This window comes from Chionomys nivalis, chromosome 15 (assembly GCF_950005125.1).
Source record: "Chionomys nivalis chromosome 15, mChiNiv1.1, whole genome shotgun sequence".
Classification (NCBI taxonomy): domain Eukaryota; kingdom Metazoa; phylum Chordata; class Mammalia; order Rodentia; family Cricetidae; genus Chionomys; species Chionomys nivalis.
In genome coordinates, this window is record NC_080100.1 from 23,430,993 (window position 1) to 23,575,171 (window position 144,179).

Below are 144,179 nucleotides of genomic sequence, written 5' to 3' on the forward strand. Positions count from 1 at the left end.
TTCAACAAGGCCACACCTACTCCAACAAGGCCACTCCTCCTAACAGTGCCACTCTCTATGAGCCTATGCAGCCATTTTCATACACACAGAGATGGTGTGTATAAAATACTAATAAAAGGACAGAAGGAATGGCTCAGTGGTTAAGAGCACTTGCTGTACCTTCAGAGGACCGGAGTTGGGTTCCCAGTCCTCACAGTAGGTGACACACAACTGCCTGTAACTCTAACTCGAGGGGATCCAATGACCTCTGGCCCCCATGGCACCCACATATGCATAAAACAAAATTAAAGAAACTCATTTTTCTTTTTAAACTACTAACAAAGCTGGAAAACCCTACGGTTATCATTTGCTACTTTATTCTTTCGCAGTAACTCAAGACTTCGGTACTATAGATGCTTAGCTTGTGTTAAACAATGAGAAAATATACTTTACAATATAAGTAATAATAATAGCAATAATGGAATCTGTACTCCAAAGAATCTGTACTTTCAGCTTTCTTTCTTTTTTTTTTTTTTTGTTTTTGTTTTTGTTTTTGTTTTTCGAGACAGGGTTTCTCTATGGTTTTGGAGCCTGTCCTGGAACTAGCTCTTGTAAACCAGGCTGGTCTCGAACTCACAGAGATCCACCTGCCTCTGCCTCCCGAGTGCTGGGATTAAAGGCGTGCGCCACCACCACCCGGCTCAGCTTTCTTATAAAGGAAATCCATTGGGATTTCTTAAAGTCATGATTCTGTTCAACGCTTAACTAATTTTTAATAAAAGTGATTGACATAACTTGCCACTATTTGGGTATCTGTTTAAGGGGCTCATATTTTTCATTTCTTCCCTTATATAGGGGTCCTCTGGACCTTTGCGCTGACATCTTCTTAAACCACATAAAAGGTCAAACCATTAAATTATGCCAGAGACTCATGCTGGTAATATAAAAGAGCACAGCGGCCAGGCAAAATGACCAGGAGAGAACGTATCCTTAAGAAGCAGCCTTGACTCCTTATCACCGACACCTTCAAAGCCTTTGACGTCGTGAGATCTCCATCCCTCAATAGAACAGAAGTTTTCATGCATATGTGATCCTTCTTTTGTTTCCATTTCTCTTTTCCTAACTCAAGGATTGCTCATATATCCTACCTAAAATTAAAATTACCCATGTGCTTATTCTTTATGGCTCCCACTACCTGAAAGTATAGTTCAAGGTCTTCTGAGAGAGTGGATTGAGACTAGGTCTTATTGTAAGACCTAGACCAGCTTGGAACTCACCGCGTATACAGTCTGGTCTTAAACTCTGGGCTATCACCCTGCCTCAATCTCCCTAGTACCAGGACTACAGGCATGAGACAGGGCACCTGGCACAGTTTAAGGTCTTTAATGTGATGCTTTGGGCATCCTTGCCTCTTCTCCAGAAGGAATCCGCATCCTACTCACAACACTACACTTTATCTGCCAGTGCTGGTTCCATGATTTCACATCCTTCAGGAGTCCACATAGCTCCCACACTCATCTCATTCTCAGTCTTATTAGCAAACTAACCAGCTCCCCATGGAATTCCCATAATGCTCTCTGGTCTGCTGCATAATGTTTATGTATGTGTGGTTATGAAAGAAGCCAACATTTGGAGCACAGTGCTTGCTCCGTATTGGCTGGATGAATACACGAATGTATGAATGACAAACTAACCTCTGCAGTTAGAATAGTGGCATTTTTCAGTCTTCATATGGTTTTTAAAATGGAATTTAGTCATTTAAAGCTAACAGCCTGGAGTTCACCACAGATACTTCTGGGATGTGTGTGTATGTACGTGACAAAATGGAAATCTACCTCCAGCCATGCATCTACTCCTGCTCGCTCAAGGGTCAGGTTCTTCTCATTGGCTTGACAGTCCTGATTTCCAAACTGTGAGAACAGACACTGCTTAGGAGCCAAAAATTCCTCCTGAAACTAAGTGATGGAGGAAGGAGATACTCAACAAAGCTTACGTTTTCTTAATTAACTTTCTTCGAGGGGCGGGGGACATAAACTGCAAACCACTTCACAGAGTTAGATGATGGGCTCCCACAGCCCTGTAGGTGTCAAGATCAGCACTTCCGGTCACCATCGCTCACGCTGCGAGCCGGGTACCGGGTGCTTCCTTACAGATGCTCGGCCGTCACATTATCCTATCTCTCCTAGGAGGAAGAATTCTCCTGAACCACAGGCGGCTGTCGCATGTGCACAAGAAAAACTTGACCAATTTTCTCAAAAGGAACAGGATTCCCTACCGTATATGTTTGTCTGAGGGTTTTATTTGCCTTAGTCTGGACCTCCAGTGCTAATGCTTCCTGGGCTTTGTGTCCAGTCTCTAAGTAGCTTTAAATGTAATACCACAGGCAGACGTTTGTCCATAAATGTCTTCATCTCTCATCTATTTTATGTGTCTATGAAGGAAGGAAACCATTTTAAAGTTCAACAGTCCTGCTTCTAAAGTGGAGGGGCAGTGGAGAAATACGCAGACCAAATCCAGGTTGCCCCTGGGACATTATTCTTACAGAAGAAGTAGTTCCCAATATTTGGCCTGGATCCAAACCTTGCAGTTCATATGAACTCTGAATTGAGGTTCTTTGCATCTCATTTTCTCATTAGCCTTTATTACAACCAACAAAACTTTCAAGGGTGAATTAATTCCTTTCTCTATGGACGCCAGACTCCTGTACTGCTTGCACAAATCGGAATAATAAAATTGTTTAAGCCAAGCTTTAGGGATTTGGAAAGGATGAAAAAAAGAAAAGAAAAGAAAGGAGAGAGAGAGAAAGAGAGAGAAAGAGAGAGAGAGAGAGAGAGAGAGAGAGAGAGAGAGAGAAAGAGAGAGAGAGAAAGAAAGCAAGCAAAAACCAGGCTGCTTCCTCTGAGTGGTTTTCCAGGCCCTTTTCTTGCTGGCCTTGGGAGGTAGGCAGTGTGAGCAGAAATGTTGTTAGGGATTTGAAACTCCACCTAAAATTGTCCCATTTCTCTTTAAAGTTCTCTTAAAATGCAAATCAGGTACAGTTAAAAAAAAAAAGTGAGCATAGAAGTTCCAAACTCACGACTTGGGAGAAAATGATGATCTCTGTTCTTCCGGCCTACATTATGCATCCAAGCTAACAACAGAAAAACAACCAGCTTTGGTTTACCACAGAAAGTGGCAAATCAGTGATATAATCTCTTAGATGATATCAGCCATTCATAAGACTTGCTTAATGTTCCCTGTTCATCAGGCACAAGGCAGGTTCTTGCCCTCAAGGAACTTATCGTTTGGTTGAGAAGCCCAGACTTGACTTGATCTGAAAGTGAAAGACACAGGTTAAGTGTTAAGCAAAAGGTGCGGATATTAAGGCATCTGAGGGATCGGAGGAGAGGAAAGATCACCAAGGACTAAGACTGACAAGAGGCTGTCTTTTCATTAAATTATTGAAGTGGTGTCAACAGGAAGTTTGTTAAAAACCGCTGCTAATTTGTCGTATCGGGCACTCATACAGTTCGTCATGGCTTCCAACTGGTAACCGTTCCAAAGCATATACCTGAACGATTAAAGGCTAGCAGAGAACTTTTTTCCCTAGCTCCCTGTATTTGCTAATGAGGAACAAAAATACATATTTTGGTGTTAGATGACATACACAAAAACTGAGCAGACTTCGCTTGAGGAATTTAGCAAACAAGTCAATAGAACGCGGCCGTGATTTGGGGTATGTGTTTAGGTTTCTAATAAGCCTTTTTCTTCCACCAAAACCAGTTTTTAAGTTTGGGGGGGAGGGGTAAGTCACTCTCAACAATTCGTTTTCAATTAATAGGTTGTTTATTTGTGCAGCCCATTTTTCCTTTTGAGAAAAGTGGCCAAGCGAGGTGTAGTGACTCAGGCTTTTAATTCCAGTACCAGAGGCAGAGGCAGGTGGAGCTCTTAAACTTGAGGCCAGCCTGGTCTACTGAACAAGTTCCAGGACAGCCAGGGCTACACAGAGAAACTCAAAAAACAAACAAAAAACAACAAAAAAGCAAAAGAAGGAGAAGGAGAAGAAGGAGGAGGAGGAAGAGGAGGAGGAAGGGGGGGTCAGGAAAGCAGCAGTGGTCTCAAAACCGGGAAAGATTGCTAACTCCTAAAAAAACAGGGAAGTGGACATTGAGTATGCTTTAGAAGGAAGCAGCTGAACAGCAACTTTACCTTTGGAAATCGTGAATGCATTTGCATTCTTGCTCCTAAAACACCGTTTACTTTATAGTTTGGCAGTGATCCTGGAACTTCGGTGTTTCTTACCTTTTTGTCTGCAGAGCAGGCAGCCAGAGCTCAATTAGATTTGTCATATAGGAGCTTTAAACTACTAAAGCAGAGGCATGTCTCACCCTGTGTTTTGAGTAAGTTTTATACACGTTGAGAGGGCAGCCCTAAACATTCTCCTCTCTACTTAATTGTATTTGGGATCCTTCCAAGAGATGTCAATTGTGTCCCCAATGCTAAAAGGGGGGGGGAGCACACAACAGTTGTGTGAGCAGGCAAAAGAACACCCTCTGACGTCTCCCGAAGGGGAGGAAGCCTGAAATAAACTGAGGTAATTAAATACGGCCCTGGAGAAGTCTTCCTAACGTTCTAATCGGGACTTCCACTGTCCAAGTGTGTGTGCGCTTTAGTTTTCGATTCTTCCAGGTTCTGATTTTGCATTTCTAATAAAAGTGAGCTGACAGAGCGTGAAAGAGTTCTAAGGAGCAAAACAAAGCGAGCGAGCGAGCACGCTTCTGGTGTGCCAAGATTAATCAATATTCCGGAGAGCTCGGGCTCGCCCTCCTCCCCCTGCTGTTTTCATTTCCCCACTCCCCCTTTCCCCAGCCCAGGCTCCGCCCCTTTTCTTAAGTTGCCTGATAGTAAGTGGCGGTTTCTGAGCACATGCATGTTGTCAGGGCTAGCCTGCCCCGCCGCTCGCCCGCTCAGCGAGCTACCTGCCGGGAAATTCACCTTGACACTGCCTGGGGTGTCTTCCACCCGTCGCAGAATCAGAAAAGGTAAGCGCAGCCTCCTATGTTCTGCGGGGCTCAATTTCGTGTCCCATTTTTCTGTTCGCCGAGAGGCGGAGTAAAGCTAGCCATGTTGGTAGGTAAGGTCCTGCTAGGACCGAGTGCCGCCAGCGTGTGCTAACTAGCCGAGCCCAGTCCGCTCTTGATTTGAAATTCAGTCGTTAAAGGTGGACTGGGGTAAAGGAGGTCTGAGATTTAGAAATGAAATCAAGATCGAGATGGTGTATTTTAAGGGGAACTGACGGATTAAGGACATCAGAACTCAGAGTTTAAAAAAAAAAATCTGGACTCTCCTCTCTCCATTTCTTCCCCACTCTCTAAGCTTTTAATCTAGTGTAAAGTCTTAAACACATTGCAGGTCTTACTATCAATGACCTCAACCTGCAGTTTTATTTAAAAGTCAAACTGTTAAGTCTTTTTTTGCACTCTTGGATTTACCGAAAGCCTGCTAGCGCCTGGGTTGCAGCTGCCTCCCCCACGGGCGCACACGCTGGCTCTGGCTTTGCCAGATATACACGTCCACAGGCAAAACTGATCATCGCCAAAGACTAGGGATTAAGAGTCTTGCACAGCATCGGGAGGAAGCCCATGATTTCCAGCAAGGAAAATGGTTTAGCCGTTTGTATTTGAATAACCTAAGAGCACTTTAAAGAAACCAGAAACCACACACTGTAATGTTTGGAATGAAAACTGGATTCTCTCATCTGTTGCAGAAATCCTAAATTTCAAAATATGGAGACAGCAGTGATGGTCTCCTTGGAAGGCTCGTGCGACTTACGGGTTTGCCGTAAACACAGATGTGGCATTATGCTCTTACTTCTAATAATATGAAAACGGATTATGATTTCTAATAATATAGAGATGTGTTTAGGGCAGTGTGCTTATTTCACGGAAAAAGTTACCCTGTAAAAAACCTCAAAAGCATTTCTACTGTCCCCTGGGCACTTGTGTTCCTTTTATGACCGTATTTACAAGTTAATCTGTTCATGTTTCTTTCTTAGTGAAATTAATAAATAAAACCAAAGAGTCACTATGTATGTCAATGACTACATGTCAATATCGCAAACATCTCGGTTCTTCTTATTGGCATAGTTATGTCTTCACCCACATACAAGACAGGAGTTATCAAGTGGAATTTTCTATGTTCAGTTCAACTGGTCATTTATTGAGTGCGTGGATTGTGCAATGTGCTTGGCTAGGCTCTGAGGAACACAGTGGAAATGTGGGTGCTTAGTCACATCCAACTTTGAAGAACCCCTTACTCATTGAGGGGCAAGAGCAAACTGGAAATTGGAACACAATTCTTTGCTCATCTACTCTAATTGTATGTCCATCTTGTATACACAGTCCAATAAAATAACCACAATCAACCTGATAGTGGAGCTCTCCAGCCTTCAATTTCTACTTCAATTTACCCAGTGCCCATCTCGACATGAGCCAACATTGATTTCTCAGCCCAGGAGGCTGTAACTCTTGTCTCCTTCTGTTCCGTTCTAGTTGTGTTCTCTAACACTGAAGAGGAGATTTCACTTTCTGGGGACAATTTCAAGACACTGCAGTACAAGGTCACGGTATTCCTAGAAAGATAAAACATGACCAAAAGCAACGGAGAAGAGCCCAGGATGGGGGGCAGGATGGAGAGATTCCAGCAAGGAGTCCGCAAGCGCACACTTTTGGCCAAGAAGAAAGTGCAGAACATCACAAAGGAGGATGTGAAAAGTTACCTGCTCAGGAACGCTTTTGTGCTGCTCACTGTCACCGCTGTCATTGTGGGTGAGTCATTCGACCAAAACCAAAATTACAAAAGCCTGTATCCTGTTTCTTCGGGACCTCTGAATGCCCGGGAGTGTTATCAGATAAACTGATTGTAGGTATTCAAATCGATACTTCAGGATCTCCTCTGCATTTGAAGAGGTTTCCTGCCCTCCCTTCCCCCCACAAGAAAACACAGCAGTTGGTTGAGAGTCATACATGCTAATCAGAAAAAATTGTTGGTAAGCGTTAAGTTCATCCATTGATTGTGTAGATAAGATAAGTAAATGCTTTCCCAAGTCATGTGAGGATAGAGGCACGATTATTGAATCATTAGGCACAAGTAGTTAAATACTAACAAAAACAAATCTAAGCACGTTAGACGTGGCCAAAGAAGTATAATTCTTATACAATGTCACTTTTTCTTAAAACTGATTTATACAATTAGTGTATCCAAGATGAATCATGAACCTCTGGTAGTAATTATATCCTAGCTAGTGCCGACCTGAAGCTGAGTATCAGTGCTTAAAATTGGAAGTCAGGTCTGCCCTGTGTTTGCATGCTCTCGCTCGGTGACTTGGGAAGGTAAATTGGGAAAGTGTTAACACAGGTCTCATTCATTCATTGCCTCATAGAGCCTGCCATAGCTGGCTACATCACTTTTTAAATATTTCAGCCCCTTACTAATTTAGCATTGGTTGACGGCAATCTGTATTAATAAAACTTCGGTTTATTTGGTTTAAAGCTATTTGAAGTTTTGGTTTATTACTTATAGACAACACAGTTCTTACCTTAAAATACAGACGAAAATAATAACTATCCGAAATTTTTGACGAAACCAGTTTAGGCATCCTTAGGCTGGAAACATAAACCAATATACTAAGTCCTCAAATAAGTTTCTACCAATTTGCCACCAAAAGAACTCATGAAAAATTTTAATTGTTGCTTTGTAATTAGCCAAGAAATCCATACATTTTAAAGAAGGAATGACTTCATAAAAATTAAGAAACTTGTATAACATATGGATATAACCTTGTCAAGAGAGTTGACTTTCTGAGTGACAAAGAGAAATACTGCCAGAGAGAAAAGTTGGTCATAAACTTTAGATTTAGCCCATTTAGCACCTTTGGCTCTTTTCAGTGATTGCTAATTAGTGAGTTTCTGGTTCATTATAGAAATACTCCAGGTGGTATGAACTGGAGAAATAATGGCTCTCCTCAGTAGGTTCCCGGCTGTGATTCCGGTCCAGGAAGAAGGGTTTTAACACACACTGTACCCTGGTCTTGCGAGTCAAGGCAAACTGCAATATTCTTGTCTCCCTCATTTTATGTTCTGAATTACAGCTGTTGTCCAGCCAAGAGACAGCCTAATACCCGGAGTGTTTACATGAACTAGTCCAGTTACCTTCTGGGAAGGTTCCTTGTGATGGCGGGTATGATACTGCCGACATCCCCGGTTTAAGGATGCAAACTTGTCAGGGACTAGGCAGTTGTCCAAAGTCACTATACTCGAGAAGAGAAATGAAGTCAGCCCAGTGCCAGACACCATCCTCAGAAGTAAAGACCCATCTTACCTTTCCTCTGCTGACTACAGACTTGTGTGAGAAATGCTGAGGGAAATGTCCCGTGACGTGGAGGCCCATGAGGCAATGCTGTTGCTAATGCAAATGCAGCATTAGCACTCTACAGTTTGATTGGTTCAGTTAAACTCAAGGGGAAAATGATCATTCTACAATTAAGTCTCACCCCTCACACCCAATTAATAGATAACCACTTGTGTCTCATGCTGTAATATGTATGGAGCTCAGTGTGTTTGGAAAAAAGACAAAATGAGCTATTCAAAATGGCGTTCTCAACAACCAGAGTTCAGTCAGTGTGACGAAAACATTTCCATTAGAGAACAGAGGAATGGAAAGGAGTAGAACGTGAGCCTGGAAGTCGGAATAATAGAGAAGGAAGTTGCTAAACACAGAGAAATAGCCTCGCTCCTAACAAGAAAATGCCAGGAATTAAGGGTCTATTCTCTCTAGGGCTCTCGCTTCCTAGCCCAGTGGGGCCTTTCCTCGGACTTGTGAGAACTGCAGTCGGGCTTGGCGGAGCGGGAGTGGACGAGTTGGCTGGGTGCCCTCGTGGTTGGCTTTACTAGTGGAAGTTGAGGGGTTAGAAGCAGTAGGGAGCACTAACAAAGAAACACAAAAAGAGCTCATTGATAGTCAGAGGGACCACCACGTTCACGCCAAAGGTCCTGCATAGCAAACAGACAACTCATAAGCAAACAGATTTAGGAAAAAGGGAAGAAGCCGTTGGTTATATTTTTGGTTGGTCTTCCTCGGAGGGCCCAGTTGAAACAAAGCCTCCACTTGTCATGGGAGCCCGTGTCTATATTAGCCTTAAGCAAGATAATGGGGGAGGAATATGTCTGGACATCAGTTCTTGTGGGGGAAGGAGTCAAGACAAATGCTAGCAAGTGAAAAGGAAGAAGTCATTTCCCCAACGTCTGACTGAGAAGCATAAGGTTTAGTTTCCAAATTCTTAGGCATTGTCAGCTTTCAGGAAAAGATGCTTAAAAGTTTATCCATTTTGTTTTATCTTTTTTTTCTAATAAGTTGAAAATGCATGTAATCTGAAATTTAAAACTAGACAAAAATCTTGTGGACTATGAATAGAGTCGTGTGAATTCACGACTTCGGGATAAAGCAAAGAATTGTAGATATTTTACCATCTTTCCTCTGCAAGTATGAGCATGTGCAGTTGGGTGTCATTGCTAGGCAGGGGCAAGGGGTGAACCTGTTGTGCCATGACAAAGCCTCATAAAACCAGGGGGAATTGGCAGAGTGGCAGAAGACAGCAGCAAGCGCCGAGTCCCTTTGGAAGGGTTTGTGTGGAAAGTCTTAGACCGCATGATTTTCCTGGGCCACTGCAGATGTTTGTTTGGCAAAAAGAACACACTAAGAAGGGTGGCTGTTTCCCTTCTTCTTGAAAGCACTTTGTCATTCCCCACTGTGGTTAATTACGTTAGAGTCTCCTCACATCTTGCTAGAAGAAAGGGAAAGTTCTTTTCTTATGGAAGACACCAAATATGACCATGTCAAGGGATGTGCTTTCGCAATAAAATAACCACAACCATGAGATCCACTCACTGCTGGTCTTGCTGTGGACACGTACACACACACACAAGTAAGTTGACATCAGCACAGCCTTTACCTGAGTTTGAAAGAAAAGAAAATATATTGACTACATTTTTATAAATCATTTCCTCCCATTCTCTAACTTCTTTTGGCAATAAACAAGTAGGCAAAAATTCAGTGTAATCCAATAACATCTCAAAACAGTGGCCATTGTGGATGCCTCTTGGGACAGGTGCATCTTGGAATGGGTGTCTGGAGAGCTAGATGAAAGGTATATCACTTTACTCTGATTAAGTGTATAGTTTGAACTTTGTATCTCTCTCTCTCTCTCTCTCTCTCTCTCTCTCTCTCTCACACACACACACATATGCTATAGAAAGATATATACTACCGACTATTGCCTTCTCTCTATTAAAGTAATAAATTAAATTACTTATATAAAAATTCAATGTTATCCACCAATTCAGCAGTCACTGAAGGTTGCATATTTGGTCCTATGCCTTGCAGTGGGTTTCCCAGATCTTGGGTTATTTACGGAGAGAGATGGATGAAAAGCAAAATGAAAAACAAATACACAAGAGCCAAGGGTTGCAATAGAAAAGTTTGTACTCTGAACCTTTAAAACAAGATAGCATGCACATTTTGTTAAGAATAGATGGCCTCTTTGTCTGCTGGCACCCTGGAGGTTCCGTTTTTCTCATCACACTGCCCTTGAGAACCCTAAAGGTACCATATTAATAGTAACAGAGTTGAAGCTTTTGAAAAGAAATGTATCTGGATTCCTACAGTAGTTGTATTAGTCTATACCTGTGTGACCCTAAACAAAGTATTTAATCTCTCTTAGGCTTGCTGTCCCCAGCTTTCATCACAGTCAGATTCAACTCACAATGCCAGCCACCTCGCATGCTGGTTGACACACCAGTCCAGGGAGGGAAGCACCTTTACCCTCTTGTTTTATAGATGAAGAAACTAAAGCAGACACTCAGTGTGGATGCATACTGAGGATTCTAGGCAGACATAGTGACCCAAACCCTGTGGCCACAGCATTGAAGATGCTGGGGCCAAAGGACCACTTGAATCCAATAATCGGAGAGCCCATCACACGCATGCGCGTACACAGACAGTCTCTCTCTCTCTCTCTCTCTCTCTCTCTCTCTCTCTCTCTCTCTCTCTCTCTCTCTCTCTCTCTGTTCCCACTCTGGCTCCAGCTTCATCCCGGTACTCACACTGTTTTGTGTGTCTTTGTGCCGGCCCCAGCTCTCAGGGATGGTTCATCCTTGTTCTGTTGTCGGTAAGCTAAAGACTTGTGCTAAGTGAGAAATGAGAAGGAGAAGCTGAGATCTCTAGAAAGGTCGTTCATGAGACTCGATGACCAAATGAAAGAGGATGGTGGTGGCCTTATTCTTCTATGATCAAGTGATAGAATACGAGGGTTAGAAAACAGGAGAAAGGGCCAAGAATTGAAGTGTGTTGCAATAACAACTGGGCTTCCATTGAGTTGAAGGCAGAACGCACCTACTAGGAGTAGACCGTGGAAGGGGTTCACTTTGGAGGACATTCCTATCACATTGTGGAGGGTAGAGGTGGCTTTGGAGGACAAACTAGTAATGAGTAGTGAGTGCATCAGGCCATCATCCCGCCTAAGCACGGTCCTTCGTGCCTGGAAAGCAGTCACCTTCCAGAAAGGCTGCTATGTACTCTGCTCCTCAGACACCTGCACTGTTCAAGTTGGCTGGGTGAGCCAAATAGATAAAGCCACATGAACACAAGATGGTTTACTACCAGCTAGAGGGCTGGGGAGACTGCTAGTGAGACCACACTGGTGACCTGCTTGGAGTCATGGAATGGGCACAGTTTGATACCCATGCTGATGTCACTCTGCTTCTTGCAGCCCCTAACAGTAGGCATCTCCACACAGGTCGAACGACAAGAATCCAAAGAATAGTAAGCAGGTTTTAGGCTTCTTCTACACTTCTGGAGAAACCTGGGAAGCCCTCCTTGGAATTACCAGAGACACCTGTTTATCAGGGGCTGTTGGGGCTGAGGACTGGGGGGAAGGAAGCCATGGATTTACAGTCCTTGCTCTAGAGAAGTAACACAGAGATTGGGAGGAAGGACTATGTCTGTGCACACACACACACACACACACACACAGAAGCAGAACTACAGAAAGACTATCGGGGTTAACAAGGCAACTATTTGGCACACATGCCAACTGCACCCAGAGCCTGTTGCTGTGTCCCACATTCTCCCAAAGCCTTTTAGGACACCAGCTTTGCACTGATGGTCCTATGCAGAATAATGGAGATCAGAGCTCCGGCTTCTGGTGTCACACAACCTAGATCTGTAGCCCAGTTTCTGGATCTGAGCCTCCATTTCTTCACATATCTAAACTCTCTGCCTGGTTCTATATCTGAGTTCAGCCTCGTGTAAGCCATGAAACCATAGATAATTTTGCTATATGTTTGACCTAAGTGAATTCGCAGGAAACACAAAGTTTGTGTTCTGCTTGCTTGTTGCCATGGCAAGGATCCATTTTATCCACCGATTTGGTGCTTCTCATGGGCTAGCAAAGCCAGACCCAAGGATTTAGGAATATGAACGTGGGGATGAGAGGAAACACTTAACCTGGTTTAGGCTGAAGGGATGTGGTTCAGATTTCCTGGCTGGAGAAGAGAGACCAGAGAGCAGAAAGGGACTTGATATCTGTAAAGGGCTTTGAGAAATTTTGAAATTTCATTTCAGAAATGAAAGCCAGTGGGTGATACAGGCAAGATCTGACCCTTTCCACCATGGCCTCTTGAGGAAAACCAAGGAGAATCCCCATGTAACCATTCTCAGAGCACAGATTACCCAATGGCGGGAGTAGCTGGCTGGAGGGGACTCTCTCAGGAGAGCAGTTGGGTTTTTAATTGAGTGGTGTTTTTAATAAATGTGTCATACACAACAGTTTTATCATGCCATCTGAGGCCTACGGGAGGCTGAACTCACACACTCCCCGCTCTTTTTTTTCTCCAGTATTTTTGTCTCTTACTGCTCATCAGAGTTGGGGCTGGCAGGAGGAGCAGCGCTGGCAAGAGAAATGTTGCTGCTTCCCAAGAGAGTTGGTCAGGTTATTTTGAAGTGGAGGACGAAGCCTTGATGTTCTTAGATTATCTCGGGGTTTTACTTTGCTATGTTTTTCTTGTTGTTAATTCAGATGTAGAGAAAGCAGAGCAAGCAATTTCTAATTTTCCTTCTGAGTGGAGGATGATCAAGACAATTACCTACAATAATAATGCCCTCCATTTTCAGCTGGTACAGTTTGTAAAGGGTGATGCTCTGTAGTAGTGTAAGCCACAGCCAGCCCACCCACCATCTGGTTCCTTTCGGCAGATCTCTAGGAGACAGCTGAGAAGTCCTGAGAACCTTGAGGTTCTGGTTACAATCTGTGCTCTTCACACATTTGCCTGATGATTGAATACCAAATCTCTTGGCCTCTTTTCTCAACACTTAAGTCTGAACCAACACCTGCTTCCAACACTTATGTTACACTATTTGAAGCATGTTTTACCTTTCTTTAAATTATTAGGATGTATGGAAAAGTACATATTTTCATGCCAGTATTGACCATAGCAGAACCCTTTTCCAAGGCCTGATGATCTATTCCCTTGAGCTAGTTTTTCCAATGAAATGAGCCTTATCTCCTCTTGACTCCTGGACAGCCATCATGTGTCTGGCCACATGTCCCACGATAGATGCTTCCTATCCAGGGTTTAAGGATGTAGGGGAAGCATATTGCAAAAGCCACTTGTGCTCACCCATCAGGAATCAGCGATGGAACACAGGGAGTCTTTGTTTTTGGACTCATGTAAACAAGATTGTAAAGAGGTCACGTTGTGTAGGGGAGGCAACCAGAGTTTAAGCACCATCTTTTCCAAGTTGTGCATTCCAGGTGTGAGAGCACACTGTATTTATAGAGCATGGGGATGCTATCATCCATCAGGTATTTGCTCTGGCAACTGCGATACTGTATTATTGCCAGGAGATGAGGAAATACACGAAGCATTTCGGGGCACCAAGTTTAGCCATTATACTCATTAAGTATAAGAATTATGAGTTTTATGTCCAGGTTCAGGGCTATCAAAATTGCCCAGAACTTGTTTTCTAGGCCAGGAGTAGTCAGTCATATGTCTATGACCAATCAAAAGGCATGCTCTTCAAACTGAATTGCTCGGGTCAAGGAAGTATATAGAGTCACTCAGTAGATTTATGCAGCAAAACCACCTTCCTGTCCTATATGTAAACCATTTCAGACCAGAAAGTCACATATGGTAAAAACTGAATTTAGTTCTTGCAGTTCTGAAAAAGTTAAATCTCCTAAACAACTGTTCACATACTAAGGAATAAAAGAGAGATACTCAAGAAGTTCTGAAATAAAAAAAATAAAAAGCGGATAAAAGCACCAAATAGGGAGGCTTAGATGAGAAAGAAAAACCAGAGATAGGTTAGGCAGAGAGGGGAAGGCACTCCTTCTTTCCGTTGTTTATCAAAGACCCAAAAGGAAAATTAGAAGCAGCAGACTGAGTGGGAAGTACAATCAAGTTTTAAATTTCAAGACTGAGTTCTTGTCTCCAGAGAAGCCATTCCTTTCTTTCTCTCCCCAAGAGACTTCTTGGGTTCTCCTTCTAAGGCCTCCAGGACAGGGAGGGTCCAACTAAGGACAGGGCTTTGTTAGCAAGAGAACCTTGCAAGAGGAGGCACAATTACCCCTAATGAGAGTAGAGATGGGCAGCTCTCACCCTTCTCACTCTGAACCGATAGTTCATTTTGTTCATGTTTTTGCATCCCTTAAACCCACCATTTCAGCAAGAAGAACAAACTTCAGGGATCCTGGGTTTGACAAGCTTGCATATATTTCCAGCTTACTGATGAATGTGAACGGAAAAGCATCAAGACTGTCTGTTTAGAGACAGCCTGCGACCAAGGCCGCCTTTGTTCTTGTTAATGAATGGGAAACTAAGGGATCAAGACAGAGTCTTTGAAGAGAGGCCTGTGGTCAAAGTTGCCATTTTTGTTTTGGTTTGTTTGTTTCTTTGTTTTTCTATTGTTGATTCATCTTTGCTTTCTTCGATTTTCCTTTTAAGTTGAAGGAAAATGAGACAATACTGCCAGAAAACTATGACTACCTTATTCAGTAAAACTCCTACTGTCTTGTCAGTTCCGCCCTGTAGTGCTTTTCACAAGGCCATGGGGTGGTGGTGGAGCACTCACCATGGCTGGCTGAGGTATTGTCATCTAGGTGGGTCTGTGCGGTGCCTCTATTTGCAGGGCTAAGTGATTGGAGTAGTGCAACAGCAACTAAGCTCGGGGTTGTTCTAGATTCAGTTCCTGATCTCTAGAAAAACAGAACTTGTTGGTCAGAGTGGTCCATTAACCAAGCACCAACTAGAGGCTTCTCTCTGCTGTTCAACGTAAGGAAAGTCTTCACTGGTAATTTAAAGCAGAACTCAGGAGAAACCAACTCAGGATGAAAGAGCAGCTTCTTGAGAGAAATAAAGAAGTAATGTAGAAACAAATTCAATAAGTGTTTTGATTTTTGGTTTTCACATTGTTTGTTTTGTTTTTCTGTTTTGAGACAAGGTTTCTCTGTGCAACAGTCCTAGCTGTACTGAAACTAGCTCTTGTAGACCAGGCTGGCCTTGAACTCACAGAGATCTGCCTGCCTCTGCCTCCCAGATGCTGGGATTAAAGGCGTGCGCCACCACTGCCTGACTTCACTAAGTGTTTTTAAAGTTGAGAGTCTTTGTAGTTTAGCCATTTCTCATGTGTCTTTAGAGTAATTTAGTGAATATAAAAATAAGAATATACCTAATCTTTTTTATAATTCTGAGGTGTTTTTTTTCCTCTTATACACAAACAATAGCATGATATAAATTTCGCTCTCTGCCTTTCCATTTTTCCCTGTATCTTGGATGCTATTTCTTACTGACACATAGAAGTTCCTTATTCTCTCAGAGCTACAGCTAATGTATCATAATTTCTTTAAGCATCTCTAGTTGATGGGATACTTGGATTGTTTTAACCTTTATATATCATTGTAAAAGCAATGAGGTGGATAATATTGTATTGGATAAATATCGTATTATTATTTCATGATGGTGAAATAGATCTGTGGATTGTATCCTTAGAAATAAACTTGCTGAGTCTGAAGGAGTTCTGATAAGTTTGTTGTTGCATGAGGAGGGAACGGCCCCTTGATTGTCCTGGCCGCCTGGCTAGTTTACACCTGAAATAACCACACAGAAACCGTATTCACTAAAACACTGCTTGGCCCATTAGCTCTAATGTCTTATTGGCTAATTCTTACATCTTAATTTAACCCATTTCTATTAATCTGTGTATCACAACGTGACTGTGGCTTACTGGCAAGATTCTAACCAGCGTCCGTCCCAGGCAGAAGATCCCTGGCGTCTCTCACTCTGCCCGTCTTTCTTCCCAATGTTCAGTTCTGTCTTCTCCGCCTACCTAAGTTCTGCCCTATCAGGCCCAAAGCAGTTTCTTTATTCATTTAACCAATGAAAGCAACACATGAACAGAAGACCCTCCTACACCAGTCTGTATAATTTCTGTCCCATAAGGTTTATAGCAATCTGCTTCTCTGAACTACAGGTTTGTTTTTATTTTGTTTTAATTTCCTGGCTGCTATCACTGAAAGATTTAAGAAAGGATGAGCTTTAGGATATGGCCTGCTGGCCAGACAAATTAAGGAAACTAAAGAAACCTGTATAAAGACAATTTGGGTGCCACAATTAAGCAAATTTAGGTATTCTCTTTCCTTTCAAACCTTGGGTTTACCTCGAATGAAATGCCCAAAGTGCTTCAACTTCTAAAGCACTTTCTTATCCCAAACCACCTACAACCCTCACATCAAACCAAAATGCTTGAACCAAGACTTCAGTTTTTATTCTCTCTGCCTCAAATCTCTCCTTCAGTTTAGTAGAAGTTCAGATGGTGAGTTGTTTACCAACAAGGGCTTGAGAAGACACAGCTAACAAACAAAAACCTGGCTCTTAGAGGGGGCATTGGGCATGTGAACAAACTCCCAGAATCCTTGGCCCAGTCGCCTGAGGATCAGAAGGTCTCAGTGGATGTCAGAGAAGAAGATAAAATCCAGAAATAGGAGTATGCTATAATTTTTGTTTTGCGCAGAGACGTGTACAGGAGTGGGTGAGGGCTCTGAAGGGAGAGAAGTGCACAGAAAAGCTTCACTGACTCTACCAGCCTAGGGCATGGGTGCAAAAGGTCCAATGGGGAGCTGGACATTTTGCCTGTATCTCATTTTGAGCTTCCTCTCACTCATAGTAATATCTTCTTCAAGGAAGGAAATCGACAGACTCTGATGATGCTGGCCGTGCTTTTTAGAGAAAAAAATTAGTTTTTGGTTTTTTTTTTAAGACAAGGACTGTAAAACACCCTTCTGATTATTTGTGAATTAATTCTTTATTTCACATTGGATTGATTTGGGGGTGGGGCAGGGGTGGTGCTGGGACTTGAACCCAGAGTAAGCATATGCTTCCATTCGCAGACAGCTGCACCCCTAACGTTCTCACATAGTGACATTAGCACACTTTTAGGAAGAGAGCTCCTGACTTTCCTCAGAAATGAAAGGTTTTGTGACTGCTCTCATTATGCCCAGATCTGTGAAGTTCCCCCAAAACAACAAGGAGACCAAGTCTCATATGTGAAAGCAAAGCCTTTATTTTAGGCAATTTGGCAAACTCGGTCTCTCTGCATGCCTGACGTTTTGGAATAGTCAGAGAACCCCGAGCTCAGTTAGAGTTGGGTTTTTATAGTAATAAAGGTGGGGGTGAGGGGTTTCTAAGATTCAGGACCCCTGATTGGCTGACATTTGTCTAGGGGTGTCCTGGTGAGTGTGTGCTGGCAGTTGATCCTATCTATAATGGTTGGAACGTTAGGCATTTCCTTTGGATGGTTCTTGGGTGGTGCTCAGGTAATCTCAGTTTGTGGTTCTTCCTGCAACCAGGTATTGCTTCAGGGTAAACTACTGAGACTCGGGCCTCCATTAAACTTATCGATGGCTGAGTCCTACTCTGGCAGGTGATAATGGTTGGAAGTAAAGAACTTCCTTTGGTTGGTCTGTTTCTATTTAGCTTATCATGGCTGGCTCCCAATCCTTCCCAAGCACCAACAGGACCCAAGATTGGGTCCTGTTTGTCCATGGTTTTAAGGAGGTATTTTAAGGACCTAAGAACAACTTAAGTTAACAAATCTATTTATTGACAACTCTGGCCTATTTTCCTGGTATATCAATGAGCATTATAGGTAGTTATCTTGTCCCCCATGCCAGGGAATTCCCTTTTGTCTCAGTCTTTCAACCTATATTGGACAGGGAGCATGGGACAACATGTTCCTTTCCACAGCTACTTCAAGCAGACATGGGTGCATTGTTATCAGGGCCCAGGCTGGTTGAAAGGCTAGCCAAAGGTAAGGAGGGAATTTAGGCAATGGGACACTCATTGGACTCCTTTGAAGGGACAGGGAGCGTTCGTATCGGCTGGACTAGTCCACATCAGCTTTCAGGAAGTTCAGGGCTCGCTGCCATTTAGAGCAGGTTATAATCAGCAACTGGTCCTTAGATGTATCTGCCAGCCAGGTGGAAGCCTACTGAGATAAGTTTAAACTAGGAACAGATGTTAAAATTTATGTACTTAAAGAAAAATATTACCTTATTGAAATCCATATTGTAGAAAAAGAGCAGATAACAGGTATCTGTAAACAGAAGGAATAGACTCATACCTTTGAGTCCTAGCAAAGAGCATGTCCAGAGAACCATGTATGGTTTGGACAGAGATGCCTTTGGCCTAATGAAAAACATCTTTTAGTTCATATTTAAATGGCAACTAAAATAAATATAAAATCTTGAGCTTGTGACCCAAACAGGAAGTAGTCATTGCTCTATCAGTTTATTAGAACTATATTATAGGGGGGGGAATCATCCGTGCTTGTGAAGAAGGAAATGTAGGAGCCAGCCAATGTAGGCGCCAACCATGATAAGCTAAATATAGAAACAGACCACCCAAAGGAAGTTCTTTACTTCCAACCATTATCACCTGCCAGAGTAGGACTCAGCCATCGATAAGTTTAATGGAGGCCTGAGTCTCAGTAGTTTACCCTGAAGCAATACCTGGTTGCAGGAAGAACCACAAACTAGGATTACCTGAGCACCACCCAACAACAGACCATCCAAAGGAGATGCCTAACGTTCCAACTGTTATAGATAGGATCAACTGCCAGCACACACTCACAAGGACATCCCTAGACAAATGTCAGCCAATCAGGGGTCCTGAACCTTAGAAACCTCTCACCCCCACCTTTACTACTATAAAAACCCAACTCTAACTGAGCTCAGGGCTCTCTGACTATTCCAATATGCTGGACATGCAGAGAGACCGAGTTTGCCAACTTGCATAAAATAAAGGCTCTTTGCTTTTACGTATATGTCTTGGTCTCCTTGTTGGTTTCTGGGAGACTTCGCAGATCTGGGCATAACAGGTTCAGTTTCCAGCACTCACAAGGCAGTTCATAACTATCTGTACCTCCAGTTCCAGGAGATATGAAGTTCTCTTCCGCCCTCCATGAGCACCCGACAGTCAAGTGGGACATAAACGCACAGGCAGAAAAAATACCTGTACATGCCACATTAAAAAATAAAATACAGTGTGGTAGTAAAATTCATGAAACCTATTTTTGCATGCATGTACTATGAAAGAGCTTAGAATTCACTAGAAAAAAATAAGCTGGGTTCAAGTAAAATATCTAACATTTATGTTTGGGTTTGCATGGTTCTTTTAAACTCAGAACATTTAGCTGAGAATCTTAAAGAACAAAAGGATCTTAGGTACTACCTGTCCTAATAATCTACCCACCCCTTTCCCATTTTGCACAGTTGAAAAAAAAAACTCTGGTGAGATTGCATCATTTGAAGATTTCCAAAGAAACAGTTTGGAAACGTATTTTTCAACTTTGCTTACTATAACACAAATGGAATATTCTTCGACATCCAATCTCCTCATCAAGGCAAAATGACAAACCCTGTAGATTTCATGGGGAGATTATCCTTAAAGGGAATACAGCCCTGAACTTAAGGGAACAGTGTATTAGGAGATAGAGGGTCACAGAGACTGTCAACAGCAGAAGGCACAATTTCCTCACTGTCACATCAACTCAGGTTAAACCCAAGATTCAGCCTTCAACGATCTTTTTGTACACTGTAAAGATGTGTCTTTGCCAAGGCACCTTCTGATTGGTTTAATAAAAGAGCTGACTGGCCAATAGCTGGGCAGGATAAGGTTGGGTGGGAATATCAGACTAAGGACACGGAGAAGAAAAAGGGCAGAGTTGGGGAGATGCCAGCAAGACACAGAAAGGAAGCTTCTAGTAAGATAGCTAGAAGACTGTAGGTTTATAACCTAGGAAAGGGGAGAGCCTTAAGTAAGAAAATACAATTTAAAATGTAAGAGTTAGCTAGTAACAAGCCTGAGCAATTGGCCAAGCATTTATAATTAATATTGAGTCTCCATGTTGTTTATTTGGAAACTGGTGGGTGGGAAAGAAAAGTCTGCCTATAAGTCAGCCTGAAGTAGAGTTGGAGTTCATTTAAAATTGAAAGAAAGTTGCCAGGGAAAGAACACAGCACACTATATCATGGGGCAAGTTTTTCAAAGAAGAGTTGCCACTTATTAAAGATATTTTAACATAGATTTGTAAACACATGTGAAAATGAGCTTCTTAAGGGAGAGTCACCATTGCACATGTTAATCCCAAAGATGGGAGGAAAAAGACCACTGACCCAAATCATCATAGATTAATTAAAGCAAGCAGTTAATTAAAGCAAGCATTTTCATTTGTGTACTTAGGCTGCTTCTTCTCCCTAAGATAGGGTTCGAGAGGTCATCACTGGATATGAGGAAGACAAGGCTTTTTTTTCTTTTTTTTTTTTTTTTTTTTTTTTTTTTTTTTTTTTTTATAGCTCAGAGTTAGGAAGTATCCAGATGGGGGATTTGGTGTGCAAAATAGGCGGGGTTACGGGAGCAGAACATAGGCATACCAATGAAACAAAGACAAAGGTTGCAAGGTGGGCAAAACAAGGCAGTCATAGGTGGTCACATAACCTTTTAAAACAAAGACAGGGTTGCAGACATAACTTTTTGAAACAATGACAGGATTGCCTTTCCTGGAACAGGCAGTACAGAACCATTTGTAGTTAAAATTGCAGGTGGGACATAGCCCAATCCTTGAGAAACAGAGGTTTAATCATAAAGCCGAATGAATCTAGTTTGTCTTTACTAGAGGATGACTTTTAAGCCTAAAATGGAGGCAGGCTGGTTCGTTGCATGTTTTAGCATTAGCTACACATTCTGCTTTTGTGGCTTTCAAGTTATACCTCAAAGAGTTGCTAAGAACCTCTTCCTTTTCTCTGTTGGATGGGTGGGATCGTAGGGTGGCTCCAGCGGTGTCTTGGGTGGGATTATAATCTGAGAAAGCCAGGAGCCCCTAGATTTGTACAAGGGGTTCAGGATATGTCTTTGTGAATGAAGTTTCTGGTGAGATAGCTAGAAGACTGTAGGTTTATAACCTAGGAAAGGGGAGGACCTTAAGTAAGAAAATACAAATTATGCTGGAATTCTTGATTCTTAGCTTGATTCCTGGAAGCTTCCGCCAAACTCCAGGGTTAGGAAATCTTCACCCTTCCCACAGTCCCATAATTTTCCTTCTTTCTAAACTTCTTCACAAAGAGCATACAGTGGGATTAATCCAAAGTGATGGGAGGGCGATGAGGGGTCAGAGGTAGGAGCAGAATCAAGGGGAGGTGGAGTAGAAGGAAGCTTCCTGGTTCTCAGAGCCATCAATCAACAGGATCTGATGCCATCAGAGGGAGGTATCTGTGACAACCTACTTTAGTTGTTAAAGGGGTCCCTTTGGACATCAAGTAGGCTAAGTAGAAGCGGGAAAAACAGTTGGGAGGCTGCTTATTACTGCAATCCAGGCAAAGAGGAATGTTCATAGCTGAAGCCTTCTTAAGATAGATGATAGATAGATAATTGGATGGATATAGATATGTATGTATATTTATATGTATGATGTGTGCATGTTTGTGAGTGTTCACACACATAGACACACACACACACATACACACACACACACATATTGTAGTCAAAGCATAGGAGACTAAGGGCATGACCAGGGTCATGGAGGAAGGTAAAGCCAGGGCTGGGCCTCATCCCAGCATCACCACCATCAGTAGAGCATCATCTGTGAAGCATCCTCAGTGAATGCTCCTATACACTAGAAGCAGTGCAGAGAGGAGCCTCATAGACTTCTGCAGGTTTGAGAGACCCTGACTTCCATGTGTAGCTGCCTGGGGCTTGAGACTTGTTTCTAAGCAACAGAACACAACAAAGCAGAGTTCCTTTGTGCCTTTGAGCTCCACCTGTTCTCTCTAGCTCCTCACCTTGGAGCATATTGCATTGTGAGGAATGAGTGACATGAGAAGGCTTTAGTCTGCCAATGCATTTGATGCAAGAGTTTGTGGGTAAAAAAGAGCTTTAGCAAAATGTTTCTATTCCAAACACTGACATTCGCCAAAAGCTACACACAATGGTTTGACCCAAATCTCACTTCAACTGTGTCTCATCCTCTCACTCTTATTTTTTGTTGTTTTCAAGTTTTCCATGATTTGGACAGTTGACCTATTAGCAAGTTCTTACCACTTTTAACGTGTTGTGCTTACTGAGCCTTAGAAAACAAGCCCACCTTGTCTTGGTTTAGAAAGTGAGAGGGTGTCAGTCTTAAAATGCTGTGTGCCCTCTGCAGGGAAACACCAAGTGCCTGCTGGAGTCTCCCCTTGAGCATTTCCTAAGTGAGAGCCCCCTTTAGACAGAAACGCACCAGTCTTCCGAGGATCCACCACACAGAATTTTCACCACCTTGAACATCTCAGTTAGGGAGCTCCCTAGATTCTGGGCTTCTTTTTAAGTTACTTAAGCCAAGAATCCGGGAAGATTTTGAACTGAGCGTGAGCAGCGTGACATCCCTGTTCATATGTCATCAAGGTACAAATTTGGCTAAGTATGTTTTGGCTCTAACAGAATTATTCTGATTTGGGGGGTCATTTGTGCAACACAGATCTGTCTTTTTTTTTTTTCGCTGACATTCTGGTGGCCACCATAGGCTTTGTGTTGGCTCTGGGCTCATCAGGCAGTGTCTAAATTATCCACTGATGGAGATCAGCTTCTCAGGGACTCAGCTGCTGGACCAAAGGGAAGCCAGGTTATTAGAGCGCGTCCGAAGACCTCACCTTGCTGCCCTTCATTGCTTGAAAGGGCAGAGCAACGAAGGCTCTCAGAAGTCTGCAGCACACTGGGTTTCAGAGAAGGTTTTTTTGTGGGGTTGGTTTTTAGTTAGTTAGTTTGTTTGTTTTCGTTGCTGGGGTAAAAGTAATGAGAAAATGAGAAAACAGAAAACCTTGACTGTTAAAAAAAAAAAAGGCAGTTTTCCCATTCAGAGCATTTTCTGTTAATTTGGCGCTGATTGCTAGCTAGCCAACCTATCACTGGCTTAGGGCAGAAAACTGAAGAAAAATGTCTTTTGTTTACTCACTCAGCATCTGAGTGTAGCACGAAAGCTTCCTTAGGTAAATCTGACAGCACTTTCCTCCTGCGTAAGCACCAGAATTAGTTAACCTAAACAGCCTGTTTACTTGTAAGTTTTCTGCTTTGTAAGAGAGCCCAAAAGGCAGGTCAAATATGATGTGGTAACTTTGACTCCTTAAAACAGCACGGTGACTTTGAGAGGCCAAGGGCAGTACAGACTGTGAGAGGGCGAAGTTTTGCAGTGGACGGCCTGTGCCGTGGCCCCTTCAGCTGGTCCCTGAGGGCCCTAGGCAGACTGCTCCACCCTCCCTAATCCCACTGAAGCTGCACAGTTTACCAGCTGTGTGGTGCTGGGACTTGATCCCCCTTCTCAGGGGCTCTTGTCCTTTGAGATGCGTAGAATAATATAGTTCTGGCCTCAACAGGATTTGGGAAGTAACTTGTTTGTGAGGCCTCATCACCTGCCATCACCCAGAGGTGATTTGCTTTTGTTAAGATTGTGAATTCTGAACCATGTCAGAGCCAGAGGGCACAGAGATCACCACAAGAACGCTGCCCTCTGGAACAAATGAGCAGGCTCACAGGAGCTCACAGAGACTGAAGCAGCAGGCAGCAGGGCCTCTGTGTATTGACTGTAGCTTTCAGCTTAGTGTTTTTATGGGGTCTTTGTTCTTGTACCTGCTTTTGGGGATCTTTTCCTTTTGGGTTGCCTTGTTTTATCTTATTATATTGTGTTATTTTGGTTGTCTCTTAGAAACCCATCCCTTCCTTCCTTCCTTCCTTCCTTCCTTCCTTCCTTCCTTTTGGTTTTTGTTATTTTGAGACAGGGTTTCTCTGTGTAGCCCTGGCTGTCCTGGAACTCATTCTGTAGTTCAGGCTGGCCTCGAACTCACAGAGATTCACCTGCCTCGGGCCTCGTGCTGGGATTAAAGGCTTGCACCACCACTGCCCAGCCGCTTATCAGGCTTTTAAGTTTAAGCAAGCTATCTGTCTTCTCAGCATCAGTGTATCAATTTTTTAAATGGACATGATAATATCACCCTAATCAAGTAAGGGTGAGAGCTAAACACTGCCACTAGCACATAATAAGGGCTCAATAAATATCCCCCTTCTCCAACATAAACTTCTCTTTCCCAAGAGTACAAATCATTCACTTGGCAAAGACGAGATAGTAAACACACCAAAACATAATTCAGAACAAAACTGATTCCCGGTGCACCGGCCATCTGCTTCAATCCTACACTCCCTCGCTCTCCAAAGCGCTGGTCCCGAGCTAGCTACACCTTACGAATGAGTGCTGCTTTTCGTCTCTGATGTTCCCGTCACAAAGGAGCTTGTAGACACAGGGTGCAGAGCTAGGGTTGCAGCCCACAGTGCATCCTGAAGCCCTAGTTCAGTCTGCAGCACTAGAGGAGGAGGGTTTTTAAAATGAGATTTTAGAAAGACCTCATGTCATAGATATGATGGTACATCTACACTTACTGCCGAGCCAGTCACAATAGCCAGGAACTGGAACCAGCCTCTGTCTCCACCAACAACAGAAAAGTACAGAAAATGCGGTGCAGCGGGATTATATATATTCATTGGTAAAGAGAAATAAAACCGTATTTTAAGGGGAAATGGAACGAGACGAAATTAAGTGCAATAAGCCAGATTTAGAAAGACAGATTTCATGTTTTTCTTTTACATGTAAAACTGAGGTGTGTGTGTGTGTGTGTGTGTGTGTGTGTGTGTGTTTACAGTGTGGCTCTATAGGTCATGAAACTAGAAAAATGATACGAAGAGGGAGGGAAGAGATCGATTTCTTTGTTTGTTTTTGTCTTCAAGACAGGATTTCGCTGTTTAGATTTGGCTGTCCTAGAACTCGCTCTTGTAGACCAGGATGGCCTCAAACTCCACAGAGATCTGCCTGCCTCTCCCTCCCTAGTGCTGAGATTAAAGGGGTGCACTATTATCACCCGACAAAGAGATAGGTCTTAAGAGAGGGGAGGGAGGAGGAGAGGACAATGGAATGCATATATAAGAAAGCAGGAGGTCATGACACCTCTGGGGACCTGGAAACAGGCCAGAGCAGGGTTAGTGGCACAGAGCAGGTCGTAAGGGAGATGATAATATTCGAGAGAGTGCCAAGCTGAACCAGTTGCTTTGTATGCTAACCCACGGAGAAACTGAGGCACACGCTAGAGGAGCAGGTGCCCAGCAGACCAGTGTGTTGACTAAAAGACTCACAGAATATTAGCACCCCCTGAGACGTTGCCTCCCTGATTGTCCTTCTTGTACACCGTTCAGTATCAATTTGGCAGTTAGAACAAAGGGATTTTGACAGTTGTACACTGCCCATGTATGAAATTATGCGCTGGAATATTCTAGAAATAAACTCACTATGAACCACTAACTCTTTGCCAGGAGAGGAGGGAAGGGTTGGAGATGGGGGAAAAATGAGGTCTGAGTAGAAACGGCATGACTCTAAATCCTAGCTCCGCCACCAGAGTATATTTGACTTTGGACACGTTTTACATTCATTGTGATCAGGTTTCCCCCACCACTAAATTGCTGAAATAGCATCTTCATTCTGGGGTTGTTGTGAGGATTAAATGGCTAACAGGAGTAAAAGTTCTGACAATGCCTGGCTTGTAGTAAGAACTCAGGGAGCGTCAATGAGTTTCTTTTTATTTAAGTTGTAGTAAGAACTCAGGGAGCGTCAATGAGTTTCTTTTTATTTAAGCTGTAGTAAGAGCTCTGGGAGCCTCAATGACTTCCTTTTTATTTAAGTTGTAAAGCCAATGCAAGTGCTTTTGCTCCCAGCTCTCTGCATTTTTAAATCAGTTTTTCTCACTTGCCTGTTACTCCTACATTTCAGTAAACTGCTAAGTATTTTCCTGAAGTCCTGAGACCTGGGTCAACTGGATTTTCGAGTCGCATACATCGAGATGCTTTTTATTACAAGGTCACAGTCTCAAGTTGGAGAATGGATAGTTGTGCTTGCTGAGACCCAAGAACTGAAATTGGAGTAGCAGTGGAGCTTGGAGTGAACTTTGTGTTCCATTTCATAAGGCAGAGAAGCCATTTCATAAGAAAGTGGGAAAGTTTAGTTTCTGTAAGAACTTCTCGCGTTCCTAGGAAAACCTTGGGTTCACCCCTCCCCATTCCTACCCCTGACCCTGGCTTCCAGTTATCTCAATATTGGGTATTTTCTTTTCTTTATAATTTACTCGATCTTTTTAAAATGTGAAATTGCAATGCAAGGCAGGTATTTGAAAAGTGTTTACAGTATTGGAATGACTAAATTTTCTTGGACAAGGAAAGTCAGTTGGAGAAAGAGAAGATGGAGTAAAGGTGTTTGATAGTTGTATTAGCTTCTGAATGTCAGCAGGTGTCACGCATCATCTAGCTTATATATGCTTTTACTATTCTAAAAGAATATTCTACAATTTCAAGACCAGAAGGAAAGCTAAGGAGGAAGCTACTGTCTTTTCTTTGTATCCACCTCTCACTGAGTTTTCAACAGGAAATCTTAGGGAAAGTTTTTTTTGTTGTTGTTCATTTTGAAAGTCTTCTCATGCCAGCAAATAGCAACTCAGTACAATATAGTTGCCAAGGCAATGTCAAGATCGTGTAGCGAGAGAGAGAAAATGTGGTGTGTGCAGACAGAGAGATGGTGAGACAGATTAAGAATGAGAGCGCCAGGGTTTTCTGCAATTGGAAAGTTTAATTGTTTTGTATAAGTGGTTATGCTCGCAGCTGTACCATCTGTCCTGGTGGAGCTTTCTCGTGAAGCCTTTTCTTCCCATATCACCTTGCTTGGGATTGTTTGACTTGTCCTCCAATTATACCCTAGTCTTCATTCCTACACCAAACAGTGTCAAAACGGGTTCCACATCAAAACGGGTCCCACCACATTTGACGTTAGACAAATGTCGTTAGACAACGACATTTTTAGCTTGCTTGGTTCAAAAATGCTTTTTCTGCAAAAGCTTCTTCAAGGCCTGGACTCAGCAAACCCTTCCACATAATGACTGTGAAGACAGATATGTCCCTTGCTCCCAACCCTGTATAAATATTTGCTACTTAAATAAAATACTCTAGTCAGACTTGAGTGGCTGCCAGCTAGATATTTGCTCATTTTTTAGAGACTGTTGCCTTAGTTTTAAAAGATTCAATTTTCCTTTCTTTCTTTCTCTCTCTCTTCAGGTACAATCCTTGGATTTGCCCTCCGGCCATACAAAATGAGCTACAGGGAAGTCAAATACTTCTCGTTTCCTGGGGAGCTTCTGATGCGGATGTTACAGATGTTGGTCTTACCCCTCATCATCTCCAGTCTTGTCACAGGTACTTGGCATCTACACTTTTTGCTGTGTGACTTTTTGTTTTGTTTTGTTTTGCTTTGCTTTGTTTCTTCTAAGTGTGTTTATTGCAAAAGAACGCTTAGAAAAGCCAACGCTTTAGGTTTCTGCTGGATGCATGCTCTGTTCTAGAGAAAAATAAAACAAGTCCCTTCAAAATGATGGAAAGGAGGGCTTTAGTAATGCATGAATGATTATGACTCTCATATTTTCACCAATCACAAAAGGAGATGGATTTAAACAGCCATGTAATCTGGTCTGCCTCCCCGTGACCGAGGTACCCTGCTAAACACCACACCACCCGCCTTCTCTGACCACAGTGATGTAGTTGACAAAAGCATACAACAGGTCTGTTTTCTCACCCTCTTATCCCACCCAGAGAACATCTGGTTGGACAGCCTATTAGCTATTGATGCAAGAATGCTTGTTCTCAGAGCCACCAGGACATGAGCGGGAGCCTTCCTGGAAGCCTCATCAAGAGGTAATGCCCACAACACACTCACCAACTCTGCTGCCACCAACACTTATCTCTTCCTGGTGTGCCTGCATGATTTCATTTCCTTCTCCTGCTTCCCCACCCCCCCACCCCCCATTACCTTTTATGCTGGTGGGAGAATGGGGAGGGGGTGGGAGATGTTCCCATTGGCTACGCTGTCCATGACACTTTGATTTTCAACCAGAGGAAGCTTGGCAGGATAGGATCTCTTTACTGTGACAGATGAGGGTGCGGCTTTCTCCTGCGTGGGTAGAGGTTGAAGAACCATCAGCTATGTGGTTAATAAATATAGATGGGGCAAGAGGTTGCAGAAAGAAGAAACAATTACTATACATTCCTTCCTGCCCACTCTTCTCTTTCCCTACAGCCCATCTCTGACTTGGAGAAAGAATTTCCATAAACACTGCCCCAGCAGGATGGTGTTTGGGTTTGTAGATAAAGCCCCAGACCTCAGGTACTACTGACCCTGGCCTCTTTTTCCACTTGGGGTCACTGTCCTTCTTGGGCAGGCCAGTTTACCTCTATGTGAGCTGTGTCTTTCCCTCTCTTCCCATGAGTTTTCAAAGAGAATTATACTCTTTCAAGCTGTCTGTGTAACAAGAACTTCATAGAGCAACTCAAAGGTCACGGGGCAGCATTCTGACTACTACGTGCCTTAGAGGGCTGGCCATTACATGCACAGAAACTATGTCAGATTACTCCTCTGTGCCTTGCAGATCTGTGCTGGCTACCAGTTGTCCAGGGCCTTAAACAAGTAATTGCATGTGCGTGAACTCAGAGTGGAGGATAACCTGGCCACAAACCAGTCCTGTCACCCTTTAGGGTACCTGTTTGTGAAACTGGACTGGTCAGTTGTTAACTAGGGGTAATTATAAATATAGAAGATACAATTCCTATCACAGAAGCCATATTAAATGTTGGCCTGGGGCACATTTTCATTTTGTTAGCTATTTTTCTTAAAAAAAAATCTTTGTAGGAATCACTTATAGGTCAGAGCCCATCTCCACCATTCTATTGAGTGTGGCCTGAATCCCCCTGCGTCATCCCTAGCAGCTAACTTCTAGGCTGAGAACCTGTAAGTCCTCTGGACACACACTGATGTCTCCTGGATTCTTCTTACTGTCTCTTCTAGAGTGGAACCCATGTTTCTGCTTTCTCACAATTAATTATGCAATTTTTATTTTGAGACGCAGAAACCCCTTGTACAACACAGAAAAAGCATTGCTTCCTCTTAGAAACAGTCCTCTCCCCTGAAGTGGAATTCCCTGGTGTTTGAAATACTAAATAATCAAGTTTATTATAGGAACAAGAGCTTTCATTGAGTAAGTTTTCAGGAAAAAGAAAGATTTACTTTGATCTAATCCCTTTCAGTGCTTCGAAAGAAAAATTTGGCTAAACATTAGGTAAATTATCAACCCTTATAATACAGCTGTTTAAAAAAAAAACAGAACAGCAAATTGCAAACAACCAATATAAAATAAACTCATAATCTAGGTGCAAGTTGAGAATGTTATCACATAAAATCATTAAGAGTTTTATCTCTTATCCAGGGCTAGGCCAAGGAAAGGGGTCTGTGGCAGAGTTTATCCAAAGATGTTTTTGTGGAGTTTAGCCAAAGATGTTTTTACAGTGTTCTCTCCCAGGAGTAATCCCGAACTACACAGTAATCTAGATACTTATGATCAATTAAAATGAATGATTGATTCAATGAGACTTTCCTTTGTGGTTTTAAATACAAAATAAAAGTGGGGATATAGAGGAGGATATGTTTGCAAATTACCAGGACTACCTAGAGGATCCTCTGGGCTTTATTGGACGATGTTACTGGCGAAATATGTTGCCCTGGGAGGTAACAAAGCCAGGCTCCATTATCCAAGAATGAAAAAGCAATCTCAAAAGCTCGCAGCCGTCAAGAGGGTGACGTGTACATATGAAGATGCCCTTTCAGGCTACTTCTTGTTTTCCTGCTTTGATAGTCATGGATACAGAGAAATATTTTCTTCAGCAGGAGAAAGAGCAGGACTAAGTGAGATGATTAAGTGGCGAGTGACCGCCCTGCAGAATAATGTGGACAAAAGTGGGGCAAGGAGGCTGCTGAGACCCGAGAAATATAAAGATTAATCGGCTTCAACCAGCTGCTACTCTATGTCCACAAGATCAAAATGTGACTTTTTTTTTTCCAAGAGAATTTAGTTGCACAAGGGTTTAAGAGATCCTCCCCAGGTTTCGGGCTTGACACAGTTCACAAAACAGGACAGTATGGTCAAGCAAAGCTTATCAGCTGGGTCAGTCAACCTTACTGATATCAAAACTCGTGTTTGCGTGTCGGCGCTACTGCTTGAGCAACATCCCACTATTTCCGTACCTCTATCCGGTTTTTACTGACTTGCGTGTTACCTAACTCACCCGTGGGTAATCCTAAAGTAAACAAAGTTTACCTCGTGTGGAATGAGCAGTGAAACACCAGGCTCTCCTCTGTCTTCTGAGTAAGGACGTAATGCGTCATAGCTGGTCTGCTTTGTGTCAGACAGGAGCATCCTAGAAAGAAATCAGAGCTCACACTGCCTTACAAGAAGTCTTCCTGTGAGAAAATACTTCACGGCTTTTGTGCTCTCTCATTCAAAAGCCTTGGGTCTGTGGAGACGGAAACAAACCTGAATAGAATCATTATTGCATTAAATTTCGGAAGGTTCTAGATAATATACTATAACAGTTAAATCCAGTATAGCCACATTTTTATTTCTTAAAATTTTATTGTTTGTTTATTGTGGTGCCAGGAAACAAAGCTCGTGCCATGGCCATGCTAGGCAAGCCCTCTGCCACTCTGTTTACCATTAAGCTGAATTCCCAGACCAACTTAAAGAGCTCGGCAACAGATTGCTGTACTTGAAACACTACTGTTTGTGGGCTGAGGCATTAAAGCTCCATAAGCCACATCCTTGCCCTGGAGTTGAAATCCAGTCTTCCCAAACACCCCCGGTGTGGATTCGCACTCCAGAAGCTCCAGGGAAAAGCTGGGAGGAAGCCCAATGACTACATTCATACTCAAGCACCTTTTTCTTCTTTTCTTGAACAAGAAGACTATGCCTGTGCCAACACATCACACAATAAAACAAGGATTTGGCGCCAGTTTCTATTGATTTGGTCAGGATAAGCAGCCAAACTAGCTCTTTCATGCCAGAAATATGAGTTGGTTTGGCTGGCTCGGCCTGATTTAATGCACAGGATAATAATTTAACGCCATGTCTGGTTATACTGAGTGGACATAGCTAGCGCTACTTCTGCATCTTTTTCAAACACGGGGGCTCTCTTGTGTTTTCATTCTCAGCGTGCACTTTCCTGCACTCACTCACCACACAGGAAAACTTTACTGTCAACCCCAGGTTTCTGGAAGGGAAAAGCATTTGGCAGATGATCTCTTTGGAGTGGAGCACACTGTAAGAGAAAGAGGTGAGAGAGGCACATTAGGCACCATTATGAAAAGCAACAGTTTGAAGCCTATGTTGGGGCATACCGGACCTTAGATCACAAAACAGACAAAGTTCAACCATTCATTCATTCACTTCCAGCTATGTTCTATGTCAGATATCAGGCTAGGCATTGCAGGTACCTAGATACAGAGTCAAAGTCCCTCAGTAGTGCATTGGGTAGGAAGAGAGGGGCTCTGCAAATTCCTCAACAGTCACAGTATTTGTGAGCAAATTCCTGTTCCAATTTTACGGCTTCTCTATATGCCCAAAAAGAAAGAGGCAGTTTAGTTGATTTTTTAAAATGTTTTTTGGTAATTTCATGTACGTATACAACATAATTAGATCATATCCACCCTCATCTTCCTCTTGGCTCACTTTTTAGACTTGATTCCAAACCTGATTTTCTACTGTTGTGGCATCTCCTACCTGACGTCAGCTACCCTGGAGTTTACCAGCATAGACGTTATCCACATTCCCCCATAAATATTTCTTCAAATTAACACAGTTTTTACACAGCTTCAAATCACTACTAATCATAGAAACCTCCTGTCCTTTTTGTCTTGTGAAGGATGTAATGAATTATGGTGTTACGACATTCTGAACGGACACCATGGCCTGACTTAGACTCCAAGGGACCAAGTGTAATGGATTAAATAAAAATGCTGTGGATCCCCAGTGGCTGCAGTGGCAGAAATGTTGCAGGTCCCCAAGCAGCGGCAGTGGGCAGCGGGTCTGAGAACAGCCAGTCCTAGGTAGGGACTGGTGCAGTTTCTCAAGTGGCTGCAGCAGGCCACAAGGAGAGACAGACAGATGGGCATGTCATCAGAGCAAAGTTGGATATTTATTTAGTGGGCTATGGAGGGGGGAGAAGGAGAAGAGCAGAGAGAGAGAGAGAGAGAGAGAGAGAGAGAGAGAGAGAGAGAAGGGAAGGGGAGAAGTGGAGAGAGGCAGAAGCTGCCTCTTGAGACAGAAAAGGAAGGAACTCAGGCTAGAAGCTGAAGATCAGCTTGCCTCAGCAGAGGGGAGTGGGGGAGTGGGCATGGCTTGTCTCTTAAAGAGACAGGACAGACCATTACACCAAGACCCTCACTGTCATATCCTAAGAAGAAAAAGAGAATGCCAGGAGGTGGTGGTGCACACCTTTAATCCCAGCACTTGGGAGGCAGAGGCAGGTAGATCTCTGTGAGTTTGAGGGCAACCTGGTCTATAGGAGCAGGACAGCCAGAGATACACAGAGAAATCCTGTCCCCCCCCCCAAAAAAAAACCAGAAAAATAAAGGAAAAGAGAAATAATTAGCCAACATCTACAACATGTTACATATACCTTATCTCTGAGGGCCTTTTTTTTCCTCTAACCCAAAGAACAGAAAGGTAATAAAAAAAAAAAAAAAGAGCAGGTTTCTCATTTTCTGAGTGATTCCATATAAATGAAGAAATTGTTTCTCTCCCTCCAGAACTCTATATTTACCCCTGGTTGGGAAATACTGATGTTGTTCATCAGTGCCTACAGTTTCCTTTCCAAGTGACTGTCCAGCTTCTGCCCAGACATTTCCAGGAACAGGAGATCCTTGGAACTCACATATTCTTGTAAAATGAAGGGTGCTTTTTCTACCCAAAACAAAACAAGTCAAAAAAATTTAAAGAAACAGGAAAAAAAAAATACCTGCTTGCCTGTCCCTGTCCATGTGACAAGCTCTCTTGTGGCCAAATGTCACTTAGACATTTTCTTTTCAAATATATAGACCAGCGAATCCTTTGGGAGGTGAGACTTGACGATACACAAAGCCAACAAACTAGAACTTCCTGCAAAGGACTCTTCTATCTGAGAAAATAATGAAAATAAAAGCAGTAAATGTATCTCAGAGTATGGCCCTTTGGCTGCAGAAAAATGGCAGTTACAACAACAGCAAACTAAAATTTTGTCATTTAACCCAAGCGACCAAAAACAAAAACCTGAGCTAAACAATTTATATTCTTGGGCTTTTGAAGCGTATGTTAAGTGCTTGCAAAAATGAGAGCCGGGGTCAGCTGAGGGGAATTTAATATTCTGGACTATTAGTTGCCAAATGTCTAATGTGTGGCTAAGGCCAAATTGAATACTCTGGGCACTTACGGGCAAGATCTCGAGGCAGGCTTCTCACTCCTATTAGTTAGAATAAAAGGCAGCTCTCCAAAGAGATGAACGTCTTTAGGCTTCCCTCACATTTTCAGTGACACGGTGGGGCGTCTGCTCTAGGCTTGGTGTCAGTGTTCAGTATCACCCCTAGAATATCCTCAACTGGTGGTAGCCGTCGACAGTAAGCACAGCAAGAGCTGTCCTCTCTTTGCGCACATGAAAACTCAACAGTGAGAACAGAGAACTTGAGTTTGTAGGCTTGGCGTTAAGGCTACTGCCTCCACAAGTCTTCTTTGTCTCTGATCCTTGTGTGACCATTTTCCTATTAAAGTAAATTAAAGAACCCGTAAAGTTAACCCGGAAACAACGTGAAGCCAGAGAAAATTCCTCCCTCACCACTAGAGGTGATTGGTTTCTGCCCTGCAGCGTGAGATTCGATTTCTTTGATCGCAACTGCCTAATTTTAAATTTCATCGTTGGTTATACAACTTCCCAGACTTCCCTGAGAAACTCAGTCTGTGTAGGGCACCCTGGCTTTCATTGGGAAGTGAACACCGCCTCTAGGAGCAGAGTGTTGGGTCACTAGTCTTTGGGCAAACTCCGCATCTACCATGACATCCAAGCCCAACTCATGGAAACCTGGAAAGACTGTTCCTATGTTGGCTACTGGTCACAGATGTGGGAAAGAAGGCTGAGCAATGCCTACCTGGAAAAAGAAGACCTAGGATATATTAAGAAAAGTCCATCCAAGGGGCAAGTCAAACTCCAGACTTCTTGCATCATGTATAAAAGAAATAAGGAAATGTTTATGTCCGTGAGTTTGGGTGGAAGTAAGGTATAGGCAAAGTCATTGAAATCTGGCCATCACAGAAATGGCATTTTTTCCAGTATGACAACTTCACTTAACAAGCAATTATTGAGGCTTCGTATATGCCAAGCATTGTAGTACCAGGGCCTAAGGATTCTTAAATGAAGAAGATAAGGTCCCTGTCATCCAAAAATTTAGAAGTCTGGTTTGTGGAGCTTAATCCACAGTTGGGATATGGAGGGTGATGGTGACGGTAGAATAACCCTGGTAGGGACCTTGTGAGGAGGCGTAGTGCTGCCTTCTCACTTTTCTCTCCAGCATTCAGACTTCTGCATGAGCCAGTAATTCTGAGCAGGGGAAAGGTCTTGTTTGGGTTGTTACCTGAGTCATTCACTATTAAATGCTATGTGAGCCAGGGGCGGGGCCCTGGTGAGTCCTGGAAAACAAGGAGTTTGGAGCCCCACCAAAAGCCACCGTGGGAAATGTGACTTCACAGATAGAAAGTCAGGGAGGGAGAAGGGGTGCCTGATGAGGTTTCAATGACAGAAATTGTCCCTTTCATAGGGGAGATAGCAGATGGGAGCCCCTGTGTGATAAAGGAAGCAGAGGCAATGTTGTGTTATCAGCGAGGCATTTCGCCCACCCAGTGCCTCAGAAAGTGCTGTCCAGCTACACCTGACTGCCTAGTTGAAGCTTTCTTTTTCTTTCTCTTTTTTTTTTCTGTGTGTGTGTGTGTGTGATTTTCCGAGACAGGGTAGCTTTGGTGCTCATCCTGGAACCAGCTCTGTAGACCAGACTGGCCTTGAACTCAGAGACGTCCACCTGCCTCTGCCTTCCAAAGACTGGGATTAAAGGTGTGCACCACCACCACCTGGCCCTGAAGCTTGCTTTCCTCCAGCGCTGCCTTGCTAGCCCTAATTGTGCCATGTGAAGAACAGAGAGGATAGGGTTCACATGGTGTCTCTTGGATACCTGAGCCCGTGAAAGGTATCCCAGTGCTTCTGACGGGCCTGCTCCCCAAATCCTTCACCATCCTGACCACCTCCCACACTCAGCCATGTGACCAGGTCTGACCCTGGAACTCCAGTTGCTGGGTGACAGGGTGGGGACAGTGATCTGGCCCAGCTACAACAGACCAGTCAGTCCCACAGAACTGGATGTTGTGGAAAGATTTTTACCGTGAAAGCAAAACAGTTCATCACTTGAAAACCTAGAGGTCACAGACTCACGGTTCAGGGTGAGATGCCATGTGAGGCCAAGATTCTTATCTGTGAATTTCAGAAACTTCAAGTTAGCCTGTGCTTCAGGTCATTTCTGGCTTAGAAAACATTGTTAAAAATGTAAAAAGCCTCCTATTTTCCTCTAAGAAAAAGCAAATGTTTTTCACCTTAATTATCAATGGGATGGTCTCCTCGAGACCTGCAGTCCACACAGGTCTCCGGGTGCCTTGGGAATGGACGACCCTGTGCACTTGATATTTATTGTACAGTAAGATCAGGATGTATCCTGTCATGGAGGTCTGTGCTGGGGTACCACAGGCGCCTTAAGGGGGGGTCCTAAAATGAGACATCATGTGTCAGTCAGGATTCTGTAGCAGAAACACCACTAGAATGAATATGCATTAAACCAGGATTTATTAGATTGGCTTATACAATAGGATCCAAGTAGTCCAAAGATGGCCATCTCATACTTGAGAGGCCAAGAAGCCAGCAGCTGGCCAGATCATGAGGCTGGGTGCTTCAGTTGTCCCAGTCTGCATATTCCTGGAGAGCCAGTGGTCTTCAGTGCATCCAAAAGCATGATAAAGCTGATTCCCATACCAGCAAAGGAATTGGGAGTGTCGGTAATAGCATGGTTAAACCTGAACCGGGCCACAAGAATGGAAGCCAAGCAAGGAAAAAGCAAAAGGCCTTTCTTCCGTGCCTTTTTATCTGGGCAGCCACCAAGATGCCACCCACATTTAGGGTGGGTCTTCTTGTAACAATTGTGGCAGTCAAGACAATCCCTATAGATGTGTCCACAAGACAACCTGTCGTACACAGTCCCTCGTTGAGGCTCTCTTACCAGATAACAACTCCAGGTTGCATCAAGTTGTTGATTTAAATTAACCGTCATAACTGCCTTAGGTCCAGAACTCACGGTCTGAGAAGAATTCGCTGACCCATTCAGACTCATCAAACCATTTGGGGGCAGCACTGGGGCCTCAAATCACTCTAACCATAAGCGATCTTCAATTAACTGGTTCAAAATGGCACTGGGAAACTGATATCTTCTCAAGGTGGTTCCACTGTGGACTCAGGGTTGAGAGCTACCATGTTACAGTTTTTCTAGAATTGTCCTCTGGTTTCTAGTGCTTGAGTCCCAGTGTTGTCGTTTAGTTCAGCTGTTCCCTCTTCCAGGAAGCCATCCTGGCTTGCCCATACTTCTGCTCTAGCAGAGTTCCTAGTTCTTAGAGGCATGGGTTTCTTTCTGTTTCGTAGTTACTGGAACACCATCTGTTCCCTCACTGAGACCTGGACAGAATGCTGTGTCTTTGCCTCATCTCTTCTTTGCATCGCCTAAAGAATGAGTTCTTGGCAAGGCAGCCAAGACCTTTGACAGAGTTCACGAGCCGCTGTGCCAGCTCTGTGCCCGCTGCTTCCCGGACACAGTTTCCTCTTTCGATGCTTTAGTACCCTCAGCACTTCATCCTTCCTCCTGGTGTGTTTTGTCTCTTGACACAACTTCTTGCACAGCCCTCCTGAGGTGCGTTGACTCCTCCAAGAGCCGGCTTAGCCCTCAGACCTTGCATAAAGTTGTTCTTGCCAGCTCCAACTGAAAGCCAGGATCTCCCTGGAATAGCTACTATGGTCACATGCACATCACCAGCGTACACTGTAGCCCTATCCCCCCAACTGCATTAAGGTCTCCCCTGGGACCGTGTCTTCTGTAATTTTGTGCCTCTTTGCTCATCCTACTTGATAGCAAGTATTTTAATGGTTATCTTTAATGACAAAAGTCGTATGTAGAGAACATTAAAAATGACACCAATAAATATTGATGAGCCAAAAGGGAGGAGGGAAATGCTAGCCACCCTGTAGAGGTAGATACCGCACACAGTGCTCACAGTCATCCGGGAAGCAGTGTGTGCTGAGGACAGAATGAACGTAGAACCCAGTGTGAATTCTTCCCACCTCAGCGACCTTAGACAAACTACTTTGATCTCTCTGGGCATCAGTTTCTTTAGCCACAAAATGGGAATGATGGATACCGTCTTCACTGATTATTGTGAGGATTCAAGCTAATACCCACGAAGCTCTTGAATGTTACCTGATAATGGTGCCTACTGTTCACTCTTTTTTTGTTGTTGTTGTTTGTTTTTTGTTTTTTTGTTTTTCGAGACAGGATTTCTCTGAGGCTTTGGAGACTGTCCTGGAACTAGCTCTCGTAGACCAGGCTGGCCTCGAACTCACAGAGATCCGCCTGCCTCTTCCTCCCAAGTGCTGGGATTAAAGGCATATGCTACCACGGCCCAGGCAGAATTACTGGGCTTTATAATAACTTTCTTTTCTTTTTTTTTCTTGTTTTTTTTAATTGATATTTATTGAGCTCTACATTTTTCTCTGCTCCCCTCCCTGCTTCTCCTCTCCCTACTTCAATCCTCCCCCAAGGTCCCCATGCTCCCAATTTACTCAGAAGATCTTGTCTTTTTCTACTTTCTACTTCCCACATAGATTATATCTATGTAAGTCTCTTAGTGTCCGCACTATTGTCTAAGTTCTCTGGGATTGTGGTTTGTAGGCTGGTTTTCTTTGCTTTATGTTTAAAAACCACCAGTGAGTGAGTACATGTGATAACTGTTTTTCTGTGTCTGGGTTACCTCACTCAAAATAGTGTTTTCTAGCTCAATCCATTTTCCTGCAAAATTCAAGCTGTCATTATTTTTTTCTGCTGTGTAGTACTCCATTGTGTAAATGTACCACATTTTTCTTATTCATTCTTTGATCAAGGGGCATTTAGGTTTTTTTCCAGGTTCTGGCTATGACAAACAAAGCTGCTATGAACATAGTTTGAGCACATGTCCTTGTAGCACGATTGAGCATCCTTTGGATATATACCCAAAAGTGGTATTGCTGGGTATTGAGGAAGATTGTTTCCTAATTTTCTGAGAAATCGCCACACTGACATCCAAAGGGGCTGTACCAGCTTGCATTTCCACCAGCAATGCAAAAGTATTCCCTTTTCCCCCACAACCTGTCCAGTATAAGTTGTCATCAGTGTTTTTGATCTTGGCCATTCTTTCAGATATAAGATGGAATCTCAGAGTCGTTTTGATTTGCATTTCTCTGATGACTAAAGATGTTGAGCATTTCCTTAAGTGTCTTTCAGCCATTTTAGATTCCTCTGTTGGGAGTTCTCTGTTTAGGTCTGTACTTCATTTTTTTATTGGATTGTGTGATCTTTTGGTGTCCAATTTCTTGAGTTCTTTGTATACTTTGGAAATCAGACCTCTGTCTGATGTGGGGTTAGTGAAGATCTTTTCCCATTCTGTAGGCTGTTGTTTTGTCTTGTTAACCATGTCCTTTGCTTTACAGAAGCTTTTCAGTTTGAGGAGGTCCCATTTATTAATTGTTTTTTTCAGTGTCTGTGCTGCTGGGGTTATATTTAGGAAGTGGTTACCTGTGCCAATGAGTTCAAGTGTACTTCCCACTTTCTCTTCTCTGAGGTTCAGTGTGGCTGGTTTTATGTTGAGGTCTTTGATCCATTTGGACTTGAAGTAATTTTCTTTTGCCTTTAAAAATTCAGCGTATTTTTTTTTTTTAAATGACTGCACTATTTTACCCTCCAACAGTAGGACAGCTCTGTGTTTGTCACTTTCTTCCCAATACTTGCTGGGAACTGTCATTTTGTTGACACATGTATTTTTTGTCAAAGCCAGTACAAACCCTTATCTCTTCATGACTTAATTTGGAGTTTTCAGATGGTAACACTGAGTATCTTTTCACGTGCTTTTTGTTCATTAGTTCTCCCTTGGAGGGATGGCTCTTTACATCTTTCTGTTTAGTTCTAAACTGTAATTGCTCCTTCTATATTAAAACTATACTTTAAAAACCCTTCATACACAGCAATGACTATGTGTATAACTTGCCATAAGATGGTCATGATTATTCTTGAGAAGGATTCTTTAGTAAGCACTTCTGGAATGAAACATACCCCTTCCTTTAGAAAAGTAAGTGCTGATGACTTTGTCTAATACGGTGATATGTGATTTAAACTACATCTTATTCCTCTAATGCACAGGGAGACTCTTGCTTTCCTGTGTATTGTGTTTTAGCTAAAGCCTAGACACCACGGGACCACAGTCTTGTACACGTACTCTTGGCTGAATTCCTATAAAGTATAGATTCTAAATTGGCCAATTGCACATTTTTTATGCAGTAGAATAGAATGCAGTAAAGAAGTATTAGCTTCTTTAGTTACAGTTAATGAAAATGAAGTTCATTAAAGCACAACAGTTTGAACGCACTCACTCTACTGAGCTAGCTCTATGCTTTAAAACGCCTAAGGTGGATAATTGTGTTATATGACTTTATACAATTAAAATTTAAAAGCTCCAACCCCAAACAACTGTGGCCAACTAAGAAACGCTGAGAGAAGGAAAACAGCCTTCCCCAGGGAAAAGCCCCCTAACTGGTTGTTCAGTATCAAGTGGTCAGCCCTGAAATGTTTATTTATCAAGAAGTGTGTGTGTGTGTGTGTGTGAACAAAGAAAAAGAAAACAAGGAGGTGCATGGGAGGTGTTAGAGACAGGAAAGAAAAATGATGTAATTATATTTTAATTTCAAAAAAACTTTAAAGACTGATATAATTTAACTATAAATTTCACTGGCATATATATTTATTGTACATGATGATGGGTTTCATAAGCACATTTATATACAAATATATCATGTTCTTTAACCTCCCCACCCTCCCCTTACTCCCTCCTGGCTATGTGCATTGCTTCCCAGTCTTCCTCCTACCCCCATGTCATATGTATACATGGCCCTTTTAAATCTTTACTGGAAAGTTGTCTGTTCAGATTTCATATCCATTTTTAGTCATATTGTCTTCCTATTATTGAACTCTCATCATTTCTATGTTAAAATTACTTTTTAAAAATGAAATACACACAACTACATAGCAATTGCTATGTTTGCAGGTGTGTGTGTGCTATGCAGCTATAGGCAACCTAGGATCTACAAATGAGAAAAAAAATGGTGTTTGCCTTTCTGAGTGTGGCTTGTTTCACTTAATTTGATGATCTTCATCTAGTTAATCTGTTTCAAACAAAATAATTTAATTCTTTTTCATTCCTTTTCTCCTTTTCCTTTCTTCTTAATGACAAGGTCTCACTATGTCGTCCCAGGTGGCCTGGAACTCACTATGTGGATAAGGCTGGTCTCAGTACCCACAGACAACAGCCTGCTTCTGCCTCCCAAGTCCTGGGATTAAAGGCATGCATCATTGTACTTGGCAATTCTTATTTATTTATTTATTTATTTAGTGGCTGAGCAAAACTCCACAAACATTCTAAGTGTTTAATATTAGCCTATCAATATAACTACTACAGTTAACTCTGTTACTGCTGTTTCTGTGTTCTGTTTAGCTTTCAGTTTTTCGAAAAAGCTTTCAAAGCTCAACACTTGATACTTTGCATCAGATAGCCTTCCCCCTGTCTGGTTTTACTTTGAAATGAGTCATCCAAATACTTGAGTTAGTCAGAATAAGAAATATTGGGGGCAGTGGTCAGCTAGCTGTCTCCTAATTAAGACATTCTTCAGCTGCCCCGTAATTGACTTCAGGAGGTGGTTGGGGGTCAGAGAAGGTGTCAGGGAAGGCACAAATTTCAGCCTAAAACTTACTGGATTTTACAGGAGTTTCCATTAAGGAATGTGAATGCCAAGACCAGAATGCTGAAACAAATCTCATTGGTATGAAGTGGATTTTACAGGGTGCCTGGTCCCCAGAACAACTTGATTTACAGAATGACTTTGCAGCTACAGGGTTCTGTTTGGGTCCATCATAAGATGGTATAGTGTTTGCATGTAACCTACATAATTCTCCCCCTTGTAGATTACTTTTAATACCTGTGATGGACTTTCTATTTAAGTACTGTTAAGGCCTAAAGGCTTAAAAAAAAAAAAGTTTGTGTATGTTCAGGAAAAATGAAAGCGTTTCCCAAATATTTTCTATGTGTTTGGTTGATTCCACAGGTTTGACATTCATAGATATGGAAGCCTGACTGCAATGCATGTGTAGATTATAGGTTATTCCATTATATTTATTCAAGAAAACACCCCCAGAAGAATCCCTAGTATAACCAAAATGTGAGCTACTAAATAATCTTTAAGGAATCAGAGCTATACCAGTAAGGGGAAACGAAAGATGGTTGAGTCTTTCAAAGCTGATGTCAAAGAAGACTACATTGTCACCCTTAAATACTCTGCTGGTGTAACTGTTGGAAACAGGATGGATGATTAGTCAGACCAAAGGCACACTGGAATGCTAAGCACACTGACTGTATCTTGCATGCTGCCCTTGATGACAAGGGATGTCTGTTTTTCACTAACAATTGGTTTCCTCTGTTTATTTTGCTTCTGCAGATTATTTTTTCTGTGTTGAAATCTACACGGGGGCATAATAAAATACAAACCCTCAAAAAAAAAAAAAGTAAACAAACTATCCCAAACTTCTCAGAAATCTGAATATTAGGCATTGTTTCACACCGTCCGCTTGCTGCGGTTGAACAAAACCACACTCTGGTATGTTGTATGGGCTTTATTCTTCCGTTTGGGGCTCTGCTTTTGGTGGCTCAGCACCGGTTTCCTCTCCAAGCGCTAGCTGCATGATGGCAGAGAAGTGGCTCCACTCTGGGCTTTACAGGCAGCCTGGCTCTGTCACTTGCACTCCTGACTGGGCACTCTGCAAGCCTGTGCAAAGGTTCATGAGGGTGTGTCACCAGCCTAGCGAAAAGTGGGAAATCCTTTACAGTTTCATAATGCAGTTCTACAGGAGGAAATTCCCCAGTACCCCTAAGTCTTTCAATCTTTTTATTTCATCAGTGCCTAAAGGTAATATTGAAAGGGATACTTCTGAGAGAATGAATACCTTGAACCCTGCCTCAATGGAGGACAGAGTGTGGTTGGTGGGAGCAAAGCAGGGGTACTGACAAGAATTTAAAAGCACATTAAACTCACCCACATTAATTGTGCTATTGGAGTACAAGGAGATAGATAGAACTGGTTTCATAGCATGTATCTGGTTGAAAAAAAAATCCTCATTCCCAAACCTTCATGTCAAGTGCCCTCTACCTATCTATTCTAATAAAATACAGGGGCTAGAGGACACTATCTATTGTGGAATATGGCTTCATTTGTTTTTCTTTAATTACTCTATTGCAAATATGTTCTCTCTCTCTCTCCCCTCTTACTTCAAATGAGTCAAATTTGATAATTTTCCTCTTGAAATACCCTCTGGGTCCGGCAAGTTTTCAGCAAGCACTCCCTGTTGACCAGTTCCCATTTTCAGCCACATACCACTCACAATGAAACCTATTAAGCCAAGTTAAACAAAATAAATTGCCTATTTTCTGTTTACAAAGGGCAACATTATCTGCCGTGAATTTCACTGGAACAATGCATCCTTGATCCTTCCAAACAAATATTTTCTCTTTTGACATTCCATCAAGATATGCTCAAATTCAGATGGACTGTTCACTAAGGGAGCATTTCCTTTGGCATTCAAAATCACCCCAAACATTGCCCAGAGGAAAGAAGGGGCAGCGAACAAATGCATCAGTGAAAGGAAAATCTTCCTTGGCGAGCAATTTCTGCCTTTCTACCCTGTATATTTAGGACAGAGCCTGGTGTGATGGCTACGCCTATAGTACCAGCACTTGGGGGAGGAAGACAAGAGGATCAGGAGTTCAAGGCCAGCTTGGACAACTTGAAACCATCTTTAAAACAAACAAATTATAAAACAAACAAAATGAGAAAAAAAAAAGGCAGTGATCTTTCCAGTGATGATGAATTTTGTTAGCTCCAGAAAAAAAGATTTATATTCAACAGAAGGATGTTTCCTTAATGAGAATCCAGCCTTCAGAGATTTGTTTTATTTTATAACTAAAATCAATATTTGAGAGAGGGAACAGTTACCACAATTATTATCATCTGTATCATCTCAGTCTATCCAGTAACTCCATGGCTTTTTTTGTTTCTAGTTTTTCTTTCATCCCAACCTTGATTTAGAAAGGGCTATGGAGCCCTGTTATTTGGATCATCAATACTTCCCCACAGCCGTGGAGTTAGAATGCCCTGTGTGACATTTAAATGTCTCATTTGATGAAGGTGCCCACAGGCATTTATTGATCAATGAGAGCAGTACATATTCATATTGTACAAAATGTTTGTTCCACAGCACTTCACAGTCTCCTGGGGACTGGGAAAGTAGCTCAGTGGTAGCTTGGCACTTGCATGGCATGCATAGAGCCCTGCGTTCTATCCCCACCATAAAGCCAGGCGTATGGGATTATATGTCTATAACGCTAGCACTGTGTGATAGAGGCATTTGGGACCAAAAAGAGGTGTGGAGAGCAGGGCTGCAGCCTTTCCGTGATTTGTTGCCTGTTCAAAAGAAAGGTTTGTCTGTCTTCCTCAGGAGCTTCTTCAACAGGTCTCTTCTAAAACAACCTCTAACGATGCTGAAAGAGCAAGGTATAATCCACTTTAAGAAAATGCCCTAAAGAAAAGGCCAGATCAGTGCATCTCAAAAATGTGCCAGTCTCAACAGGATAGAACAAAATCACCCTCTCCCTTCTTAGTAATGGATAGTAATGTAGCCACTTATTTTGCTTTTACTGCTGGCATGGAAGAAGCAAAGGGAAATGTGCAAACTTAGCTTTGTGGAGACTTTGAAAGTTCCTCTCATATCCTGAGAATTCTCTCCTTCCTCTCAACACTTGAGGAAATCTGCCTTGGCAATTGGAGATCTTGGTGTTAGTTCCTTCGCAGATCACTGTGGTGCACTCAGATGCAGGAGCATCCGTATTCTTCCTCAAGGGATATATTGCTGAGCAATTGTGAAAGCTGAGCTTGGAAATGTCTGTCTGTTTTACAGTTGGAAAGTCAGTGGCACCTTCATAGGCCTGTGAGGATACAGGAAGCAGTGAAGGCAAGCGCGTGCGTATTGAGTCCAGGGAGGGGGCAGAAACCTTCTCTTCTGAGCGTAGGTACTGCCAGAGTCTGGTGGCAAGATTGCCTTCTACTGGAATTGTTTATCTGCCTCTAAAACTAGAAGATGGCTTTTTTTTTCTTTTTTGATTTTCAAGATAGGGTTTCTCTGTAGCTTTGGAGCCCGTCCTGGAACTAGCTCTTGCACACCAGGCTGGCCTTAAACTCACAGAGATCTGCCTGACCTCTGTGCCTCTGCCTCCAAAGTGCTGGGATTAAAGGCGGTGCCACCACTGCCCAGCTCCCAAATGTAATTATAATACCCATATTGCTCTTTAAAATTACCAAGACGCCTTTATTATTATCAGCCAGTCCAGTTTCAAAAATCTTCATCACTAGGCCTGGCACACAATGAAATACACTGATAATCATCAGGAAGTGCTTGAGTTTGGGGCCAGCCCGGTCTTCATTGTGAATTTGAGGCTAGCTTGACCTATTTAGTGAAACCTCTAAAAACAAAAATATAAAAAGTAAGAATAAAATAACCCTCCATTTCCTTTTCCTTTTTTTTTTTTTTTAAAAAAAATTGTTTGATTAAACAGGCTCTCACTTTATAGTTCTGGTTGATCTGGAACTCACTATCTAGATCAGGCTGGCCTCGAACTCACAGAGGTATGCATGTCTACCGCTGCCTCCTGAGTGCCTGGATTAAAGGGGTGTGCCACCATACCCTCTCATATTCATTCTCTCTCTCTCATGTGTGTGTTGAGTGGGGCGAAAAAGAACCTGAGTCCAGAGTGGAAGTCACCTGTTTTAGATTTCGCAGGGAAAAAAGAGAGGACAGAGGTAATACAGAAGCTAAGGGTTGAGCCAGAAGTAGGTCTATCCTTGGCTTGCTCCCCAGTCAGCCATACTGGCTAATGGCCCCTCTTGCACCCTCTGAATAACACCATGTCAATCCTCGTCCACGGTGAACTTCCTTTGGTCTCCCTGGTTTTTCTCCCAATCCCTCTCTCCAGGCTCTGACTCTTTTCCTGCCTACTTTCTCTATATTATGAAGCCAGGATGATCTTTCCCAAGTTCAACTCTGAGCTTTTTCCCACATGGCTGAATGAAGTCCCAACTTCTAAACACGTTTGGTGTGGGTCCTGTCTGTCTTTCCACCTCAGTTCTCATCCCAGCCAGCCACTCCCTGCACTCCTGCCAACGTGTCTACCTGAAGTCTTTCTCCCTGATTCTTCACGCGATATCCCACCTCACTCTCAGGTCTTACCTGGCAAGCCTTGCTCCAGGAGTTTCTTCTACCTTTGCATTATAGTCCCACTGTCCGTCTTCACCTCCTCCAGCCCTCTGTGACCTGAAGGCAAGGACCGCTCTGTTCAACATTCCATCCCTAAGAACTGGCAGCTGTGGTTTTGAGATTCCTGAGGGTCCTTAGTTATTTTATGGTGTTGCGAATGTCACCACTTTTACTTCTGAAAAATTCTATACAGAAGTTTACAGAAGTTCTTTTGGGAGGAGGAGAAGAAATGATGTTCCAGGGTCTGCTTGGAACTTCTTCCTTCAGCAGTGTTAGATCTGGGGAATGGGGAGAGAAGAGAGAGAGAGAGAGAGAGAGAGAGAGAGAGAGAGAGAGAGAGAGAGAGAGAGAGAGAGAGAGGAGAGAGAGAGAGATTGGCCTAAGAGATATTTTGTTTCCTAATGCCAATTTATGCAGTTGGATTTCCTTCCTTCCTTCCTTCCTTCCTTCCTTCCTTCCTTCCTTCCTTCCTTCCTTCCTTCCTCCCTCCCTCCCTCCCTCCCTCCCTCCCGCCTGCCTGCCTTCCCTTCTTTCTCCCTCCCTCCTTCGTTTCTCCCTCTCTCCCAGTCAGACAGCTTTGTCATGCTTTTCCTGGAAAGATTCACTGATTCAGTCTTTCAGTTACTACTGGTGGAATACCTGCTTCAAATTGTGGCATGCAAGCACGCAATCCGCCCTAGGATACGTGACTGTGTCCGCCTGCCGTGACAGCAGTAAGCATGACATGGGAGTTTTCTGCTTGCCAGCTAAGTTCCTTCCCTGACAGGCATTTCTGGATGTGAAGAAAGATATGTTTTGGCATCCCAGCTCCAACTAGAGCGGGCATGCACACACACCACACACACACACTCACCCTCAGTACCCAGGACTACACATCCTCAAAGTTCAGAAGTTACATTTACACTACAACATAATAGCTCGCTCTCAGTAACTTTCAAGGGGAGAAAGGACATCTCTCCCTCTCCCAGAGCTCAGTACAATCGCGTAAAAATAGAACAGCGTGTGATTAGTGTGCTCTTTTCATGCTCTGCATCAATAACAGGTGTACAGTTACTGACACAAAGCCCTAGCTTCACGTCTTCTGCCGGCCTCCGGAGAATTCCCATAGTTACCCACAGAGCAAGAACTGGGCCTAAATGCCCAGTGAAAAATGGAAGTAACCCAACCTAGCTGCATGTTACACTGCTGTATCAGGCAGCTTCTTCCAGAGTCACTGTAGGATAGAGGTGCAAAATGCAAGCTGTTACCCGGAACAACTCTTAGGAAATTGATACACACACACAGTTTCTAGACCAAGAATAAAGTTAATACCTCCCAAAGTGGAACTGGGGAAAATAATAGGGTTGTCACAAATCCTGTGAAATGCTCTGGATTAAAGTGCGGAAAACCACGGTGCCTCTGCCGGAGAACACAGGGGCGGCTTCAAAAAACTGTGTGAGAACTCACATTAAAATCTCATTTGCTTCTTGATTCGTTTTCTGAGATGGACTCCTGAAGGGTCCCCACACCTCCTAGAAACCTGGATCTTGACCTCGCAGGTTTGCAGTAAGGAAGCAGCCCCCACCCCACCCCCGCAGCCCACTTCTCAGCAGCTGCGTTCCTTTCCGATGTGTTCCTCGCGAAGAGGTGCTGGGCATCATGAGAGAGGCTAGCCCTCAGGAGTTGGGGTTTTCTTGTCTCCTGTTTAGAATTTCAGCAGCCTTTAAGCTCTCCGTGTGTTCCCATGTTTCTCCCCTCACCAGGTCTCGTGACTTCGTCATTGGTTCTGGCAGATCCCTGCCAAATTCTTGGCTTCTGGTCAGATGTGGTAAACATGTATGAACAGATCCAACTGGGCAGTTAAATCACTCCTTCTCTTGAGATGAGCTTCTCTAGCCGACAGCAAGAGGTGTTGCTAGAACACCAACGTACGCATTATTAGTTTCCCGTCCCCTTCTCTGGGTCTCTTTTCTTCTGCAGCATGCAGCCCCTTCTTTCTCAACTTCACATTCTGTGCGACAGATCTGGTAAGACACTGTGCTCCCCTGGGTGGTCAGGCTTTGAGAGCACAGGCTATGCAGAATTTCTGCCTATCGCTCCTACAGCCAGCAGTCAGAGCTCCATTCGTGTCTCCCAAATGAGATAGGCAAGGATGGTCAGACGAGAACATGGAAAATGTCAATGCCTTCTTCTTTGTCCACGTAAGCTCAGAAAACTCAGAATCAGTCTCAGGCGACTGTGAGGTCCCTCCAAGAGCTGCTGAGAAATACACCCCAGATTTCGAAGCACTGAAAATGTAGTGGGTGTTGTCTGAGCCAGTGAAAATGTTCTTATGCTCCAAACTTCACTTCAGAACAGAACTTCCGGTTCGTCTGCCTGTCTTACGTTCTGATTAATATCTGATTGGTATTCTATTCATCTTTCTTTCTCTCACCTCCCAACTTAAAATAGTTTGCACTTATCCCCTTTTGAGGGATGCTCCAGAGTATCCAGGAGGTGTTTTACAAAGACAGTTGATATTCATCTCGGAGGCATCGACTACAGCATTTCCTTCATTTTTCCATCAAACCCTTTACAGCTCTGGGCTGTCACTGAGCGTGCTGGGAACAGTCCCGACAGCAAGTGCGACCATGTTGCCTTCCTTTTTCCAGTCCTAGTTGCGTTTGTGCTCCGAGTTCTGTGCAGCAGCCTAGCTAAGGCTGCTCATTCATCCGATACTGAACTCCTCTGGCAAAACACTGATGAGGGAAAGCGTGGAGCTGCTAACCTTGGCCTCTAGTCCGTCCATCTCTCTCCCCTGCAGCAAGATGTTTACATCTGGAAAGTTAAACTGGGGCCCAACGAAAGGGACAGAGAATACTCAGGCTACCGTGGGCTTATTTCTGGTAATTCCTGCTTGGTTTTTAAGAAAGTAAACTTAAGGGCTACCAGACTAGTTTCTATACTACACTCAGCCCTGACTGGTTGTGAAAGCCCTCCTTATATTTGGAGCTCATTTGTGCCGTGGAAATCGTAGTAGCAGTGAGAATACCAAAAAGACCCTTTGCACTGGGAGGTGGGCTCAGTAAGGAGCTTGGCTGTAACCATCTAACCTGAGTCTGGGCTAGCACCAGTCACAATCACTATTCTTAGATTCTGTTTTAGTATCATGAGCATGAACTTCAGAAGCCCTTTGCCTTCCTTGATGGAGAGGGTCAGGCATGAGGTCTTACGTGCAAGGGCAGCCTAGAGAGCAATATTTCTTTAGCCGTGGCCCAGGTCCTCCTGGTATCCCCACTGGCCATTGCTGGCCAGTTTCAGAGAGGACAATGAGTGTGTTTCTCCACACTTTCAGCTGACACGCCTCCTGAGCCCTGCTCACTACTACTGTGAGTGTTGATCCCTGGAAAACTACTTCTTGTGACACCGCCACCCCCGTAAGATGAGGAAAGAGAAAGAAAAAGGAGTTTGCCAAGAAAGCACGTGACTTTGAAGACTGTGTGTTGGTTTCACCATCGTGTTGAAGCACAGCCTTGAGCGACTCGTGTTAGCAGAAGCTGTGACACTTTCATTCAGTCCTGGCTGCACCCGCGGCAAATAGTGTCATTTTTGTACATCAGGGAGCCTTTTGGGGTCATTGGTACCCCTTGCCAAACCAAGAGAGCCTGGGCTCTAACTTAGCCTCAGGTTTAGATGGCTAATTTTGTCTTTCTGATGACAGACTTGGTTTCCAAGGGGGTTTGTGGATTCCTCATGGATTTATGTTCTCTGTAACTCCATTCCCCTTGCATGGAAATGAGGGCAGGGGTGGGAATGTGGCTGGGGGGGGGGCTTGCTGTGACTTGTTCTGGGCTCTGAGCTCAGCCCAACAGCAAATAAGTTAGTAAGTAAGTAAATAAGTAATTAATGCATTTTAAGCCAGTTAAAAGCCATACTGTATGGTTTACTTGAGCTGGAATCAGCCTGGACGTTTGTAACTCTCAGTGATTCTGTGATACGCAGCTTGCAGCTGAAGCTGTAAATGTTGAACCCTGTGTTAGTGTCATTCTGATCACTTAACTGTTCACCTTAATCTGGTTAAATTATTTTCTGATTGATGGGTAGTATTATTGAGTATGAATGGCATATCAGCTACTGAACATAAATACTTAGCATATACAGTGTGATACTTTTTTTTTGCAGAAGATCTTGCAATAGCTCCATGTACTAAGGATTCTTTCTATCTTTTAAATCGTGCTCCTTTGCTGTGACTTCTTGGTTGTTAACGTTATGGTAACCTTGGTGATAAGATTTATTTCAGTTATTCTGGAAAATGTAAACTCCCCCTAATATCTTCATCAGTAAGAGGGCTTGATAGAAACAGTGAAGTGGCCAGATGTGGTGGCACACACACACGTAATCCCAGCACTCAGGAGGGAGACACAGAAAGATGGAGGCATTTTCAAGGCCTGCCTAGGCTGCACAGTGAGTTCAGGACAGCCAGGGCTATACAGCGATACCCTGCCTCCAACAACAAAGAAACAAACACAAAAGATGATAAGCAAGACTGTAATGCAACTGAACATTTGTATCTTGAGTATTTAAGGTTCTGTGTTAACCTGGGAAAACCCCTCGCAAAATACCCTGGTGTACTTTTCCCAGAAAAATCCATCCTGTTCTATATTTTATCAACAAGTCAAAGACACGGAAACCACTTACTGGTGTTTTCAGATGGTATAAGGCCCCTCTTGCACCCCCTCCCCCGACCATCACCACCAAAAAGAAAAAAAAAGAAAGAAAGAAAAACAAAAGATGACTTTCGCTGCAAATGCCTGCACTCGCAATGAAAATGACTTCAACAGTGCTGGATGGAACCCAACAAGATGAAGTGGAGTAGGCAAGAGATGTACACTTCTACTTTTAGATTCAAAAGGCAGTTGCGCAATGACAGGATGGGAGCGACTGAGCTTGGCAGCAATTCCTGTGGCTAAAAGCTTAATATGAACCCACAGTAGGAAGTGATGGCTAAAAGAGAATGAATGTAGCTGTGTGCTTCCACAGTAGAAATATTAATAGTTCGCTTTACTCTGCAGTGGTCACACTGAGTTGGAAGTAACGCGCTGTGTTCCAAGCACATTCAGGAGGGACTTTGACAAAGCAGAGTGGCCATTAAGAAGGTGTTGAATCCAGTCCAAGATACATTTATGAGGCTCCTGTTTCGAGCAGACAGTGTGCAAACCAGTGCCGGCAATAAAGCTAGGAAGAGACATTGCTGGCCACTAGCGTCAAGGACTTGGCCATATAAATGGAGAGCCAGACAGGTAGGCACATGACCGTAAAACAAAGCAGACCCGGAAAGCAAGAAGCACAAAGAATATGCTGTGGGAATTTGGGGGTTGGGCTGGCTATAGGATTTGTACAGGAAAAGAGGAAGGCCTGAGAGTAAAGATGAGGAGACAGGAAAACTCCAGCATGGCTGAGGAATACTGAGCAGTGTAGGCTGGCTGAAAGAGCAGGGTGAGGTGAAGAGTGGGAAACCGACCTGTGAAAAGCTTGGGGACAGAGCGTGAGGACAGTGGTTTGGGTGGAAAAGACATTGCAGTTAATGAACCTTGGGAAACGATGACACAGGACAACTCTTGGAGTAGGGTATTTTATAAGAGGAAGGATGACCCAATTGCCCTGGTGGTTGTGGGTCAGATTTGCTCTAAATACTTACTTCCAGAAGAAAAAAAAAAAGATGTCTCGGAGGATAACTGATGTTCCTAAGCAGAGGTTTGATGCTAGTTTTATTGGTTGGTTTTGTTTTGAAATCGAAACTGTACCACTTCCCCTCTTGTGAGTACCACCGCGGATAGACTCAGGCCTCTAGCCTGAACATTGAGAAGAATCATCATCATGATTTAATCCAGGAATGAATGAAAAAAATTGTTTCAACAATAAATACCCTTTTAGGACGAGCAGGATATTTTTAATACAACTCTGCCACTTCTCCATCTCTCTCATTGTAACGGGCCAGCCACAGCCCTGAGTCATTCGTTTAAAATCCATGCTTGAATCGTGTTTCCCTCTACCTTGCCTCTGAGCACCATATTTCTCCTTAGCAACATCCCCTGTGCATCCCCATTGGCTGCATCGCATTGATTACCTCCTCATTGACTGTACTGCCATGGGTTGCCTCCCTGTTGACTGCATCGCCATTGGTTGCCTCCCCATTGGCTGCATCCCCATTGGTTGTATCCCCATTGACTGCATCCCCATTGGTTGCCTCCCCATTGACTGCATCCCCATTGGTTGCCTCCCCATTGGCTTCATCACCATCTACCCTATTCCTTAATTCTGAGTTAAAATTTTCTCTACTCTCAAGTCAACCAAAGGTCACCTCTGGGTCTTGTCTTTTCTTCATGCTTTTGGATCTCTGGACTTTTGGTAATGTAGTTTATTGAGGAGCATTTAAGGCCAGCCTAGGCTACATAGTGAGCTCAGGACAGCCAGGGCTACAGAGCCATCCTAGACCACTCCCAGGATTCCTGGTCCATTGGCAATAAATGTAGTTTGATGTAAGAAACTGTCCAATTTTCTTCGGAGAATTTTTAAAGGATCCTAATCACCCCCTGAAAAGTCTTTAAAATAGGAAAAACCTTTAACTAGGCAAAAGGAAAGAATGCCCTTGAGCACTGCAGAGCTCAAACAGCAGCCAGAGATCTAACTCTTCTCTAGAAAGCAGCAAGTAGGGAAAGTGTTGCTTATAGAACCTCTCAGGAAACCTTCAATCCATTGTTGCCTCTGTGCCTGGGGCAACAACACAGCTTTTCCTGTTACGGGGGAAGCAGGTCATACTGCGCAGAGGACAGGGATGGGAAAGGCTGACTGGCTCCAAACCTGAGGACCGTTTCACACGGGGGCTGATATTGCTTTATTGTTTGGCTCAGGTAGCTGCGAAAATATAATCTCTGTCGCCTTGGGTGTGTCTATTCCTTTATAGATTAGATAAGAACAATCGATGAGCTTTTAAATGCTGAGAAAGCTAATCATAGCCAAAAGGGAGTCACGATCACAGCCAAGAAATAGCAGCGAGATAAAGGCGCCAAATGAACTTTTCTCCTCCACGGTCCTTGTTCCTCTGCTTTTTGGTTTCCTGATCTCTATGTTTTGTCTTTTCTTTCTTCCTGTCAGTCAATCAGTTCTCTTCTCTCTACACACCCTTCTTTCTTCATCCCAGCACTGGGATTAAAAGTGTGTGCCACCACCGCCCCGCAGGAATGCTCTAACTGATCAGAAAGTGGACCTGAATTTGGCTTTTAAATATATTCATTTAAAGAATAAATAAGATTTATATTTAGTTTAGGATATAGATGAGTAAGGTTTATTCTGATTGATTTAAAAAAAAAAAACAAAAAAAAACCATCTTTTTTTAAAATTCCTAATTTCAGGCTTGGGCCTTGAACTTGAACCTCAATCCCAATCCAAATTAGGTTCTGGTTCCAGGATGGTGGCATGCCAAGGAATGGGGTGGGGTGGGAGGTGAATGAATATGGGTTTGCATGGACGCATGTGGCTTTTTTGACCCCAAGAGGATGTACACTGGGCCTGAGCCATTGTCCTGCCTCTGCTGTTCTTTTGCGAAGCTGGGCCAGGTTTGAATTGGTTTTCAGCATCCATGCTGCTTTCTACTTCTATGGGGCTTTCATTGCAGTTCCTTCTCTTCTGTGCCAGAGCAAGCCTTGTGTGGGAAGAAAGAAAAAGCAACCCCCCCCCCCACACACACACACACACAAACCTGACATGTTCTGCACTCAACTACAGACATCCTCTGGTGAACTTTGTACAAGTGGAACCCAGTTGTAGGATCCGCTATAGCCATTCAGGATTCTGGCAGCTAGGAGACAAACTGTCGCGGGCATCTTCATTTTAAAAAAAGGTCTGCAGGAAGGTCTTCTCCACAGCGGGAAACGCAGCCTAACTGTAAAAAACACTTGCTTTGGAAATCTTATACTCCTCCTCCAGTGGTTGGTTGCTAGTTGTGATTGGGAGTGGGGGGGAAGACAGAGGGGGTCCCTCAGCTGGGGCTCTGGCCCTCAAAAGACTTCCTTCCCCTCATTAACCCAGAGCCATTGACCGCCTCCGCAGGCTCATTCTGCTAGCGAATTCACCCACTTTCCCACTATTAGGGCCCCTGGCGATGCCGCTGGAGGCCTACCACGCAGAGGAAGGCACGTCTCCCCACTAGAAAGGGGAGTACTCTCAAAGTCCGCTAGCTCTACAGGTACGAAGGTGTGACCGAGCGTCTCTGATCACCCCGCTATCCTCTCTACCAGGCTCACGCTTGTCTTTTTCCTGCTCCTTTCCGTGGTCCCGGGGTTTCTAAATCTTGGCAGGGAGACAGTGCTTCCTTTGTGCCGGACCTGTCACAATGAGGTAACCAAAGAAAGGGTCTTGGTCTGAGGCTGTCGCTGTTACTAATCACTCTTCCCCTGCCTGTCGCGGGCCTGCTTGCCTCTCCCTCTTGCTCTGCTTAGCACACATAAAGAAGATGAATTACTCTCTGGTTCCTCTTCAAAAAAGCATATTGTGTGGCACATTCCAATACTGTGAGCAAAGGATGGGCTACTGTGAAGGGTAAATGGGTATCTAAACCACCTCACAGGGGGGCTCGCACCCACAGCTGGGAGCCTCTGAGACAAGAATTTCAGAGTTGCCCCCTGCGACCATTTCCGGTGACCTCGCTTAGAGTGACAGGAAGTCCCTGGGGTAGGGTCCAGAGTAAACAGCACCACCAGAATTCCAGGGCTGGATTAGGACCAGAACTGACAGAGGGAAAGCGTGGGCACTGGGGGATCTCATTGCCGGAATGGCTAAGGGAGGGCGAGTCCAAGCTAAGGTTAAACCAACAGATACTTCGACTCTGTATTAGAGGTAGCCATGATGGGCCTCATTTTCCCCTCGCTGCTTTTTTTTTATGTAAAGCAAAAAAAAAAAAAAAAAAAAAAAAAAAAAAAAACCTAAAAACCACAATCGCACCACAGCTACGACCACAGAAAAAGAAAGAAGACTGTCTGCTTAGTCCTCACAATCTGAGGAGCAAAGTGGTTTATTTGGCTTTTTCCGCCACTAATAATATTGTCCGCTCCACTGATTTCCCCTCTCCGCTGGCCAATCTTTCAGAAAGAGCATTCCTTGTTTACCTTTCTACGCTTTATTTTTCTAGGGAGCACTGTAACTCAAAGATGTGTTAACCAGTTTTAGAGGTCAAATTGAAAAATCAGTTTTCCCGACAAATTAGACGCTGCCGCAAGCAGCCAAGTGTTAGCTCCCCGGTTGTTTTCACGTGCACGCCCTTCCAAAGTTAAATGGCATCCCAGGATAACAAAACGACAGGTTCTTCGATATGATCAGCCATCATTAGGACGGAAACTTTGGCTGCAGTGAAAACAAACAAATAAAAACACGTGAAAGTATTTGCAACTGAACTGGCAGCCAACGCTGCGAAATTAACGCTCAGGATGGCCCACGCTTGCAATCTCAGGAGGCTGAGAGAGAAGCGTTGTCATGACTGCAAGGCTACATGGTGCTCTCTGGGACAGCTATAGCGACATAGTGAGACCCTGTCACAAAAAGAAGAGAAAAGAAAACTCTGGGGAAATGACTTACTGAAAAAGTTTGAGGTGCAAGTATGAGGCTGAGGACCCACATTTGGATGCCCAGCACCCACTTAAAAAGCTGACTCTGGTGACAGTTCTGTGTTGATCAACTATGAGCATGAGGCCTGTCCTGGATCGTGGTTAATATACCTAGTGATTCTCCACTGGACGAAACTGATTTTCCCTGCCCCAGAGGTACCAATTGCAAAGGGCTCCTTGGATAAGCATGGGGTTGTATGTGTACTTCCTTTTCTCAGTGCTGAGATTTCATCTGGGTTGAACCTATTCAGGTCTAGGGCATGCTGTCACTGTCTCTGTAAGCTCATAGGTGCATCAGTCCTGTCCTGTCTGGAAGACATTGTTTCCTCGGGGTTATCTAGTTCCTCTACTCTTCCGATCTTTCTGCCCTCTCTTTGACATCAGTCTCTGAGCCTCTGGAGGAAGCGCTGAGCGTTCCAAAGACTCTCCCTCCCTGCACACCATCCAGTTGTGGGTCTCTATATGAATTACCATCCACTGCCAAAAGAAACTCCTGCTATGAGGGCTGAGAAAGGCACTGATTTATGACATATTCGTTTATCCATGTCATACAAAGGCACTGATTTATGGTTTAGCAGTGTGCCATTAGGACTCATTGCTATGCTCATCTAGCAGAATAATAGCAGTCGGGTTTCCCTACGCCCACAGCCTATCGAGCCTCAGGATCTCTGCCACTTTAATGTTGGTGGATATGGATTCGTTCTCATTGGAATGGGAAAATGCCTAGTTGTTTTGTTTTGTTGTGTTGTGTTATTGGTTTTGTGGTTTGTTTTGTTTTTAGATAGCTTTGATTTTTCAGGATTTTGCTTTTGCTGAGAAAGACAAAGTGAGAGACAGAAAGAATAAATGTGAAGTTGGGTGGGAAGAGAGGTGGTGGGAAGGATGTGGAGGAGTTGGGGAGGGGGACGGAATAGGATCAAATATATTGTATGGAAATTAGATTTTGAAGTAAAAGAAAAAAGCTACTCTAGTTATATACTCTTGTAATCTAAGCACCATGAGAGTGAAGGACAAAGACAAGAGGAGCTCTGGGGTTTGCCGGGATCAGCCTTGTCCAGAAAACCTGACAAGCTTCGGATTCAGTGAGAGACCCTGTCTCGAGGGACTAAAGCAGCAAAAGAGGGCACTTGGGCACCTGCTTTGACTCCACACACTCAGGCGCCCCTCACTCACACACATATACATGCACACATCGAGGAAATTGCCTTCTGTGTAGACGACTCCATGAAGTGCAGCTTTTCCTTTATCGTAATGACTGGAAGGATTCTGTTCAAATGAGTTGAGCAGACACTGGAAATCAACACCCTTACTCCTTTGACCTGATCACAAAAAGACGCTAGTTCTGAAGTCAGAGGAGGAGCCCTGAGTCATGGGTAATGGTAGTGAAGAGAAGGGAAGACGGAGCCCCTGCTGTCAGCTGAGTGGGGGTGGAGCCAGGGTTTATAAAGCTGAACCCAAAATGACAAATGCATCTTTCAATGTGGCCTGGCACATTCATATCTGCAGGTTGGATGCTGAAAAACATCTCCACCAAACACTGCTTGTCTTTATTGCATGTGATATCTTCTGGTATTTTCTGAGCTGTCCTCTTCTGTTAATTGATTTTTTTTTTTTTTTTTTTTTTTTTTTTTTGGTTTTTCGAGACAGGGTTTCTCTGTGGCTTTGGAGCCTGTCCTGGAACTAGCTCTTGTAGACCAGGCTGGTCTCGAACTCACAGAGATTCACCTGCCTCTGCCTCCCAAGTGCTGGGATTAAAGGCGTGCGCCACCACCGCCCGGCCTGTTAATTGATTTTTTAAAAAAATATAGTCATGACCTACTAAAGCACTACCTGAGAAAGTAGGTAGTAGGTCACCTTTAGACCTCACCTCTCCTGTCTACTTTTTTTGTCGTCTGTTTGTTGGTTCACTCACTCTTCTGTCCAAGTCTGGAAAGACAGAACAACAGCAATTGCCCCTGTGTGCTCACTTGGAAGGATGGAGGAGACCAGCCAGCAGAGAAGCTAAGACAGGAGGGTGCAGATGCTGTACTGCAGAGCCACAGCCCTGCCCGCACCGTTAACAATCCCAGGCTGACCCTGGACTTGCAATCCTGAGCTCCTGAGTAGCTAAAGTTGACAGGTCTATAGGCCACCAGGCCCAACATGATGCATCATTCTTTACCAACAATTTGAAGCCTGACTTTTAAAGATTCACACAAAGGTGAATAGAATCATAGAACTCTCGTTTTCTTTACTGCCTAATCTCTAAAGAGCCCAGAAGAAAATACTGCAATACAAAAGATGTTTGCAGAGTTTTAGTCAGGGATCTAAAATGACTTGCTGGGTGCTCATGCCCTAACTCCACTGCCCCTTCCTCTGTGACCTTTTGACCCTCTGGTTCCAACACCTTTGTAGGTGACCATTTGCCCAATACTCAACAGCAGGCAGCTGCTCAAGATACCAGGACTCGTTTCTCTATCTACTATACAGGCATGAAATAAACAGTATTTTTAGCGTTTAATTTTCCTGTCTTTAAAAACCACATCACCTCGTATTCCCGTGAATACGGTACATGTTCATCCTTGAGTTCCTTGCTGTAAGTTTGCCCATCTTGAAATTCTAGGAGGGCTGGGAACAGGCGGCTTTCATTAGATGCATGCTTGGGAGTGCATTGTGAAGAAGAAACACATCTAAAAAGAACTCCAAACCGAAGCAGAGCAATCTTCTTGAATCAGGAACTGCCACTGCCCTTTCTATCCCTCCTGGGCCTGGTCCAGGGGCCTTGGAAGAACAATGAAGTGTCATAAGGATAGGTGGAAAGACAATTCAAAACAGAAGGCTGCTTTGGATTTCTCGTTCCAAAACCAGAGACAGGAATCATGAGGGAAGCAGACTGAAACACGTTCATTTGTAAGGCATAGATTTTTTAGCAGATGGGAGAGAGGAATCCATGAAAATGGCAGAACCTCGGGAGCCTGGTGTTATTTATGTGCCCCTTTAAAACTTGGCTGAAGACATATTTCATTTATCCAAGTCATACAAAACATTGTATCAAAGGAAATTTAATTTACAATTCAGAGTTCCACATAGTATACAGGAAATACGCCTCTCTTCCCACTCCAAAATATTCCTCCATGAATTTTTTTGGCGCATATTTGTTGTGCTAAACTGATTACCCAAGGACTTTCTTCATAGGTAAAAAAAATTATTCTATATTTGCTCCAAGAAGCTTACTTCTTATGGCACCCAGGTATTTGTAACCATTTGTTATCTTTAATAGTCTAGAAAGGACCCTGTTTAATCTCTTTGTAGTGCTTAACTCCTTTGCAGATTGAAGGTTGTCAGGAATTGTTACTTGCACAATAACCTGCTCACAGTCAGAGAAATGAACGTCCCTCCTCCCTCCGTTCCCACATGCCAGCCTGCTCTGGACCACATTTCCACACTGCCAGGTCAGCTCTCTAGCTAGTCCTTCCTGTGACAGGGACTACTCAGCTTGGCCCTTGGGCAGATCTAAAACATGCAGAGGCGTTCTCCATAATTACATCCCTATAATAAATAGTGTCCTCCTCAAACCAAGTAGCTTGTCTCAACTCAACACAGGAAAGCTAGGGAAAGTCAACATGGGCAACAAGAAGTGTTATGTGGGCCAGCCCTGGAAGGAGCGAAACAGCAAGGTGGTCTTTCAGCAGTGTGGTTTGGATCCTGCCACCGCGGTTATTAGCTGTGATTTCCTGGGCTCTTGTCTCTTTACCGACAAAACAGTACCTATGACATCTGCATTTTGTCACGCCCTGGAGTTACATGAATATACAGCATCAGGACTTTATGATCGAGCCTGCGGGTGAACACAGCAGTTAATAGAAAACATACAAACCATAAGGGCATATGGTCATACCTGGGAGAGCCATCGTGGTACTTTACAAGAACACAATGTAGGATTTTTTTCAGAGTCCAGGATGCTGGTGACGGGCTTTGTCCTCATACAGATGTTGAGGTGAGCTGTCAAATGAGCGAAAAGAGACCGGTGAGATCATTATCTCTATGCCTCACTCTGGAATGTGATCTCAGACATGTTAAATGACTACACGGCTGTCGTAACACGATCCCATACTCGTGACTTCGCATCTCCCGTCACCTCAATGCTTTTTCCTCCCCTATGTTTTAAACTAAATGACAAGAATCTATGCAAACTTTCCCTCTCTAAACATTTGGGACGTTCCTGCCAAAGTTCCCTTTTCTACAAAAGTGATTTAGTACTCTAACCTTGCCCCAGACTCTCATTGAATGTGTGTTTAGTCTCTGCTGTAGAACTTGGTCTCTCATATTTCATCATGTGGGGGAGGGAGGATGGTTACAGAGTTCAGGTGTGGGAGAGGAAGAACAATGTCCTGCTTGCTTGCGGTTTGTCTTCCAAAATCCTCCGATCATTTCCCCGGCCCCACTAGTTCCGAGGCAATTGTGTGAGGAACAAATTTCACACATGTGCCATGCTGTTTCCCTGGCAACGATATATGGCCTTGTTCTTAGTGTTGTCTTTAGTTTTAGAAGCTGAAGTATTCCAGGAGCAGGAGGGAGCAAGTTGTCCTGTGCGGGACACCAGACTCCCTTTAGGAGAAGGACTTTCGTGGAGAACTGGTTAGTGATGGGATCCTCTTTAGCTGAAATAACAGCGTATTTTCTTTCGCAACTAAAGGGCCAATATGCAGAAGTGGGCAAGACCTCTTCTTTGCCTAATCATTTTCATTTGGGGCTTATTGCTAAGAAAATGCCTTCTGGTGGTTGTCTTTGTTATTTCAGAATTAGTAAGCATGAAAAGATACTTGGTTTTCATCCAAAGCATTTTTTAAAAAAAAAAAAAAACCTATAAACCATTTCCTAAAGGTACTGTCCCTATCGCCGTGGGTACTATGATTACATTCCCATGCCTCTGGACAGGGGGATGGGGGGGCACAGAAGTCTCCTCCTCTGTCGGCAACTTTGGACCCAATGCTGTCTTGACCACCAGTGTTCTCTCTAAGTAGCCTGTAGGTTGGCAGTCATGGGCAGGAGCATCAGAGAAGACGTCTGAGAAGGTCTACAGGATAGGAGGCAGAGGAAAAGAAAGCCTCCTTTGAGAGGAAGAGAACGCTGCCACCTGGTCCCTCCTGGCAGAGAAATCAGCCCATGCAGTCACTCTCTAAGTAGACAGGGAAAGAGCCAGAAGGATGGGATAGTAAAGTGGTGTCCAGTCGGGCAGTTCTGCCAGAGGGTGGCCCCTTTGTGGAAATATCATTACAATGACAGCAAAGGAAAGATATTTTGGCACATGAATCAGTCCTGTGAATGAACATGTCTACTGAGAACATACTAGCCCAGTTACAATGTAGCTGAAGCATGGAGTGGTGCCATCTCAGTAAATGGACACTTAGCCCTGGGTTTCCAGGATGAGAGGTCAAGGTCATTCACTAAAGCCAGTCAGCCTCTTCATCTAGAAGAGATGAGACTGATGGTCTCAGGGGCAATACATTCATTCACAGATTCACAAAACTTAGTCACATAAGATCTAAATTTGAGTTCTCAGTACATTCTACTTGCTATTTTCTAGAACCTTAGTCTTTACATGATTATTAAGTAAACGCTACAATACAATTCAAATATGATTGGAATTGAAATGGAAAGTTGAACTTCAATCCCTCCTTCGGTACCTTTGTGTCAATATTTTAAGGCAAATTTAACCAGATACTTAACAATCATGAAAACCTTTTTAAAGTGCTTACCCTAAATATGTTTGTATAAATGTGGGCACTGACATATATCATTGAATTACACTAATGGGTCTGGAGAGATGGCTCACGAGTTAGGAGCCATGGCTGCCCTTCCAAAGGACCCCGGTTCAATTCCCAGCACCTACATGACAGCTCACAACTGTATAACTCCAGCTCTGGGAGATTCAACACCCTCACACAGACACACAAATATAATATAAATAAATAAAATGCACATGAAATAAAAGTAAATAAATCATTAGAAGAAAAAGAAATACACTATTATTATCTTTTAATACAGTTATGAAAACACAAATAGTAAATAATGGAACTGGACAGATGGATCAGCAGGTAACAGTACTTTCCAATTTTCCAGAAGACCCGAGTTCAGTTCCTGCATTGGGCAACTTACAACTGCCTGTAACTCTAGCTCCTGGGGATCTGATGCCCTCTTCCAGCCTCTGTGAGCATTCACGTTCTCTCTCTCTCTCTCTCTCTCTCTCTCTCTCTCTCTCTCTCTCTCTCTCTTTCACACACACACACACACACACACAAATCTTAAAAAAAACAGTAAAGTATTCTGATAAACTATGATTAGATTACACAATAATTAGATTTCAGTATTGAGATAGGGTTGGAAAGGATGAAGAAAGGAAGTGGAGAGAGTGCTAAGGAAACCGGAGTCCATAGATAGATAGATAGATATAGATATTGATATATACATATATATCATATATAAAACATATAACTATATATGTTAGTATAGCTAAGTTAGTCTTTGAAGGGTTTATTTTCCCATTGTTTTCCAGCCCAGCACATCCTGGGATAAGTCCCATTAGCTTGCACCACAGGGAGCCCTTGAACACTGGATCTCCCCTTCAGTAAACATTGAATATGTCTTGAAAACGAGGAGAAGGGGTATTTTTAACATGTCGTGAGGTGTCCTGTGGGGCAAGGAAGAGGGAGACAGGGTACAAGAACAAGGCGAACTCCACAAAATTAACTTCATTGAATGAGATGACACAAAGCAGCAGAGACGTGATGTGAGAACTTTAGCTTTTAGAACCCAGTGTTTGCCTGATTACAAACTGTAGATTGGCAAGTGTTTGTAATAAAAACAAGTGTTACATAGCAGACACCTGAAAGACTCCATAACACGCATCTAAAATAATAGCTTCAAAAATAATTCAGTGGCAGCGTGTGTACGTGACTCAACATGGTGCTTGGACTTTAGTAAATGCACGCTACCCTGGAGGAAATCTCAAGTAATTCTATACACATACTCACATACACAAACACATGCTACTCACACGTGTCGGTTTCCCTACTAATAATAACCGAGGCAAGAAATGAATTGCCCTTCGAGCCTTTAGGAAGCTGGTGTTCCTTGGCCCTCATAACGTCAATCTGGGGTAGAACATGGGTGATCATATGTTCACTGGCAAATTCTCATAGCAGGTATTTCTGGGAGGGATGAGGGAAAGCGGGTATAGAAGGAAATGCTGTTCCCCTTGGATTGACTTCCTGAAAACCTTCTGTTTGCCTTCCCCAGGAATGGCGGCCCTAGATAGTAAGGCGTCAGGGAAGATGGGCATGCGAGCTGTAGTCTATTACATGACCACCACCATCATTGCTGTGGTGATTGGTATAATTATTGTCATCATCATCCATCCCGGAAAAGGCACAAAAGAAAACATGTACAGAGAAGGTAAAATCGTCCAAGTGACTGCTGCCGATGCCTTCCTGGATTTAATCAGGTATGTCCTTGTCACCCTTCCCTGACCACCCAAACCCTCGTATTTTGGAATGCCAACCAGACCCTGAAAGAGGTATCTGACGAATCAGCCCTGTCAGGCTTGACATGGAAGTCACGTCTCTCCTTTCCTCTAATGGAAGTTGATATTGAGGGTCTAGCTTCCGATCTCACACAGCAGATGTGAGATGAACAAGAAGTGGATGAGCCCTGCTGGGAGTTCCGAAAATCTTGTCCCTAAGCTGTCTCCACTGTGCAGTTCACTCTGGACTCACTGGGTGATTATTCATGCGCTTTTCCCAAGTCTTGCTCTGTGAGGTAGTTTTTAGCAGCATATGACATGGTCCTTAGATTTCCGATTTAAAATGAGTAGTCTGCATCATCGTCCATGCTAAACAACAGCGTGGCTCAGCCGGGACTTCCGTGTTCCTCTGACCATTCCTGACTAGAGATACTTCTTCTATACTATTTGCAAAGAAAGGATTTGGCAGACGAGTAATAAAAAGTTGGAGGATGCTCTTTGGCCATATTTTATGAATCAGCTGGACCGCTGATTACAATTGAGTCTTCTCAGTTGAAGTGAAGTGGATGACCATCAAAGCAAGCCAAAGTTCGAGCCTTCTTTCTCTCTACACACTACATATTCCAAAGGAACTCTGAAACTCAGCCCTGGGTGACTTTGGCAGGAGAATCAGGAGGTCGAGGCCTGCCTCACCTGGGCTCCAGAGCAAGATCCTGGCTCTAAAGAGGTTCCAGGAGGCCCCAAGGTATAATGAGATAAGATATTTTGTCACCACCCTTGACTGTAAGGGGGCACAGGAAGGGAACTGTTAGCAGAGCCCAGAAAGAACTGCCGCTGTAGGAAACAGGCCTCAGAGTAGGAACTCTAATAGAAGGAGATGGAGGAAGCTTCAGTCAAACTGGAAAAGGCAAGGGGCTGATGAGATATGTACCTTTTTTCTCTTATTACCCCATAAGCTGTCAGTAAACACCACTAATCAAAACCGAAAGGAGTCAGAAAAGAAGCAAATCCATACCCTAATCCATACAGGTTAGGTCCTACAGCTCAGCACAGAATGCAGGATGGATTCCCCAGGACAAATGGAGGCTGTCCTAACCCAGGCTTCTCAAGATTCCTGTCTGCTTTGCTTTCTCCCACTGTGTGGTACCAATCTTCCTGGTCGAAGCCTAACTTTTTTTTTTTCCTCTTTCCATCTCACCTGCAAAGGACCAAAGTTTCCTGTGCTAGACAGCCACTCCCAAGGGTTCCCCATTGCTCATCTGAAATTAGTCCCTTCCCCAAGGGATTAATTCCAAATGTCATTTCACGAGCGAGTCAAGAGACGCTTGGAGAAGAGGGTCTTCTTTATGGCAGCTCTCCATTCCCTCCAGGGACAAACTTGTGTCACCCAAATGTTAGCCTCACCCAAACACAATGAGACCTTTTCTTGAAAGCCTCCTCATAGAGTAGATGCTAGGGCACTAAGGGTAACAGCTGTCTGATATTTCCTTCCCAGTGAGAGCAATAAGGAAGGTACATGTGCAGGGGGGGAGTTGGAGAGAGGAAGGGGAAGGGCGAAATGATAAAACTATATTATAATTTCAAAAAATAAAAACGTATGATGAAGATCCCTGCAGATTAGTAACTGATAGCTATGCTTTTATTAAGTTCATGGAATATTAAAACATTTACTACGTTTAGCTTTGGTTAGGAATATTATGTTGTCCGTCTTTGTAATTTTTACCTCTGAAAGCTGACATATTGTTATTCCCAGCCTGGTTGGCCCATCAGAGCACTGTAAGTTTCTATCTTTTGCCCCAGTAAAGAGTATGTGGCAGTCCTGTCCCTCCCTTAGCTTGGGCGTTTATCTTAGAAGCTCTTTGAATGTACACTTGCATCATAGGGAGAACATATACCCCACAGAGCACGGATTGGAAGAAAAAGAAAACAGCAAGAAAGAAACAAGCAAATATATCCTTAAAGTATGAGTTCAATGGCATACAATCTCCAAAATCTCAAGTTCATGAGTCTTGTCTCTTTCTCCCAGTCTGTCATCCTAGCATCCCACTGACAGTTTAATCCACTCTCCTCCTTAACAGATGAATCAACTGAGACATCAGTGGTGGCTATTGACTTGGCCATTGTCACATTCCTGAGCAAGACTGTTTCCTCCTCCTCAACCACCACTCTGACATAGTCTTGGAGAAAGTGACAAACCTTGCCACAGAGGCCTCAAGCTTGACCTCAAATATTGGGTCAAGCTCGCCACTGACTCCCAAAGAGCCTCAGCCTCTCTAGGATGCTGTCTCTAACTCCCTGAAAGCCTGCAGAGAAAAATATGCCACGATGCTGCTAATCATGTCTTCTGATTCAGATCTTTTGATCCCTAGACCCATAGCACAATAGCAACATAACCACTTTTGGATTCATCCAGAGGCAGTCACCTCTGAAGGAGAAAGCATCTCTGTTCTCACTGATTCTTCTAAGCAGTGAGGTTTTAATAATCTACTGACTGGAGAATATCATGAGCTGAGAAGAGGATGTTTGCACTGAATTTGGGGCTTCCCTGAAAGATGTGGATTGCATGGGCCATACCTGGAGCAACCATGTATCCAGTGTCGAGTCACAGTATCTCTTTTTCTCCGTTTGCTACTTGATTCAATGCAGTCTTTACCTTAGACACAGTGAAGCAGTATTTAAGGTACAAAGATACTATTAGGGAAGTTTTGCAAATGACTGCTGTTTTCTTTGCAGGAACATGTTTCCTCCCAACCTGGTGGAAGCCTGCTTTAAACAGGTAAATGCTCTCCAGCTACCAAGTCGCCTTTTAAATTCTTCTTGGGGGACTGGAAAGATGGCTCAGTGGTTACGAGCACTGACTGCTCTTCCAGGGGATCTAAGTTCTGTTCCCAGCACCTATGTCCAGTACCTATGTCCAGTGGCTCACAACCACCAGTAACTTCAGCTCCGGTAAATCCAACACCTCTAGCCTCTCCAGGCACCTGAATTCACATGCACACATCTACACTCAGACACACACACAATTAAAAATAATAATGGCGCACGCCTTTAATCCCAGCACTTGGGAGGCAGAGGCAGGCGGATCTCTGTGAGTTCGAGACCAGCCTGGTCTACAAGAGCTAGTTCTAGGACAGGCTCCAAAACCACAGAGAAACCCTGTCTCGAAAAACCAAAAAAAAAAAAACTTAAATTCCTTTTGGACATATCAAGTCAGTAGGATCCCCTTCTCTTGCTTTTCCATTCTCTAAGGTAAGAAATCCTTCTCTGACTAACCATATGGAAGGCACCAGGATTAATGGGAAACTTAGGTGACAATGGTCCTTCACTTGTATTAAAGGTAGCTGCCAGGCACACACAGTTGCACACAAGCAGCACATTTAGTCTGTGTTAATTTTAAGAGAACTAATTTTTTGAGGGGGTGGGCTCTCTTTTCTTCCCCTTCCTTGGGCTCCCATGCAAAAACTCACCAAACCAAGCAAATTCAATTGTAAATAAATGCACTAACAACTTGCTTTAACGTTAGACAGATTATTCTAGTTTCTGGGTTTGATTTAAAAGTCCCTGGGCCTACTTATTATGAAGAGCCTTAGGTAGTCTAGAGAGAGGAACCATATCGAAAAGGAATGGCGTGATCACTTATGGAATGCCTGCTGTGTGCCAAGCACCAGTGTTATACTTAGTCTTCACATGAACATAACGAGTAGCACTGTCTTCACTTCACCCATGAGGCCGCTCATTTATGAGGATGGGGATTATGTAATAAGCACAAGTTCTCGCAAGTCGTAAATGGCAGACCCAGAATTCGGAGCCGTGTTGTCTCTCTTTTTCCTACTGCTCCGTGTTGCTTCCTAGAAAGCAACCCAGAGATTCCACCTGGAAGCCAAGGTGAGGTCCAACCCTCTCTGCCTCTTAAGCTTAGCAGTTCTTGGCTCTCTACTTGGTAGATACAAATAACTCCCAGTATTGGGAAATGCTAACCTCACTTGATTAGAAACGCCAAGCTATGCAAGGGGAAATAGATGGTAGGTTAAATGCTGCTTCCCAAACACTCCTCTGTGTGGTGTCAGTTCACCTAACCTTTCTGCTTGGGACATACAAAATAAAACCAAACCCTTACCTTCTAGAGAACTGGGTTTGCATGTGTAAGACACCATCTTTCCCCCTTTCTTTTTTTTTTTTTAGTATTTTTTTTATTAATTAATTTATTTAATTATTAAAGATTTCTGCCTCTTCCCCGCCACCACCTCCCATTCCCTCCCCCTCCCCCAATCAAGTCTTCCTTCCTCCTCAGCCCAAAGAGCAAGCAGGTTTCTCTGCCCTGTGGGCGGTCCAAGGACCACCCACCTCCATCCAGGTCTATTAAGGTGAGCATCCAAACTACCTGGGCTCCCACAAAGCCATTACATGCAATAGGATCAAGAACCCATTGCCATTGTTCTTCAGTTCTCAGTAGTCCTCATTGTCCGTTATGTTCAGCGAGACCGGTTTTGTCCCATGCTTTTTCAGTCCCCGGCCAGCTGGCCTTGGTGAGTTCCCGATAGAACATTCCCATTGCCTCAGTGTGTGGGTGCACCCCTCGCAGTCCTGAGTTCCTTGCTCGTGCTCACTCTCCTTCTGCTCCTCCTTTGAATCGTGAGACTTCAGTCCAGTGCTCCAATGTTGGTCTCTGTCTCTGTCTTCTTTCATCGTGATTCTAGAGAAGCTAAATAAGAAGGTGAACCCAAAGAAAAACATATAAGCATCCCCCTGAATATTAACCTTTCCCCCTTTCTTAATGCAAGCAGATTGCAAGATCAAAACACATTCCCTTCAAAAAAAGAAAAAAGAAAAAGAAAGCAGTGGAACGCAAGAGGACCACAAACCCAAGGCTAGCCTAGGCTCCAGAGTGAGTTCAAGCCTACCCTGGGTGATTTAATGAGGCATTGTCTCAAAGTATAAAGCAAAGGGCAGGCCAGATGGCTTAGCTGGTGAAGGCATTGTCACCAAGTCTGAAAACTTGAAGCCAATCCCTGGGAGGCACGTGTTGGAAAGTGAGAAATGACTCTCCCAGATTGTTCTCTGACCTCCATATGTGCACCATGGCATGTGTCCCTAACCCCACTAGATAAATAAATGCAACCAAATTTTAATTGAACATATATGTACATGTATATTACAAAAAGAAGGATGTGGATACGGTCTAGGTGTGGAGAGTTTATAGAGCACTTTCAAGACCCTGAGTTTAGTTCCCAGGACCACAAAAGTAAAAAAATGCTCAGGAGGCCAAAATTCTAACCTCCTTTATTCAAGAACTACAGTAACAATAAAGAATAAATCCCTTTCAATCCAACAAACCTGCCCGGCATCGTGAGTCTGTTCACGAGCTGGCAGTGGACGACATCAAAAATGCTGATTTCTAGATCCGTTAGATGGGAAAAGTGCTGACCTTTACAGACTGGCGTTTAGTACTGGTGCATTTGCAGGATGGTGAGAGGGAGAAAATGTGTCGCCCTAAGGCCTATTTGCCTTAGACCAGAATGCAAATAGTTTCTGAGGAGGCTCTAACTGTGCCCAAAGGTGAAGGGTGTAGAAGGCTTAAGACAGGATGACCAGGCTGAAAATGTACTCTGGAGAAGTCACAGAATTCGCAAATGCCAGAAGGAAGAGCCTAAGCATTGTCTGTAAAAGGATTGTATGCGTTTTGAAAGTGACCAGCAATCCCCAGCATTGACAGCTGACCATGTCCTTGTTTGGAGACAGTGGTTTTCCAATAGACTAGAAAGTTCCCTGCTCATTCTTGATACAAAAGCGGCCAAGCACTTCATGTGCAGCCATGCCTTCCTTCCTGGATTCTAAACCCAGTCACCAGTCACACGCCGTTGCTTTACTACCAACGCTATCAAGGCCAGGGAAGCAATTTCACTTTTCTGGAGATCACAGGGGGACAGGCTTCACTGTGGCCATCCACAGCAATGTTCTTAGCCCTTGCTTACTGGGACTTCTCTGCAGGAGCTACAGGGAAAGAGCATGGCGTGGCTTAGTAGAGATGGAACAAGAAGGTTATCCTCTCCAATTGCCAGCAAGGAGCTCTTAAGAATAGGGACTTACAGTGACAGGAAAATCTTGAAGACCAGGTGTTTAAGGACTTTTCTTTCCCATTCTCTGAAGTTTCTAACCCTGAAGGGCATTGCCACTGGACAGCTTTAGTCTACATTAATGTTGGACGTTATGTTTGCAAAATGGTGTCCCTTGTGGTGCTTAATTTGGTCATTGCCACAAGCCTATGAGGTGAAAATCAGTGGTTATCTTGTTTCACAGCTGTGGTATATAAAATGAAGGATGGTAAGTTATTTGTGCATGATCTCCAAAAAAAAGAAGACAAAAGGACTTACGAATATTTGAGTCTGGGACTCTTTAAAATTCTCATAGTCATTTTACTAAGATTTCGGAAGAAAGCAAAGGTCTGTGTGTATGTCGATTCTGACATCTTCAGCCAGGTATTCCTTCCTTACTGCAATTTGTTACGTATTTGAGTATATAAGTGTGTGTTATGATTCATATGTGTTTCGGTGTGCTTGTCTGTGTTGAGAAACAGCAATTTGCCACAAATGAAACAGGCGATACATAAGCAAGTACATATAACATGGTCCTGTGAATACAAATTAACATAAATCATGATAGGAAACTTGGACAGCAGGGGAGTATAAAAAGACAAATAAAAATCAGTTGATTCCTGCTGTGCTTCTTATTTTAAGTTTAAAACCAGCTATGAGAAGAGGAGCTTTAAAGTGCCCCTCCAGGCCAACGAAACACTCCTGGGCGCCGTGATCAGCAACGTGTCGGAGGCCATGGAGACCCTGACCCGGATCCGGGAGGAGATGGTGCCCGTTCCCGGGTCTGTGAACGGAGTCAATGCCCTGGGCCTCGTTGTCTTCTCCATGTGTTTCGGTTTCGTGATTGGAAACATGAAGGAGCAGGGGCAAGCGCTGAGGGATTTCTTTGATTCTCTGAACGAAGCCATCATGAGACTGGTGGCAGTGATAATGTGGTACGTATTCCTGTGTGCCCCCTAGCTGTGTACGAGATGCTTATTGCGATGGCTGCATCTTCTGTTCTGAGGAAGATGCCACCGAGCCAGACAGCTGGTTGCAGGGATCTTTTTCTGGAAACCACAAGAGAGTTGGTGTTTTCCTGGCACTGCAGAGGCCCTGCACTTCCTTGTTTTGAAACTGTTCGGCTTCCTTGCCCCATCCACCACTTTATGCGTGCTTAGTTATTGAGTTTGTACTCTACAATAAGAAGAGAGGACCAAGCATACTAGCCGCAGCAACAGAGCAGATGTGGGTACACTGGATGGATCTCACACACTTCTTTTGGTTTTTCCAGATAGGGTTTCCCAGTACCTATAGAGCTAGTCCTGGAACTCACTCTGTAGACCAGGCTGGACTCAAACTCACAGAGATCTGCCTGCCTCCCCAGTGCAGGGATTAAAGGTGAGCACCACCACTGGCCAGCTAGCATGTCAGACACTTTTAAGGAAGACAAACAATGATCAAGCACATAAATATCATATTCCTGAGTCATAGGTGCGGTGAAAGAAGCAAAGGGGGAGGAGGCGTGTCATTTGCTCTGGGTGACATGGAAAGGCCCGGGGTGGCTTTTTTGCTCAGATCAGAATGACTAGGCACGTCTAGTTGTACAAAAAGAGCATTCCCAGTAGGAGAACAAGCAATCACGGGCCCTGGATCCTTGGGGAGGGGGGCGATGAGTTTCCCCTTCTATTTAAACCCTAAGAAAGAAATGTATGTGTCAGCGCTGTAGCAGCGTATCACAAATAATAACACCCAGAGAGATATATTCTTATTCAGGCTACATAGCAGCCTACAGAAGAGCTCACAGGAAGTATTATGGGCTGCTAAGCCACAATTTATAACAGAACTACCTTTAATAAAATTCAGAGCAGAAGACAAAAGAAAGGCTAAGTCCGAAGGGGAGAGCATTGACTTTGGAAAGTAAACTGTCCCAGCAGGGACAGAGCCCCTTGCTGGCCTAGGCCTTGTGTGGGAGTTGGTTTTCATTCATCCTTTATTTTTAATAACTAGGGTCCTTCTTGGCACCTGGGCAGGAAGGCATCCATGGCTATGAAAAGCATTCACTCACCAACATGATTAAAAATATCCTTTGTCTCCAATGCCCCCGAAGCCCATAGAAACCCACTTCTTAGGAGTTTGCACAAGATGAATATGAACTCGGCACAAAGACAGGTCAGAATGTGGTCCCCACAGGAGCCTTCACTTGGAAGGCCCCTTTGAAATCCTGGCCGGGCTGAAAGTGGACATTTATCTTCATATTATTAAAATGCCTCCACCTTTCACCCCTTCCATGAAAGGAGCCCATTCAAGGCCACTGAATGAACCTCACATGGAGTCTTTCTAGCTCCGCGCTCGCCTCCACACTCCGCATTGAATTATTGCATTTCTGAGAACAGGTACTTCTGTGATTTCCTGGCCTTTGAAAGGAGCGTTGTATTTCTTGGGCTGCAGCAAGTCCTCTGCAGTTCCCAGCAGACCCTTCTCCTTCAGGGTGATTGGCTTCTGTCTGTAGCAGTGTGTTTCATTTTAGCTTAGTGCACACATCACACAAAGGGAGTCAAAAGTAGGGTTAGTCCAGCATATAGGCGTAGCTGTTGGGTCATTTGCCCATCCTTGTGAGGGACTGTGAGTAACAGCCTGTGGATAATGACTTAATTCGAATGCCTATAACCTGACTGCAGTCCGTACATCCACACACTTTATTAATTTTAATAGCTCTGGCTTTATTTTATGGTCTTCTATTTATGGTAAGTGGTACTAGAATTTAGTTTGCATAGTAACATAAAATTTCCTGTGGAAGGAAATTGACTTAAGTATAAAAGGTGACTTGAAAAAAACCCACTAAGTAATATCTTAAGTGGGACGTAACTACAGAAGAAAGCAATAAAATGGCCCTAGAGCAGTGGCTCTCAACCTTCCTCACGCTGTGACCCTTTAATATAGTTCCTCATGGTGTAGTGACCTCAACCAGAAAATTACTTTCGTTGCTACTTCATACCTCTATTTTGCTATTGTTATGAATCGTCATGTGAATATCTGTGTTTTCTGATGGTCTTAGGTGAGCTCTGTGAAGGGTTGTTCCACCCCCTTAGGGGGTCTTGAGCCACAGATTGAGAAACATCACCCTAGAGTAAGAAAGCTGACCACACGATCACTGGCACAGCATAGCACAGCACAGCTTAGCATACCTCCTGCTTTAGCTTGAGAAGCAGGCTGTGGTATGGAGAGTATTCTGAAAAGTGTGGGCATTCGCATAGTGGTTTGTTTCAGGTGCCTGGCAGGAGTCAAGAGGGAGAGGGAATTGCAGGCATCTGAAGATCCAAGCAGGGACCCAACTGTGTCGAGAAAAATGGAGATGAGGACAAAAAATTCTTCTCCCTCCTTGGGTCTAAGGCCAGTGGGGATAGGGTGGGGTGTCCTAGAGCGATTCAGAGTGATTTAGAAATCAGAGGAATTCTGTGTTTTAAACAGAAAAGAATGACAGCTGTAGTCTCTGCAGGGCTCGGTTTGGAAATTCCCCGTCTTTCCCTCTTTGGTTTATTTTTTTTCCCCTACTGGGTAATTGACAAGCAATAACCTATAGGGATCAAACCTCCAACTGATCCTGTGCTACTTTCCCCAGGTATGCGCCTCTGGGCATCCTCTTCCTGATCGCAGGGAAAATTGTTGAGATGGAGGACATGGGTGTGATTGGTGGTCAGCTGGCCATGTACACAGTGACAGTCATTGTTGGCCTCCTCATTCACGCCGTCATTGTCCTGCCCCTCCTCTACTTCCTGGTAACTCGGAAGAACCCCTGGGTTTTCATTGGAGGGCTGCTGCAAGCGCTCATCACAGCTCTGGGGACCTCCTCAAGGTATGTGCGTGTGTGTGTGTGTGTGTGTGTGTGTGTGTATGTGCATGTGTGTGTCTTGCTCCTCTAAGAAAGAGTGTCTAGTCAGGCAGTGGTGGTGCACGCATTTAATGCCAGCACTTGGGAGGCAGAGGCAGAGGCAGGTAGATCTCTATGAGTTTGAGGCCAACTTGATCTACAAGAACTAGTTCTAGGACAAGCTCCAAAGGTACAGAGAAACCCTGTCTCAAAAAACAGAAAACAGAAAACAAACAAACAAGCAAAAAATCAGGAACATTGAATTGATTTTTTTCACCTCTGATACCTCCTTGGGATCCAAGGAAGGGCTATCTGTAAATCCTTTGCGGGGTGAATGGGAAGGAAGAGCCCTTTCCTATCAACTATCTTCCTGTCTTCTGTTGACAACTGCCTGAGAGAAAAAGTAGAAAATGATGTGGCCCAGGCCACAAGTAAATCCTCAGAGGAATCCAGGCACAGAAGAGTAGCCAAGTAACCCTGAGACAATGCCACACTGCTCCTAACCCCCTAGTTAGACAAGTGCTGACTTAGTCAGGACACAAGAGAGGAAGGAACTGTCTGTGCAAAAGACCAAAGACAAAACATAGAACTGTCGGGAACACACAGCTGACATGTCCTGTTTTGCTGTCCTCAGCTCTGCCACCCTTCCCATCACTTTCAAATGTCTCGAAGAGAACAATGGAGTGGACAAACGCATCACCAGATTTGTGCTCCCCGTGGGAGCCACCATCAACATGGATGGGACTGCCCTCTATGAGGCTTTGGCTGCCATTTTCATCGCTCAAGTTAACAACTTTGACCTGAACTTTGGACAGATTATTACAATAAGGTACAAGGGGAGATTTCTCTCTGACATTCTCTTCAGAATGCTTTTAACAGATGAGAGAATGAGCAATGTTGAGTAAAGAAACTGATTGGGAGGGACTCACGCATAAACAGGAGATGGCTGTTAGAGGGAACAGTCTTGGGTTTACATGAATGTATTTTTCAACTTTTTAACTTCAGGTGAGAATATTCATTCAAATAATACAGAAGTCTATCACATGCAAAATATAGCTTACTTGTTACCATATTAAATCTTTCTGTTAGATACCCATTGTCCATGACTGATTCCCAAAGACCTTTTCCAATGCAAGGACACATACACACTTCTTTTTAGTAATTAATTATACCACATATACCATGTACTCCTTGATTGGTTTGTTTGTCAATAGAATTTACAGGTATACCTCGCTCATTTACTTATTTATTTTGTAGTCAGTGTTCTGCCTGCATGTATGCCTGCACACCAGAAGAGGGCATCAGATCTCATTATAGATGATTGTGGGCCACCATGTAGTTACTGGGAATTAAACTCAGGACCTCTGGAAAAGCAGTCAATGCTCTTAACCTCTGAAGCATCTATCCAGCCCTACCTAGCTCATTTTCTAATATCTATAAGATATATAGTATGAATAATTATGTTTTCAAAATATTAAGTTAGTCTCCAACTTTAAAACTTTAAATTATGCCTGTAGGCGATATTAAAAAATGAAAACACACTTGAAACAGCCCGTGTGTCCCTGCAGACTTAACCCTTTACCCTTTCTTGCCTGGTGAAGTCAGAAAGACTAAGGGCAGCAGGAGGCTTTAAGACTCCAAGTTCAGATTCAAATCAACTTGCTGTGAGCTTGGATTTAGCTAATAGTAACAGTGTTAGAAATCGGACTTTGGTCTTCACAGTTTCTTATTAGTAAAGTTCCCTATATAGAGAGTAGTTCAAACAGTACTGCAGTGTCCTCTGCCTAGACCTACGAATTAACAATTTGTGGTACCTGTGCTCCCTCCCCCGCTCTCACTGTCTTCTCCCCTCTGTATTCCTGTCATGATACATCACTCCTACATTACCTAGCATTCATCTCCTAAGAATAAGGGTATTCTACATACCCACAATAATATAGTCTCAAAAGTTCTTCCAAAATACCATCCTATCTTGATTTCCCCAGATGCCTCCCCTCCCCCCAAAAAAATGTCCTTTGCAACTTTTTTCTCCTCTCAGATCAAATCTCAATTTTATGCCTTAAAATATGTTTTGGATCTCTTTTAATCGCTATCACTCACCCCACATTTTTCTTATGTGTATTTAGAAGTAGGTTATAGTCTGTACACGTGTGTATAGCTGTGGCTTACGTTAGAGTGAAATGATGGGGTGAGGTTTCTATGACCCGGGATCATAGGCTGACCAGGGATCAGGAGGTTCAGTCTAACCACACCGGAGGCTGGAGGTCAGGGTCTCGCTGCACTATAACCTCTTCCCAGACACACTTCGGCACATTGACTGAAGAGCCCTGAGCTAAGACAAAGGTTCAGCTGCGTGTGAATTAATAATGAAAATAGCACCAGTGACCTAAACAAGATGCAAATACAGTTCTCTGTAAGGTTTGCCCCACCAAGCCTTCAAGGCTGGGCGGTGTTCCACAATAGGAGGAATGAAAGCTGCATTTCCAGTTTCTAGGTGACCCCCTCACCCAGGTGCTCCATTCCGACTTCTCACCATTTACCAGGTTTTGCCAGTGAGAAGAAGGGAGTCAAAGGTTGGCCAGTCACTTCCATCTGTGTTCCGTGAGTTAGAATTTAGGAGACTTGCAAGTGTCAGTGCCATTATAGGTGGCCTTACCACCTAGGCGTTCTATGGAGGAAATCATGAGCAGTTTAGATCTTGGCAACACTGTATTGACAGTTACACGCCATATCAAGTAAATCTTAGACACCTGACATACATGCAACAGGGTCCATACTGACCACACACACACACACACACATGCACACATGCACGTTCACATTCACCTGTGAGTACCTTGGCAGTGCTGGGCTAAATCCAGGGCCTCACGTGTGCTGGGCAAATGCTCTGCCAAGTCACCCTCTTCTGCTCCCTTTCAGACCTTACAGAATGATTGGAAGAACATAGAAAAGGATCCATCCACCGGTTTCTTTACTTAAACATGGCCGCAGTAACAAAGCCCACTTCACAAGGGTCGCTGTGACGATCAAATGAGGCAAACCATGCTCAGCTTATCAGCTGACACATAATAAAAAGTGCATGACTGATTTTAGTTAGTATGACTTGGTTCGGTGAATTGCTTTTACTTATTTTCATTTTTATAAAGCAGGTCCTCCACTCAAGCATGGAGACTCGAGTTTTGCGAGGTACTCCTTGGTAAACCTTTCTGTTTGGGTTCTTTTGTCAACAGCATCACAGCCACGGCTGCAAGCATTGGGGCAGCTGGGATTCCTCAGGCTGGTCTGGTCACCATGGTCATCGTGCTGACATCTGTGGGCCTGCCCACGGATGACATCACACTCATCATAGCGGTGGACTGGTTTCTGTGAGTATTCGGGGACCGCGTTCTGATTCACGCCATAGCTCCCACCCATAAGCCCATCCCCTGTTTGCACCCCACAATTCTAGAATAGCAAGCAGTCTAATAGACTCACAGGAGAACAGAGCAAAAGACACACCGGCTTGTAATTGAATCTTCCTGATCACCTGGTCCCCAGTCCTTACGGAGTCGCAGCCTCACACGCCATGCAGACTCCCTCCTCTCTCAGCCTGTAGGGTGCATCTGGTCGCTCTCCCTCCCACTCCATAAAAGCCAGGCGGAGTTGGGAAACCTAGTCTCTGCAGAGCTGACACAAGTCAGCCAGTCTCTCTCTGGGTTGCACAACACATCCCTCAGCAGCTGGAGCTACAGACCCCAAATGCCAGCTCAGGCCCTTCCTCCTTGTGCTTCCCATTACAGAGGAGTAATGCAGGGCAGATGTTGTGTCTGAGACCCATGAGTCGAGGAATAGCCGTGCAGACAGAGCTCATACCATCAAGCGGAATTGATCTGACGGTTTGAGAAAAATCCCGAGAAATATACCCACCACGTCCTTAGACCCCACCATGTAGGACCGGTCTTCATGTCTTCTTCCCTTGCAGGGGCATTATCTGTTCCTAGTCTCTCATAAAGTCCATCTACTGGGGAAAACATTGCTTAAGGGTGCCCAAAGAGAACACCTAGGAGAACACATTGGATTCTGGAGTCCAATGGGATGAATTCACTAGAGCTAGGAAGAGTCCAACAGTGCGCCAAGGCCAGGGGACATAACATGAGTTTCCAGGTTACTTGGGTCATCATGTCAGGTCCGGTGACAGTGTCAGCCTATCTGGCCACCATAGTCTCCACCTCCCTATGAGTGTACATACCCACACCCTCTGCCTCCTGCTGACACTCTAGGGCTGAAATTCAGTGACAGGTAAGAAAGAATTCAGTGCATGGTCTGGCTCTGAGGTATCTATTAACACCAGAGCTTTGGGGCTGGGCTGGGCTGTAGCTCAGCTGGTAGAGGGTTTTCCTAATGGGCATGAGGCTCTGTGTTCATTTCCAGTCCCCCGTATGTCGGGAGGGAGGGGAGGACGATTGTGCTAACCTGTCATCTCAGCGTGTGCTAAATGAAGTCAAGAGGATCAAAAGTTATAGACTGTCCTCTGAGGCCACATGACTTCAAAGGCAGTCTGAGCCAAGTGAAAACTTATACAACTAAAGCCAAGAGGACTTTGGTAGAATACAAGCTTCCACTCTGAAGATTTTTTTTTCTTTTTGTCTTCATGCATAAGACTGATTGAACTGGGCAGCATACTAAAGCTATATAGTTTACACCCATTACCATAGCATACAAACTCACACGTGTTTTCACCGCTCTTAGAAGTTAGAATAAGAATTCATTATGTGTTGACGTAAATAACATTTTTCCTGTGAAAAATAGCCACTTCTAGACAAAAAGTTTATTGAAGAGAATGGCACAGAGTTAGGTTCTGTAAGTCCCCTAAACATCCTGCTTAACGTCAGACAGCTGCAACTCTCCCGACAGCCTCTGCATCCAGTGTGCTATGAGGTCACACATCATGTGGTCCATGCAAGATCTGCCACAGATTCCTGGGAAAATAAGAGTAAAGGGAACAAACGAGAACATAGTATTGCTAAAGAAAAAAGGAAAGGTTTTTATCCTAGCACACCTCCCCAAGGAGTCTCTGTACCATGCTTTAGGACCCATTAGTACAATGGTAGGCGAAGAGAGGAAAGAGAAAACATTAAATAAAAACAGAAAAGGGGACTGGGGAAATGGCTAAGTTGGAACAAGAGCTTACTGTGTAAACATGAAGGCCTGAGTTCCATCCTCACACAGTACCCGTTAAAAAGGAACAGGGCATAATGGCACCGCTAACACCGGCGGCAGAGACAGGAGGACATTGGGAAGGGCTGGTGAGCCAATCTTGCTAAATCGGTGAGCTCCAGCTTCAACAAGAGACCCTATTTCAAAATATAAGGTGGAAAATAATGAAAGACCACACTCTGGGCCTCCACACATGCGTGTACACAGACGAGCTCTCCCTCTCTTTCTCTCTCTCTCTCTCTCTCTCTCTCTCTCTCTCTCTCTCTCGTATGTGGGGGGATGGTCAGCTCTCACCATTCACCTTCTGTTTATAGCCAGACTAATTACTGAAAACTAATCACCTACTTGCCCTTGTAGCTTTTGACAGTGACTGTTGTAGGTGTGTGTCAAGGATGAAATCATCCCGTTGGAGGGGTACACACTACAGAGTTAAAAGATGTTTCCAAAGCCTCCTCCAGCCAGCTCCCAATGGAAGCTGGGGTCTGCTGGTGCTCACAGGACCCTCTCTCTCTTTCCTCTCTTCCTGCCCCATCTGCAGGGACCGCCTCCGAACCACCACCAATGTGCTGGGTGACTCCCTCGGAGCAGGGATCGTTGAGCATTTGTCTCGACACGAACTAAAGAACCGAGACGTTGAGATGGGGAACTCTGTGATTGAGGAGAATGAAATGAAGAAGCCCTATCAGCTGATTGCCCAGGACAATGAGCCTGAGAAACCCGTGGCTGACACCGAAACGAAGATGTAGACTAAGCCGGAGAGCTTCTCTTGAGCACCCAGTGTCCGAAGGCTCTTCTGCAGTGTGTCCATCTCACTGAGCTTGCTCACACAGTGAGCCCCTTCTCTTTTTCCTCCCTACTCTGATAGGATTGGAGAATGTCCAAAAACAAGGGAGGGCTTGGCAGCAGCCAAAACATATAGGTTTCCGACCACATTTGAAGTTTTTAATTCATTTCATGTTATTCTTACCAAGTAAGTTACTGGAATCAAACATAGTTTGATATCACCAATTTAGATGGCGAACAATCCTGTGTGATTGTTATATAAGGAAAAGCATTAAATAAGTGATAGGTTAAAAACATTTCTAGATCAACTCTCTAAATCCAAAAGTCCTTCAGAACACAATTGAGTTTTAGTCTGAAGAACCTAACAACTTAATAAGCAGTTACGTCACCTTTGCAGAAGCAGAGATGGTCCCTCATTTCTTCTGACTTCTGTCCTGACTTTATCAGTTCCAGGGCAATGCCCACATGCACACAGCACAGCTGTGGGAGGAGGAGCAGAAAGCGTGGTCTCGAGTGAGACTCATCTCATGCCTTAGCCTCCGTGTTCTCATCCTGATAACGAGAAACTCTAGATACTCTGGGCCTCCCTAGTCGAGATTTCTGTGACATCAGGAAAGACCCTGCCCTGTATCACATGGAGATCTCAAAAGTAACACTTCATAGGGATGGGTGTTTCTCTCTAGGGGCAGGCTGTGTGTGGTTCACTAGATCCTGGGTCCAAAATGTTGGTTATAGAAGTAGAAATGCGGACGGCCATTCCAGGAGTGGGATTATTTGTGGGGCCCCTTTGCCTGCTTTTTTGTTTTTGTTTGTTTTGTTTTGTTTGCCAATACTAGAAGCACTCCCAATCTTGGGTATTCTTCCCAAACCCAAGGGATGGCTCTAAGGAAGCCTCCCACCATCAACTGACAAGTAGATGTTCAGGAAATCAACAGAAAACTAGCAACTAGCTCACGGTCTTACTATGAACCGCTACAGAGCAGAGAAAGAAGAGGGTATGGCCAACAAAAAGAGGGTTCTTTAGGAAGAGCAAAAATAGATGGTCTTCTTTAAAGATAAGCAAAAGGGGGAGCTACATCTCAGCCATTTCTGTTAACCTGAACACTTTGTCTTCTGTTCCCAATCAGTCCCCCAAGAAATGACACATAATGCCACTTCTTTCGTACTTCAGAGTCAAGAAAATGAAATTTCTGGGACAGATCTATGTGCTAGGTGGATGATCTCATCTCAGAATTTTTTTTTTTTTGGTTTTTGGTTTTTTTGTTTTGTTTAGCAATTTAAACAGAAGTTCTTAGAATGAAAGAAGCAAGATACTTCTTTGTACAGAAATGCCACTTGGCAAATCATTCAAAATTCTCATCTTGAGTGGGGTTTGCTTTAGTTCTGTTTGTGGCTCTACAAAAAAAAGAAAAAGAAAGAAAAATGGTGGATGAGTCAACATGAAAATAACATCAATGAGGGTGGAAGAAAAGACGGCAGGGGCATTGCTTTCAGGCAAGGCAGCTCCCGGGTTTGAAAGAGATTAATTATTTTTACCCCCTTAGGAATATTCAGTCAAAGGCACTCAATGGGAGCCATCAGATAGTACCAGCTGCCTTAGTTTCTGACTGAAAATGACGAACACTCACAATGACGCTAACAAACTGAGTATCTAGAAATGTGTCTCCCAATCTACAATTAGAGATATTTTATAGAGATCTTGAGCATGACACACATATAAAAGTTAACACTAGGTGGAATAATCGTTTAATAATGGCAAGCTGTATTTGGGAAGCACACTACAGAAGTTAATGTATGTGGCAGTCATTTTATAACACTAGCAGAACAAAACTTAACCACGTCAAATTAATGCTGTTACCCAGTGTGAGACTTTTATTTTGTACTAACCGTTTCTTATGAAATCAGGTCCTCGAAGGTGGTCCCTTCGCCAGACCATCAGAGGCTCTGCATATGTGTGTACCCACGGCGTACTGGAAAACATTACTTTGTAGATGTATTTTCAATAAAGAAAAATAGTTTTACATTAATGTATTTGCATGTTGTTGTTATTGATTTCCCCACTTATGGAGATACTGTACTGAACTCAAGGCGTGCTAAAGAAAGATGCCACTCTGGACAGTAAAGTCCTGGCAGAGCCAGCGGGCGAGGAGTTAGCCATGACGTAATATGTAATGACATCCTGTGGCTCGGCTCCTAAAACGGGAGCCTGCAAAGAGGAAGATGTGGCTGCATGGTCCTGGGACAGCTTGCACTTAGTTGCTCAGGTCGGATTCCTTTTCTCAGATAAAGGAAGTCATTTCGGTGTGGGAATCTGAAAAGCGAACGCTACCGTGGGATGCTTTCAAACCGTGATTTCCTGTCTTTTCAAATTAAGTAGATTTATCTCTGTGATTACTGCTGCCATTTAGGAAAAGAGCAGAGTTAGATCCCAAAAGGTATTTCAAAAGCAGCCCTAGTTACTAATAACCACTTATGGAGGACTATTTTCCCTCTAGCTTCTTAATAAAGAAAGAATTGATGGACAGACAATATCATGAAATCTCTAGCCTGAAGTTTTAACTGTAGGTCCTTTAATCTCTCCGGCTACCAGCAGGGGGCAGTCACCTGCAAAAAAAGTTTACTACACAGAGAGTCCAGGAGCCTAGGCCATCTTGGGAAGGCTTTAGTATGATTACACCTCTTGTAAAGTTTTGCCCATTTGCAATTTTTTAAATTTGCACCGGTTTCTCTATAAGATATTAGGGTGGGATTTTTTTTTTATTTTATCTTATTTTTTTATAAAACACTGTATTTGAACCTCCTTTTCAAGGCATAGATGATGGCCACTTAGCCCATTTGGGAATAAGAAGGAGATTGCTTACATCCAAGAGAACAAAACCTGGTCTCCCCGAGAGATTATCTACAAACCTGTGGAATATTCTGGACACTGGATTGCGTTCTGGGAAGTACCACCGCAAATCAACACACTGCTAGAAAGAACTGCCCCTTTAACCAGTTTCTCTTCACTCTTCAGCCTCAGGTGGAGTCTGTGCCGCCACACAGAGCCATCTTAAGCTCATCTCGGCGGTGAGACTGTGGAGGGGGCATTAAGGCCGAGGATAGGGCACCACCGTCCAGTTTAACCAGAATGAGAAGGAAAGAGGGAGAGACCCCCCATGTCGGAGGTCATAAGTCAGCTCACAAACAGAACTATGGAAAAAAAAAATCAGGCTAGGTTTTTTGGTTGTTTCTAAGTAAATATGTTTAGTGTTTTGTTTGGTTCCCCCCCCCCAACATTTTTTTTTTTAATTTCTAGGTCTTCAGAAGATAGGGTCCATCTCTTGCTTTTCCTGTATTCAACCTTCCATTCCCACTGCCCAAAGCAACAGGACTCCTTCCTTCTAAGGGGATGGGGGTGGGATTGGAGGATTCAACACCGCTGTTTGAGTGAGTCTGAAGGGAGCTTGGAGGAAGGGTTTGTTTCCCGCTGGAGGGGAGCTTTGTGGGCAGGACCCCGCTGGGGTCCGGAACACAGGGCCTCTTTCCGGGCAGCCCGCTGGGCACTTGACCCGAAGCTGCTGTCAGTCATCAGGCCTCTGTGTTAGTGGGTTGTGTCTCCTCTGCTCGCACCCGGGTGGTCCCAGATCTCCATCAACAATGCCTAGCTCTGTGTGGCCGCCTCTCCGGGCCAGGGCAGCTGAGAGGTGTCACGACTAGGGCACATTCTGAATAAATGAGCCGGGAAGGGGGTAGCGAAGAGAAATCCGGGGAACATCCACTAGCTATCACGGAAGCCCATCCAGGACCACCACGGAGGAGGCTCTGGCCTGCTGCCTGAGAAGTCACCTGAGTAACAAACGCCTAATTGGAAAGTCTGCAGTAACAAGCAGATTTTAATTTACAAAAAGCCATCAAGTGCCGCAAAATTCCTGAAGGTCTCCATTTCTCGGTTCCCTCTGCCACCCTACCTATGCAAAATCTCTCCAAGGGACCTCATCTTCCTAAGCATCCTTGAGTTTTCCTCGAGTTAGTGGTGACTCCAGGAGTCCCTACATCATTGATTCTCAACCTGTGGGTCACGACCGTTCCACGGGGTTGCCTAAGGCCATCAAAAACGCAAGATATTTACATTATGATGCATAACAGTAGCAAAATTACAGTTATGAAGTAGCAACGAAACAATCTTATGGTTGGGCTCAACACAACATGAGGAACTGCACTAAAGGGTTGCAGCTTTAGGAAGTTTGAGAAGTCTTGCTCTGGAGTCTAGAGGACTCTCATTCTGCCACACTTCCGTTTCTCAGCCACACCAGCATACTCTGAAGGCAGCCTGGCAACATCTCCCACCACAGGGCAGACGCCCTGCCCGCAACACTGCTTTGAGTCTTAAGATATTCATATTTCACTAAATTCTGCCTGTGTAAGTAGAGTTGTCAGATAAAACACAGCAGCACACCCCGTTAAATTTGAACTTCAGATAAGCAACCAATATTGTTTAGTGTAAGTATTAAATAATATATGGAGTAAGCAAAATAGGGCACTGGATAGTCCATATTATTTGATAACTTGAGAGGCCCACGTACAAGTGAAATGAAAATTAGAGAACAATTTCTGTTTGCCTCTGCAGCACGTGAAAAAGTCTGTGTGTTGGGGGAGATGTCTTCAGTGTTCCCATTTCAATTTTCAATTGCTCGTTGAAAGGAAAAACCCTCTTTAAAACTTCCACGTCTAGAATTCCCTACCATTTGTTTCTCTTGGCAACATTAACACTGATTAGGTCTTGTAAATCTTGTGGCCGCCATTTAAAAGCCTGATGGATGGCCTTTGGGGCTCTGCATGACTGTTTGAAATAGCTTATCCATGCTTGAAGTCGTTGAAGGATCACGTTTGCTTTGAGTTGCTTCCCTCTCATTTTCCTCTCTCCCTTCTCCCCCGCATCCCTCTCTGTCCTGACTCCATTAAAATACAGAAATGTCACTAACATTGCTTCCAAGAGATGGGCATTTTTCTTTTTACTTGGGGGTGGCTTTTTGAGAAGTACCCGTGTGCTTGTCATATTGTCCTATTCTAACCTTTTTCCAGTGGTCATAGAGAGGGAAATGGGTGAAATCTTTCAGACTATGGGAATGGCAGTTACACTGTAAAATCCCTACATAGGCCAGGCCTGGTGGCCAGGACAAGCACGGATCACCTAGAACTGCAGAAGGGACAAACAGAATCATACTCTCCCCAGCGATGGCAGGCACACGGCCGTTTTCAAGACGACAGTGAACATCAGGTGGCAGCCTAGGAGTCCTTTTCTCTAACTCTGTAGGTTCAGGAAATCATAAGTGCCCAGCAGGAGTTTTGAGACATAGCCATTGGAAGAGAACATATAGATCATTTAGGAATCAGCTCAGCTTGATGTGTGCCGATCAGATGGCCTGTGTTGGGGAGAATGTGGGCAGCCAAGATTTGACACCAATACTTAACTGGAAAATTGTCACCCAGAGCCACTGTATTGAAACACAGGAGCCCAAAGAGCAAGTCTTGCCTTTAAACCCTGAAGAACTATGAACCAAACAAATAGAAAACAGCTATCCCAAGGAAAACGTCATGCCAAGCATGCTATCTTATGCCTCCTGTAACCTCAGCTCTTGGGAGAATGAAGCCAAAACATCACAAGATGGAGGCCGGTCTGGACTACTCAATGCGAGATCATGTCTCAACCAGAGAGAAAACAGAAGAAAACTTCATGTCTCCTAAAATTTAAAGGCCTTCAGCTTCAGAGAGGTTGTTTAAACCCAAATCTGCACACACCGATGGGTTAATCTCCACCATAATACCTGAATTCTCAATCAGCAATGGGCTGGACCTCAGTGATCTCATTCCTACATGTGGGGGGTCAGATAAAGGCCACCATCTCCAAATCAGTTTCACACCGGTAACCATACGTTGGAAGGGATGTTCATGACGTGAGTCTTAGATAAATGGTTACCTAAGATTGGCAGTATAGTTTAATGTCCCGCTTCTTCATCTTAAATGAATATAATCATTCCTTTTGCAGGAGTGGCAACGAAAAATAAATGGAATACATGTACATCAGTTATATGCTTGTGTGTTTAAGAAATTCTCAGCTTAGTTCTTGGTGCTCAAGACGATTCTTAAAATGTTTATAACAAAATGGACCAGTAAAGGCAGAAGAGGCCTCTGGGTAACACGGAAGGCAGGCGGGGGGGTTGGGATTTGTAGGAGGTGGGGCGCTGTAGCGGTGTTAGGCTCCATCTGAGTTCACCGTGGGCTGGAAGGAACTTAAGGGGAAGGCTGTAAACTGGTGTCTTCTGGGAGGGAGGTTATGGGAGGAGTCCTGTCACCCCTGGAAACCATCATCTCCAGAATTTGCCAGTGCTCTTCAGGAGGGGCCCAGGCGCTGCACCGGGGGCAGACCAACAGTCCCTGCCAGGGTCTGCGAAGCTTTTTGTCAGATCTGGTTCTCCCAGCAGCCTGGCGCTGCATGGTGGTTTTGTGAAGCGCATAATTCGGCACTCTGAAGAGACCACCCAGCTTCCTGTCCCAGAGTCTCCCAGAGAACAAAACTGTCCCTCTGTGTGCCGGTGACCTCTCACGCTGCCGGCCCCCTCCCACTGCTGTCCTGGCCTCACAGCCAAGTGGAAATGGAAAAGCCAGTCAAGCCTCCCCTTGGTGGGAACCAGGGGAAGCGACGCTAAAACTGCCCGGAGAGGAAAGCCACTCTGAGCCTGGAACACTGCTGCCACCACGTGGCAAGGGCCTCCCGGCCCACAGCAGCTCACCCGGTATACAAAGACCGAAGGTTCTCTAGAAACCATTATGGGTGGGCTCAAGGAGGGCTGTGAGTTGAGAAATAGCTCAGAAGTCCGAATGAAAACTGAACTTGAAGAAGTCTGTGCCTGCAGCGTGATTCTCAAAGTGTATGGATATTAACATCCCTGGGGAACTTATTGGAAATGCGAGTTCTCAGGCACCATCCTGGGCCTGATGGAACTCAGCAGTCCGCTTTCACAAGAACTCTTGCACACCAAGGCTTTAGAATCACTGATCCTGAGTCTGCGAAGACCCTGTGAAACTGAGCACCATGTATGCTTGAAAAAAAGGATCTCGGGCTGGAGAGATGGCTCAGTGGTTAAGAGCATTGCCTGCTCTTCCAAAGGTCCTGATTCCCAGTAACCACGTGGTGGCTCACAACCCTCTGTAACGAGGTCTGGTGCCCTCTTCTGGCCTGCAAGCATACATGTAGACAGAATAATGTATTTAGAATAAATAAATAAATATTTTTTTAAAAGTATCTCGTAAGAGGCTTACTATACTAATCTAGCAAATTTGCTCATGAGAGAAAGAAAATTCAGGTCCTTTATTTATTTATTTATTTAAAATAATTGATTTTTATTTAATGTCAATTGGTTTTTGCCTGCGTGCACATCTGAAGCCCTGGAACTGGAGTTAATGACAAGTACGGACTGACATGTAGGTGCTGGGAACTGAACCTGGGTCCTCTGGAAGGCACGGGCTTTGGACTCGGAGGGAAGAGAAAGCTGGCAGCCACTCACCTTGGGTGTGCAGTGCGGGCTGCCTAGGAAGCAGAGTACCATGAGAAGCCAGAGTGGCTGGATGAAGGGGGTGGAGTCAGACAAGGACCAAGGCTCCATCTGGGAGGGTCTTACAAACCACATGGAGGAGGAGGACTTTAGTCTACACAGGATGGGATGTCTCTGGGAGTGAAGAGCTGAGACCCTTTACTTAGATGTGAATGTGATGCCTCCAAAATTCACCAATAGCATGGGGATAGCACGCCTTGGGCCTTGAAGATGTGAGTAGACAAGGGCGCTTCTCCTTCACGAATGGTGACTAGGATAATAAAGGCCCTTATAAAAGGGGGTCCCTACAGCCTTGCTCACATTATAAAAGGGGGTCTCTACAGCCTTGTTCACATTATAAAAGGGGGTCTCTACAGCCTTGCTCACATTATAAAAGGGGGTCTCTACAGCCTTGCTCACATTATAAAAGGGGGTCTCTACAACCTTGCTCACATTATAAAAGGGGGTCTCTACAGCCTTGCTCACATTATAAAAGGGGGCTCCTACAGCCCTGGGTTGCTCACATTCTAGCCCTCCACCTGGGAGAACATTATTCTTAACTTCCAAAGGAAGAGTTTCTTGCCAGACAACTGAACCTTTATCCTCAGTTCTCTAGCCTCTAGCATCGCGGGAAGATAAACCCTTGCTCTGTATAAACTCTCCAGTGCTTGACCATCCCAGTTTTTGCCCAAATCTTCAGTGTAAGTCAGCCACTTTCTTTTCTTTCCTCCTCTTTTCTTTTCTTTCTTTTCTCTCTCTCTCTTTTTTTTTTTTTTTTTACAAATTTTCAAGACAGGGTTTCTCTGTATAACACCCCTAACTGTCCTTGAACGTGCTCTGTAGACCAGGCTGGCCTTGAACTCCCAGAGATCCTTCTTCCTCTGCCTCCCGAGGGCTGGGATTAAAGGCGTGCACCACCTTTCTATTGAGAGGGCTGGCATCCTTCACCACCATCTCCTGTTTTTCCTGTTCCCTCTTCTCTTCATTCTTCAATCTTCCCTGGCTGGCTTATCAAGACAGCACCCCATGGTACTCCCTGTTTCTCAGTCTGTCACCCCCATTTCATAGCTATTAGAAAACCTCAGATATGGGAGTCACCCCCTGTTGAACAGGGCACAAAACACAGCATCCTCCTCAGAAACCTCCCATGTGGCATCCTTATTTTCCCAGCCGTGAGCACAGCTGAAGGGTCTGGCTTTGCATTGCCCGCTCCTCCTCTGGCATAAGAGCCCTGCGGTCTGGCTCACGATGAGGAAGGTGGGAAATGAGGGAATTCAGCAAATGGGATCCTTCCCTAATACCTGCTCTCAAGCCTGTTGCCTTGAAACAAGATCCTCTTTCCAGAACCGAAACTCAGTCCTGTCGATTTCCCTCGACTGTAATTATCCCAGTTTCTCCAGGCAAATGAGTGGCCTTGGCCGGCGTGGCAGAAAGTGTATTCTGAGAAGTAAAAGAGAAAATTACATCAACTCTTCCTCAAATATTATGTCATTGCTATGGAGGCAGGGAAAAGGCCTGGCAGAAGAGAATTCTACTGCTCTTCCTGCCTTTTCGTATAAGTTTTTCAAACCCTCATCTCCTGCCTCCTGGGTCTCCCTTGGAGATTTATTCACTTCTGAAACTCAAACCAGTTGGGCCTTTTATGTCAGGCTGAGTTTTTCCTCTGTAATTTATTCCACACATCCCTCCCTTGAAATTGCAGGTCACTTCAGGTCAGGCCACCAGGTCACGTTGGACTTCCCGTACTTTGGAGGTCCCGTGAGATAAAGGACTGAGAGCCCTCCCCTGAAGAAGGAGATGGCGCGACCTGAATTGGCGTCAGATGCTGAAGGAACTTGGCCCCAACTTCTTGGCCTGGCACACATTGTGTCTGAATCCTCTCTGGGTCTTTCCTTAGAAAAGAGCCCTAGTAAGGAGAGGTAGCTTCACATAAAGTTAACAGGCATCTTCTCAAAGCCTTCCCAAAAAAAGGATGGAGGAAAACTTCGATTTAGAAAAGAACATAATAGCCACCGGCTTCTTGTCCCGGCAGGAAACAGCGATGGACAGCAGCGGCGGCAGCTCCTCTCCAACCCAATTCCCATTGTGCAGAAGGAAATCAAGGGCCCATCTTATTGGAATAAATAAACTCCCTCCTCCATTGCCTTCTCTCATGTTGTCCTGCTCCACCCAGTGCTCACTCTGAGCTTCTGAGACTGGGAGTCACTCCTGGTTAAGTTTGTGTACTGGCTTTGTAGCCTGAAGTTCCAGGTAACATCAGAACCTTTATCATTATTATTGTTGTTGTTTGTTTGTTTATTCATTATTGGAAAAGACATGTGTGGAGGTCAGAGGACAACTTGTGAGAGTCAGTTCTCTCCTCCCCCTGTTAGCTTGCAGGGTTTCAGCTCAAGTCATCAGGCTTGGCAGCAAATATTTTAACCCATGGAGCCAGCATCTCTCCAGCCCCAGCCTCCTCTTCTGACACAGTCTACTGCCTGAACTAGCAACTTCACATCTCTGTACCCAGTACCACCTCCTCCTCTGGGGAAGCAATGTTAGCATCAAAGAAGTTTATGGAATCAAGAACTCTTGGCTCATGTCCAGCACCTATGGTACTCAAAAAATTGTATCTTTATTATGGCTGAAACTAAACAGAAGCTCAGGGCACCACTCTGGCTGCAAGGGTTCTGTGTGGTCATACCACTTCTAAAAAAAAAAAAAAATCAGCAGCTCCCCCCCACATACACACACACACACACACACACACACACACACACTGTTGTCAACCACTAAGTGCTGCTTTCCTGTGTCTAGCCTCCTGTGACTGAGTCCGCACAGGGAACAAAGCTGCCACAGGAGGGCAGCAAATCACCACCATTGTGCTTCTCTGCTCTAAAGTCTATTAGTTGCTGAAGTGAGTTATTTAGCCGGAATAAGACAGATCCAGGGATGAGTGCTCCATTGAGGAGGGCTATGTATCAACACATCATAAGGAAACAGTAACACAGATTAAGGCTCAGAGAAGCTGAAGTACAACAAATCCCTTGCTTCCTTGGGGAACTATAAAATACAGAAACTCCTATAAAACAAATCCTAGGTTCCTAGGTTGTAGCGAGCTACATGAAGCCACACCTGATGGCAATGTAGAGAGCTGCGTGGAGTCGCACCTGATGGTGCTGGCTCCCGCCCTCCGCGATCCCGAAAGCGAGTGCTCTCTGTGATAATCAACTCCTATGGCTAAAGCCTGACTTATGCTATTATCATGCAATGACTGTCAGCTGCTTGCATATGCGTGGACCTATGGGCAGTGCCCACCTGGCAATCTGAGGTTGGTGGCCCAGGCCTACTTAAGGGCTGGGAGAGGTTTGCCCGGGGAGAGAGGGAGAGGGAGAGAGGGAGAGAGGAAAAAAGAGAGGAAAAGGAGAGAGAGAGAGAGAGAGAGAGAGAGAGAGAGAAATTTTACAATTGTCAAAAGGTCCTGAAATAAAACTGCAGTGAGAAGAGCTCCGGTGGTCGCGTCATCCTTGCTGGCCGAGGTGGGCGCGACACTAGGTCCCTAGTGTTAGTCCTTCCAGATCTTCCTCACCACCCAAGCCTTTCTCAGTAGAATCCTCTGAGAAAGACATCTGGTCTACCTGTTCCAGACTCACAATAATTATGCATTAATTCATCTATTTGTGGGGTGCCTACTATTTTCTAGATGTAGTGCTATTTCATTTGTATTTTTAATAAATAAAGCTTACGTGAAGATCAGAGAGTAAAACAGCACCATTGGTCAGCCCCATTGATCGGGCAGTGGTAACACACACCTTTAATCTCAGTAACCACACTAGTTGCCATATAAATTGGGCAGTGCTTGCCTTTAATCTCAGTGATGCATGCCTTTAATCCAAGCCCTAGAAAGGATTATAAAATGGGAGGAGACAGCTCTCAGACACAGTCTCATTCTGAGATTCCTGGAGGCAGGATCACCATTTTAAACTGAGGTAGAGGTAAGAGCCAGTGGCTGGCTGCTTTGCTTTTCTGACCTTCAGGTTGAACCCCAATTTCTCTGAGTTTTATTAATCATGCATCAGCTAGACAAGCACAGACCCTACCAGGGAAAACAGACTAGCAATGGTATTCATGCGATGAGAACAAGAAGAGGGTGAGACAGGGCATCCCAGGGAACAACCCTACAAACCAGGTTTATCTTCCAAATCTCGATGAGGGTAGTTAGCCAGGTGTTTGGTCCCAAGCACCATGACATATGGACCACAGGGGGACGAGTCCATGCCTACAAGTCTCTGGGCTCTGGTTTAAGTAGTCAATTTCCCTCGCACATCAGAAATGCTCCTATTTCATTTACAGTGACTCTTGTGATGTACAGTATAAAAATCTTCACATATAGAAGTGGGAAGCATGTGCTGAAAACCCGCTACATGTAAACACCTCACAACAACTCTGTAAATAGGCCTTAATTTATTTACTTGACTATAAGAAAGTGGAAGCTCAGAGGATGTGTATTTTATTCAATGTAAAGTTGCAACTTAAATCATGTCTACATCCAAAGCAGGTATTCCCCTGCCATTGTCTGTTCTAACCCCGGAAGTTAACTCCAGGTAAGCACTGAACACCCAGGTTCATCTAAAACATTCTGTAGGTTTTGAGGTTAGTGGCCTCAGGATAGCATTTCTACATGAAAAAAATATAGTCATACATGCGAAAGCCCTGTTTTGAGAAATTTTCAGTTACTCATGTGTATAGACTTTTATTCTTGTATATTTCATGAATCACAAGCTTAAAACTTTAGTTCTAAGCTTTTTCTGATCAATAACTAATAGCTGGTCAATAATATTTCATGTTATGAACTATGAGAGTTTGAGGACCTTTTAGTTTCCATAACTCACAGCTTTCAAAGGTTTGTCTTTTAGAGACAGGTTCTACTTTAGAGTGTAATGTTCGGCTTTTAAAAAGGCAAATGCTTTCCTACCACACATTTTGCAAATTCACCTCTGAGTTCTGTTGGTGTGGTCCTCTGGGAGAAGAAAACTCTCCACTCAGGACCCCCAAGGCCAAGTTCTCAGACCAAGTTCTCGGCACAAAGGAGATTTATTTGCCCCAGAAGGACAGAGGGCAGGGAATAAGATACAAAGACAAGAGACAGAAGAAGAGGGAGAAGGGGAAGGGTTCAAGGGAAAGGGGACAGGGGTATTTGTCCCAGAGGACAAAGGACTGTGGGGAGACAGACATGGCAGATAGACAAATGGCAGTTTATAAAGGTACAAGGGGAAAACCAGTGTTAGGATGAGATGTTTAATTTTAACTCGGTATGTCATTAGGTGAGTCAAAGGGGACTTTTGATTGCTGGACTTCAACACTTTGGTATCTGGACCTTGTTAGTCAGCTCCAGGAGGAGGGATTGGGAAAATAAAGGAATAAGCCTTGTTGGCTAGCTTCAGAAATGCAATCTAACAGGTTTTAGCAAGGCAGAGGAACTGGGGAGAAGGGCAAAGGCTGCCAGAACCACATGCTCGAGTGGGCGGGTAGCCTTTCACTCTGGTCCACTTCCCTGAAAGCATCCCACAGCCCAGTAAATTTGAAGGTGGTCACCAGCAGGAGGTTTGTGTTATCTGCTCAATGAAGACCCCAGAACACTCTGGAACTAACTCTTAAGGCAGAACCTGAGAGCAACCCTTCATCAGCACTGACATCTGGCTGTGCAGAGGCCAGCATGTCAATGCCCGGCACAGATGTAGGGAAAAGGTACCAACCCCAACTACAGCAGAATTTCTCTTTTCCTCCTATTCCACCTTGCTTCTCCATGCAACTGAAATCCACAGGTCAGTTAGAGTCATACATAGTCAGGGTCACTTCCTGTCATGTGTTTCTGTGTAAGCTGCTCAAACTGAGTCCCTGTGACATCATAAGAAGAAAGTCATCTACGATGAGAATCAGTATCTTATTATATTTCCCTCCAATAGCCCCTTCAATGCCAAGCTCCATATGTCTTTCAGCCCTCCTAGAGGACTTACTAAGTGTTGGGCTCTTCGCATGTATTTTCCCGTGTAATCTTTTTTTTTTTTTTTTTTTGTGATTTTCGAGACAGGGTTTCTCTGTAGCTTTTGATTCCTATCCTGGAACTATCTCTTGTAGACCAGGCTGGCCTCGAACTCACAGATCCGCCTGCTTCTGCCTCCCGAGTGCTGGGATTAAAGGCGTGCGCCACCACCGCTCGGCTTTTCCCGTGTAATCTTTATGAAGCCGTCGGAGATGGTTCTATTACTGCTCCTCTCATCTACAGGTGAGAAAGCTGAAGCTAACTGGTTTGCTGTCTCTGTTCACTTTCTTCTCCACTACGCGTGCAAGACAATAGAGACGAGAAAAGTAGGTAGAAGATGGCTCTAAGTAATTTCAAGACATTATTACCAAGTGAGGCTGCCGAGTTTTTTGTCTTTTTGACAAATTGAGGGAAGGCAGCAGAACAAATCTTGTTTCCGGAGATCGCTTTCCCTTAGCTGCCCTCTAAGTGGAGACACATCACTCCCAGAAAGAAAAATCAAAGTTCTCCAACCATCAAAGATAAAAATGACAAATTTGGCTTCCAGCAATACATTCTTGACAGCTACTACAGTTTCAGAAAAAGAAAATGAGAAAATTAAATTTGACAGAAGTGAAGGGAAAGAAAAAGAGAAGGAATTTTTTCCAGTTAGCATCTCAATGTCTTTGGAGAGATTTTAGGGCAATTCGGTAACAGCCCACTTCAGGGTCTCCCCACATTCCCTTATAGATGTGACTGTCATTTTAATATGCTGCCATCCTATGAGCAAGATACAGTGCCTACATGTTAGTCCCCAGATTTATTGAATGATGTCTTGCTCAAAACAATTTGAGAGCAAGCCCCGAACCACTGCTCGCCTAGAAATGAATTGCACACCTTTCCATCAGACATAGTTCACATAAACTCAACAATGCGCTTCTGTGGGATTGCCACAAGCATCTGGCTTCATACTGGAAGACTAGCATGTTCCCTGTTTAGATAACTGCACTGTCTAATAGGCAGCAGTTATTTGAACAATTGATGTTATTTCAAAGAAAATTCAATTTAAAGTTGATTCTTTTTATCCTTTTCTTTTTCCCCCTTAGAGAAGAGCAAGAGAGAAATATCCCAGGCTGACCTTGAACTCCCTGTACAACTGAGGGTGGTCTTAATTGCTGAGATCATAGAGATGCACCACCATTTCCAGCTTACCACTTCTGGTTTAGGCAACACGAAGAAGCAAACCCAAAACTTCATGCATGGTGAGCAAGCACTTTATGAACTATATCCCCAATCTTCTTCTTCCTTTCTCTTTTCCTTTTTTTTTTTTTTTTTTTTTTTTGATTTTTAGAGACAGGGTTCCTCTGGGTAACAGTCCTGGCTGCCCTGAACCTCACTCTGTAGACCAGGTTGGCCTTGAACTCATAGAGATTCACCTGCCTCTGCCTCCCAAATGCTGGGATTAAAGGCATGCGCCACCACCTCCCAACCATCCCAGTCTTCTCAAATCAGATTCTTAATTCTGAATCAATCCCCAACATCAAAACAGCAAGTTGACTCTTCAGTTGCCCACACACTGCCAGTGGCTACAACGCTGGAGAAGGCAAATACTCTCCAGGATGTAGCCATCATGTCAGAAAATCTTATTTGTCGAGTTCTCTCTGAACGTGTGGGTGGAGGAGAGCTGGGATTTGGTGGTGAAATGCTACAAAAGCAATACGGCTGCAGAAAAGTTGCAGCGGACGGTGGACATTACAGAGCAGCCAGAAGGGAACTCAGGTGGAGACATCCCTGCAGATAATCTGCTCCGTGAACACTGGACCAAACTTCAGGGAAAGAAAGATGAAGAGTGATAAAGTTAGAATATGATGGAAAAAACAGAGACTCTCTTTACAAACCAGAAACACACATGACTTGACTACATATGCCAGAGGGAGAAACGACCTGTCAGGAGAAAGCTATGGAAGAGTTCATGGCAGTGCTAATGAAAACTAAAGAGGTCACTGAGTAGCTGAAGGTTGGGAGGAGAAGATCAGTGGTTAGAATGAACCCCAGGAGAGACACAGCAGAGATTGGAGGGATCTGTGAGAACAGAAATACTGACAATGTGGGCCCAATAGGGAGCAAGGCAGGCAAGGGCATAGAGTTCCAAGGCCACTGTTTCATTATGTCTTTAATTATTTCCTAATACTATGCTGTGTTGGGAGCAGTGAGACCCCAGATCCGAGTGCCTACAGCTGCTCTGAGCACGAGACCTTCAGGAGTTCCTGATGGCAGGAGAGTGGTTTCTGGTGGGTTTGGCTGGGGCGTGGTTATCTCTATATAAGCTGCCCCTGAACACAATAAAGGGGGCATTCTTGGGGAATTCAAGGATGACCCATGTCGCTGTCTCTCTGCTGTCTGTGTGTGTCTGTGTATTTTAACCTCCAGCCCCCTTGCCCGAAGCTCGGTAACTGGGTTCAAGCGCACGGAGCGCAGACACCAGGGCGCGGGGCGCGGCATTTGGAGGTCTCCACTGGGATATCGGGAATGGGCAATGCTGTGAAATTCATTTATCTTTATTCCCTAAAATTATGAAACTTGATAAATTTCGGAGTCAGGATTGGGGTGAGTCCGAGCTCCATTGTCATGCAGCAGCTGTACTCTTACCTAACTACCCTAAGCGTCCAAGTTCATCCTCAGTCACAGGACCGCAGGGCGTAATAGCTGCTTTGGAGTCCTCACGTCAGGACCCAGTGAAGTGATCTTAACTGTGCCTGGCAGGGGGGGAATAGATACTCCACAGGTGTTGGGTCTCTCCCTTTCCCGTAGGCAGTGGGGCCGTCTGCTCGGTTTAGCTCCCATTCAGCTCCTACTGTTGCATGCATATGTTGGGTTCTTCGGTGACAGAGGAGTGTGGATGTGTCACAGCTCAAGCTGAGCATAGCAGTGTTGCAGCTGGAGTGAAAACCACAATCGTTTGGGAGGCCGCCATTCTCACTTCTTAGGCTGAGAATAAACATTTACCAGTTGATTTTACAGTAACGATTTGGAAACGGTAGGCAGTAACCAATCAGGACCCCGCGTGGGGGAGTAATGGCGGATCTTTTCTGTTTACACTCGCTGGTCAGCTGTGTAAACTGAACCCTTAGGAGGCCTCGCTTCCTGCGCTTGACACTTTTACAATTTAATCACATGTGTTAGGTTTATGGAGTTATCTTCCTATAACACATCATCTGTTGCCTTTTCATTCCTCTTAGTTCCCAAGCCAATGTATAATTTTCTTGAAAGCAAGAGGTGGGTAAGTGTCTATATACTCACACGGTATTAAGAAAAGTCTTAACGCTAGTTGCAAGAGGAGGAAAGAATTTGTTTCTGTGTATTGGAAATCTAAAGTTTACCCAGAAAAATGGTGAGATCAGGCAAGACGCAAAGTCCCTTACAGTCTACCGTTCGGTGTCAGATGGTGACATTACATTTAGTGCTGCTGTAGAAGAGACTGGACTTCCTTTGCATCCGTCTCAATCAAGACTGCACCCTGGGGCTGGCGAGAAGGCTCAGTCGGTAACACGCTTGCCTTGCAAGCACAGAATTTGAGTTTGCTCCCTAGAACCCACATAAAGCACTGGGCACGAAGGTGCATACATGCTAGGCTAGTGGTGGGGAAGCGGAGGCAGGCTGATCCCTAGTCCTTACGGCCTGCCAGCTCAGTCAAATCTGTGTGTTTCCAGGCCAGAGAGGAACTCACTCTCAATAAAGGAAGGAATGCCAACCAAGGCCGACTTTTCACCTTCATTGGCATTCACACCTACATGTATGAGAACACCCACATGGGTGTGTGCACCCCCATATATATGTGCATACACATAATACTGCATCCTGGAAACTGCTAGAAAAATCCCTTAAGGTTCTGCAGCTATTACCTGCTGTAGGCTATCTTAAAGGGATACAGTAAAGAATGTGTCTTATATTTTTTTTTCAGTAGTCCATTAGTTTTCCTTTTGTAAAGAATTGAATGTTTGGAAAACATACGAAGTAGATCACAGAAATATCTTCCCTGGCTGACTTGATTGTCCAGCCTACACAAGAGGTATATTAGCGATTTACTGTTTTCTCTGAGGTGAGTGATCACACTCACCAGGTTCAAGTTATTTAAATGATTAATTTCTTGTGGCCGCTGTAACAAATCAAACTTAATGGCTGGAGACAACAGAAATTTATTCTCTCGCTGTACCAGAGGACAGAAGTTCAAAATCAGTGTCACGGGACTCTAGTCAAGGTGGGAGCAGGACCTTGGCCCTTCTAAACGCCCTGCTGGAGAATTTGTTGCTTGCCTGTTGCTGCCTGTTCCTTGGCTGGTGGCCACGACACTCCAAATTTGCTTCTAGGGTCTCATTGCCTTTACTTTTGTGTTTACCAAATCTCACTCTTTCCTTTTAATAGGAATCACATTGTTGACTTTGGCTGGTCCATCTTCGGAAGGTAGGGTGATGTCTGATGTGGGATGCCCTTCTGTGTGCTGTGAATATGTGTTGCTTTTATTGGTTGATAAATAAAGCTACTTTGGCCTATAGCAGGGTAGAATACAGCTAGACAGGAAAGCCAAACAATACAGGGAGAAAAGAAGGTGGAGTCAGGGAGACACAAGCAGCCTCTGGAGAAACAAGATGTGAGGTAACAAGCCATGAGCCTCATGGTAAAATATAAAATAACAGAAATGGGTTAATTTAAAAGAGCTAGTTAGTAATAAACCTGAGCTAATAGGCCAAACAGTTTGTAATTAATATTAAGCCTCAGAATGGTTATTTGGGAGCTGAAACCTGAGCTAATAGGCCAAACAGTTTGTAATTAATATTAAGCCTCAGAATGGTTATTTGGGAGCTGGCAGGTAGGAGAGAAACCTCCAGTTACAGGTGTCTCCATCTCAAGGTACTTAATTTAATCACATCTGCAAAGATACTTTTCCAGCTGGGAATGAGGACTCCCAGAAAGAGGCTACAACCAGGCCTTCTGGAAGGCCGATAGGCTGGGTAGAATGTCAATGACTGTGGGAGGCTGGAATGTTGCTGGTTTAGAGCCTAGTTATATTTTATTATGGGCTATCATTAGCCCCCTAAGTGGCATTCCTTGCCCACCTGTGTTTTAGACTGAACACCCATGACTAATGGATAAAAAGCTTTTGTAGCATATTAATTTAACCAACCTTAGTTTCTACCTACTGGAAGGCCAAGAGTCATCAGCTAGCATCTGATACCCATCTGAAATTTCTCTGCCTTGCTATAACTGCCAATATACCTGAAAATATATTTTAAAGATTTCTTAATTGATGATTGTTTTGTTAGTGTAAAAATTCCGTGAAACTGCATCCATACCGGAGCAAGGAATTATGGGTAACCTAAATCTGGTTCATGGTCACTCATATTTGACTTCAGACTAAACTTTCTCAGACCCATCTAAGTTGGGAGTTGTGGTTTTGCATCAGCACAACAAATGACATTTACAGGTTCCAAGGTTTAAAACTTGGTCTCTTAGAGAACTATAATTCAGCCCACTACAGCAAGTTTCAAAATACACTGAAGTCTTTCGTTTTACAATTCTCTCTCTCTCTCTCTCTCTCTCTCTCTCTCTCTCTCTCTCTCTCTCTCACACACACACACACACACACACACTAACAGAAGTGCTGGCCACACTTTATTTATGGTGACAAAACTAAGAGGGAAGAATTCTGACAATTCTCTGTTCTCTAAAAGCCCCTGATAGCTTTCCTCCAAGAGACTTTATCTGCTTCCCTTTAAGGTCTTCTTGGAAGATGTGGGATGCTCTCAGGTATATGAACTGGCTGGTTAAATCCTGTGCCTCAAGGTACTGCTTCTCATTTTCCCATGGGCAAGGGTCACCTGAGTCCCAGTCTGCCTGCCCGTTCTGTCCTGTTGCATCAGGGATTCCAACCTCCTTAGCAGGGCAACTGACGAAAGCCTCACAAGGGCTGATGCAAGGTCAGGCTCCCGGGGCTTCCGTGCCTGAGTAAGTTGGCTCCGTGTCCCTATGTGACAACTGGGCTGCCTGACTGGAACATTCATCAGTCCCCAGAGCCCTGGCTTTGCATGCAGCCGTCAGAGCTTTCTTTACCAGTGAGGCAGAGCTCTGGAGAATCCTATGTACAAAGCGCAGGGAAAAACCAAGGTGAGAGGCAGACCAGGAGGGAGGAAAAGACACCATTCCCAAACTTTGTTGGTGGCGTCTTCTCCAGATTCAGTTGTCTCCAACCAATGGCTGGATCTGCCAAACACAGCCTAGAGGGGCTCCTCTGGGGAATTCAGAGCACAGCCATAGTAGTTTTGCTTTCTCAGGTGATCAGGCATTGAAAAGGATGACTAATATCAAGCCTACCAGGAGAAGCAGAGTTCACAGCTCAGCGCCTCCTCACCTCGCGCGCTCTTACTCACCGGTATCTGTTTTACTGCAGGGAAGGAATGGGCTACATTTCAATGTGAAACAACTGCTTCCAGAACCTTCATTTGCCACCAGCAATTGTCACTCAAAGACAAAAAATTCAAAACAATACTGAAACATAACCCCAATTCCCCGTAGCCTGCTACTTTTAATTTTCCCAGTGGCCAGCATCCTGTTTACCAATATATTTTAAGTCAAGCTTGGAAACATTAAGAAGACCAATAATTTTATTATTTGCAGTGCTGACAAAAAACATAAGGGGGCAAATAAACACCACTCCAGACTGGTCTCATTACACAAATCAGGCCATACTCCGGGAAGGCTGACGGAGTCGGAGTGTTCACGAAGCACCTGGCAAGTGGGACTGGCTTGATAAATAGTAGCTAGTGCTATTATTAGCCCAGCAGAGGAGCCCACATGGAAACTCCATGCAGAATTAGGAAAAGGAGAATAAGAAGCAGACATGCACAGCAAGTGGGGGAGAGAGGTGGTAGGTAAGAGACCAACATGGTGTGTGTGGGGAGGGGAGGTTGCCCAAGCTTCCCCAGTATACACGAACACCCAGGACGCACCATCCAGAATGTGCACTTTTATCCGACTTTTAGATGCCACCAATCGAGGTCAAAATAGTCATATTCATGTCAGAAAACATAGTCTCCGGCTGGAAATGCAATTAGCCCTGTTTATTCTCTTCTCGCAATAAAAACGAAAGCCCCAGGTGGTAATTTTCTTCCACCTACTCGCCCCTGAGACTCAGTCCTGGTGCTGTGGTTTTGTGGGTCATTTAGCTATCTGTAATATTTGGAAAGTGAGGTTGATCAGGTAAAGCTTCTCCCTTCTCACCAGGCTACCAAGGGCCTCTTGATCTCCATACTGCAATGGGTGACATTTAAGACAACCCCCCTCTGGCCTGTTGGTGTGCTGGAGAGAAGTAGTTGGTGTTCATCTCCACTTCTTTTCTGGGGGTGGGGCTAGGTATTAACCATTGATGTCCTAGAACTCATTATGGCGTGTGTGGGTCCAGGGAGGATTTGAAGAGTTTCTCAGCAAAAATATATACCCTATTATAATAGCATGTAGGTTGTGATAAAGAACTACAACATATAAAAATAGAAAGTCAAGACTGAAGAAAACCCATGCACTGCAAGTGTGCTTCAGTCTAAGTAGAGAAAGACGTTTCTAGATAGCCAGCATGCCAATCTAGGAACTGAACCCAAGAGGTTCACCTCAGTCCAGAGAGCAAGGGCCACCAGCATCATCAGAATGTAGCAAGTATGCCCACACACCAGGACCAGGATGGAAGGCCTGGAATCTGCATCAGGATGACCAGTGTGGCATAGGGCTAGTCTGCTCCTGTCCTTGCAGAATAACCCACCCCTCCTCCTCCTGCCATGTGGCTCCAGACACATATTGGGGACTAATCTGCAACAATTTAGTGTGCGGATAGAGATGCTGGTGGAGGCCCAGATGCTTTTGACATCAGGTGAGCAAAAGAACAAAACGAACCATTGTAGGCGACTGGTGGGCAAAGCCAGAGATTTCCTGGAGAAGCACTCGGCTTCTGACAGGTCAACAATGAAGGGCGAACTTCCTGGCATCTTTATCGGGGGTCGTAACTCTAACACTCCTGCCACAGAAAATGCTCAATCATGTGTTCCCAGTCATGCATCAAGGTAAAGAGCAAAACCAAAAAGTCTCGGAAACGCCCTCCTGAGTAACAGCTTCCCAGGGAACCTGTCTGAGTGGATTAGCTGTGGCAACAGTGCCCAGGGGAGCTAGGTGAGTTAGCCTGCGGCAGACAGCAGCTGCCAAAACTGCTGATGAAAACTGTCATTTTCAAACAGTTAACCTAGGTGTGGTGGTGCAAAGCTGTTATCCTAGTACTGGAGACTGGTGCAGATGGAAGAGAGAGTTCAAGGCCAGCCTGGGTGAGTGTTGAGACCTTACCTGCACTGGAGGTGTTAATACAAAATGGCTCATTTTTTGTTTTCCTTTTTGTTTTAAGTGTGGAAAAAGGATCCCCGATGTATGTTCCCCATACCCTTGTCCCTTATTTCCTCACAGTAAATAAGACAGTGTCATAGCCTAGTTCCCAGAACCTAAAAATAGGCTAGACTAAGTGGCTAAGAGAAATTCTTGGGCTGTTTGGACCAATTAAACCAAAATCCCTGACCGTACAGCTCAGGTCTGAGTGTTTTGAAGCCTGCTGGAGGATTCCAAGGCACAGTCCCTCTTCTGAGTGCAAGGATCACATGGTTAGAGTGTGTCCATGAGGAAAATCTTCCCCCTGCAACGTCTGGATGAAGAACTCTATTCCACTTCAACCTTAATTCCACTTTGCCACGTAACATCATAGAGCAAGTCCCTTAGTCACTGATCTAGAGCTGTGGAGAGACACCATGACCAGGACAACTCTTAGAAAAGAAAACATTTAACCGGGGCTGGCTTACAGTTTCAGAGGTTTAGTCTTTTATCATGATGGAGGGGAGAAGGCGGCATGCATGGTGCTGGAGCGGGAGCTGAGAGCTACATCCTGATCTGAAAGAGAACTGGGCCTAACGAGGACTTTTGAGACCTCACAGCCCGCCCTCAGTGACACACTTCCTCCAGCAAGGCTACACTTCCAAAGTTTCCACTCCTTGGTGACTAAGTAGTCAATGTATGAGCCTATGGGACCGTTCTCATTCAAACCACCACAGACTCCCATAAACTTTACTGAAGTGATAAGCCCTTACATTTTTATGATTCAAACAATATTCTAGATCATGGGCCAAGAGCACACGAGATTTTGTTCACCCAGTCCTGCTATCAGTACAGTGGGCAGGTCTGTTGTCCTATGTCAGATCTTAAGTTTTCTCCATCTGTGACCTCTGCTCACCCAAGAAACCCTTGGATGTATATCAGCCTGAAGAGCAGATGTACAAGTCAAACACCTATGAACAATAAATCCTAAAGAATTTTATTTTGAAAACAATTCTTTGATGTACAAACAGCTTATTAAAGATAAAGGCAAATTTGACCACCAGTGAGTGGGTGTGTTGTGTTTTTATGTAGGAATCATGGCTTAATATTTTATTCTGAACTATGTAGAACATACTCAGTTTTTTGTTTCTGTAGAGTTAGTTGATATTTTTTTCATGATCACCTCTCACCACTCTAGAATTACAGTGGACCTGGGAGATGGGGACCAATGAAAGAGGCAGCCTAAAGCCCTGTGCGGTAGCCAGCTTTATTCGGAGCATCAGACAGGTCATACTCGGAGGGTTAAGAAGAATCACATGAGTATACAATCACAGGGACCAGCTGCACATGGCAAAAACGTGCTTTTTCATAGAGGCAAACAAAGGATTGGTTAAACATTTAATTGAGTAGCGTCAGCAAGCGATAATGAAAAATCTGAAGTAAACTCAGTCCTGTTTGCTACACCTGGGAGAAGCACGAAACACATTGCATGAACAATTCCGCGTTTTGACGAAACAGAGGTCACAAGACTCTTGTCTGTTTTCTTGGAGTTTTCACACAAGCTCTCAGAATTCTCACACAGCGCCGTTCTTGGACCATGTTCTGACAAGCATCAAGGCTGAGAACAATGCTTTGCAGAAATATAGTATAAAATGGAAGAGGTATGGCTAGGACTATTTCAAAAATTGTTGAAAAAAAAATCTGTCCCATTCCCAAGCCAAATTTCAATTGGTGATTTGTTATGAAACTCCAGCCAGCCACCGAGACAAAAAATGTTAAAGTCAAACCCTCTAACACATACATCACACAAGCAGTGGAATAGTTTTTGTTTGTTTGCTTTTCATAATCTAACCATTATGTCTTTCCAAGTACAGAAAAGTCTGTTAAGTACAGTTAAAAACACTGCGGTCCATAGCGTGTGACAGTCTCTGACCACAGTGCTGCAGGCATAGTCTTTGGCATCCTGTGTCTCGACAGCGTGCACAGCGCAAAGCGTTCATGCTGTACACTCAGAACCAAGGCTACCATGAAGGCACATGAGCACCACGGGCCAGGGACTGCCAGAAACAGCTAGAAATGCGTGCTTGGTTTTGAATTGGTATTTGTTCGTGGTAAGTACAGCAATGTTTTACTATTGCCCATTTGCTTCCAACTCCTCCTTCACTTCCAGTGTTCCTCAACCTTCCTAATGCTGTGACCCTTTAATACTGGTCCTCATGTTGTGGTGACCCCCAGCCACAAAATTATTTTTGTTGCTACTCCATAACTGTAATTTTGCTACTGTTACGAATTGTAACGTAAATGTCTGTGTTTTCCAATGGTCTTAGGCGATCCTGCGAAAGAGCCATTCAACTCCCAAAGGGATTGCTACCCACAGGTTGAGAACTATGATCCTGAGGGATGGTAGCCCACAATTCAGGAAGTTGTACTCTACGCACAATGTGATGACGATGTCCCATCAAGCTGAAAATCAAACTGATCAGTCTCGGCAGGTAAAGCCATCCACCATCAAGCCCAGCAACCTAAACTGGATTCCCTGGGCTCTGCATAGTGGAAGAAAAGAACCACGCTACATAGTAGTATGTGACCCCCATCAGTCAATCAATATAAAAGTAAATAAGTAAAATAAAATCGCCTTGAGAACCTGATGGTTGGCAGAACCTCGAGATGATGAGATGAATTGCTGTCTCTGCGAGGTGAAAAACAACCAATTCTACTATTCTGTACCAACTGAAACAGGAAAGGAAAAGAGTATGGAAGTTTGAAAGAAAATGACCCCCAAAGGGACTTGCACTATTAGTAGGTGTGGCCTTGTTGGACTAGGTGTGATCTTATTGGAGGAAGTGTATCACTGTGGAGGTGGGTGTTGAAGTCTAATACATGCTCAAGTCAAACCCAGAGAAACAGACCATTTCCTGTTGCCTGCAAGACGTAGGACTCTCAGCTACTTCTTCAGTACCATGCCTGCCTGCATGCTGCTCTGCCCCACCATGATGATAATGGACTGAACCTCTGAACTGTAAGCCGCCACCTCAGTTAAATGTTTTCCTTTATAAGAGCCACTGTGCTCACAGGGTCTCCTCACAGCAACAGAAACCCCAACTAAGACCAAGTGTTTTCCAGTTCAACAGCTGCCTATGGGGAACAGAGATCACACTAATCTGACATGGGGAAGAGTGAGTACGATTGTGGACACCACCTGATGACATCTGAAGGGATTCACTCTCAGTCTCTAAGACCCCTAGTGTTCCTGTAAAGCCCAACTAGATGAGCTAAAGACAAACTCGAGAGAAACGACTGACACCTTCACTTTTTAAAAGTCTTCCATGAGGCACTGATCTCTGATTTCCTTGGGTTGTGGTGTTTTTGTTTGTTTTCCTATGGCGACAGGTGTTGGTGGTTCTAGCGCCACTGTCCCTTAATCATTAAGTCTACGCCACAAAGCCAGTATCCCCATATTCCTGATGCTGATACGTCTGCTCTAAAGACATATTCAGAAGTTGAGAAAAGATGGTGTCACAAGATGGCATCACAAACATATAAAGATGCATGGTCACCCACATCTCATTTAATACTTCTAGATAACCTCAGTGGTGGTGTGGATCTTCAGACAGTGATATACCAATATACCTTCCCAGGTCTTAATTTCTCCCTCTCCACAGGGTGGAGTTCAGTTATCAAATAGCTTTGACTTTATTTGAGAAAGTTACCTGAGCTCCTCTCATCAGAGCCTCAAGACCCTGACTTCCCCTGCATTCTGTGGCTCTAGGCTTATAAACTTCTTAGGTCTGAAAATTAAAGCCTTTTCAATTTCATCCTTGCAATTCAACTTGTGACAATGTTCTCCAGATCTATGGTATTTTTAAAATCATTTATGTATACACACATACAAACACACGTACACGCATACATATAAATTTAAATGTATGAACTTCAAGTATGCCTGCCCTGTAAGCTGGAGATCTATTGATTTCTAAAACTTCAATAATCAATTAACTACCAACAAAGATAAAACGACAATCCGCCCTGCCACCAGAGCCATCCACTTCACTGGAAATAAGACCCACCGGGGTTATGCTTAGAAGGAAATTGAAGTGTCAGAAAAGCCATCGCCCAGGGAGTAGAATTCAATTTCCTAAATGCTTTCTTTTGGCGTTAAGGATCTCCTGTTTTCCTCCTTGCTCTGGTGCCTCAACAGACCTGCTTTCAGTAGCAGCTCCTACCACGTAGCGCCCCACTGCAATGCTGCCCCCAATGAGCTTCTCGCCACCGCATTGACAAGGCTTTGGTGAAAGGACCATTTTGGTGGGTTTCTGCATGTCATGCATGTAATGCTCTTAAGTTTGGAATCCCCCCGTATAGCATAATTTCCTTTCAAGTATGCCACCATTTGGTTCTGTGTCCAGTCAGGAAGACAGGCTCATTCACAACCATTTTTTGAGGTGCACTGAACAGAAAAATGAATTTAGAGTTTTGTTACTTTTTTAAATGTTTTCACATCAGTGAATCAAATTAGATAAACAGTTTTATTTCTTTCTCTATAGCTTATATTCTTATAATCTAGGGTCTTGGCAGTTTGCTTGTATAAATGGGCAGAATCTTGTAGTTCCTTGGGTATGTAAACCTGTGCCTGAAGCTCTTTGTACCTCCTCTTCTGGGGCCTGTTGTGATCTTACTCTAGCTACAAAGCCTAGAGTGATAAGAGTCTCCAAGCAGCTGATTGAGCAGGCTCATCAGACAAAGAAGACACTTCTACTGGCAAGGGAGAGCCGATGGGCTTTTGTTGATTTATGAACTCAAGTTTGACTGAACCCACGCAAAGACCCTGCTGCAGCTCCCTGGGTCCTGCTCTTTCCCAATCAACGCCTAAACTTTTGCATGGTAGACCTAGAGACACTGTGGATCCCATTGTCTTTCAGTCATCAACCCACAGAATCAAACTGCATTTGGTGTTAGTCTTATAGAGACACCGAAGGAATGATTCATCTGGGGGGTTACAAAAGTGCCCTGCTCTCTCCGTTCTCCTAATTATACCTCAAAACAGTAAATTTGCAATCCTTAGCACATTTATTCATAAGTTCTCTTAATGTAGAGATAAACAGAACTTCAACGCCACAGTCTTTGGATATCTCATTCTTAATGGCCAGGTACTCGGCCCACCAGGGCTTTGCCTTCTCTGAAAACTTCATTCCAAGTGATCAATGGATGATAACTATTTTGTCCTGGCCTCCCGGGCACTGACATTGTTCCATGCTTTCACACCAACCTGATCAATGTTTCCGTCATACCAAACTGCGTCAGAAAAAAAACAACCAAATTTGGAGTTCTAATTTCTTTAGTCTATGCCCCCAGCTGTCAAGGTACAAAGGGGAGTATAATCATGGCTCCACTGAAGAGGACACTAGCCATTCTAGCGAGTTTGAGAGTGAAGGGATTTGCCAGAGGATATTAAAAAGCGCACTTAACAACTGGAAGAGACGAGTAAATGCACTAAGGTCGAGCGAGAGTCCAGAAATCGCTCTCACAGCTACATGGTAGAAGTGGGTCACCAAGGGAGGTCTAAGCTCTCCCAAGACTAGGAATCTGCCACCTCTTAAGCCACAGCCTCACAGTCAACGTCAGAAAGTCACACAGAGTGGAAGCTCTCATGGACAGGAAGTTGGCTTCACACCAGGCCAGGCATGCTTTTATCCTCACAGGCAAAACGTGATCTCTGTGGCCTGCCTCTTGACATCCATAATGCAAACACCTCTATGACTGATTTTTTTTTTTTAAGTAAAAGAATATTAGAAGCAGCAAAAGTTTGGCCTACTTCAGTCTGTAGCAGCCATTTATCATCATGGTTAGACTTCAACACCCAATCCAGAACCCTGAGAGCAAGGAGTCTGGGAACTGTGGTATGACTACTCCAGGCTCTTCGGTGCAGAGAGACATGCTGGACGGCAGGTGAGGTGGACACTGGGGGCAGATCTACAGAACTCGTCACTAATCCCAAATACTGGCTTCTTACCTGGCACAATGACAAAAGCTCCAATGTAAGGTGGCAATTGGCAAACCCTTCTTTACACTCCCCACCTGTCTAGCATGATCCTTTGACAGCTGTGGGTCAGGGAAAGGTAATGGTTTGTTTCTGCTTGCTTGATGTCATCGAGAAATGGCTCCTTCACTCTGCTGCAACACAGAACACTTTCTGTTTATCTTCAGATTCCCCAAGGAGCTTCTAAACCAGTCAGGTACCAGTAAAGGATATTTGGTAGCATTGTCGTTTGAAACACATTGTACAATTTACTCATTTCTGAAAACTGATACAGGGAGCCGAAACACCCCTTTTCCCATTCACTTCCAAAAACAGAGAGTTTACTGTCTTGAAGAAAAGCACTTTCATGGCCTCTTGCCTTGAAGTTGATAACGTGCCCTACAGAAGAGTCCCGGCGGGGATGACCAGTCTACCTTTTTCAAGATATCCTCTTTCTTATCTTCCATTCAGTTGTCTTGAAACTCCCAAGGTCTCTGGAGTAATCACTCTGCCTGAAACAGAGAAGATCTTTGTGAGTGTCTCTCAAAGGAACAGCAGTGCCCTCCTTCAAAGTCTACGCTCCACACCAAGACCTATTTGGAGTACAGACATATTCATTTTACACGGGGCACCAAGGGTTGGGCAGAAGCTTCCCATTGCGTCACCCAGTCACCTGTCCACTTAGAATATGGAAGGTGGGGTCATCCTATCCGTCTCTCTGCCTTCAGTCGAGACCGTAAAATCACTCTTCATCGTGCAGAAACTGATCGTGAATTGCAATGACAAGAGACACTAAATAGCCATTTTCTTTTCAAATCAGTCCCCACCTCCGCTGCCTATCAAGACACTGGTTGAAAGGGAAAGACAGCCAGGAAGGGTAAAAGGGATCAGATTCAGGAGCACAATCACGCCAAGGTCTATACAGACCCAGAAAAATATTTACTTAAAAAGTTCTTTCTCTCTCCCTCTTTCCCTCCCTCCGTCGCCCCTCCCTCCCTTCTCCCTCCTCCCTCTCTCTCCCCTCCTTCCCTTCACTCTTCTCTCTTTCTCTGAAAACGGAAAGAAAATGGAGATAATTATCCCAGTAATTCAATAGTTCCCTCTCCACCTGAGTTATTGGAATAATTGCCTCTCGCTGGTGGAGACTGGATTACAGGTTTAGTGGCTGTTCTGGGCTTGGATCCTAAGAGTCATCACAGTACAGTTAACTTCTCTTTCAACGTTCCTGCTGTGAACTCCATGCTTCCCCCCACAGTATGTGTAGACCCCCCTCCTCCTTATGTCTATAAATGCACTCTGATCCCAGCTTCCCTGTCTAACCCTAAATCCACCACCTGTCTATCAAATAGAGACAGGCCCCAGCTGGTATTAGCTGGTGTGACTCCAAAAAAAGGTATTGAATGTGAAAAGAAAAAAAAGATCAGACCATTGATAATTATATGCCGTTCCTACTGCTTTTTAAGAAGTCAAGGAAGGAATAAGAGGACCCACACACGATGTATGTGTGCATGCATGCGTGCATGCACACACACACACACACACACACACACACACACCAGGGATTTCTTGCTGGAATGCTGCCTAGTTTGCTGCTTAAGGGCATCTTTCAACTCCCTCCCCCAAATCTCTCCAGTGGAGGATTTCTGAGCATTCTTCCTTTCTGACCTAATTTCTGTCTTGTATTCTCCCTCTTAACATTCTCTCTCTCTCTCTCTCTCTCTCTCTCTCACACACACACACACACACACACTCACGCACACACTCACACTGTATTTCTAATATGACCCAGCAGTCATAAATCACAGCAGTTCAGTTCTAAGGCTCCGTTCCTATGTGGCTTCCAGTCATAGCGTCCTCTGTGAACTAATTGCAAGGCAAGTTCTAGCCCCCAGCCAGTTAATCTGTAAAATGAGAAGAGTAAAACACTTACAGCAGACCACTGTTTTGAAGGGTTAAATGCTAAGGACCACTGTTTTGAAGGGTTAAATGCTAAGGACCACTGTTTTGAAGGGTTAAATGCTAAGGACCACTGTTTTGAAGGGTTAAATGCTAAGGACCACTGTTTTGAAGGGTTAAATGCTAAGGACCACTGTTTTGAAGGGTTAAATGCTAAGGACCACTGTTTTGAAGGGTTAAATGCTAAGGACCACTGTTTTGAAGGGTTAAATGCTAAGGACCACTGTTTTGAAGGGTTAAATGCTAAGGACCACTGTTTTGAAGGGTTAAATGCTAAGGACCACTGTTTTGAAGGGTTAAATGCTAAGGACCACTGTTTTGAAGGGTTAAATGCTAAGGACCACTGTTTTGAAGGGTTAAATGCTAAGGACCACTGTTTTGAAGGGTTAAATGCTAAGGACCACTGTTTTGAAGGGTTAAATGCTAAGGACCACTGTTTTGAAGGGTTAAATGCTAAGGACCACTGTTTTGAAGGGTTAAATGCTAAGGACCACTGTTTTGAAGGGTTAAATGCTAAGGACCACTGTTTTGAAGGGTTAAATGCTAAGGACCACTGTTTTGAAGGGTTAAATGCTAAGGACCACTGTTTTGAAGGGTTAAATGCTAAGGACCACTGTTTTGAAGGGTTAAATGCTAAGGACCACTGTTTTGAAGGGTTAAATGCTAAGGACCACTGTTTTGAAGGGTTAAATGCTAAGGACCACTGTTTTGAAGGGTTAAATGCTAAGGACCACTGTTTTGAAGGGTTAAATGCTAAGGACCACTGTTTTGAAGGGTTAAATGCTAAGGACCACTGTTTTGAAGGGTTAAATGCTAAGGACCACTGTTTTGAAGGGTTAAATGCTAAGGACCACTGTTTTGAAGGGTTAAATGCTAAGGACCACTGTTTTGAAGGGTTAAATGCTAAGGACCACTGTTTTGAAGGGTTAAATGCTAAGGACCACTGTTTTGAAGGGTTAAATGCTAAGGACCACTGTTTTGAAGGGTTAAATGCTAAGGACCACTGTTTTGAAGGGTTAAATGCTAAGGACCACTGTTTTGAAGGGTTAAATGCTAAGGACCACTGTTTTGAAGGGTTAAATGCTAAGGACCACTGTTTTGAAGGGTTAAATGCTAAGGACCACTGTTTTGAAGGGTTAAATGCTAAGGAAGCACTTAGAAAAGAATGAAGTGAGGTGTGGTCATGTGCATCAGCTCTTCCTGTTCTGGACATGCCTCCGGGTGGTGCATCATGTTATTAAATCTTAATACTAAGTGCTAGCCTTGTTCATGTCCAAGGTGGGTCACTCTTTATCACTACCACAAACCATCAAGAGGAAATGCTTGAGAGGAAAGATTACTTCTGGCTCATAGGTTCAGAGTGTTTTCAGTCCGTGGTCAGTCAGTCAACACCTGTGCTTTTAGGGCCGTGTCAAGGCAGAAACGTCACAGCCCAAAGACGTGGCAAAGGAACACTGCTTGCCTCGTGGCAGCTAAGAAGCAAAGAGACATAGAGAAAGTCAGAGGGTAGGTATAAGGCACACCCTTGAAAGACTTGCCCTCAATGACCTACTTCCTCCAAGCAGGCCTCACCTAATTATCCATTCAGCTATGAAATCACCCATAGCTTAATTCATTGGTGACATAGAGCCCTCATGGCCCAATCACTTTTGAAAAGCCCACTACCCTACAACCAAGCCTTTTGGGGACAATTTTGGATTCAAATCATAACATACCTCTTCAGAAGAAGAGAGATTCTTTCTTTATTTAAAGGCCAGAGCTGAGACAGGAAGATGGTCCTGCGGGGAAAGCAGAGGACCTGAATTTGCATCCCAAGAATTTACATGACAAACTGAATGAGGTAGCTCATACTGGTCATCCTAGCACTCCTGTGGTTAGAGAAAATGTGGGGACAGGAAAGTCCCCAGAGCTCACATGCCAGTCCTCCTGGTGTGTGCAGCAGGGAACAAGAGGCTTTTCTCAAACAAGGTATAAGGTAAAGAGCAACACTCAAGTTTGTCCACTGATGTGTGTACATGCACACCATGGCACACGTTCTGCCCCCCCACACACACACACAAGACACATGACCGAGTCAATTAGATGGTCCTTTTCTTGAATGTCCTTTAATTGTAACTAGAGATAGCCTAGAGTCATCTGAGGAGAGTCGCTACCATCAAGGAACTGACCAGATTGGAATGGCCCATAGAGATTGTGGGGAATTGTCTTGATGACTGACTGATATAGAAGGGTCCAGTCCATTGTAAACAGTACCATCCCTGGGCAGGTGTTCTGAGCTCTACAAGAAAGCTACTGTGTAAGCAGCTGGGTACGTACCTTCGAGTGAGCCCAAAGTAAAGCAGTAAACAGCATTCGTTTGTGTTTCCTGCTTCCAGGTTCCTGCCCTGAGTTCCCTCACTGATGGATCATGACTTGGAAGCAGAAGCCAATAAACCCTTTCCTTTTTACATTGTTTTCGGCCATCCTATTTGCCACAGGTAAAGAATGAAGCTAGAACATTCATTGCACCAACGATGAGTACCCTAGATAAAGGCAGATGCATCTAAGGAAGCTTGGAACATGAATGTTGCCAAGGAAACAACATGCTTGAGATACTACCCAGTTAAAGAGAGCAAGAGAGACCTGCTTAGAAGAATGGATCACTAATGAGGCGAATGTATTCTGATTGGCAATAACCCACAGCTATCCATGAAGTCAGGAAACAGAAGATCCATGGATAGCATGGACACTAAAGATGAGTTCCCTCATTTCTTTCCTTCTGGCATAGTTTTCTCTTAAAATTAATCTCCTAAGCAGTGATTTACAAACTTTAGCAATTATAGGAACCTGAGAAATTGTTAAAATGCAGCGTTTCCTCCTTAGAGATTCTGACTTAGAACGGGGTAAACCTTCATTCATTGCATTTTTTTTTACTGCAATGTGGGTGTTTCTTGATAGTCGTATAATGTACAAGCTGCCTACCTGGATATGGCACCATGGGGAAGTCTCACGTAGGTGGCTCCAGATTCATACGAAAGTTAAGCTGGGTAGCTTGCCATCTGAGAAGGAATCCAGCTAGCAGTCCCCTACTGAATGGTTTCCACCTAGCCACTGCTTACAGCAGTGTCTACTGCAGGCAGAGGCTGCGCTAGAGAGAGGGAAAGTTAGGCAGAGAAAAATCCCAGAACATTTGTGTTTCATTATATACAGAAAGCTTTAATAACAGGCTGGGTGCTTAGTCTAAATATATGTCCCTTCTGAGTGCTACTGGCTGTGAAGCGATCCAAATGCAACCGAATACAAAGAGTGCAGAATGAATAGCTGATGGAAAAGTTACAGCACCCCAAGGCACTGGCATTGTGCTCCCAGCTTCCTGACCCTCATTAGAAATGCTAGTTTCTAAGCTCCATTAATTGGGAGGTCTCAATATAGTTAGAGAGTTGAGGAAGACTCCACAGGCCTCTGAAAGCAACAGTGCCTGTAGAGAAAGGATTTATCATCCTCCAGGCAAGCTCAATTCAACAAGTTTTTGCTGAGCACAGTTAAGTACAAAAGGGGCTTAAAGGAAGAAGAAGATACCATCAAAAGCATCCAAGGAGACTGGTGTCTGTCGTGGCCAAAGGAGGCACAATCAGGACACAGACATTAAAGGACATTAAAGGGGAAGGAAGGGGGGGCATCAAGGGCGACATTGCTGACGCTGAGTGTGCAATCAGAGCGCAGAAACCCACACAGAAGCAATCGAGGGACAGCTTGGGGCCACTTTTGCACAAAGATTCGAAAGGAGAAGCACATGTCTTTTTCCCTGCCCACTGAGTCTTGTATTTGACTTGACTTTTGTCATCTTCAAAAATCTCCAAACCTGGCATGGTACTCCATTTTTCCCAGAGGGCATTTCATTGTCAGAGATGAGGAGGGTTTTGGAGATAATTGGTTGGTTGAATCCATTAATGAATTCTATTTTTTAATATACTATTAGGAGGTGGTGAAACTATGGAAGGTGGAGCTTGGCTGAAAGCAGTAAATCTCTGGGAACTATATCCTGCCCTGGCCTCTTCCTGTTAGTTCTCTGCTCTGCGTCCTGTTGACCATGATGGCTTCTTTGCCATCTCCTCCCCACCACAGCACACTGAAATCATGAGCTGGAATTAATCTTCCTCCCTGAAGTTGCTCCTGTCAGTTACTGAGTCACAGCAGCAATGAAATGAGCACCCTAACGCTCTCCCCGATCCGTAATCGAATTCCTGGAGGCAGGCACCTCTCCCCAGGGGTTTGGATTTTTTTGTTTTGTTTCAGGTTTTTAGGATTTCACCTAGAATCCAGTGACTTGTAGCAATGAGTTAGCATTTTAATCTCTCTGAGTTGAGAGATACAGTTGGCCCCTTCACAAGAATGAAAATCCACATCATTAAGAAGTGTGTACCCCATGTATTTCTGTGTGTTACACACAGAAACTTAAAGTCAGACTCTAAAAAACACAAGATAAAGCCCTCTGACTGGTAGTCAGCATAGAATATGAGCCAGGTCATCATATCCCTAGTTCTTTGCTAGCATATCGTAGGTACATAGGGGTTTTTGTCCAACTTGCCTAGAACTTCTGTGAGACATAATTCCATTTTATTCTAAGTGCCTACCATAGGCAAACTATAGTAATCTACACAACACACATCTATACCACCTATACTGGGCTCCTCTTGTACCTTTAACACAACTCACAAGTGACCTCTGGCAGAAATACTAATGATCTACACACATTTATTAAAGCCACTGTACTGGCAGGTTTTATATCTTCTTGTCACAAGCTAAAGCCATTAGAGAGGAGGGAGCCTCAGTTGAGAAAATGCCTTCATAAGATCCAATTGTAGAGCACTTTCTTAATTAGTGATTGAGAGGGAAGGGCTCAGCCCATTGTGGGTGGTGATGTGGTACCCTGGGCTGGTGGTCCTGGTCTCTATAAGAAAGCAGGCTGAGCAAGCCATGGGAAGCAAGCCAGTAAGCAGCATCCCTTCATGGCTTTTGCATCAGGTTCCTGTCCTGACTTCCTTTGTAGATAAACTATGATGTGGAAGGGTAAGCTGAATAAACTCTTTCCTCCCCTACTTACTTTTTAGGTCATAGTGTTTTATTGTAACCATAGAAAACTGAATTCAGCCACACAACAGCATAATGCCAGGTTTGGTGGCACATGCTTGAAATCTCAGATCTAGGGACACAGAGACAGGAGGATCCTTGGGGCTCTCTGGCTAGGCAGTCTAGCTCAATTGGTGAGCCTCAGGACAATGAGGAATTCTTTGTCAAAAGATGGGTTCCTGAGGATGAGACTCAAGGTTGTTCTCTCTCTCTCTCTCTCTCTCTCTCTCTCTCTCTCTCTCTCTCTCTCTCTCTTTCTTTCTCTAACACACACACACTTATACCAGTATATACAACATGCATGTGCACCCGCACCCCACATGAACATACATATATACACAAGCACACACATGCGTAACAAAAATCATTTTGAGTGAGAGACCGACCTCCTTGTACTCCTGAAGTATCCTCACTCTCAGCTCTCTGAGCTGTCACTCTTTATCTTGCTCCAGGTCCCTGCTGCTTCCTGTCACCATTCTCTGTTCATTTGCTGTTTTTCTGTTTATTGACTTATCGGCTGACTCTAGTAGTTTGTTGCTGACTTAAAGTCCAATGCAGAAATTGAAAGTTTAGGTATTCATTCGTGCGCTACTTTCTATGTTCTCTGTGAGCAAATTACATCTCAGTATCTGCTCTCCCCTTGTGTTTCCAAACATGGTAAAGAAGGAACCAGAAGTGTTAAATCCTCAGAGAGAAAACATGTCGTTCTCACTGACTCATTTGTATTTTTTTTTTTTGAGGCAGACTGTATTGCTTCTATACAAGAAAAAGTAATTACTTTAGTCTCTGTAATTAAAACTTTTAACTGTGACGGAACAGTGGAGTTAGGACTCCCTGTGTGGTATTTCTTAAAATGCCACCCTTCAACCAGCTGCATCAATAGCATGGAATGATTGGGGAGAATTCTTGAGTTCCAGCCTAGATTATTGGATCAGAACCTGGTTTTGTTTGTGTATGTGTCTTCTTTGCTTTCTAGAAATGATGGTTAACCACAAGAGTCTCATTGCAATGAAACTGGAGTCTGCTAGGTCAACAGAGACCTGGGTAACTTTAAGTGGCCAGAAGATGATGTCACTGGTATATATCACTCTGCAGATTCAGGCAATGGACTTTGTGGTGCAGGCGGAAAAAAAAAAAAAAGAGAAAAAAATTGAAAAATTATAATCCAAGAAGTTCACCAAAGAAAGAAAATTGACCCTAGCATAGACCACAACAGTAAGCCATTGCCAGTACACGATGCTTTTCTGCTATCTCCTACTTGTGTGTATTCTTTAGACCAGTAGTTCTCAACCCTTTGATACAGTTCTTCATGTTGTGGTGACCCCCCAATCTTAAAATTATTTTCATTGCTACTTCATATCTGTAACTTTGCTACTGTTATGAATCATAATGTAAATATCTGTGTTTTCTGATGGCCATAGGCGACCCCTGTGGAAGGGTCATTCATGCCCCAGCTTGAGAACCACTGTCCTATTTGGATATTCGGATTCTAAAACCAATTTAAGCCTAGAAGACTGAAAATGTAACCTTGTTGCCTAAATACATTGAGAATACAGGAGAATTTTGGTTATATGTTATAAAAATAATAGTACTTTCTTACAATTGCAAAGCAAATTGAGATTTCAAACATTCTTTAATTATTTCTCTTATTTTTTGAGATTATACTATAATTTCATCACTGTTTAAGGGGCAATATATCACTGAAAATTTACAACATTAGAAATACTAAAATCACCATTTTGAGACTAATAAGGTAAACAGCAAACCAAGACTTACTTACTTCCTCCACAAAACGATTCTTCTCAAATACACTGAAGTCTGAAAACCCAGCAGGTCAGGAGAGACTCTTCTCTTAGGATGTAGAAAACTTACAAAATCATATTCTCTGGCTGAGAATAAGTTGATCTTAATTCCCACATACATAGTCATTGGCCAAGTTTAAAAAAAGAAAAATCATGATTTGCCAGAATGAAAATTAGCTCCCCCGAGTCACTGTATTTGAGTGTATAAATGCTGTTAATAAAAGTACCTGTCAATACATTAGGTCCTGGGAGGCATGGCATGTCTTAAACCACTTCCTGGATTTGTGCAAATCTGCCTGCCAAGAAAGGTTTGTTCTCAGACATAGTGCCTTTGACCGCAAATAAAATCTCTGCCATCTGCTTTCACACCAGGAAAATGCCATTTAGATTCAGTGATGAAATAAAAAAATCGTATTCACATAAATCCAGGTCTTGTTCTCTTACCCTGAGACATCTCCCGCTGAAGCCACAAGAAAAAGAACATTAATTAAGATGATGAAGTGTGAACATATGTTGTTCAAGAATATTGATACCTCCACCTACATCTCCAAACTATTAATACTCACATAGCTTTGGTTTTTATGTGTTTATTGGCAATGGAAGCGTCTTATAATCAGGGCTTCAATGCCCTGTTTCTTCAGGCACTGACGTTCCTGGGAGCTTGGGGGAAAGGCGCCTTTATTTTGATAGCGCCTAGCAGCTCTTCAACAGTATTCCCCGCTATTTAATTCCTCTTACGGAAATGAGAAAATGTGGACTATCAGAATATTGACAAACTAGACAAAGGAATTGAGGTCTGAACAGACAAAACACAGTTTATAATCATGGTGGATACAGGTGAATTCTGAATCTCTAAATTCTACCCCACTGATGACTTCTGCTTTGAATACAGACGAGGACATTGCTCAAAGGACAATCCATAGTCTTCAACAGAGACCTGGGTTTTAGTCTCAGGCTCCTAGCTCTCCCCTGAGAAGCTGAGTTCTGAGACCCCTTTCCCCTTAGACTCAGATCTAGAGGGAAAACTGGTGGGGTGCCCTGTTCACTGCCTCACTTCTCAGCTTTCACCATCCCCCTAAGGCCAGTCTTAGCATTCTCCACCCCGCAGAGGGAAATATGAACATATCCTCCCCCTAAACCACTTCTTCCTACTTCTTCTTTGCTGACTCCACCCATTGAGACTTTAAGGGCATTAGGGGATTCTAAGGTCTCTTGGACTTAGACCCTCTGGACCAGGCCTTCCATCACCTTCTCATTGCAACACAGGCCCTGAAGAAAGCTACCTGGAGAAGATGAAGGACATAGGAAAGGTCTCTAGTTTCTTCTTGCCTTCTCCGAGCAAGAGCCCCTCCTTTGAAAGACAGAATATTTGACACTAGAGAAGCCTTTGTCCCCGCATCTTTGAAATTTTCTCAGCCCAATACCTCAAGGGCATACACACACATTAGGGGTACTTTTCTGTCATCCCTGCTTCTGGCAATTGCATCACCATTCTTTCAGGGTGAACATTCCAGGGTCTCATATCAGGTCAAATAGTCGCTTGCCATCATTTCTAACAACCAGGTCTCTCCTGACGACACTGATGGTCACAGACGAGGATTCTACGAGACTCTGTTGCTGGGTTCTTTGATTTACTCATGCACTGCTCCATCTTTATTTCCAGACGACTCCAGGTAAGCATCACTTTCCTCGTGTCCTGCTTCTTTACCAACTTTCCACACCCTCGGTACAGGGAAGATTTACAAGTGCAGAATCTGAAGCTAGCGTACTCCGGTTCCGACTTGATTCCACCGCTTAATAACTCTACTACTTTAGGCAAGTTCCTGAACCCACCTGTGCCTCTGGAATCTCATCCTAGAATCAAATATTATAGTATACCCCCTACCAAACTGATCTGAGGATTAAGCAGGTTAATGCAGACCCATCGGGCACTTACTGGGTGTCATCGGGCACTTACTGGGTGTGAGGTAAGCAATGGCTCTTATTGCTGTTGTTACTGAATGTGGTCCAAACATCTAAGCCCAACGTCCAACAGTGTGTATCCCAGAACGGCACCTTCGAGACTGGAGATACTATCCCGAGGCTCTCTAACAGCTTCTGAAACTAATTAGAGCCACACTTAACAGTGGTAAGCACGGTGGCCAATGAGTCATTCTTTGCTCTAACAGAAAGAAGATTTAATTTGAGACACGAGCCTAGCAGAAATACAGAAAGCTGAGGGGAAAGGTAGTGTTGGCCCCTCAGCTGCTCCCTGGGACATGCGCTATGCTCTAAGAAGCCAGAAGGGGAGATTTGAACTGATTATAATCTAATGAGGCTGCCAAATCGGTTTTATTTTCCAAATACAACATAATGACTAGTGAGTGTTAATGGGCCCCGAGCCAAAATTATTTGAACTGGTAGTGCTATCTGGGTCGGTCGGGTCAGCCTCTGTGGGCACTAAGGGAACAATCATCTTTCAAGCCTGAGTGGAAGCCTCCCTTTCACTGAAAAGACAGTGATGTAGAGAGTGTGTCGGGGATAGACCTGATTACTGTCATCGCAGAGGGCGACAGAACGGAAACCGTGAAAGGGGAGAAGAGAAGAAAGAAGGGCAAAGGAGCAAGAAAATAGTGCCGGCGCTGAGAAGGATTAAGATGAAGGTGGAAGACGAGTTTTCTAAGAGCAATGAAGAATGGAAGTGAATGTGGCTGCCAGCGACAGAGACAGCTAGGGCTGGCAGCCAAGCGTCGGGACAAGACTCAAAGACACTAAACAAATAAGGTTTTAAAGTAAAACCACAAGAACAAACTGTCTACTCCCAGCAATGCAATTTGTAAACATTTGCTAAAGCGCTTAGTGAAGGAAGGAGAATGAACGGAGCTGGCAGGTAAGAAGCGTGAGCACCATCCATACAGGTTTCAGAAACTCCGGAGTCCTGAGTCTTCAACCACAGCAGGTGGCTGGGGATCAAAGTTCCTTGGGACTTCCCCAATCTTCTAGTTCTTTCTGCTTCTTGGGAACAAGAAAGGTTTAGTGTGCGTGGTAGCCCCAGACAAACTCCTCTTGATTCCCCCGCGAAAGTCAGGCTCTTCACCGATTGGCTGGTTCCGAAGTTAGCCAGAGGGGTGGAGCCTCCAGGAAAGTCTACTCTGTGTGACTAAAGAAAGCTTTGGGGGCATCTGATACACTTTACAGCTATGATACTCCAAAAATTACCAAGCGTCTGGCAAGTAGTCACACTGTAAAACAAGTGACCACTCTCGGCCCCAGTACAATGCAGAGAGATGGGGAAAGAACTTCTGTTTCTGGGCTATGTTTTACTCATGTGTAGAAAATGCGCATGGAAGTGGCTTCTCCTCACCCAGGTACGGGGGTCACAGGTCCGATTACTGCGTTGGTTTCACACACACACACACACACACACACACACACACACACACCCGAAATAATCATAGGGGAAATACCAGAGCGAGCATTTGTTTTAGGCAATATTTTGCAAAAGCTGAGAAAAGAGGGGGGGAAAAACCCTTCAAGTAATTGAGACTTTTAAATAGTTGTGGACTTAAAACAGATGCGTGGATTTTAAAATAAAGATGAATTTAAAATGAATGGATGGCATTACCTAGATGCATTTGTTGAAACAGGAGGGCAGATCTTTAGAACGAAAGACACCACTCACCTTTCTTTGTTCCTCTAAAAGCTTTTGCATTAGTTGCTTTTGGGGTTGTGGTTGTTGACAATGAACACTTGGGTTTGGTGGCTTGTTTGTTTAAAGTTGACAAATACCTGACAAGCGGCAACTCAAATGAGGCGGGATTTATTTCAGCTTGCAGTCTGAGGAAACGGTCTATCACCGTGGAAAAGGCACGCACAGTATTTTTGGTGGTGGAAATATGTGTCTGGATCTCCTTGGATCTCCATGGATTAGGAAACAGAGAAGACCAGCGCTCATACAGCTTTCATGCCTTCCTCTTTTATAGCCTCTCTCCTAAGCCCATGAATGCTGCACCCCCCATGCAAGGTGATGCTCGGTGGATCACCTCTAGAAGAGTCCTCGTTCACTACGTGGCCAGAGACAGTCACCGTTTCACAGGATGGGGGCTCTCACCGTGAGGCTACAGAGCCATCTGCTCTGCACAGTTCCCTAGAGTAGGAAACTAATTGTGAGGTAGGTTTGTTTTAGAATGTTTGAGCAGTAACAGAGACCTTACACAAACATCAGTGTAGCGGGTGTTCACACCGCCCGTGACCATGGCTATTTGGGGCAACAGGGTCTCGTGGTTTCGCATATTTCCGCCTACGCACCAGTCTCTCTCCTAACTCCTCGTTCCCCATGCCACAAGCCCTGGATAGAAGGCTGTTGACACCTGCCTGAATTCGAGTGCTGGTTCACTTTCCATAGGCCTTCTCAGACTTTCTGCTTTGGCTCCCCTCCGCTGAACCCACAGAATTTGCATTTTGCTATTTTCCATCAGTCCTACCGGGGAACCTGGCTCCAGATGTGGAGGCTGCAAATGCAGAAACGTCTGCACATAGAAAACCACAAAAATTTCAACGGGCTCCGTCCAGACACAAGGTGCCTCCTAGGGTTCTGTGGTCTCTTCTGCTCCGTCCAGACACAAGGTGCCTCCTAGGGTTCTGTGGTCTCTTCTGGGAAGAAGACCTAAGGTACAAAACCATGTCCACCTCCATTATTTGGGATAATTTAATGACTCTTCTTAATAAAGAAAAACCCTTACGAAAAAAAAAATATATATATATATACACAATTAGCAAGAAAATCTGGGAGATTTCCTCCCCCGTATTTTCACTGAATGTATTTCAAATAGCCATTAGATGAAACTGCATTTCTCAGATTCTTTGCTGCTTTTGTCCACTTACCTCCATAAAGGATAATACGAGCTGCCTCCACACACCAGGTTTTAGGAATGCCCACACGTATTCCAGCCTCAGATTAGAGACGCCTTCCCCTAAACCACACAGCTAGGAAGGAAAACAGGCAGAGATATGTGCCTGACTCTGACTCCACTTAAACCAGGAACTGTATCTCATGCACTTGAAGGCCAAAACCTAAACCCAGCGGAATTTGGGGGCAGTCAGAGGAAAAGGGAAGGTAGTCTTCAGGACTCCTTCCCAATAGTGTCTATGTGATCAAAGGAGTCCATTCGGTCTCTCTAATAAACACAGATTACTCTCGTGTTGGGCCCAGTTATAAGCACTGTGTACCAAAGGACAAAACAGAAAAAACAACCCTTTATCTTCAGAACCGACAATAAGGGATGCAGGAAGAAAAGAGGAACAGGAAGAGGCAATTAATATAATTTTCAAAACAATATTAAGCAGTAACAACCACTGTAAGTGGGGGAGGGAGGATATGACATGATGGTAATATAAGGGGCAAATGTAGACTCTCTGGATAGGTGACTTTTGAGCCAACTTGAAGGAACAGGCTTGTTCTTTCATTAGATTATGTCTTGAGGAAGAGTGGTCCACCTGGGGAGAGGAGCTGGCTCAAAGTCCCTGCGGTACCTACAAGGGACAGTACTTAACCTAGGGTCAGCAGAAACGACAATGGTCAGAAGTGTTAGCAGACAGTTGCTATAACAAGAAGGCCAGATGTTAGGGGCTGTGGTATATACATCAGTCTTGAAGGATCAGTCCTATGGTGAACTTCCCAGCACCTGCTAGGACCTCAAAGTCTTTCATCCACGGTTTTCAGGACCCAAAAGAAAAAACAAAGGTAATGTAATCAATGTGACATTTTATCAAGCTATTCTCATGTCCACCACGAGACCTCCACCCAACTCCATTTTTCAAGGAAGCAGTAGTTAGGAAGAAGAAAGGTCTCGTGCCATCTGCAGCTGCAGGATCTGCATGCTTCTGTCTCCGCAGAACTGTGTCTCTTGTGTTTTCCTGTCTATTCCAGGAAGCATCAAGCCCAGATGTCTCAGATGCTGACCTTCAGGGAGACCTTAGGGCTTCTGTACGGTTTCTAAGACCCATCTTCTCCATGAAGCCCTGTCTGGGTATTTTTATTCCTTGCATCTTAACTTTGTCTATTGTCCGGGTACCCCAGATCCTCTAGGAATTAGACACTGCCTTGATGTTGTTCAGCGGTACCCTAAACCCCTTGCCACATTCCTTGAGAGCCAGAGTGACCTGTCCACCTGGACTGGGATTCCCTCTCGAGGCATGGAAAATCTTCCAAACTGTTGTTCCTGGTTTGCTGGGCTGGCTGTTCTTCTATAGTACAGCTTAACTACTCCACATCCGCTTATACGCAGTGAATTTCTATCCATGATGCTTTCCCCTGGAAACCTACGGTACAGGAGAGATATGAAGAGCAGCAGGTGAGGAGGTGCTTGTCCACACTGATGCTGTCTAGAGTCTACCTGAGAATGGGAGGGCCGTGGCCCAAGGTGGATCTGAGCCATGTGGCTGGACTAGAGAGTCCTGGTGCGTTGGTAAATAGAACTGAAACGCAATATATTATCTCTACTCCTGACAGAGAATGCTTCAAATATCCTTGCAGAAGCTAATACATAGAATAGTTTTCTTTTTTTATACCAAATTCACACATGCTTATAATTTTTAAAATTCAAATAATTCTGAGTCTTATAAGTAGGAGATAGACCTCCCTAACTTTTCTCCTGACCCACCCTTTCCTCCTGCCCAGCCGCCTGGACAGCGGGTCACCCACTCTTACAGTCTGCTAGATAAAGCTTTTCTCTCTTTTTCCTTTTGGAGATCGTAGTACAGTTACAACATGTCTCCCTTCCCTTTCCTTCCTCCAAACCCTCCCATAAACTTCTTCCCACTCCTTCACATTCTTGGTCTGCTCCCTCACTAATTGTATTGTTATGAATAAATGTATATGTATATGCATTTATAGTATTCCTAAATATAATCTCTTCAGTTCACAGCTATTTTTCCTATGAATATACAAATTCATTTAACTTCTAGTACGTATTCTGCTCTGCAACTTGTTTTTGGTTTTGAAATTGAACAGCGCAACACAGCCCCACATTATGGGAACACTGACACCTACAACTGTCTCACTGCTTCTTGACAACTGATTTGATTGCATGAACATGTTCTGTTCCTAATCAATTTAATCATGATCCTGTTGATGAGTAAGTATTAGACAGGGTCGTCTCATTTTTAAGCTATTACAATCGTGTGATTAATACTCAGATACATGCATCTTTGAACATAAATATAACTAAACAGAACAAATTCCAGGATGCGAGAGCTTTCAGGATAGCCACTGTGGAAATGCCCTCACAAGCTTCCATTTACCGGTCAATTAAGAGGTTCATTTTGTGAATCTTTTCACAAATCATGTTGTCCAAGAGAATGAGACAGAGTCGCCACTAGGAGTTAATGTTATTAATCAATTCACAGCTGAAGCAGATCAAGTCTTGACCAAGTTATTGGGTAATGAGTGAATTTGTAGCTAACTCAAGGCAGAGAGTGATCCCAGACGACACACAAGTCTTCATTGTTTCTAGTGACTTTAGGACAACCCCTCTTTAGGAATGCTGGTTTAGGAGGGGAAAGGGAGACCCTCTGGTGTAGAAGAGCTGTGCCAGGCTATGTAGCATGGCTGTGGCCTGAGTACTTGTTGCCAGTATCCTCCATATCATTCACTCTTTGCAGCAAGCAAAGAAGAAATTCCCCTTCCTATGTGCTGTAGTGGTGACATAGCCATATGCCCATGGGTCCTGTTTGTTTAGACAGACACTGACTTCATTGCTACCCTCCCATGTGAGAATATAGCTAATATGTGGGAAAGTTACAGAGCCACAGTCAGTTTCTCTGAGAGCTGAACATTTGTGTAAAAATCAACTCTTTCTCATAATTTTAGACTTTTATAAAGATGTTTCATGTGGGACAAAGAGGAGGATGCCAGACTTGACTATTAATATCTTAGCAAGAAAAGCTGGATGGTGGTGGTTCATGCCTTTAATTCCAGTACTCGGGAGGCAGAGGCAGGCGGATCTCTGTGAGTTCAAGGCCCGCTTGGTCTACAAAGTGAGTTCCAGGACAGCTAGGGCTGTTACACAGAGAAACCCTGTCTCAAAATACGTAAAGCAACAGCAACAAAAATATCTTAGTAAGAAGTGAAAGAAAGATCTTGGATAAGTTAATTTTTTTTTCTTTAATTTCACTTGGATTTTGTAAGAAGTGAATAGAAGTGGTCATTCCAGAATATACCACCAGAGGGCAGTGATGCAAAATCCAATTGTCTCTCAATGCAACTGACTTTTCAAAACTTATTGAAATGCTCCTCATTGATAAATGTCCTCCCTTCTCTTACTTGAGCAAAACTTTGAACACAACATGTCACATTAGAATTAACTAGAAACATTACATTAACATTACATACAATCATGATATAGATGCTTATATTCTTATTAGAGCATATAAATATTTTCTTCTTAAAAATAGCCATGTATAAGTCAGACCTTGTGGTACAAACTACTAAAAACAGCACCCAGAAGACTCCAGCAGGCAGATCTCTGTGAGTTCAAGGCCTTCCTGGCCTACCTAGCGAGTTTCAGGACAGTCAGGGCTAAGAGACCCTTTCTCAAATATATATATGGAAATATATAAATATATGGTTATGTAGAAATATATATTTATATAATATATGTAATATATACTATATATGGAAAAATATATATGAAAATAGAAAGGAACCCAGAGTATTTGCAGAATTACATGCCTTAATCTCTTGAACTCATTTCTCTGGATTTTCTAGTTCCCACCGTTTTTAGCACCCCTCTGGGTCTGACTTTTAACAAACTTCAGCTAGGCTATACTGTAAACAGGGTGTCTGGACACGGCCTGGCTTCCAACCTCGGCTTCTTTTTCTGTAACTTTCTTTTTATTTATTCTCTGTGTCCTTCGCAGGATGCATCTTAATCCCGTTCATTTCTCATTCCTCTGTACCTACCCTCTGCCTTTGCAGCTCTCCACCCCCAGGGAAAACTTAAAAGAAAAAAATAAGACAAAAATGGGAGTGTGTGTGGGGGGGGGCTCTTCACGGAAGCTGAAGTGCGACACAATGAGCCAACGAGTCACCCAGGAAACCCTTTTTGTTCATGTATCTTTACCTGCAAGTGTTCATTGCAGAGAGTCGTTGGTCTGTTTCCAGTCTTGATTTCTGCTACACTGTCGATGCTGGGCCCTCACTGGGACTCCTCTTGGATATTCGGCTGCTGCCCTGTGTTGTAGAGATCCTGCAGCTTTGGGTCTGCAGAACTGGTCCCTTCACATGCTCCAGCAGATCACAGATGGAGGGGATATTGGGTCTGCAGAACTGGTCCCTTCACACGCTCTGGCAGATCACAGGTGGAGGGCATATTGGGATGGTCCGACCCATATAACCCTGGTTCTAGGCCTGGGTGCTTTCCCTTGTCCTCACCACCAGGGTGCGCTCTCCTGAATCGCCTTGGCTTCTTCAGACTTCCAATCTGGACTGAGGACTTGTGAGCCTCCAGGAATTATCCAGGCCTTCAGGACCAGATCAGGACTGCCGAGACACCCATTTTTGTGAACTGAAGAACCCCCCTGAGTCTCAGTTTCTCCAGGGAGAAGACAGCAGTGTTGGACTACTCTGCCCGTATTCAGTAAGCCCTCCTAATCAACCTGCAGTTAGCAAGCCTTCTCCTGTTGGTTCTGCTCCTCTAGAGCAGCCTGACGGCTGCAGCTCCTGAGAGCTGCATGGCAGAACTGAGGACTGCGCAGGCAAAGCAGTTTTCTGGGGGGAAATGAAATGCAGTTTGCTTTGAGAGATCAAAAGAACCTTACAAAGCAAAGAATTGTCACCATCGTTCTTACTGTCAACCCCACTATGATTAGATGCAGCCGAGGTTTGCCAAAGAAAGAAAGAAGGGAGGGAGGGAGGGAGAAAAGGAGGAAGGAGGGAGGGAGGGAGGGAGGGAGGGAGGGAGGGAGGGAGGGAGGGAGGGAGGGAAAAAAGAAGGAAAGAAAATTAAAAAAAAAAAAAAAAGAAAAAAGATAAACAAACAGAAAAAAAAAGTAGCCAAGTTGAGGAGCAGGCACTCCGGAGAGTCAGAGCTGGGACAAGGACTGGTAAAGGACGCTGAAACACATTCGCAGGTGTGCTGGCCCCAGACTCAGAAGGAAGCCACAGTGCAGCAGGAACAGACTCTGCTACCAACATAATATTTCAGAAGGGAGACACCTAGCCCGGAAAGCACCCCTGGGAAATGTGAAGCCCAAGCGGTGTTAGCCCTGGAACCAAAGAGAAAGAGGGTTTCTGTTTCCTTCTGATCTCGACGCCATCCCTGCGCTGGCCCCATCACAGCTCCCTGTACTCAGGGATTGTGTATTTCCAGGACCGGTAGCCCGCGCAGTAACGCTCCACAGCCTGACAACGAGAAAGCTCCCCCTGCCTCCCCTCCACAAGCACAGGAAGGGGCCTTGCCAGCAACTGTCCTAAAGCATCAATGTCAAATGCTCCGGGTGGCAGCAGCCCCAGAGCCCTGGGCCGGGTGTTTTCTCGTTGCACAGGCAGTGGGAAGCAGAGGCCTGCTGCTCCAGCAGGCCAGACAGAAGCTAATTACAGCAACCTGAACCTGCCGTGACTAACATGCTTATTTAATTTCAAATGTTTGTTTGTTGACCTACAGAAATCAAATATAGCGGCCTCAAGGGCCAGGCCTCTACTGGGGCCCAGGGAGCGATGTCTGTGTGCAGAGCAATTACCCAGGCCTGAGTGTAGGCCGGGGTTGGGTTGCGTGGCAATACCTGGAACGGAATCCCCTTGGAAAGATGTCAGTTCTGTGGGGAATGTGGTTCAGCTTGGGCATGACATGAAAGGCAGGAAGCAGGCCACGGGAAGGCCATGGCCAGCGACGTCTCTCCAGCGTGGTTAGTTTGCGGTAATAATGTTCACTTCCTCCACCAAGAGCCTACTCTGTTTCAAGTCCACTCTGTACATTATCACATCCACCTGGCTTTGCAGACAAGTGAGCTTGGTTTTGTTTCCAATTTCAGGTTAAAAATAAAAATGCAAGCCTGTAAACATTTAAATAACAGGCTCATGGCCGTGCTATAATAATAACACAGGTTCAGTGTCTCTGCCTCAAAAACCCAAGATCTGAAAAGCACCCAAAACTGAAACGTTTTGAGCCCTGACGTGTTACTACAGCTGGAAAATTCCACACCTGATTTCACGCGATCACTGTAAAAATGCAGGCACGTTAAAAGTGTTCTGCAAAACGTCCGAGCTATGCAGACAATGTTTATAGAAAACATAACGGAATTTTATATTTAGACTTCAGTCTTGTCCCCAGGATATTTCATCATGCGTGTGAAAATACCCCCAGCCACCAATTTTTAATATGAAATAATTTTGATCCAATGTATTTTGAGTAAAGAACACTTGATCTGCATTTGTGGGAAACCCTTCAGTGTACATCCCATAGCTTCTAATTGAGCTCTTCAAAGTCATTTGGTTTTATAACCGTTCATGCTAACTATGAGGTGAGGGTTGTCAATAACCCCATTTCTACATGAGAGACCGAAGCTCAGGGGTACTAAGTCATCTATCTAAGGACGGGAGATTCCTGCAGCCAAGCCTGGAATCGCTGTGTAAAGCTGACTCTGTGGACGAGACTTTACAAAATCATACAATGTCAAACCAAGATGCAAACATAGCCTGTCTGGCTTCAAATCTGGTACTCCTCTCCAGCTTGAGGTTATTCATTTCTCCAAACGCTCCTGTTGTCGGAGAGGCAGCAAGAGCTTTGGAGGCCACAGCACATCGGAGGAGGCTGCTCTAATCCAAGTGCCATCCCAAGCAAACTTAGAGCAGAGCCAGAAGGAAGCAGGCATGAGAGAGCCAGGGCTAAGGCTAGGCTAACTTCACTGCCACCACCAGAGCATCCTGGTGCCCGGTGAGAGTCAAATCAAGCCCAGGAGCCTGGAGCAGCCTTCAGTTATTAAGAATGATGTTAATGACCACTGGTGTTTACAGTTTGGCACAAGACACTGTTCAAAGCCCCAACCCGTCTTCTCTGTTTTATGCTCCCACTCTATGTACAAGACAACGGAGGCTCAGAGAACACCTAGAAGCCCTGACAAAGGTACTCGAAGAAGAAGGAGCAGCGTCTGACCCTGGAGCAGATCTCACCCTAGAGCCCCAAGCCAGACACTGTCTGTCCCTAAACAAGAAGCCAGGGTGAAAGGAGCGCACTTAAAGCCCAGTTCATTAGGCTTATCCACCTGCTAAATGAGCACACTCATTCTTTTTCCTCATAATAGGGGTGAAATGTACTAAGAGAGTTCCTTTTTATAAAGGTTAAAGATGGGGCTGGAGAGATGGCTCAGAGGTTAGGAGGACTGACTGTTCTTTCAGAGGACCCAGGTTCAATTCCCAGCACCCACAACTGTCTATAACTCCAGTTCCAGGGGATCCAACACCCTCACACAGACATAACATGCAGGTAAAACACCAATGCATATAAAAATAATAAAGACTAAAGAGACAGAAAAGGTGACACATGTTTTTGATCCCAGCACTTGGGAGGCAGAGGCAGGAGGATTTCTGAGAGTCTGTGAGCTTGAGACCAGCCTGGTCTACATATAGACCCTGTCTTTAAAAGAAAAAAGTGTATAAAGTTTTCTAAGCTGTTAACTAAATAAGTAGCAAAACTTTTTTTAAAATACACATTTTTTTCTGTTTATTATAATCAGTTTAGTCCACAAAATGTAAAATGGAGATACGATTTTTACACACACACACACACACACACACGAATATACGCATGCACACTCCTTTACCCACCTATCTTTAAAATAAGATTCTCTCTGTGAGGAAGTGTGCAGGTGTGTTTCCTGAACAGATGAAATTCTAAGGCACACGTCACACATTCTAATGTCGCCGCTCTCTGCAAGACTCCTTTGCCCCCCTCCCCCCCAATATTGTGGAACTCCTAAAAGAATCCCCACAGACTTCATAGTACCGGAAACGGATCTCGACAACTCACCAGGTGTTTTCTCGGCACTAATCACGAGTCACAAGGCGATTTAGAAGTGGTACCGGGGGTCTTCATCACCAGAGAGAAATGGGTCTTGATCCTGTCAGCAGCCTCAAGTCCAATAGGAAAAAAAAATTCACGTGGCCCTAACAGCTTTGAACAAAACACATTTAACCCACATTTGTTTAGATCAGAGTTACAATTTGAAGAGAAAATAAGTGCTAGGAATATTTCTCCACAAACAGCCACTTCGGAATGTGTCTACATAGCTAGCTTCTTGTTATGGAGAAAATGCATGTGGACTAAAGTGCATATATTTAGCCATTTCGTGTGATGGGTTTATTACTCCATACACTGCTAAGCCTCCAGAGACTGGCATTTAATTAAATGCAGAGAAGTATTCATGGATAGATTTCCAATTTACCGTTTCTATGCCAAGAGTCTCCAAGGTCTCATTTCCGTTTAGAAAATTCTACTGCCACAAAAAGAGGGATTAATGAAATTAAATGACTTCTATCTTCCTTAGGACTGAAACCTACTCCTACATGAACTCTGGGTTTGGGGCACAGGTCAAAAGTGCACCCTGTCTACAGGGAAAGCCTCTTCCTCCACGGCCCTGAACACACACACACACACACACACACACACACACACACACACGCACACTTCAATTTGAAAATTCCATACAGAGTTATTGCAGAACTGTTGGAACCGCAGCCTCTTTGGACCACATGTCTCTGTCCTCTCTGCACAGGGTCCTCTATTGATAGACAAGGCTCACGTTCAGATCTGGAAAAAGCACCCAGTCCTGCCACGGAGGACTATGACGGCGTTGTCAGCTCCAGAAGTTTCAACTTCTGGTCCTCCTGCCAGCTTCTTTTTTTTCTAAAAAGGTCAAAAAGAGTGTCTAAGTTCAGGGACACAGTGTTAAACAACTTAAAACAGAGCAGAGACCAGGACCCCATCTTGCCACATCCATCCTGGTCCCAACACAGTCTCCCTCTTAGTCTGAGAGACTAAAGTCTTAGGTTTTTTGTTTGTTTGTTTGGGAGGCGTTTTTGTTTTGTTTTGAGACAGGGTCTCACTATGTAGTCCCTGGCTGGCCTGGAACTTCCTAAGTAGACCAGACTGGTCTCAGACTCATAGAGATCCTCCTTCCTCTGCCTCCTGAGCGTGAACATACTGTTCTGAAAGGCACCTGAAATCAAACATATTTGTTCATTCATCATTTTGTCAATCAGAGTGCTTCGTGTAACCAGCCAGCCTGCCTGTAAACACCTACTTATTTCAGATGATCATCTTTGGGTCTTCTGATTCTGTTGCCTCACCAAGTGGCCTCAATATCACATGACTCCTGTTTTGGGGGTCATCCTACCTGTACCCCACCCCTGCTTTCTCAGATGAAGACTTTATCACTTCTTGCCTGATCTGCCATCATCTCCCCAGAGCAATGTTCTCCCTGACACACAGAGAGATTTGCACGCTTCCATGAGGCTCACCCTGAATGACAGATTCTTCCACTCTGAAGACTGCAGAAACCCGTGACTTCCCTCAACACCCCTTGATCGGCTATAGAATCCCAAGCCCCAACTGGTGACCGCCATCTGCCTCTCCAAAGTCATCCTCCAGTGCACTCAGGCACCTCCCTGTGCTTTCTGACATCCCAGGCCCAAGTGTGGAGGTGCCAAACCACCTTGCTGACTCGGCCTGTCAGAATTCTACTCCCATCTGTTCCAATGCTGCCTCCTTCCTGAAGGTGATTCTGACCCCAGCCTGACCATCCCTTCCAACAAACATACCCCTGTAGGCATGAGCCAACGTTTCGCATGTCCACATTGCCCTTGACGCCTTGCACAAGATGCCACTTCTTGCCTGGCCATGAACTAGCTATGAATTTGCTCTAAGTACAAGAATCTTCCTGGACCACATTCCAATGCATATTCTTGTAACATTTAGGACAATGTCCTGAGCATTCATATATGTGAGTGTGGCCACATGGGTAAACAAAATACATTTGTTCTGCTTTTGATAAAATTTGGAAGGTTTTTAAATTTTCGTATTTGTTAAGAAAAGTTTAAGACAAAGCAGTATGCTAAATGGTTAATAATACCTGATAACATCCCAAATAAAATCCTTAATCAGATGAGCCACCTTGTTTATAAATGAGCCAGAATCAGTAGATTTGACATTTGTAATGTATAGCATTGTTCAGTGGGAGCGTTGGCATACAGTATAGGGCACCCCTCTGAAGCCAGGTTTGGAGTTTCCATCCTCAATCCTTTGTCCTTCTCCTCTGTGATGTTTCTTTATGGGCCTTCTCTTTTCCCTTCTAAATGCAAGTTGGTACTGAATTTTTGGCACTTACAAATCCATCACTTTAAAAAGAGAGGACGAAAGTAATAAGCAGGTCCAGATTTGTGTTTGGTACCCCCAAAATATGCAGTTTCTCCATTTTAAGCTTATCCAGCCAAATGGCCAGTCCAATGTGCAACATATGTCCAGCCAACTGGTTGGAGTCCATGCATTTAGTTCCTTCTGTAGATTAATGAGATTGTGGCATTGTTAAAAAGCAGCAGAAAATGCTAATTTGACATCTACTGTGATATACTTTACAGTTTGGGGGCTTTCTGCATTTTAAGACATTTTTAATTACTTTGTTATGCTGTGCCAATGAGGACCATATGCCCATTCTTGTCCCTCTACGGCTGTCTTCGCAGTCACCTGCACATTCCCAGACTATGCAGATGACGGAGACCTTGCTTACCGCAGCCTCTATTAGAAGAAGAAAGCAGCCTTCTCCTCTGTCTGTGCAGGAGCCCTCTGACTGGAGTTGTTTCTGAAGCAAAAACCTTATGTGTTGAAAGCTAAAAGATGAACTGACTACGAAAAGACTACTTTAAAATAGTCACAGTTTGACTGCTTCTAAAAAGAAATCCACACCACAATACTCAGCACCAGGACCTTCCCCTGTGACTTAGGACAAACTGGAATGTTACCCAAGCAGTGTGCGCTATCTACATTTAAAATATTCTCAGTGGTTCTGCAGTTTGTGCTGAGCTGAGTGCTGCTGCTCTGCCCTGAAGGGTGTTGGGGTGACTGTTGTGACATGTGCTAACATGCAGGATATTATTCTGTCCTCTGCAAACGCGCTGAGCAACCCCTAAACTTAGCTCGGCGGCGGCAAAGCTGTGCCTTCCTGCTTTGATCCTGCAGAGAGCCTTGTCTCATTGTGGTCTGTTTTTGAGGCAGCAGGTTTAAGGATAAAGAGCAGCATACCTTATCCCTCCCAAGCTTTTCCTGAGCATCTATCCAGAACCGACAGCTAGACTCTCAAGAAGGAAAAATAAGCTGGGGACCCGGTTCAGTGGGTGAAGAGCTGGCCCAGTGAGTAGGAGGTCCTGAGTTTGGATCTCCAGCACTTGTGTGGAAGCCATGCATATGTGATCCTAGCACTAGGAGTGGAGACAGGCTGTGCCATCGATCTAGACCTATCGATGAGGTCCACTGTCAGTAAGCGACCCTGTCTCAAAAACTAAGGTGGAGGGGCTGGAGAGATGGCTCAGTGGTCAAGAGCATTGCCTGTTCTTCCAAAGGTCCTGAGTTCAATTCCCAGCAACCACACGGTGGCTCACAACCATCTGTAATGAGGTCTGATGCCCTCTTCTGGCCGCAGGCATACACACAGACAGACTATTGTATACATGATAAATAAATAAATATTAAAAAAAAAAACTAAGGTGGAGAGCAGTTGAGGAAGGACACTGGATGTCGGCCTCTGACCTCCACAGACTTGCTCATACAGTGCACTACTGTACAAACCCAAAGAAAAGAAGGGAAGGGATAGAGGGAGGGAGGCAAGAAGGGAGGGAGGGAGGGAGGAAGGAAGGAAGATCACTCATGTTAAATGAAAAATGGCAGTAGCGTGACTTTTATGAGGCACCTGCTGAAGGCCAGCCACCATTCTAAGTACATTGCCAAATGAATTAATTACCCCTCCTCTGTGAGACCAATACTATTATTGGCAACTCTTTCTTACAGAGAAGACCATGGAGGTACAGGAATGCCGAGCAGCCTGCCCCAGGTTACCCAGCTGGACACTGTCAGAACTACCCTTTGAACTGAGGGAGTCTGAGACAGACCATGCCCTTCTCTGCTATACAGTGTGAAATGAAAACTATGAGTAAAAACAGCCATTTCCACTGAAAAATATAAAGAGAATAAGTTCTATCATGACTTCTTTTGAGTGATTGTTGAAGACATTTGTTTACTACAAAGACATTTGAGCATTTTAAGGTTCCAAAATATAAAGTAATGCAGCATTCATTTAGTTATGTATTGGTGTTGCTAGCAACCGTTCAGCAAGGTGGTATACAGGAAAACAGTGTAGAACAAACCCATGCATATGCACCCCACACCACCCAGCAAGGGAGCCAGGTAGTGTTGATGCAGGCCTTTAAACCCAGCACTCAGGAGGCAGAGGCAGGCAGATCTCTGTGGGTTCAAGGCTACAAGAGCTAGTTCCAGATTGCGTTCCAAAGCTACAGATAGACCCTATCTCGAAAAGCCAAAATAAATAGAAGAAGAAGAAGAAGAAGAAGAAGAAGAAGAAGAAGAAGAAGAAGAAGAAGAAGAAGAAGAAGAAGAAGAAGAAGAAGAAGAAGAAGATGTTGACAACACAGGGCAGAGAAGGTAACTCTTCTCTTAGTCACCCTGTACCTGCACCTGATCCTTTCCCATGAAGGAAGCTTCTGCTTCTGCCTGCCTGTTTTCTGGAAGACAAAGAAGGCTCCCACGTGTCGTGGAGCAGGCAGTCCCTGCACATCGCAGGCCTGGCACAGACTTAAAAGGTCCAACCCTGGGAGAAATGAGAGCAGTGACCCTAGGACTGGAGAGCTGCTTCTGGATGGCTCCGGAGGACAAGCATCTCCCCGTCCCAGGCAAGGGGAAGAGGAGGAGCAGGCCTTCTTCTTCCCCAGCCCTGCTGCAGCCCCAGGAGATCCTAAAAGGCAAAGTTCCGAGGAGGTAAGGGAGGAACTTCCACTTTTCTTCTTGCCCACGGGATGTTTCCTGATGTGGTGGGCGCTGGACGCAGGTAAGCCTCGGTGCCAGATTAGACATGGCCACAATTTCCAATTCTCCTCTTCCTGCTCGTGGATCAGACACTACACCTGCTTCAGCTTGTCCACGCCAGTTTCCTTGGCCTTTCCCAGCTAACTCAACCCCGGATTTGAGTTCTGTATGACAGCCCATAGGACCTACCCCGTTGCCTTCCCCTCCTCCTTTCTCCTTCAAAATCTCTGTTCCAGACAGAGCTAATTCTTAAGGAGTATATCAGTTCTCACTTCTGGACCTTTGCACTTTCTGTTCCCTCTGTCAGGAATACTTTTCTTTCTCCTCCCTTTTGATTTAACCTATTGGCCTCCTACTCAAGCTTTGGGATCCAGGTAACATTACTCGCTGTGAGGAGCCTCACTGTATTTCCATTGTGCTCCCAGGAACCATGTGTTACTCTCAGGGAGCAATTATAACCTTACATCTTACTGCAGCACTGAGAACCAACCCTGGTGCTGTGTGTGTTTGTTCCTCAGTACATCACTATGCAGCAAGCGTCTCCTGGGCATGACTGTATTTTCCAATGAGCCCTGGCAGTAGCCTGTGACATCTTCCTTGCCTCTTGTGTTTCGCGTTCCAGCTAGATGGTCAGGCTCATGAGGGTAAAATTTCTGTGCCTTGTGCTCCCTGTACCCCCTCCTAGTGTCTAGCAGATACAGTGAGCTGAATAAACATGGATGAGCATCTCTGCACCTCACTTTCCCCTTCTACACAATGAGGGGACAATATATCCATATCAAGAAGTGTGTGTGTGTGCATGCACGTGTGTGCACATGTACTAATGAGATAGCATCACAGAACACCCGACATGAGAGAAAAATCAATGAACAGAGCTGTACTGTGAGACAACCAATGCTTTTGACCAACTTGTAAATTCTAAGGAAGACTTGTGCTCCTCGGGCTGCCTACACCTCATTGTAGAAATGTCACTGCCTCCCTACTTACAGTACTTCAGGTGAGTATGTGTTCCCAGACCTGTACTAGCCAATCAGTCAATAACTGCATCTTAATCATCAATCATAGGCTAGATATTCAAATACACTATTCACACACCTCTTGATAACCAAAATAATGAAATCTAGCTGGGCGTAGTGGCACATACCTGTATTTGGGAGGCAGAGAAGTAGTAGGATTGTCCCAAGTGTGAGACCAGTCTGGTCTTTTTCTGAACCAGCTGGGGCTTCAGGGTGAAACCTTTCTCAAAAATGAAGAAATAAAATCTCATATACAACCATAGCCATTTTCAATAGTAGTTTATTCACAGTTCTCTCTCTCCTCCCCCCTCTCTTTCACAAACAGAAAGAGAGAGAGGAGAGAGAGAAAGAGAGAGAGAGAGAGAGAGAGAGAGAGAGAGAGAGAGGAGGAGGAGGAGGAGGAGGAGGAGGAGGAGGAGGAGGGAGGGAGGGAGGGAGGAAGTGGGGGATGGGGGAGGGAGAGAGTCAGAGAGTCTCTGGGAAACACTGAAACATTTTTAAAGGACAAGGGGTTAGTCAGCTAATCTATTCAGTCACTGAGGGATACCTGGAGTCAGCTAGAAGCTGAATCAGAGACAAAAACAGATGAGACACGAGATGTGTCTTTGGGGAAGTCCCTGTCTATTGATAGGACTGGGCACAAGAACAATCATTCCTCAAGTGGAGATAAAAACTCGGGGTAGTACCGCAGCCTCCCAGAAGAGGGAGTTAGAGAACAAGCTAGTCAGAAATGGCTTTTGCCAGTAAGGTAAGCTCTTTCCAAGGAGTCGGTTTCCCTGCTCTCTGTCCTCCGAGGAGATGGGGGATCAGTTCATCAGCGTCCTTGTCGCAATCACTGCCTCACTACATCATAAAGGCCAGCTCTACTGAACAAAGAAGTCTCTGAGGGCATGGTTCTCATCTGAATATCTTGCTGTCACCAAAGTCTGCAGGGCAGGGCTTGGAAACTGTCCAGCTTTGCTGACGGGATTCCTAAGCACTGGTCTTTCTATTCCACTCTCGTGGGTGGCCCTGTGACTGCGTCACTGCGTTTTTTCCTCCACAGGCTACTTTAAGTGCTGACTTGGCCTTCGCCTTTCATACTTTGTTTTGTATCCTGAAAAACAAGATCCAGATGAGATTCGGAGTGGTCACTAAGCTCCAAGAGAAGCACAAGTTAATTAAGAGCAACAAAGTGTCCAGTCGGAAGCTGCCAGTCTCTTTCTGTTCCAAGCATGGATTCAGAGGAAAGCAGGTGAAACAATCTCCTGCCAGAGCCTTAGGAACAGGTGGCATGGCAGTCAACTAACAGCTGTAAGCCTCGTGTTCAAAAGGCCTCTCCGACCAACACCTTCTCCCACGGGCCAGCTTTGGACTCCACGGTCTCCCAGGATAAAGAACACTATTCTTCCATTCACCGAAAACAAGATGTCTGAAAACTACTAAAGACAACCCAGGCCATTCTAGACACTCAGGGCCACAGACCTGGTGAAATGTAAGTCTTGGAAGAAGTGAGTACTTCGGAGTGCCCTCAGGTCCCATGGGTGGGAGTCCAAAGGCACGGCTCCCTGGAGAAGCACGTTGATTTTCCAGGGCCACCGCAACAAAGTACTACAAACGAAGTGGCTTCGACAACCGAATTTTTCTCATCGCCCTGGAGTCTTAGTTTCATACAGATGTTCCTCTGCGTGTATCTTTGTCCTAATCCCTCCCGACAAGAACGCAAGGCATAGTGGATCGGGGTTCACCTCATTTGACCTTTAGTTACTTCCACAGAGACCCTATTTCTAAGTATAGCTATATTCTAAGGCAGTGGGGGATAAGACTTCAACATTCGAACTGGGGAAGGACAGAGTTCAGCTCGGAACAAGGAATGGGAGGGAGTGTGGAGTGAGGAACGGAGGGGCTCCATCAGGAATCCACCGGTGTAGGCAATGAAGTGCACTTGTTCATAAAAGGATGGGAATGGGGGTGAAGGGCTGTAACCACCACAGCCCTGCTGATGGCTTTCCGTCCTAACTATGCAGCGTGACCTTCCCCTCACATTCCACCTCCACATTCCCAGTAGCCTGCTGGACACATGCCACCTGGACAACCTGCCAACACCGTGCACAAACAGGAAGATACAAGCTGGGCTCATGTCTTATTTCTATTATTGCTATCATCAACCTTCCAGGAATTTGAAATCCTCCCCCCTCCCCAAGATCTAAAATATCACCAAGGCACTTTGCCCTTAATTTCTCATGTGTCCGGCATTAATCCCCCCTTTCTCGCCATCACCTCCCCGTCAGCCATTATTCTGGGGACCACTGGAGATATTCCTCATCAGAGTTCCTGCTCCCTTTTCTGTTCGTTTCATCTTCCTAAGCATCGCTCTTATGAACCTCCTACCTCTGCTCTAAAACTTTCCAGGGCTCCCCACTATGACAAGGAAATGTCTGGACTCTGCAGCCTAGCATCTGAAGTCTTCCACAATCGGACCCCCGTGTCTGACACCCCTCTCTTCCTCAAACATCCCAAGGAAACGTGGACATAAAGGAATGGATGCCCTGGCCAAACTCTCCGTCCCACGAGATGACACATAAGTCAGCCTATTTCCTGCCACGGTGTCTGCATAACAAGGATGCTCTGGTCTCTAACATCTCCTTCTCCTCCTCTCTAGATCTGGCCTACCTCCCCCAATTGCCCAGCCGTTCCTGACATTGCCTGTTTGTTGGGAATATCTTATATCTACTAAACCAGTTAGCAAGTAGGTGTAGCATAGTTTTTATATTTTCACTATTTATTCCTATATGTTATCTTATTTTACATGCACATGTGGAGTACATCTTACTCAGCAAACTCCATGAGAGCAGACACCCCATAATCCTCGTGGTACATAATAACAGCCCCAAACTTATGAGAGACTGTCACATGCCAGGCACTGTGCTACTTTCCAGCACATTATTTTATTTAATGAAAACAGCAATCTGATAAGGTAGGTACTATCATTATTCTCCCTTCACAGGTGGCCATTGCAGGTTAAAATGGTTAAATAACTTGCCTGAATTAACCTAACTAGTAAGTGGCAGAGCTGGGGGACCTGTTAGTCTCTGCTAGTAGTACCTTTACAGAGGAAACACTAAGCATATGCTTCTGAATTAAGGCTGTGCATGCTATCCAAATGAACACAATGTGTGGCCCCATAGATTTCCATATCCTAATCCTAGGAACCTGTAGATACGTTAGATTAAATTGCAAAGAGGCGTTAGGGATGCAAATGACTCTAGGTTTGCTAATCAGGGCACCTTAAAATAGGGAAACGATCCTACACTTCCTGGATGGGCCCAATGTGACCATATGGGTCCTTAAAAGAGGATTGGGGGAGGGAGGGACAATAGAAATAGCTCTCAGGATGATGCAATGTACAAATTTGAGATGTCATTGCTGATTCTCAAGAAGGAGGAAGGTGTCTGAACTTGAAACCCTAGAAGACTAAGAAATGGATTTGCTCTTCAGCCTCACCCAATAAGATGGACTGTGTCAGATTTCTAAGCTACGGAAGTGTAAGATTCGATTATTTTAAGCCACCAAACTTGTGGTCTTTTATAACAGCAGCTAACTCAGGGTACAGATCCTCAGCCTGATCAAAAGTAGCCCAAGAACCGGCATTGACTGCCTTGGTGAAACCTGAGCACAATGTTCTCTTTGGAACCTAAACACCTGCCCCTACCTCACAACAGCAGAGATTATGTCACGTCCTGAATAACCTGTTTCCTGGGCTGTGCCTTTCCCACCCTGCCTCTATGACTATTCAGAATGATACGAAACTCTGAGAGTCACACATTAACAGCAAATTTCCTCAGGTAAGATTATTAGGACAATCAAAGCGTGTATGGTATCCTTTTAAAATTTCATTACTAGTGCTTTACTCCAAAGCATTGCCCGTGTATTATCCCGGGCATCTGCGCCAGGCCTTAAGTGTGCGTAAGTTTCAAGTGCACACCATGCTGTTTGAATTGCAGCTTTTGAGTTGATTCCAAGGATTTTATTCCTAAGCTGCCCAAATAGTACCATAGGGGTGGAAGAATGCATTTTTCTGAAACAGAGGAAACCTGCTAGGTCAGTATTGTAGCCAGTGATATGGAGCAGGTAGCTGACAGCTCTCAGCTCCACACCCCTACTTGCTGAGCCAATACCGACCCAGTGGCTTTGCCTAAGTAACTTTCAGTGTATCTAAGTATGTTAGGCTGTAAAAGATCGGCGAGGCTGATGCTGGCATTCACAGCCTATTTCCTATTGCTTATCCAACTGCCGTCGCTGGACGTAGCAAATCACCAAGACCTCTCTGTCCCTTCGTTCTTCAATGAATAAAGGACACATTGCTCGGTTTATGTTCCTATAGTCACGAAAACAAGAACAGCTGCCACCGTGCTATTTTTAGTACGTCACATTTGCATAATCATTTACATACAGGTTACAGCTGTGGTTAGTTAAAACATGAACTTTGTAGTTAGACCATGTTTCTTACCCTGACTTCACCCCTTGACCTCATTAACATTTCTAGGGCCTGGTTTGCTCGTAGGTGAAATGGCTTTTGCTTTTGCTGGCCTCAGTGCAGCTAAGGATGGCCCTGAATTCTAGACCTCCCGCTGCGATTACTGGGGTGACACCTAGAATCACACCTTAAGCATAGCTAGGGCAGCAGTCTACCCAACTGAATTACATGCCCAGACCCTGGTTACTTCTTTATAGGCTACAGTGAGATTTGTGTTCAGACAAGTCCTGGTGCGCAAGAGTCAATAGCGCACACAAGCACCGCCTCTTGTGAAGTTACACGCGAGGCCACTGGAGTCTTTCAGAAAAAAAAAAAAGAAACAACTTTGCCCAAGGTCACATATTTGATGAAGGGCAGCGAGTTTGGAGCCAGCTCATTTGTGTCTGGAAGGCCTTGTTGTCCTTTCCACCCTGCCGCGCTATCTCGCGTTCGTGCCCGATTCCTTCGGAGCCACCTGTTCCCATCCTCATCCCACCCACGTGAAGATAAAACAGGACGAAGACTCCCCAGGAACTCCAGAGGAAAAAAAAAGAGAAAACAGAAAAAAAAAAAAGCACGCTCCCTGGCTCCCCGCCCCCTTCCACGGGAGTCAAGGGAGCCAATGCTCGGCTGCACTTCCTCGGCTCCGCTGCACCCGAGCGCGGTCCGGAGCGGGTCCGAAGTGCGCTGCCAGCCGCCGGCAGGTGCGCTCAGCCCCGCAGGACGCGTGCGCAGAGCCCCGCGGGACTCGCCCGCAGCCCCGCCCTCCGCTGCGGGGTGGAATCCCTCCCAGCTGGGCAGGAAGGCAGTTGTTTGCTTCCTGGTGGAACGTTCCACTTGAAACGGTTCCACGAGGGCTGTTCTCGCCTCCGACTCCGGGAAGAACTGTAATTAACACAGCAACAAACGCCCACGACGCTAACTGGCAACGCGAGTGTAACACGAGCCCGCTGCTCCAACCGAATTGGGCAAATTGCTTTCCCTTCTCTGCCTCCCCAGTTGGTCTGTTTTGGTTCCGCACTCATCCAACTGGAGCGTTTCTTAAAACATGTCAGTGGCTGGTGTTTGTGTTTTGAGCTGAACAGTTTCACACCCGTCGCTGGAGATGGGGCTCGGCGGGATGCTGGGCTGGGGACTCGCTTTCTGCGAGCCTCGCGAGCGTCAGGTAGAAAAGTTCCGAGGGAAGCTAGAAGGATGCCCGGGAGGAGACAGCGGGGCCTCACCGCCTCCAATTGTCTGTAGTTGCTCCACCGTCTCCTTTTCCGACCAAGACGTGCAGAACCGGTTTGTCCGCTCTCCAACCGGAGGGCGGGGCGTCGCAGCACACCTGGCAGCAACTCTGGGCCTCAGCGAAGTCGCGCTGGGGCGGCTGAAGAAGGGATCCCGGAGGGCTCTGGAGGGAGGGGGTTCTGCAAACAGCACTCAGGTCTGTAGGCGTGCCCTGCAGGGTTTGCGGTGGCCAGATTCGGGGACTGTTCCGACTCTTTGATCTGTGTGTAAGGGTTGTGACGCTTTGATTATAGTTAAATTCGCATCTGCCAAGTATGGTCCACTGCCCAGCAGCTTCTTGAGAACTGGTTTGGGACAGAATCCCCAGGCTGGTTATAGACCTCTTTTCCTGGCTTCAGACTCTTTAACAAGGTTCTTTGATCAGCGACCTCTTCTGTCGGCTTACTTGCTTCAACGATCTCCAAAAAGCATCTGGAGGTGGGTGCAGTTCATAGAGTGCCTAGCATGCATGAAGCCTAGAGTTTGACGTTTAAACCCGGTGTGGTATTTTAGGTACACTCCCGTAATCCCAGCACACCAGACGGAGTTGGCGCTGGAAGATCCGAAATTCAAGGTCTTTGACCATACAGTGAGTTTGAAACCAGCCCAGCCTGCCTAAGACCCCCTCCCCCATCACAACATAGCCTAAGACCCCCTCCCCCATCACAACATAAAATGAAATTGTACGATAGGCGGTTGCTTTTAGAGATACTGCAGCCTTGCTAAGTGCCTGCTTCTGTGTGATGCTCAGAAGTAGCTCTCTGCTACTCTCTGCTAATTCTAGGGGACAATTGAGAAAGAAAAAGAAAAGTATTTGCTATACATTTTAGCCTAGAAGCGTTCAGAGGCTAGATGTGGAGTCAAAACCCAAACAAGAAGATGAAATAATCATGAAGTAATAATTCAAAAGTCACCCAACGCAGAAATGATCAGACGAGCCGCTTAAACAGCATGTGCTACATATTTAATACGTCACTGTTGTGAGCAGCTTCTACCAAGTGTCTGCATGTCTGTAAGGTCATATGTGCCTATATATGCACAGAGCAATAAGGAGCAGAGAATGAATAGTACCTCACACGTAGTAGGGGACTACTGTGTATTGAGTCAACACCAGGATCTTCATAATCTCCTAGGGTGAAAAAAAAACCCAAACCAAAAACTCTTTGCTTTAGACCAAGTCACATGTATCTGGTCCAAATGTAAAGATTTACCAATAACCAATAGCCCATTTTATCTGTCGTTTAAACCATTAATTGTGTACGCCAGTTGTCATAGGTATATACCCCCATCTGAACATGATGAATATTGGGCTCAGAGGCCACCATAGCGACTTCAGGAATTCTGCTGGGTTCTCCGGGCCAGAGTAACCCATGAGCCTATTAAGGACCCTAGGACTCTCACAGATCACAGACTGTAACTTTTATAAAGCCGTTTTGTTCTCATCAGTTATTGATCTGTAAGCCAGGTATTTTCAAGCTAGGCTTCACTCGGGGGGCCGTAATAGCTTCACTTTATTCTGTCAAGCGCTCAGAGTTCCTTAACTAGGCGCTTAGTCATGTGGATTGTGCGGGCTGAGTACCAGAGAGCGATGAGGTGGAGAGCCCTCATCACTTGGTGATGAAGAAGAGTATTATGATTTTAAAAATGCATTTATTTTCTATCTACTCTCTTCTACCTATTCATTTATATTTTTTTCCACTTACTCTGATGGTGAATGTTACCAGAACAGAGGGTTTTTTCCCCTCGCTGCTTTGCGACTGCACCTCAAGTGCTTAGGATAGACCCTGGAAACAGCAAGTGGTCAGTATTTTTACTCAATCTGAATTGGATTGGATTGAGTTGGTGCTTACCTCAGCAAAGATTACCACTGTATATCCAACATCCACATACCTGCACATGTCTGATGACAATCATCTTTAACAGGCAATCTGCGTATGCGTTAATCTTACTATTAAAGTCAGTACTGTCTAGATGATGCGGTCAGAGCAAACCATGACCATAAGGAGAGGAGTTGAGGGTGGGGAAGGTGTCCGTGCAGTAGCAGATGATGAAGGCATGATGAAGACTAGCCTGCAGGCAAGTACCGAGAGGACCCAGCCTCGTTAGTTGTTAGCTATAAATTAAAAGTTTCTAAATGGCAAGAAGCTCCAGTTCTCCATCACTACGGTAACCACGGCTTACGCTCGCTGGGTGCATACTACAAGCCGGGCACTAGTCCAGTTTATGGTGACCTGATTCTCACACTGACTGTTGTCTGCACCACACAGATGAAAACCCGTGGCCCACAGAGCTCGCAGTTAGAGTGCCAGGACTCAGAGACTGGGGGCAGGACAGAAGGGAAATTTTTTAAAAAAGAGAGACTCAACATGTGAATTTGAAAGCAAAAAAGATCTAACAGAGGAGCCTGCCAAGATCTCCTTTGTTCTGCTGGACATGCAAACGGTTCACAGCTAGGTCCCATCAGCTTGGCCTGTGGGTCACTAGCAGGCAATCAGTAGCCAGCTGAGTGTCTGCACAAGGAAGCCAGGACAAAGGCCGGGGAGCCAGTGCCCAAGCCCTGAGTCAGCGGAGGACGACAGCATTGGCTCTGCTGCTCCCCACGCACTGCCGCCTCTGTGGGGACTTCCAACTGCACCTGTGGTAACCCTTCCCTGACACACACTGTTACCTCTGATTTCCTCTTTGCGAAATCACCTCCTAAATAAACGTCTTGTCTCAGGGTCTGGTTTTTTTTTTTTTTTTTTTTTTTTGGAAACCCAGATCAAATATGGTGTAGCCAGGATTTAGCAACAAGGCACCCAGGCTCATGATAATAGAGACCTACAAACTAAGGAGAGCTGAATATAACCAGAGGTGAGCAAATTTGCAGTGTTTATTTAGGGTCTAAAGCATTTCTGCACACACAACACATACACACACACACACACCACTCCAGTCTTCCTTTCTTCCCCTTTCCCCATCCATATTAGCAAACAATAGGAGGGAGGGGAGAACTGGAAGAAGTGGCTGAAATTCCTGAGTCCCTTCTACAGCTTCCCCTTTCCTTCCCATGGGAGCTTTCTCTAACCATGACAAGCGAAACTGCACTTGAGCAGGACATTCCAATCATACTGTGTCTACTCTGTGGGTCCAAAAAACACGCGCATTCTCTCCCCAGCCCACAAAGAGAGGTCTCTG

General features: G+C 44.4%; 1 protein-coding gene across 1 annotated transcript; it reads left to right on the forward strand.

The window, feature by feature from the left end:
• The first annotated feature begins 4,842 nt into the window (after positions 1-4,842).
• Slc1a3 (solute carrier family 1 member 3) lies at positions 4,843-81,335 on the forward strand. The gene is made up of 10 exons (XM_057789660.1): positions 4,843-5,000; positions 6,510-6,785; positions 27,738-27,875; positions 63,165-63,369; positions 66,121-66,163; positions 70,122-70,414; positions 73,081-73,314; positions 73,964-74,158; positions 76,560-76,694; positions 79,064-81,335. The coding sequence occupies exons 2-10, from the start codon at positions 6,605-6,607 to the stop codon at positions 79,269-79,271; spliced, it is 1,632 nt and encodes a 543-aa protein (XP_057645643.1). The 5' UTR covers positions 4,843-5,000; positions 6,510-6,604; the 3' UTR covers positions 79,272-81,335.
• Positions 81,336-144,179: the final 62,844 nt, after the last annotated feature.

Excerpts from the sequence above, each read along its gene's own strand:
- Slc1a3 (XM_057789660.1), top strand. The coding sequence starts at position 6,605 with ATGACCAAAAGCAACGGAGAAGAGCCCAGGATGGGGGGCAGGATGGAG. Across the intron at positions 27,876-63,164 it reads CATCTCCAGTCTTGTCACAG|GAATGGCGGCCCTAGATAGT; the intron begins GTACTTGGCATC and ends TGCCTTCCCCAG. Across the intron at positions 66,164-70,121 it reads TGGAAGCCTGCTTTAAACAG|TTTAAAACCAGCTATGAGAA; the intron begins GTAAATGCTCTC and ends TCTTATTTTAAG.